Raw genomic sequence first — 121936 nt, forward strand, 5'->3', positions numbered from 1 at the left:
TGGAGATTGTTAAGTTTTGGATTGAGATCATGAACTGATTGATGTTAGACCACAAATGGTGGCGTAATTTCGTTGATGTTAGGCATTAACACCACTGGATTCCGGCCCAGTGGTCCAGTAGGTCAGGCGTTCGCGCGAGAAACTGAAGGCCCTGGGTTCGGATCCCGAGGGCAGGACCGTGGATGTGCACTACTGAGGAGTCCCATAATAGGACGAAACAGCCGTTCAGTGCATCCAGGTTTCCAATCAATCGGTTTATGATCTCAATCTATAACTCATTTAACATATATTTTTGTATTCCACCTTCAATATTTATTGTCTATCATCTATTAAATCAAAAGAGTTTGCCACGAACACATGCGCTTGAAAGCAATCAAAGCAATACAAAAAGCATGATAAATTGTATAGTTTATTTCACAAGCAAAAATTGTTTACGTATGTGGGCTGTAAAAGTGAAAGAAAAACCCATGCGTTTGTTACGTCAGAAACGTTATCGCTATAGTTTCAGTATTTGGTACAAATTAAATTTATAACACCTGATCACCTGTCTATCATATCGTTGCTGATATTCTGTATAAGTATGGTCAAATGAAAAACATTTCACCGATATTCTTGCAAACATAGTAATGAAAATTGTTATAACTCGTAGGTTTATGTCCCTAATAATGCATAACTTGATGATACCGCCAATTAGAGAACAGTGAATTATGGACTGGATCAATGAGGCATGAAACCTGTACGAGCAGTCTAGAGTCCTTATCGGTCATTCTCCCTACCTAACCCCACCTGCTAAGTCCAGAACACTAATCTCAGCCTCTGTAATATGAATCATGTATTTTAAATATACTGGGTTTATATATCAACCAAACAGACCACATCATACCATAAAATAGAAAATAAAATTTGTACAAGATCTAGCCAAAAGTGACTGTGAATGTAGAAGACTGTAATTAATAAACTGGGAATAACTTAAGAATGGTAAATCGTATAATAATAGTTCATAGGTCAAAATAAAGCTCATAATAAGATGGACATGAATATGAATAGTACTAGTCCAGAAATAGATTTCAACAGTTGAAGTTCATTATTCTCATCGGGATATTACAAAAATCACCTTTATTTCCATTTCCATTTCAATTCTACATATTAACTTGTAATGTGATCAATAAATGACGTGTATACTACTGGGTATAACAACAATCTAGTTTAAATATTTATGAAGAAAAGAAAACTTGAAGTTTACCTTTAGTAATAAACAATAAAGGGATTGATCAGTGTGTTTTTCCGAATTCATTGAATGAAGCCTGTTATTGAAACTAGTCCGTTTTATGCGTAGAAATATCATTTACATATTATAAAAAAATCTTCATTAGAGATTCTGCCAATAATGTGTGATACGTTCATAATGTTTGTTCCATTTTGTGCACTAATTATCGATTTTCTTCAGACATCTTATGATCTTAAAACAACATATGCTTTTAGTTGAAACTTATATTATTAACAGACTCCATTGGATGCTCAGTGATGAGCAATATACAATTTGTTAATCTTCATAACGCTGTTTACAAGATCCGATCAATAAAATGATGTCAGATATGACGACAGAAAGTACAGATTTACTTTAGGTAGATTATTAGAAGCCACTGACAATGCATAGATACTTGGTATATGTGTAAGACTTATCGGCAAGGCACACTTAAAACATAAGGATTTCAGACAAGGTAATCAGTGCCTTTTCTTCACACTGGATCGCCATCTAACGGTTCATGTTTCTAACTTCCCTTAATTCATAGTATTATGCGACTATTCTCGATATTCCATGGTTATAAATCTCTCATACCATCAGATAAAGCTTCCAAATAAATAGCAATTACCCATCATCTTACGTCAAATGAATTTGAAAATATGAACCATCAGACAACAACCTAGTGCTTTAAAGCTAACGTGATCTCTGTGACGTCTCTAAGTTGTACCTTATGTGTTTACTACAGCAAAGTCCCATAATAGTGCAAACAACAATTGTTTTAAAAGTTTTCTAACTAAAGTCACTACGTTAGTTTCGCAACCGGTGATGTTAAAATGAAGACATTTTTACTTTTTAAAAGAATACTTTATAAACATCAGTTAAATATCAATATGTATAATGGGAAATATTTAACGATTCGGTTGATGTGCACAATCGAAAGCGTGGATCAACAATCTTTACAGATGAATTTGCTTAACGTTGTTTTTCAATAGGTGGTTGATGCATATGATTCAGTGAAAGTATTAAATAAATAATGATAAAGTCAGTATATTTCATCCGTGCAATCTTTATATGCTTAGATACCTATGATATATATATTGACTGATCACGGGCTAGTAACCAATGTCTTGTTTATCACGTCCTTCTTATTGCTGATTGAATTCTAACGATTAGGTTCCAATGTGGCCGCTAGTCTAGGTTATCGAGATGGTGAAGATTTGTAGCTCAGGTGGATGATTTTGATGGAGTTTTGTTCTCTGAGCTGGATGGTTTGATCGTGGAGATTCCATCGTTCTTCTGACCGACATCATCAATACAACCTTCAAATAGATGTGAAGTGTTCAAATTTCTCCACATATTATGTCGTTCAGAAGAACGAAACTCCATCAAAGTCTAGGTTAATCGACAGCGCATACACTGTTTGGACGCGACACACATGATACTGGTCACAATTCAGTGACTAATCCATAATAAATATAACTCAATCCAACAACAAGTCATTCGCTTCCCGGATATCCCAGTGGTAACGTCATCGATTATTAATGTGGTTGACAGAGAGTTGGATCCATAATGCAGCATAAATTCCCTGAAGATTAAAGGTACACCTTGCTGATGAGTGCCATACAGCATGGAACTCGTATTCAATATCGGCAGAAATATCTTTCCTTTAGATAATTGTCTATCCTGAACTGTTGGAGATTAAAAGTGATAAACAAAACCTTCGTTTTTACAAAACACTGAAGTCAATTTTAATGTAATGTAAATTTGTAACAACATTCTTCTCACTTTGAACCTTAAAGTTATTGAATACTTTATATAACAATTTATCTAGGGTCTATGACCTTTTCGCCTAGCCCGTCCAGTTGAATCCAGAACACCAATACCAGCTTCCACTATGTGAATCGAATTGAATCGAGTCATTTATTTCAGACATACTAGGTTCATATTATCAACCAAACAGACCACAACGCACCATAAAATAGGAAATAACATTCATACACAATAAAGTCAAAATGTGACTGTGAACGTGGGAGGCAGTAGTCAATAAACTGAACATAGCTTAAGAATAGTAAATCATATAACTATAAATTATAGATCTAAATAAAGCTTATAACAAGGTGAATATAGATATACATAATCTAGTTACTGAATATTTATACCATAAGAATATACAAATAATATTAGTCAATTAATATGTCTCAGAAGTTACTCGTAATGTAATCTTCACTAGGATATAACACTTTCAACTTGGTTTTCTTATCGTTGTCATGGTCTGAATTTCGAATAGAAAACAATTGTATTCTTATCTTAAATAATGCCACTTATTAACTACTTACTATTCTAAATTATTTAGAGGTGATTGACACAAGGAATATCACTGTACCACATAACTATGTTTCAATAATCCTTCATTATATTAATACTATATGAGTTTATAATTTTCATTTAATCCACTTACTAATCACTCAGTTTTATATTCCATTTGAATAGAACATCTTGTCGAGAACAACGAAATGTTTGTGTTAGAATTCTCTCTTATTACAACCCAGCTATTCTTATTGCTTAGTAATCTTGAACACCAATTCACTCGACAAGTTCCCAAATCAGAACATGGTTGAACAGGTAAGAAATTATATTCCAAATAACAAAGTTGGATAGAAGTAAGAAGCACATTAAGAGATACGTTAGTATATTCATAGTTCTTACATAAGAAGATTCTAGAGTCTTCTCCAAGTATCGAGTAGCGCTGATTGGATAAGAAATAGCCAATCAGTGTGCAGCAACTCAATCTTTCATGGAACATGATTTAATTTAATCTATGTCCCGCTAACAGTTTAATTGTCAAAATCAACATCACCTAGAACATTCATATCTCTCAGTATGAACAATAGATTGAAACATTCAAGTCAGAATTTCTTGGTTGACATTTCCCAACTCAAAGCGATAATCATTCGATCCCATTCATGATGTCTAAAACACATTGATCCACTTTGATTTAAATATTTTTTTTAAAAATATTTTTACAATGTTTGTGTTAATATGTAGGATATATTATGAAGTTTTTAACAGACTTATCCTGAAAAATAAAACATGATCTCATACAGTGATATTTTAGTTGCCCGTGATCTGACTCCAGTTAGGTCATATGAATGATTGTTGTCGAAATATACATCCTCTCTATCCTTGTATATAATCATCGACTTAATCCACGTTAATAAATAACGGAATTAAATAAGTCAAGTACGAGAATGGATTTCGAATGCATATATTTCATACAATCAAATCAATGATCCAGATAGAAGATCGGAGAAACGAAGAGAAGAAAGTGAAGTAAAGAGAGCGAAACGAAATGACTCACGCTGGAGGAAGCGTGTGAGCCAACTCGATTTAATCAAGTGTGAATCGATATTTATAGCCGAACAAAATTCAGTTACAAATATATGATGAGTAAGATAACAAATGCACATACATACGTTTACATAAGCGCAGTCAAGTTTGACATATGAATAATCGAGCAGGTAAAAATCTGACTCAAGAAGAATGAATAAACTGATCTGTTCGAAAGCTAGAATATGCTGTGTGGACTTAACATAGCAACCGACACTACAATATAACCAAAATATTACTTGTCTAATTATTTGTATAAAAGGTAATTGTTTCGATGGGAACTATTTATAATTTAAGAAAAAAAGGAAAGAAAACAACGAAGTAATTAATTACTGTAACCGTCTGATCACTTTCTTTGATATACAACTTTTGTATGAAAAATATAGAGAGAGATTTTGAATAAGCCTGCAAAAGTATATTAAGTTAAGCTTGTCTATTCGGTACATTCATTTTTAGATTTATGGAGGAAACACAAAAATAAGTAGGAGATTTTATTGATCACATCATGTTTCATCTGAACATTTTGACAGTCTTTAAAAATTTACTATCAATATATACATCATCATCATCGTCATCATCATCATCATCCTAGTTTAAAATATTATATGTCATCAACCATCATTCTATTCAGCTATTCGGCTGGACTATAATTTAAGAAGGGTTTTGGTGGTAATGAAAACCCTAAATCTAATTTCTAACCTTAACCCTCAACTGTAGATCATAATTCTAATTCTTTACACTGGTTTATAACACTCATTTGGTCCTAGTTATTAGGTGGACACATTGAAGGTCACCCTAGTGTTGCTCAAAGGTCATTCATACGTTGTAGTCTCATCGAATGGTTTATTCTTTTGTTATAATAGTGCTCTGAACATTATTTTGTTAGTCAGTTCATCTATTTCGTCATATTATATCAAATATAATGTTAGAAGGGTTTAAGAATACGTGAAAATCACCAACTACTTGCCTTTATAGTTGATCGAATCTTTATCATATGCTTAGATACTTTTAATATCGGGTCTCATTTAAATCCTTTTTTTATAATCAAAATACTAGCTTGTTATTTTCATTCTCATTTTCAGAAATGAATGTGATATGAGCAAAAAAAAGGAGTTTTTAACTACGTTTTGTTAATTATAACAAATATGCCATTTACATATATAAGCCAAATGTCTGATATAACAGAACAGATTAAGTTTAATTTTGATCCTAGTTCATTATGCCTTGATTGATGCATTTTAATGTCAATAATCTAATTATAATATCAATCACAAATCAACTGTTAACATAGTATAGTATACCAATAATGAGAACCCTTTACAGTAGATTACGATATGTTAAAGCCATTCAAAGGAAACCATTTGTTTACTAACTTGATCAGTGGTTAACTCTTTTATTTTACCATCAAGTGATATGATATACCTTTGATACTTTTATTTATCGTTGCTTTCCTACTATTATACCTAACTATGAACATAGGATAGCTTTTATGTACGCTGTATTTAAACTCATATAACACTTTGACATTAATTATATATTTAGCTTAAAATTAAATTTTATGCTAGATATGCATTTTCTCTTTTAAATGCTCAAATCAAATTGTAAAGTTTATATTAGACAACTTATGAATACTGTCTTATATAAAAAAAAGTACAACAACGCCGACTTCTTTCTTAGTTAATAATGGTTTGACAATAATAATAACTAATGTATTCGACGTCATAGTTCTTTAAAGTTTTAGTTAATTTGACATCTAACTATGTTTATTTATGCACGTTGAATAACTTACATCAGTTGGCATGATTACGTACAACATATATACGTATATAAATGGTAGAACTACATGTGCGACTTTTCTTAAATTTGACCTATTTAACACATTGGGTTTTGTTTGTATTAAGTTTAGGTTAATATCTAATCTACATATTTGTCAAACAATCAGTTAAAATTAGGAGGGATTTTTGTGGATCTTATGGTCATTTTAATAGTGGAGATCATGAGTCAATTGAAACTAAAGCATCATGGAAAACCTGAAAGCATTCGACGACCATTTCATTCTACTGTGGGACTTCTCAGCAGTGTACATCCATGATCCCGCCTCGTGGGATTCGAGCTCAGGATGTATCAGTCTCGCGTGCGCTCGCTTAACCGTCAGACCATTGAGCCGGCATCCAACGGTTATATTCACTTGGTGTTGTTTACATGTATCTTCTCAGTGTTTTTTAGGACTGCAATTGATCAGTAAAATAACACCAAATGAATTATACATTAGATTTAAAAAACAGAAAAAACAAATACTGTTTCACCATTAATACAATATGCCGCCATTATAAATGTTTTCATTAAATGTAAGTAAGAAACAATTCTAAAGTAAATTCTATTTTGTGTATATGATAATAAACAATATCAGTAATTCTTTTTTTATCTGTCTGTGAATATCATTTGGGTTAAATCAGTGTGGTGAAATTTATCTACTCCTTTTTTTGATGGGAAAATATCTACTCGAAACAAAAATAACAAAATGTTAATATTAAAATGTTGGCAACTGAATTAGTACGCGATACAAGTTATATATGTATATGTGTTTAGCTAATTACAAAATCAATTCCCTATCCAGGAGTTATAAATTTTCCTTAATACTGTAGAAAACAATAATAATAATAATAATAATAATAATAATAATAATAATAATAATAATGGTACTTGTATTAAATTTGTGAATAAGTAGACTGTATGACATATATTGTGTCCAATGTGTTTTATACATATAGCTCCCTTAATTATTTTAAAGAGAGTAAGAACAAAGATTGGTGCAGAATAATATGAATTCATTTTATTTCGTTAGGTTCTCATCAGCTGCTTACAATCTAAAATATTTGAAAATCAACGTTATTACAGATATTGACATCCTTATATATAAAAGAGTGATGAAGGATGAACCAGTCAGTCAGTCAGTAACAACGTAGAACTTCGCACGTACGTACATCAGTTCGAGTTGCCACACCACATTAGTACAGAGAGGCAGTTGTCGATTCAAATTCCGTAGTGGTAGAGGTAGTAAAATAATAAGCTGTAATCAGAAAAATTATGGTTTGAAGATGTTATTCAAGGAGTATAATCCAGTGAAATAAATTTGGAAAGAAAATAAGGGACATGAAGAATTCAGAAGATTAGGATTTGGGAGAACACAAAGAGTGGATGCGCCTGCATCATCGCAAACGATTTTGAGCCATGTCATTCAGGGTCTCTAACCATCGGTTGCTATCATCTCGTGGTCCCCAACCAGGTAGTCTACACCTAACAACATGACTCAGTCTACTTGTCAGTGACTTCATGGACTTGTGCCATGTTTTGGTCTGGCCACCCCTAGCTTTCTTCCAACCTATTCCTATACCACTGAACATCGCACATCGAGGTAGTCGGTCATTGGGCCCACGTAACACGTGTCCCAGCCATCTCAACTGATGAAGTTTCACTACTTCATCAATTGATTTGCCATCCTTACCTAGTACCCGTTTCCTAACGACTGCATTACTTACTCGATGGTCCCAGGATATACGAGCAATGTTTTGAAGACACCTATGATCAAATACTAGTGTCCTACGGATATCCTCTACCCTTACCGGCCATGTTTCACTGCCATAAAGTAGGACGTAACGAACTGCTGCGCAGTAAACACATCCTTTGGTTGATAGACGGATATCTCGCCCACGCCATAAATGACGCAAGTTGGCAAAAGCTAGTCGAGCCTTCTGTATCCGTGCTGAGATTTCGTCACACACCAAATCACAAGGGCTGATGAGACTTCCAAGATAAGTGGAGTGATCGACTTGCTCAACTACTTCACTCCCTATCACTAGTTCGGGTGTCGATGTAACCCAATCCTGAAGCAACATTTTGCATTTCGAGGGGGAGAATCGCATGCCGAACATGCTTGCATTGTTGCTTAGAGTGGTCATAAGACTCTGCATTTTGTCAGCGTCTTCACCAAATAGAACTATGTCATCAGCATATTCTAAGTCAATATGTGTATCATGATATAACGAAGATTCCGATCGAGTTACTGAGGTCATAAAAATTTTGTTTTGAATAAATAAAGTTTGAGAGGTAAGATTCTATAACATTAAAATGGTGATTCAAACTGATGGAGTTAACAAACATTAGATGATAGTGTAATGAAGCAAATGAAAACAGATTAATGGTAATAAATAAAGATTTGAATTGGAATCAGTCAGTGATGTATGATGTAATTTTTAAATTTCAGAAAGAGTTGGAATAGTGAATGACGTAATAAATAAATAAATAAAATGAGGGGGGGTAATGTTACTGATTTTTAAATATTTTTTTAGGTTGTAAGCAGCTGATGAGAACCTAACGAAATAAAATGCATTCATATTATTCTGCACCAATCTTTGTTCTTGCTCTCTAACGTGTTTCACTGATTTCAAGCACCTCCAGATTGTATCTTTTCAATTCTGCAGCAAATTGGATGACTATCTTAAGGTCCCACATCGTATGAGCTTTCCATATATCTGAATTAATGGTTGCTCTGGTTATTAGAAGGAGCATCAGTCTCGTGAGTTCCGAAGGGACTCGGCTTTCACCATGAGGCGTTATAACTCTTCTAACTCCCAGGGCAGAGTTTAAATGATTTGAATTTTTTTGGTTGGCGTTTTTTTTAACGAGTTAGTTTCCTACGGAATAGAGTCGCTAACTCCCATACCTAACCCTCCTACTTTACCCCGGCTTGGAACTGGGAGTAACTCTAGAAGCGCCACAGGTGGATTTAGGAAGAGACGATGGAAATGGATGAGGTATACATTCTGGAAATAGCCAAGCTGCATCACGAGGCAAGCTCTAACATGGAATCCTGAAGGGAAGCGGAAAAGAGGAAGGCAAAGAACACATTACGTCGGGAAATAGAAACAGATATGAAAAGGATGAACAACAAGTGGAAAGAGTTGGAAAGGATTACCCAGGACAGGGTTGGATGGAGCGTACTGGTGGACGGACTATGCTCCTCCACGAGGAGTAATAGGCGTAAGTAAGTAATTAATATAGGTTTCTCTAACAATTTTTATCATACTTGTAATCTGGAATTTAGTCTGTAATAATGTCCAGATCTAATTATAATCAGCAACATTTTCGTTTAATTTTTATTCACATACTTACGATATAGTCCTTGCGTTTTGCTTAATTCTTACTTATTTACTTACACCTGTTACCTATCATGGGGGAACATAGACCACCCACCAGCATTCTCTATCCAACTCTGTTCTGGACAATCCTTTCCACTTCTTTTCAGCTGCTATTCATCCTTTTCATATCTGCTTCCAATTCTCAACTCAGTGTGTTCTTTGGCCTTCCTCTTTCTCTTCCCTTCAGGATTCCAAGTTAAGGCTTTCCTCGTGATGTAATTTGATGATTTCTTCAATGTGTGTCCTGTCCACTTACAAAAGTCTTTTCCTAATTTCCTATTCAACTGGAAGCTGATTTATTCTCTCCCACAGTAGCTTGTTGCCGATGCTAATCGACCAATGGACATTGCTTATCTTATGTACAAAATTGTTTATAAATTCTTGCACACTTTTGATGATGGTTGTAGTAGTTAACAAGGCTTTAGATCCACACAGTAGAACTGTCTTGACGTTCGTATTGAAGATTCCCACTTTGATGTTGGTTGACAGTTGTTTTGAGTTCCATATGTTCTTCAATTTTAAGAATGTTGTCCTTACTTTGTCAGTCCATACCTTTACATCTGCATCAGATCCTTTCTCTGTGTATCGAAGATAGTATCTACGTTCATAAAAGTTTCCAAGTGTAGTTGTGTTGGTGTTCTCTATGTTGTATTTAAGGATCTTGCTTTTTTTTTTTCCTTTTTAAATGTTGAGGTCTACTGATGCAGAGGCTGTTGCTGCTACACTAGTTGTCTTCATCTACATTTGTTCGTGTGTATGAAATAGAAGAGCCATACTATCTGCGAAGTCCAAATCGTCTAATTGCATCCAATCTATCCATTTTATTCTATGTTCTACCTAATTCGTCATAACATATAAATTCTTTCTTATTTGAAATAATTTTCTAGTTGATAATAGATTATTTTCATGTTAAATTAGTACATTTTACAGAGGTATATATTCAGCATTTTTACTAAAGGATACAATGATGACTAATAATTCATATATCATTATCAACTTCCATTCAACATGAATAAAACTGAATGTAGTAAGGCATATAGTTTGTGTAAAAATTTATCTCCTTTTTTTGTAAATATACATGTATATATTCTTATATACTTTTCAAAAGTGAATATGTGGGATGTTCAATAGTGTCATATCCCACTATAGTATAACAAATTTAATGTACAATTTAAAAGTGGCTAACATTCATTTGAATAGTTAACTACAGTTTGCGGTAAATCCAACGTATACTATTTATTACATTTTAAACATTTTTTAGTCTTGACAACAGTTAAATAGAATAGATGTTCACATGTTTTTTTTTTAAGTTTATTTCCTTCAATTCTATCTTAAAGAGTGTTAAATAGTAATTTGTTTTATTATAACTTTGACTTTATTACTAATCAGTCTATGAATAGACTAAATGCAAGATAAAAACTTAGTAATTTTAGTGGAGGCCTGTAGTTTGATTTTGTCCTCATTTAGATGGGCGATATTCGTTGAAGGGCTCACCACTTTAGTGGCCCATTCATCTGACTCCCATTTTAGATTGTATCGATGTTTGCTATCGCTGATTCTCGTATATCATCGTCGACTTAAATCCCGTTATCCAATAACGGAATTAAATAAGTCGAATAACGAGAATTGACTTGAGAATACATATATTTCGTACATAAAGCGAATGAAGCATAGCAAAGCAAAAATGACACGTATGGAAGATAGCTGGGAAGCCAACTCCATTTCAAGCCGGGCATTACTCAATATTTATAGGCAGACAAAATAAACTACAGACATGTGATGAGTCATGGGACATGAAGTGTACACACATATACGCTCATATGAAAACAGTCAAGGCTAATAAGCGAATAATTAACAAGGTCAAAATATTACTCAAGTAGAGTGAATAGAATGGAATGTCCGAAAGCTAGAATAATATATATTATGGGCTAAAACTAATGACTAACACTACACAATCATGAAACTAGAGGTATATTTAGCTTTTGATCATAATGCATAGATCTTTATCAGTTTATCAATAATCATCTAAGAAAATAGAGTTGATTCTGAATTTTTTTAAGCAAAGATGAATAGTAGTTAATGGCGGAATCCAGGACGCGCGTTTCATCCCATTTGGGACTCGTCAGATGGATTTATCTGCATCATAGAGTAAAACAATACTACGCAAATTTAAATTTCATCCCACTGCATGAGCAGATGGCTATGATGACTCAATAGATAAGTATATAATGCGATGACGTTTGAAGCGAACGAAACTGGGTTCGAGTCCCAGAGTGAACATCAAATCTGAGATGCAGGTACATCCAACTGACGAGTCCCAGATAGAATGAAACACGTGCCCTAGATTCCACTGATAACCACCGTTCATCTTTGCTTAAAAATCTTGTGACTTCAAGCAATATCGAGGCAGTCTGCACAGTATGCCTATATACCAACATGAGACTGATCAATTGCAGTCGTAAATAACAATGGTAAGATACAAGTAAAATGACATCAAGTGAATTTGGACTTCATTGTGGTTGTATACGAAAGCTGAAAAGAATGATCAATCCTTTAGTTTACATCAATGAACTGATATTAATTTAAAAAATCCCAATAAAATACATAAACAACTGGACGGCTATTTTGTTCTAGTTATTATTCAAGTTTACATTTATTATGGAACTAGACACTTTCAGACTTAGCATCTGACGCTTAACCTTTGTACAAATAAGTTGTCAGATAATGACTCACGTTTCTAACTTCAGTCAGTTTGACTACTATCATTCATTACCATTGATGATGTTTATCTTAACTGTAACTTTATTACTGTCCAGTGCTATACGGTTGTTCAATCAATGTTAATTTATATGTACCTACATCAAAACTAAACACAGATTGATTTCTTCAAACTGAATAGATACTCTATTCATAAATTGTTCATTGCATGTTATAATGTATTACTTTCGATATTTTGATGAATAAACAAAAGTAACTATTTAACAACTAATTGGACTTAATATACTATTGACTATTGTATTTTATATTGTCATAATGTACTTCGATTTCGACAAATGAATGTCTAGATTTCACAGTAATATTCTTTAATAACTATTGAGAAAGTATGATCTGAATGATCGTACTGTAAGCTCTTGGATTGGATTGTTCGATAATATAACTATGAAACATAATAAGGAAATACATTGCTGATAAGGCATAAATAATTAACACTAATAGCAACTAACCAATAGGAAAACAAGGATATAATGTTCATTTAGAATGTTTGAAAAGTAACTAATTACATAGGAATATATGAAGAAGTTATATGTTATCAGAATGTAAACAACAACTTTTGGACACATAAAATCTATTTATTTTATTCATTTATTTATTTGAACACATAAATATTGGTATAAGAGGGCACCAAACACATATGCACCACAAAAGTCACTTGATTTGTGTGTGGACTGTGATACTGCTCGGCTGCCCACACCGAAGCAGGTGATTTTCTTAGTGGGTCACACTCGGAGCCTTTGACCTGAAGATCTGATCCACAAGGCAGTGGAACAACGTCAGAAGATGCAGGCCTATGGTAGCCGTTGACCGACAATTGGTTGATACACCATTTATTCCCTCAGGATCCTGGAGCCCATGTACACCATTGGTTTGGAATCAGGGTTTTCCAACCAACCTAGGTGGACCCTCCGTGTCCACCAACCCGGTTAATGCGCCGGATATTCACTTATCGTATCTAAATTTCATAAACAACACCTCTGCCGCGAGAAGGTAATACGTAGGATTTCCCATGTAGTGGATCTATACGCGTAGCCATGTAAGTGCATTCGGAGGGGGAGAGCTGTCTCTCTCCACCCTCGGCCGTATTAGATCATTTGGGGGCACACATTAAATCTAACCTTACACAAAACATTATCAAAGCACAGAATGAAATATGGAAAACTATCTTGTTAATAAGTATTCTAGGATATGTAAACCATAGTTAAAACAAAAATTCTGAGATGAAAATAAGAGATTTCTAGAAACGATAAATAATGTACTGGGATATCAATCTTTCAAATATAATTTTGTGTTTGTACTACATTCCAAAGCTATGATAACTTTTACGCTAAGACTGCTATTCATACGATTTTTTTTAATATTAACCACAATTTTCAGTTACTGACTTTTGTAGTCATCGACAAAATGTATTGATCATGCCCATAACACGTACATTACTAACATTTTATCCTAAAAAAGAAAAGAATGAAATGTTAAATGACAGTAAAGACTATGTTGTTCTTGGGTATAGTGACAGAGATTAATTTTGATATTTTGACCATGAAATTTCAGTGTAGTAAAGTGAATCGCAAAAGTATCAGATAAATATTGTCGATTTATTTTTAAATTATACGACAAAAATATGTTAAATTTACTATAATGGATTAGTTGAAGTTAGACAATGACATCGTTGGATCTCGACTCAGTAGTTTAGTAGTTAAGCATTCATGCACGAGACCGAAGTTCCTGGATTCCAATCTCTCATGCGGGATTATAGATGCTGATTGCTGAGGAGTCCCATGCTCAGACAAACAGTTGTTCAATTCTCCAAATCTTAATTATCCTCTGATCTTCTTGCTATTAAATGATTAAACAAAACATATTTTAATAATTGAAATCATGAATCAATCGAAACTAGATCGCCATGAAAAACCTAGAAGCATTCGACGGTCTTTTCATCCTATTGTAGGACTCTTCAACGGTGCTCATCCACGACCTCACCTTACAAGATTCTAACCCAGGACCTATCAGTCTCGCGCATGAACTTTTAACCTCTAGACCACTGGACCGACATTCAACCATGTTAATGTCCAACTTTTCATAAAATAAATTTATCATAAATGAATTTAATTCATAATTTTGATATCAGATAATGAATGGATCATGTTTGATTTGTTAAGATTAAGTTCGTGTTTACTGATTACTGGTTCATATCGATCTATATATGAACAAGCACACACACACACACATACGTGTATGTAATGTCCATCATAAAAGAAAAAAAAAGAGAGGACACAAATTTTTCTGTCTTTTAAACGTGTTATGTTCTCTTGTATAGTTTATTTTAATATTGAAGCACTCTATATAACAGTTATAGATTATTATAAGAAAAACAAGAAAAAAATGGAACTATGCCAAAGAAAACCCCCGATTACTTATAAAACAGATATAATATAATGCAGAAACGGTTACTGGTTTGTTTGTTTGTTTGTTCTCTTTTATACAATAGTTACTTTTAGATTTCTAATTCATTCATTTGATGTTATCATTGTATAGTAGGGGATTTGAATAATGATGAATAAGAACTTCTGTTTATGAAACAGGTTTCCATGTTTAAAACTGTCAATTTATTTCATGGTTCATAAATAAATATCATATAGTTGATCATTGTAAATGTGGTCACTTTTCAAAATTGTATTTTAAGTGTTACAGTGTTCAATGCACATATATATATATATATATAAATTGGTTTGTGTACTGGGAAAAAACACCTCATATATATATATGTATCGTAAGTTTTTGTTTGGTATGCTTATACTACTTATCGGCATAATTTACAAATCTGTATTATCAGAAGGGGTTTGTGGAGATTTTAGAAATTTCACATATTAGTCTTTTAATGTGATCGAGATCTTTTATTGATTATCAAAGATTACTAAAACTTTCTATTGTCCAGAAATAAAACCCCCCAGCATTTTTTAAGTTAATATAGATTTCACAGATTGAAATCATGAGTCACTTGAAGCTAGACCAATATGGAAAACATGGAAGCACTAGACGGCCGTTTCCTCCTAGTATGGGACTCCTCAGCAGTGCACATCCACGATCCCGCACCCCGCGGGATTCGAACCCAGGACCTACTGGTTTCGAGCTGAGGAGTCCCATACCAGGACGAAACGGCCGTTCAGTGCCTCCAGGTTTTCCATGGTGGTCTAGCTTCAAGTGACTCATGATTTCAATCTGTGAAATCTATATTAACTTAAAAAATGCTGGGGGGTTTTATTTCTGGACAATAGAAAGTTTTAGTAATCTTTGATAATCAATAAAAGATCTCGATCACATTAAAAGACTAATATATTGAATGATGAGTAGTCTTTTTGATCAATTTTCTACAGGTTCAAATTAATCATCCAAAAAATGGAAAAGTAAGGGGTAAAGTACATCGTTTAAGATTGTCAACAAAATAGAATACAATTGTTCATGTTGATATGACACACATAGGATGTTAGCTTGAATCAGCTTATATGTTGAGTGAAAATGTTAAGATCCATGATCAGAATGAATATGGATCAGATAGGGTGGGGAAAATAATTGTGAGATTACTATTCGATCAAAATTTTAGTGGAAGACTATATTATGTGGAAAATTTGGAAGACATAATAATGAGGGATGAATACAAAGTGAATGAATCATGTATTGGGGAGATTAATAATGAAGTTTAACTAATAGTAATAATAATCTGTGATAAGCTTTTCTAAAGAAAACAGTTCACGGAAATTCAGTAAACAATAGGTTCTGGGTTCGAATCCCACGAGGCGGTGTCGTGGATGCGCACTGCTGAGGCGTCCCACAATAGGACGAAACGGTCGTCCAATGCTTCCAGGTTTTCCATGGTGGTCTAGCTTTGATTGACTCATGATCTCAACTATTCAAATTACCACAATCTCCACAAAACCCCATCTGATTCCAAACAATTTCACTGTTAATTTGGCCAGTTGACTGACAAATTTGTCCTGAACTAGTCCAGAAAGATAACAATTAACCATCTGGTATACTGCTGTTGTCACAACTTAGTATAATAATGAGCGGTATTCAAACACCATTAGATGAAAATCAGTACAAAGTGGGAAACATTTGAATACAATTTCTCTGTTTAGTTATTATTGCAATCACAAGCAGACTCTCAATGTTCAGTAACACACTAAGAAGATGATAATTTCGTTAACTTATGGATAAAATATGACTTTAAAAATGTCGCCATTAAGTTATAATCAATTTCCTTCGTTTCAATAATAAAGTGTCAGTGTACATCTGCATGAAATAAGGAAGCTAAATAGCATTGTGGTAATTCAGACTGTTGGACCAGTATGCTAGGGAAATTGATTGAAAAAGAGAATTTTGGTAGAATAACCTTTTTGAACGTTCTCTTAACTAAAAGATCTAATGGGTCGTCATAAAAGAATTTGTAGTATCGGTTGCTAAGTTGAGCCTATATACCTTATTCTAGATTCTGGACAAACTAATTTATTCATTCTTCTTAAGTCATGTTTTGTTAATTATTCACCTATCAACCTTGACTGTTTTTATATCAGAGTATAACTGTATACACTTCTTATCTTATCACACGTCTGTAACCCATTTTTATCTGACTGTAAACATTGATTAACACTTGATTAAATCGAGTTGGCTCACACACTTTTTCCACCACGCATCATTTCACTTTGCTCTCTTCTATTTGCTTCATCTCTCTCATTTCCTGTTCAGATCAATAAGTGTACAAAATATATGTATTCAAAAATCCATTCTCGTATTCGACTTATTTAATTTCGTTATTCACCAACGCGATTTAAGTCGATAGTTTTATACGAATATACACGATATGTATATTTCAATAGTGATTAACATACAATCTAATTTAAGATAGATATCAGACCATTATAGTGGTGAGCCCGTCGATAACATCGTACGACCTAATTGACGTCAAAATGAAGGGCCACTAAAACATTTGATGAATATATTCACATATTAAGATGGAAAATTATAATTGTAAAACCGTGGCTATTGAATCTTAATTAAATCCAACATATCACTTGGCAATCTGTTCCAAGCTTTTTTTAAGGAAGTATAATCTCTCGTTAACTGTATACTAAACAGGTCATCCAATCATATCAATAATGTTAAATAAGAATTTACTGTAGTATGTATAGGATATCTGGTATGTAAAGAAAAGTGTGTTAAGATTACAGATTGTATACATATGTAACTGGATCTGAGATGAGAGAAAAGAATTTCATTGAATATTTATTACCTCTGTTCGGTGAATTTTTAATGAAAACAGACCATTTTTTAAAATGCTATTAAACAAACATATCACAAAATGAATACAATAGTGATAAATAGACAAATAAGACTTGGTGTGATTATGTTGATCAAGTTAATTGTTCATCATATATTCGGTTATAAAAAGCTGATTAGAACAGCCGAAAGTAATCGTTATTGTTTAGTTAATAAGTGATAGATTTGATCGGAACCAAAGATTTCAAGTTTACTTATTAATTATTAGTTGCCTTAAGACAACTAATTGTATCCCATCTTACCTATTAATACTGTTTGGATTAACCCATATATGTAGGGCTTCAGATGTTGGTCTCTCTTTGTAAGAACTAAAACTGACTTTTGACGATTCATGTGCTATTAGAATCAATTGTGTGGCCAAACTCTATTGAATATGATGCAATTGCTTCATCTGAAAAATTAGGAATGTGCTTCATATGAAGTTTATGTTCCATCACCCTCACATTCAATTGTCGTAATGTCTCACCTACATTTATAGCAGTACAATCACTTCATCTGATCACATATACAACACAACCCAAACAATCGTGTACTTATCTATATTTGATAATTTTTGATGTTTGATTATATTTCTTTGAAAAAGTTTGAACTAGATCCCTAAGCGAAATATTGGATTTACTTAAAATTTAATCGCCAAGATTTTACAAATATAATTTTCATCCTTAATATCTTACATGAATTCTCCACTTAACTACTGTTGAATTATTCGTTTAAAATTTAACTGAATGTTCTGATATGTTTCCATTAGCCTAGAAAGATCCATAAACATGTCGGCTCATATACCAGTTAACAAATCTAATATAATCTTAAAATTATATTTGACGTTATAAAGAAGTCATTTGACATTTCAATATAAAATAAGAGAAGACAGTTAAAAAGAAAAAGAAATTTACGAGAAAAAAAGTCTCCAGTTTTTAAGGATAAATCATTGTTCAAAATGTCAAATAATAATTCGGAATATAGACTGATATAACGGTAGAATAAAAACATTTTCTATGATACAATAATGGTATAATGGATCGAGATTTTGCTAACATTAAAGTGAATTTTCAGTTTAGGGGTTGTGGAGATTGTCAAGTTTTTGATTGAAATCATGAGTCAATTGAAGATAGACCATTATGGAAAACCTAGAAGCAGGAGGAGTCCTATAGTAGAACGAAACAGCTGTCCAGTACATTCAGGCTTTCAATATTGGTCTAACATTTATCTCAATTAACATGTGCTCACAAGTGCTCACTAGCTTTGTCAGGGAATTCTCGGAGTTCTAGTGAGAAGTCGTGATCAGTGCAACTAATCCATATCGGGTAGAAACAGGTGTCTACCTCAGTAAAATGAAAGATGGTCGCGCAATTTCGTGTATTGGTTGGGGTTAGACATTAGCACCATCGGATGCCGGCTCAGTTGTCTAGTTGGTTAGGCGCCTGGCGCAAGACTGATAGGTCCTGAGTTCAAATCTCGTGGGGTGCGGTATCGTGGGTGCGCACTGCTGAGGAGTCGCATACTAGGGCGAAACGGCCGTCCAGTGCTTCCAGGTTTTTCATGGTGGTCTATCTTCAATTGACTCATGATTTCAATCAAAAACTAAAGTGAATACATGATCTATATACTATACAGAGATTGAGTCACGTTATTATCAGATACTCAGATAGATGAGAATACTTTTTTTCAATACGATTATAAGCGGTCTGTATTCAATAAGTCCAGAATAGAAATCAACGATAGAAATGAAATAATAAATTTAATAGTCATTCAGATGTATCCGTCAGTACATGCTCTAGAATCAGTCATATTCATTTTCACTTGCCACACATCATATATATACATACATTCGTGCGTGAAACCGATAGATCCTCGGTTCAAATTCTACTGGGTGGATCTTGGATGAGCACTGCAGAGAAGTCCTACAACAGAACGAAATGGCTGTCTAGTTCTTCCAGGTTTTCTATGCTAGTCTACCTTTAATCGACTCATAAATTCAAATATTGTATTGCTAAAATCTCCTTAGTCCCACTTTAAAACGAAAGTTATATACTTGATGAATAATGAATTTTATGGTTCAAGATATCTCTTAAAATTTTTTTATGAAACTTTTATATAAGCAGATATCAAATGGTTCATAGTCACGTTATTTCATTGATAAGCTCCTTCGTTATTATTATTATTATTTCTAACCCTTGAGAAACTTAAGATGATACCTGAAATCTGGTTAAACAGATAAACAATCAAATAATCACTGACGAATTATTAGTTATGAATAATTATACACTTAAAGTTTGTCCGTAACATCAACTACTTTTAAATGATATCTAATCCTATATTCATATCCTTATGAATATCTAAGCAAATGATTGACATATATTTTGTCAAATATATTAAATGGTTAGTAGTATAAAGTACTTTACATGGCATAAACTATATAAACTCACTTGAAAAATGTTCATTGTTAATAGTGAACATCTATAAACCTATGGTGTAGTGAACGAGAACAGAAATGAGGACAAACAAATGTATTTGAACACAAAATTATAGAACATCTTACTAAAATCTGAGAATCATACAGTGAATAGTTAATTTGTGAAATGTCAATTCATTGTCTCAGACTTCATTGTTCTTGCATTTTCATACCAATCGCTTTCGGTTTCCGTTCTTATCTTCTCGATCTTCTACTAAAATACATTCTATTCCTGACTAGCGTTATATACTACCTATGTGGATATAAGTAGCACACACCACAATGGAACCTAAATAAACAATAATCAATATCTTTCAATCATCAATTAAACAGATTTAAAACAAAACTTTAATTTAAACAGAATGCTCTTTTATTGATTTATATTACATTTTCTTAAGTGAATGACCTAATAAATACAGCTAATATGTTCTGTACATTGTACTTGTAAAATGAAAATACATCTTCCATCAAGTCATTAGCATGTAACATTTGTTCATGGACCTCCCAATCGATGTTGGCCCACGAACAATTGAAGAGATAAGCATGGCCATCATACACATCAAGAGTGGCAAAGCAGCAGGACCAGACAACATTCCAGCAAAGGCACTAAAAGCAGACCTAGCGGCAACTGCAAGGATACTCCACATTCTCTTCAATAAGATTTGGGATGAGGAACAAGTACCAACAGACTGGAAAGAAGGACTTCTGGTCAAAATTCCGAAGAAAGGCGATCTCAGCAAGTGTGATAACTACAGGGGCATCACTCCTCTCTCAACACCGGGAAAAGCCTTCAACAGGGTATTGTTAAACAGAATGAAGGACTCTGTGGACGCCCAACTTCGTGACCAACAGGCAGGATTCCGTAAGGATAGATCGTGTACACACCAAATCGCAGCTCTACGGATCATTGTGGAACAATCAATTGGATGGAATTCATCGCTCTACATCAACTTCATTGACTACGAGAAAGCGTTTGATAGCGTGAATAGGACAACACTATGGAAGCTTCTTCGACACTACGGCGTACCTCAGAAGGTAATCAATATCATACAGAGTTCATATGATGGATTACACTGCAAAATCGTGCATGGAGGACAGTTGACAAAGTCGTTTGAAGTGAAGACCGGTGTTAGGCAAGGTTGCTTACTCTAACCCTTTCTCTTTCTCCTGGTGATCGACTGATCATGAAGACGTCAACATCTGAAGGGAAACACGGGATACAATGGACAGCTAGGATGCAGTTGGACGATCTGAACTCTGCAGATGATCTGGCCCTTCTATCCCAAACGCAACAACAAATTCAGGAGAAGACGACCAGTGTGGCAGCAGCCTCAGCAGCAGTAAGTCTCAACATACACAAAGAGAAAAGCAAGATTCTTCGATACAACATAAAATGCAACAATCGAATCACACTTGATGGAGAAGATTTAGGAGATGTAAAATCCTTTACGTATTTGGGCAGCATCATTGATGAACAGGGTGGATATGATGCACATGTGAAGGCGCGGATCGGAAAAGCAAGAGCAGCGTATCTACAATTGAAGAATATCTGGAACTCAAAACAATTGTCCACAAACCAACACCGAGGTCACAATTCTCAATACAAATGTCAACACAGTTCTACTGTATGTTGTGGAAACTTGGAGAACTATGAAAGACATCATCCAGAAGATACAAGTGTTTATTAACAGTTGTCTACTCAAAATACTTCGGATCCGTTGGCCAGACACCATCAGCAACAACCAACCGTGGGAAAGAACAAACCAGATCCCAGTGGAGGGAGAAATCAGAAAGAAGCACTGGAAGTGGATGGTGTACACATTGAGGAAAGCACTGAACTGCGTCACAGGGCAAGCCCTCACATGGAAACTTCAAGGCCAAAGGAGGATTAGAGGAAGACCAAAGAACACATTACTTTGATAAATGTGACAGACATGAGAAAAATGAACAAGAATTGGATAGGACTAGAAAAGAAGTTCCAGTACAGAATGCGTTGAAGAATGCTGATCGACGGCCTATTCTCCATTAGGAGTAACAGGCGTAAGTAAGTATTTATGTATCATTTGTTACTAAGATTGAAATTTTCCAACGCAATGATCAAAGTAGCCAATTTTAATTAATGTAATTAATATAACTATGCACAGATTTTCATTATTGTAATGTTATTATTTGAATTTATACTTACTGCTCAGTTATAAAATCGTTTGTTTGCAAGTATGAACTGACTTTGATAGTTGAACAAGTTACGTGTTGATGTTTTTAGACTGCGAAAAGTACCCATCATGAGTAATGAAAAAAAATCAGATAATAATGTACATTTTGAGTGTTTACTCGGGCCATTTTCAGAATTAAGATGTATGTACTCTATCTGAAGATCAGTGTAAAGTCAAGCATCCATAAGATCAAATGGTGGTTTGAACGCTTCGAACTCTCAGAAAGGAGTTGAAAATTAGCCGTTGGGTGCAATAATTGAATGACTGAATTCCTGGTCACATTCCAGCAGAATGTTTAATTGATTGATATAGGAAAATGAATATGGTTAATTTTATCAAGTTGCTTAAATAACAAATGGGGTTCAATAAGTAACAGTATTATGAGAAAAATACTTTCAAATTATCTAACTTAGCATTTTGCGCGAACTAATAAATGAATATCAATTATACATGAATAAAAACAAAATATATTTTGTACTACTGAAATATATATTTAAGTACCACGAAATATACCCGAAAAATTATGTCAGTTATAAAGAAATAAATTTAGTAAAATTCACTTTTTTAGTGGATAAATAATAATAAAAGGTATGATTTTCATGAATATCCGGTTGTTAAACAGTTATGAATTTTGTGCAGCATCAACTATACTGTAAGTTTTATCAGTCCATAATGTTTCAATTTAATAAAGCGTTAGAAATTATTTTAGACCAATCTTTGAATATTACAATATGTAATTTTTAATAGTTGAACTCATCAGTCATTTGAAGCTAGAGCACCATGGAAAACCTGGAAACATTGGGCGACCGTGTTACTGTTTAACTTTGACTAATCCATGAAATCGAGCGAAAAATCCACCGTTGTCACCAGTTAGCTGCTTTCTCACAACAGACCCGGTTGAACTCCATTGGTCACTGCTTCTCACTAGAATTCCAGGAAATACCTTTTAGAGGCCGTAACTGGTGGTCTAGGGGCTAGGCGCTCGTGCGTTAGGCCGATAGGTCCTGCTTTCGAATCTCACGAAGCGAGCTCGTGGATGTGCACTGCTGTGGAGTCCCATACTTGGAAGAAACGGCCGTCCAGTGATTCCAGGTTTTCCATGTTTGTTTAGCTTCAAATGACTGATGAGTACAACCATTAAAAATCACTAAAATATCCACTAAACCTCTCTCTGATTTAAATATATGTTTAACTCTTCTACAATCAGTAGCTATATCTCATTTAATCACCTTCAAGCTAGCCACTTATCATTCATTATCTCCAGTTGACATCATTGAGTAATAGAAAATTCATAAAAACGAATATGTATTTTTTAGCTTTGATATCTTAATGAACCGAAAATATTTTAATGAATATAAAGGTTTAGTGAATAGTGTAGTTGGGAAAGTAATTGAAAATGATTGCAGTACATCACTGTAAACATGAAGAGCTACAACTCAATGCAAAAATCTCACATAAATACACATACATTATGTACGATTAAGAGTGGGATCGTGAGCAGTAATAATAATAATAATAATAATAATAATAATAATAATACCCGTTGAATGAACGAATGAATCTAATCCAGATATACGAATTTGTGATTATTAGCGCTGAAGGTTTAGCAACGGTATCTTTCTTTGTACTTAATTCCAATTGATAGTAATCATAAGCATCATCTAAGTGAGTTTACTATTCACTTGATCTTGATTACTCTAAAAACACTTAAACTGATGAGTAAACATTCTACATTGAGCGGCTGATGAATAACTGGACTCAGAAAACAAACCATCCAGATCTTATTGATTTCCTCCCGTTGAAGAATCAAATGTATGATAATATTCAAATCCATACACTTATCGATTTGAATTTCAGAGCAAGATAACATTTTGGCAATTATAAGTTAGAACTTTTAGCATAATCATTAAACATTCAAGTAAAGGTGAATTGCAAAAGTGCCGAATAATTTATTTAAATATCACCAAAAGTAGTTAATTTATCTGCTGAAAGTTTTAAAGTACGCAACTCATTCCAACTTTTTCGTTTATTGTCAGAGATTTTCTACATCTTCAAGTACATCAACAAGTCAAAGACAAATGTTTCCACCTTCATTACCTGCACCACCTAATCCAGCTCCAGATCTTAGTCCAGTAAAAAATCAATCGCGAAGAACATCTGCACCAGCTGTACCTCATCGAAGTAATGTAACTGTTGACAATTGTAACAACAATAGACCTAACCAGAATAATAATATTGACACTACAGATTTGAAAAGATATCCTGTTAAAACAGATGAAAAAATTACAAATGAATTATCTCCAAAATATTGGCTTCATAGTCCACCACAATCATTAATAGCAGAAAGTGTTTCACATTCTGAATTCGATAGGTTACTCATAGCTAATGAAAACGTTTCTACAGAAAATGGTTTCATAAATAAAATAAAAAATAATTCAATATCTAAATCAAATCTATCACAGTATAGTGAAGAAAGTTTATTAACAACACTTGTTCAATGTCAACATCTAAAAGAAAACAATATGAAACAAAAATTAAAAAAGAAAATCAATTTAAATGATCAAGAAACTTGTTCTAAATCGTTGAAGCCAACTTCATTTGATGATAGTAGTAATCCTTTAACTTTACCAGATCAATCATGTCTTAGTGAAAGATTAATGAATGATCATAACAATTCGAATAAAGTCAATCTATTGAATCATAGTAGTAGTAGTACTACTACTACTACTACTACATTCAATAATACTTTAGATAGGAAAACAAAAAAGACTAATCATCAATCTGTTATGTCAAATGAACGTAAAGTTGGATCTACTAATCAATTTCTATTAGATCAAATGAATATTAATCATACAAATCTAAATAAAGTTGAATTAGCTAAACGTTGTTGGGAAAATTATTTTAGACCTAAACCACCAAGAATTAGAAGAAATAAAACTATACACGATCATTCAATGACACAATCTTCTACTAGAGATATGTCTAATAAAGTAAACGATCTATGTTTGAGATCTAGTAGTGTTGATTGTACATATCGAACTTCTGAAAATAAAAATAAAAGACAATATGATGAATATTTAAGAAAAACTTCACAATTCAAAGCTTCATCTATGTGTATAAGCCCAAATTCATCAAATCATAGTAATAATTCACCAATTATTGATTCTAATATAAATCAATCAGAATCATTTCCCAAAATAAATAATCAATTAGATAATAATAATAATATTAATAAAATAAAATATATAGGTAAAGGATATTCACCTTCATTTATTCGTTTAATGACTGATCATGAATTAGATAATAATAATGATAATAATAATAATAATAATAATAATGAACAAAACTGTGATCAAATATCTGATCCAGATCAATTAAATGATCACTATTCTAATTCAACATTAACTCTTACTGAAAATACACAAACAACTAAAGATCATGATCATGATTATCATAAAATCAATTCAAATAATTCAATGAAACAAATGATATTCAATGAAAAACGTTTATGTCGAAGTAATATAGAATTTTCTAATTATAATAAAGAAAAATATTTCAATTATTATCATGAATATTTACGTCCTCAATCACTGACATTAAAACGTCATTGTATCCGATTTCAAAATCATAATCATAAAGTTAATCTATCTTCTAGTATATCATCAGATCATCTTCAAGGAATTAATCAACATACTGATAATGATCATATAATCAAAAATACAAAAAAAAATCACCCCTACACATTTATTGATTATATAACACAGACAAATGATGATGATGATGATAAGAATAATCATTTAAACAAACATTCTGATTGGTCAAAATTAAATATTCAAAAAAATAATCAATTTCTAAAAAAATTAAATAAATCATTTAAACAACCAAATACACCATTGATTCATCATTTTATTATACCAATATATCATGATTCAAGATCTTATTTAACAGATCCGAATCGATTAAATTTAGATCGAAAAAATGATTCACCATTAATTGGAATTGATAGATCAGAATCATTTTCTAAAAAAATTAAACATATTTCATTGAATAAAAAATTAAAAGAAATTTCTAATCATCACTTGAAACATACTACTTTATCATCTATTAATTCGCCAATTACAACATCTAATTTCATAGATACAAAACGAATTGAGAATGATTATCATTCATCTATTGAATTATTGAATCATAATCAAACAAAAGATAAAACTACACAGAAACTAAGAAGTTACCTAGTACCATTCACTGAAGTAAATGATTTATTATTATCACAAAAGATTATCTATGATTCTTATATAAATGATGATGATGAGGAGGAGGAGGAAGATGATGAAAACTGCATAGATGATCATGATGATAATTATGAAAATGAACAAGTGAATTCTAAATTAAAAATGTCACTTTCACCAGCAGCTCAACGATATGAAGAACATGTATTAGCTACTGTATCTGGAAGATCATCATATCCTAAAACTAATAATCAATTATTTTTCAATGATTATAAAAATGATATAAAACATCGAAATTCTATTCATAAAGTTAAATTATTACCTGAATTTCAATATCATAAAAATCCTATAGAGATTATTAAAGATCATAATTATGATGATGGTGATGAAGAAGAAGAAGCAGAAGAAAATGATTCAAATGATCATCCAAATGATCATTTAATTCATACAGAATTATGGCGTGAAAAATTTGGTGCTATTACTAGATGGAGACATGAAGTTGATAATGCTATGCTAGCTGGTGAAACGGAAATAATTCATACACCAGAAACTATATTACATAATAAGTGTGTAAAAGAAAAATTCAATATACCTTCTATATCTAATCAACAGGATACAATGAATTATTTACAACCAACCATTGTACCAGTAAATACTTTTCAATCAAATGGATTATATTCATCAATAAATGATGTAGAAATAACTTATTCAACTACTTGTACTTGTCCAACAGTACAATCTTATATATATAGTAAACCATTGATTAGTAGCAGTGAAGCAAATGAAACAAAACAGAATATATTGTATTCACCTAACAATTTCAATTCAAACGCATATCAAATATCAATGACGAAAGATATGAATTTGTATGACAATGTAGTACCAAAGGTAAACAAAAAAAAACATTTTTTTGATCTAACAACTCATCTATTTTTATCAGAATGGCTTTTGTGGAGACTTTTAGAAATTTCACTTGTTGAAATCATGAAGCAATTGAAGCTTCAGGTTTTCTATGGTGGTCTAGCTTAAACTGACTCATGATTTCAACTCATCTATTTACTTAGTTAGGTTTCATAATGTAAATTATAATACTACAGTTTGCATGAATTCGACATCTATATCCATTTAATGAAGATTGGATTAAACTATTTTTCATTTTGGTTGAGGATAACTAATGGAAAGTGTTAGTTTATACGGTTACAGATGATATTTGTTATGCTGATAGATAAAGAAGGATATGGACAGTCTATATAGTTCATCTATTAGATTTTGTGTAACCAACGACTGACATTGTTTACTTTTGTATACAATCGCTTCTCAAAAGCATATTAAATTCGTGAGTATCTTCTAGGGTGAATAACCATAGGTTTATCTTTAACCGCAAACTGTTCAATTGTCGTCTACATTGTTCAAAAAGCCTGTAAATTTAGAAAAAAAGCAACCAATTCCATAGTCTATCGTAATAGTACTAATCTACTATAGCGATCAAACACAGAACACTTTAAATGGGAGGAGCAATAGCCATAAACGATAAGAAACTGAAGCTCTACATCCAAAAATCGTGTATTCAACTACCTTTCTTAATTTAGTTATACTCAGACTCAATGAACCAATGGTCATATCATAAATTTAGTTTATTTGATCCCCTTATTATTATTATTATTATTATTATTATTATTAACACAATGTTTCTTGTTCATTTAACTAATTTATTCAGCACTCAGTTCATATCAATATCGCTTATACCATTGATGTTATATAACACATTACGTAATATTCGAATGAATATTTTGTCTAATTAGTAGTCGGATCATTACTTCTCTCGCGCTTCATTTATTACTACCGTTTTCATCGTCATTTCAGTGGATCAACAGATTAATTCGAGTACTCATTTCACACTAACTATTTCAACATTTATAAATCTCAGACAAATAAATAAAGTAATAATTCTGAAATGATACAGAAGCTTTGTAGCGCTGGTAGATGATTTTAGCGGAGTTTCGTTTTCTGAGCCCGACAGTTTAATCGTTGAGCTTTCGTTGTTCTTCTCATCAATGTTATCAGGTAGAGGTTTTGTGCTGATAATATTATTCAAAAGAACAATAAAAATTCCACTATCAAACCATCTAGCTCAGAGAATAACACTTCACCATAAAACAAATAATTCTAACTAAATATATTCTGTAGGTATAACGAGCTGAATGAAACTTGCGTTTTGAATTCTACTGCCATGACTTTAAATTCACTATATCTCCCACTGATTTTTTATTTCAAGTTAAAACTTTAGACCGTAATGTTAAATTATTAGAGAAAAAAAAAAGATGATGAAATTCAAATGGTACACTTTCTTTTCTTTTTTATAACATAAAAAGCCTCATTATATATACATACTTACGCCTGTTGCTCCTAATGGAGTATAGGCCGCTGACCAGTATTCTCCAACCCACTCTGTCCTGGGCCTTCTTTTCTAATTGCATCCAATTCTTGTTCATTTTTCTCATGTCTATCTCCATTTCCCGGCGTAATGTGTTCGTTGGTCTTCCTCTTTTCCTTTGGCCTACAGGATTCCATGTGAGGGCTTGTCTTGTTACGTAGTTCGGTGCTTTCCTCAATGTGTGCACCATCCACTTCCAGTGCTTCTTCCTGATTTCTTCCTCCACTGGGAATTAGTTTGTTCTTTCCTACAGTTGGTTGTTGCTACATATATATATAGTTCGAAATTAGGAAAAACTTTAGTACAATGTAAAGCTGATCGTTATGATGATTCAAGCACAATGAATTTGATACCAAACCCATGGAAGTTCATTTAGAGCTCTGAAAGATAATGTAAAATTTATACTAAATTAATACTGATTTATGTTGTCTGTTCTTAATAATCAATTTAACGTAATTAGTACCTTTGATAAATTTCGATAATGTAATAAGATGAACATTATCGGAACTATGTGACGATATATTAGCGCAATACATTTCGAACAATCTGATCACATATTATATAAATGCTAAGGTCAACTAGATTCGAAATGGAAGGTAAGAGAAGACAAGGATAATGTGAATAATGTAAAAACAATTTGAAACCTCAACACTCTGGATAATTAGCTAACATTACAAGGGTAGATTTATGTTGAGAACAAACTGTTTTTGAATACACAGAGGGGGGTTGAATTTTCTTATGGCTAAGGCTTAAATAAACCTTAGCATACGCCCTTTTGAACTTTTGTACAACACTATACAAAAACCGAGTTATGATCAATCTTATGACTTTTTTCAATGATGTGTTTGGCAATAGAGGATGGGTCATCTGATTCTATTTGTTTTTGCAAACATTTAGGTACATGTTTACACATCCTAATTTTGAGATCACGATCACCCCTCCCTATGTATATGTGACCATACACACACACACACTTAAATTGGTAAACATAACGGGATGTGAAGCAAACGTATTCTTGTCTTTTAGGTTTTAGATAAAAAATTTAATTTCTAATAAGTTTTACCAAGAGAAAGGATTATACCATATCTCTAAATGAATAAACTTGTATGGTTTATGGAGATTGTAGGATTTTATTATTTAACTTTGAAGTGAAGTTTGTTAGGTCACTATTGAAAATTGGGAAGCATCGAATAGCTATTTCATCCCAATATGAGACGTTTGAACAGTATGCGTCCACGACCTCATGGGGAACTTTGCTTAGGATCTTCGAACTTGAGCTCGAATGCTCAATCTCTATATCTAGTAGTGCATATGTCTAATTTTAATCAATTCACGATATTGTGCAACCATTTTTCACTACATTCTATGGATAAATTGTTCACCCGCGACAGGTTTGAATTTTATTGGTTACGACTTCTTATTAGAATTTAAGGAATCACGACTTCAAACTAGTCACCAGTGACCATATGATTATTAAGACTAAACTTGTGTTTATAGTCGGCTACATTTAAGAAATCGATTTCTAGAATTCTGGTGGCAAGCCATAATCTGTAAAGTTAACCAATTGATCTATTCCAAACAAAGACTGAAGAGAGTACTATTTCGCTATCAAATATGATTACTACGTATCAGCTCCCATCGAATTTATATGTTTACATCACTCACATCATCATTTAGATAGACAAAGAAAAAACAAGTTAGAACTAATTGCATTTAAATAACATGTTTCCGTGACTTGAGGCAATGTCGATGCCGTTTGCATAGGATACACATATACCAACAAGAGATTGATCAATTGCAATCCCAAAGCAACAATGAGAAGATACAAGTAAACAATACCAAGTGAGTTTAGAAATATTATTTAGATAAACTTAATTATGTCTAGACAGATAAGAATTTATTATATTCACTTGACATTGTTTACTTGAATCTTCCCATTAATGATTAGGACTGCAATTGATCAGTCTCTTTTTGGAATATATGTATACCGTGCGTATTGCCTCGACATTGCCTTAATTCACAAGCATTATAAGCAAAGATGGATGGTGGTTATCGGTGGAATCCAGGACGCGCGTTTCGTCCTATTTATTATACAATTGAGACAGTTAGGTAAACTTCAGTAATGCTATGTAATTTAGTCAAAAACTGTTTGATATCACATTAAAGACTGCAATGGTAAACTTCGTCAGTTCATGTTTAACAAATAGAGGTATTCACTTATATGCAAAGTGAAATAGATTCATCGTTGAAAAAGATGGAATGAACTTAGTTGACTGGTATTATAAAATAATATCATTACTTCAGAAAAATCATTATATTGGACGGAATTGAAATAATTTCACGTTTTCACTTTAAAAGATTGTTATTTCTAAATAGAATGCAGTGGATAATTGTATTGGTTTAGTCTGAGACACTTCATTAGTCCATATTTATAATCATACAAGGAATTCATCCTATAGTATACAATTCCTATAATCTAAATACATCATCGATACCGCTTTAGTAGAAAGTTATTGATTGAGACCATGAACCAATTAATGTTAGACCGCTATTAAAAACCTGGAAGCAATGGACAGCCGATTCGTTCTATTGTGGGACTCCTCAGTAGTACACATCCACGTTCCAGCTAACATTAATCAGTTCATGATCTCAATTAAAAACTTAGTAATCTCCACAACCTTATACTGAGGAAGTTCTTGGTTTGACCCAATATAGTTTATACTGCTTAAGAGTTTCAAAACAGAATTAAAACAATTGTTTAATGCTTTTGATAATTTATTAGTGTCAAAACATAAAAGAAATCAATTTCTGATCGCATAATAGTTGATGAAAGATGCTGAAATTTACTTAAAAAGCGTTAAACTTACAAATAGTTATAATTCATATTATTATCATAAATTAATACTGAAGATTATTTGGTTTTAAACTATTCAATGACCAATATTAACACAGTCACAAAATTTTTTTAAAAGTAAGATGTGTGATATCATGAACTTGGGAAGTGTAATCTATTTCATATTGTTTGAGATATTTAAAAGGAAACGTACCATGACTTACTTGTCTTTCTCATTATAACTCGTCATTTAGATTTAGTATCGATCTTCCTATAAGTGTTTGATTCTTAAAGACCAAAATGAGCATTAATATTAGGTACTCTATGAAAGATATTAGTATGCCACATTACATCCTATAAAATAACACCGTTAGATGATGGCTCAGTGGTCTAGAGGTTAAGCGTTTGCGCGCGAGACCCATAGGTCCTGGGTTCGGTTCTCGCAAGGCGGGATCGTGAATAAGCACTTCTGAGGAGTCCGTTGATAGGACGAAATGGCCTTCTAGTATTTCCAATTTTTCCATGGTGTTCTACCTTCAAATGACTCATGAACTCAACTATTAAATTACTATAATATCCACAAAAATCCCTTTTGATATTACTCGAAAAGTGTAAACCTAGTTCGTTGTTAATTGATGGAGATTTATACCTTGAAAATAAAAATGAATCTCTTAACTGACACATATATTTATGTGTATTTTAAGGAGGATTCTAATTAACCATGAATGATAAGACCATTACCAACGAACCTAACATAATTTCAATAGTTGAAATCATGAGTCAATTAAAGCTAGACCAACATGGAAAACCTGCAAGCACTGGACGGTCGTTTCGTCCCACTAATGGACTCCTCAGCAGTGCACGTCTACGATCCCGCCCCCTCGAGATTCGAGCCCAGGACGTATCAGTCTCGTGCGCGAGCACTTAACCATCAAACCGTTGAGCTGGCATCCAACGGTTTAATGTCTAACTTCAACCAATCCTGGATGTGCACTGCTGAGGAGTCCCACAATAGGACGAAACGACCATCCAGTGCTTTCAGGTTTTCCATGATGATCTAGCTTCAATTGACTCATGATTTCAACTATTGAAATTACTAAAATCTCCATAAAACCCCTTTTGAACCTAACATAAATTAATTATATTTTTATTATATCCCAATAAGCCAAAACTAAAATTGTTGACTTATTGTAACTTAATGTAAGTCAATTCTTCAAATAACAAATAAAAGACTGATTCTGAAATCACATCACAGTTTCTATGGAAATAACTTGGGAAATCAACCTGTATTAACTCAAGTAATTAATTTTTATTTGATATACCAGTGTACAGTTTTTAGTTAATATCAGATGGGTTTTTGTGGAGATTGTAGTAATTTCAATGGTTTAGATCATGAGTCAGTTGAAGCTAGACCAACATGGAAAACCTGGAAGCACTGGATGGTCGTTTCGTCCTATTGAGGACTCCTCAGCAGTGCGCGTCCACGACCTCGCCACCCCCGAGATTCGAACCCAGGACCTACTGGTTTCGCGCCCGAGCACTTAACCACTAGACCACTGAGCCGGCATCCAATGGTGTTAATGTCTGACTTCAACTAATCCACGAAATTGAGTGACACATTCACCATTGTCTTCAGTGAGTTACTATCTCACAACAGACCTGGTTGAACTCCACTGGTCACTACTTCTCACTAGAACTTCAGGATATACCTCGTGAAACCAGTCACTAGTGGTTAAGTGCTCGGGCGCGAAACCAGTAGGTCCTGGGTTCGAATCTCGGGGGGTGGCGAGGTCGTGGACGCGCACTGCTGAGGAGTCCCACAATAGGACGAAACGGCCGTCCAGTGCTTCCAGGTTTTCCATGGTGGTCTAGCTTCAATTGACTCATTATCTTAACCATTGAAAGTTTTTAGTTACTTAACCACAACGATAAACATGACATAAAATCAATCAATAAAAATAATAAAAAAACAAACGTTTTTATCAACTTGTAATTTTATTATTCGTTTATATTGTAACGATGTATCATTATAAGTAAATACAGTTCTATGTAAACCTATTGAAATAGACTGAATAAACTTGATTTTATAATATTTGCTTAATAATTTGTATCTTTTAAACAATCTTAATCATAATGCTATTTTAATAGTTCAGATCATAAGTCAATTTAAGTTAGAACATCATGGAAAACCTTGGAAGTACTGAACGGTCGTTTCGTCCTATTTGTTAGGACATTTGAGCTTCAGTAACAATACATAATAATCTGAAATTTTGTACACATAGTTCCCTTTTATCGTTTTGAAAAGAACAAGAACAAAGATTCTAATTGAATAGCATGAATTCATTTTATTTCGTTTGATTCTCGTCAACTGCTTACAACCTAATATATTCAAAACATAATTATGAAATCTGTTTAACGTACTTACATGAAAGTGTTTAGTCGGAAGTTATATTGAAGACATATTAGTATGGTATAACAAGGATGTAAATAAATTGAATAGATTGAATATTGTAAATATATATACCTTATGTGAAAGAACATTCTACAACATTAATTTCGACAACAGTTCAAACGGCCAGAAACAAGTGATTACATAATGAGTAAAGATTGATAGGAATAAAATTAGTAGAGTTTAGTTGATAAGATTACTAATCTGAAAGATAGTTGAAATAAAACTCGAAAATGTAATAAATGCAAGAAACAGGACATCAGTCTTTCAAGGAGTCAAACTCCACGCTTCTGAAGTTTGCTGAACATGTTGCTATCAGGCGTCAAAAACCTAACTTATATGTTCAGAACGAGATGGTTATTTTGATGGAATTTTGTTCTCTAAGCTGGATGGTTTAGTTGTGGATCTTTAATCATTCTTGTGAACGACATTTCAATGAAATCGATCTAATTTATCAACCAATCAGAAAAATTATGCACAAACATAGGAACAAAAATCAAATCAATGGGAGATACAACCAAAACAAAGAAGTAAACAATGAGAGATTTAAGATCAACAAGAACCAATCAACATCGAGGTGTACAGGACAAGCTGTGAACCACATGTGGAGCAATTCGAACACTTTACTTCTATCTGAAGTTTATAGTGATAATGTCGTTCAGAAGATCGATGAAAGCTTCATGACCAAACCATCCAGCGCAGAGAACAAAACCCCATCAAAATCATCCATCTCAGCTACAAATCTTCTCCACCATCTCAAAAGATGGTTATTAATCTTTCTTTACCTTACCTTACAAATGTTCCATCGTTGTATCTTAAACATTTTTTTCTCTAACAGATATCATAGTGATCATAATAGTACATAAAAAACAAACGAAAAATAGACCAATTGTTACTATCCTAATGACATTGTCTGTTAAATAAGTTATTCATAAAATGGCTTAACCATAGTTTAACCATAATCGAGTTGTTAATAATATGGTTGATAATCATATTTAACATGGTCATTCCGAAGACAAGAATATTGTTGTTGTTTTTGGTTTCGTAATAAATTCTCCTTAACATATGTTCAACTTTAGTATTTTATTATTTCTAAACCATTTGTCATTGGACCATTTTATAAAATGTTAATTTCTTTTCTTTTTCCTATTCTTTTTTTCTTTTCTTTACTTTGCAAAGTAACCATCTATCTGATCTATATATGTATAAAGTTTCCCTAATAAAAAAGAGGGAACAGGACATGGTTGAATATCGTTCATAGTCGGATAGATTTATGCTTCGTTTTTTTATGTTGCTCTCTTTTGTTTTGTTTTTTCGTTGTTGTTGTTGTTGTCAACAAACATCTATCCAATTTTTCTTTTTTAAGGAACAATGTAATGATGATATGGTATTTTCAAGTTTAGTATTTGAATTGCGTATAGTTTCAATTCACTACCAATAGAAATTTATATAGTTTATATTAGTGATTGAATTTAAAAATAACAGATATGTGTTCGAATTATGTATGTAGACCTTACTTGAAAAACTATTGAGGATATATGGAGTTAGTTTATGGAAGGAAATGAATTTAATGAAATAAGCGATAACCCCAAGTCGAACCTGTCAAAAGATACATGGATTAGAAATAAAGAAATGTGTTTATCAGAGAGAGTGTGTGTGTTCTCTCAAATTTTAACCTTCTGAATCCTCCTTGTCCCTTTTTTCTCTTTCCAAATTTATTTCACTGTATTATGCTCTTTGAATAACATCTTCAAACCCTAATGTTTCCGATTACTGCTTATACTCTTACCGCCTCTACCACTACGGGATTCGAATAGACAATTGCATCTCTGTGCTAATGTGGTGTGGCAACTCAAACTGATGTACGTACGTACGAAGTTCTACGTTGTTACTAACTGACTGACTGTTTATCAGAGAGGAGTATTGTGAATATTATAGTAATTTAATAGTTGAATACATGAGTCAATTAAACCATCATGGAAAAACTGGAAGCACTGGACGTCCGATTCGTTCTAGTATGGGACTCGCCATCAGTGCGCATCCACGATTCCGCTCCGTGGGATTCGAACACAGGAACTTCGGCCTCGCTTACGAACTCTTAACCTCTAGACCACTGAGCCGGCATTCAATGGTGTTAATGTCTAATTTCGATCAATTCAGGAAATTGCATGCGAGACCGATAGGTCCTGGGTTCGGATCTTGCGAGACGGGATCGTAGATGAGCACTTCTGAGGAGCCCTATACTAGGACGAAACGGCCGTCCAATGCTTGTAGATTAACCATGGTGGTCTAGCTTCAATTGACTCATGAATTCAACTATCAAATCTGTTTATGTCGTCATATTATGAAAAGCTGTTTGATAAAAGGCCTATCCAGACATAATAGCTGAAAAAGCAACCGAGTGTATGTGATTACTGTCTACAAAACATGAGAATAGAATAAATATCAGATCTACGTTAGATGAATGTAAACAATTTGAGGACTACGATTTTAATGTTACTGAACAACAACCACACAAAACTAAACTTAAGCACTTGGAAAGATTACAATTAAGAAGTTTCCTGAATATCCCGAAAAGTATTTATTTATTTAGTCTACTATCACACTTTGATCAATTCAAATGAAAGGCTTATCATTGGGTTGAAAATTCCGTAATAGCTCCTCTAAAACTAACAGACTTCATACTCAAATATAATTCCAAAATCTAGTAAGTCAAACTCATATTTTTATTTTAACTAGTAACTAGTGAATGTCAGAGGTTGGTAAACTTAAAACATGACACTTCTATGGTTGAAAATAGTATCCGGCCATCATACATACAAATAATAAATGGCCAGAAAGATTCTTTTGTACATAAACAGAACAGCTCAAACAAAACACCATCATCCTCATGCTGGTTATACGGTGAATGGCACTATATAAAACTTTACCCATATAAAAGCTACCGTTATACTAAATGTCAACGTAAAGGAGATAAAAAATCCTGCTGTTTTTTAATGAGTCACTTTTCAGTAAATATAATACTGTTATATTTTATAGTAAATTTGGATTTTTCTATCATGTACGTATACTACATTTATGTATACTATGATATTTCGATGAAATAGTACTCATCCAGTAGACAACATAAAGTAATAATACACTCATTTCTATAGCGTAGTACCAATCAGATATAAAAGAAACTTGATAAAGATCCTGACTCATCATACTAGAATGATTCGCTCGGATGACATTATTGTAGATGAATTGATTAATGTTCATAACTTGCTTATTAGGAATAGATACCCAATGGAATTCATCGACAAACACATGAAGCAGATGAAAAGAAGGACAAGAGTACCTATTGTTCCAAAGAAAGTATTGTTCTTAAAATTACAATTCCTAAATGATACTACTGAAGAGATTGTAACTCAGAAGTTAAGAAATACGGTACAGAAAACATTTAATGCAGCCAGATTGAGTGCCGTTTTCTACAACCGGCTCACGATAAGAACAGTTAATAAAGACAGATTGTCTGAATTCGCTACATCCATGTGTATTTATCGTTTCAACTGCTCCTGTGGAGCCAGTTATATAGGCCGTACAATTTGGCAAGTTCGTTGTTGTATAACAGAACACCATCCGTCAAGGTTGAGCGAAGTGCAGGTAGAAGTGATTAAAAGTTCTATTGTCGCTCACTTGGTGGACACAAGTCATCAAGTTGAACTCAATAAAGCTTTTAAGTTTATCCACCATATTCTATCAAATTTGCAAAATGGCTTACGAGTGCATCTTTTGCACATTGCTGAAGCCATTACAATCCATGTTCACAAACCTAACCTTTGTATCCAAAAGACATTTGTACAACCGCTCTCGGTATAGGGGAGTTTGTAGCAGAACTTTGATAAACTATTGTCGCATTTCTTCCATTTTTTGTATTTTACTTGTTCTCAACATTTCGTCTCTTGATTCTTACATAACCACTATACTACTGATCACGCATCAAAATATTTTGTTAGTTCACTCTCTTTTTATATATTATGCAACGTAGCAACTGCTTGATTTTCGAATAATTAGTTTGATTATTAATAATCCTCTTTCTTCCAATTACTCAATGTTAATTTATATGTCATGATATAATTATTACGTAACGTCGTCTATTCGATGAGTATTATTTCATTATTGTTAATCATATATATATATTAGTGTAAAGCCTTGATGGAAAACTCATTGAGAAGAAATTTCTTCGCTCTGTCCGTTCCTTCTTTATTTACCAATTGTCGAAATGGCAATTTTCACTCTTATGTTTAACTAAATAATGTACATATATCATTATAAGCAAAAATGGATAGTGCTTAGCAGTGGTATCCATTACAGTCATAATCATCAATAAGAAGATTTAAGTAAAACAATATCAATTCAATTTAAAACTTCACCACATTTCACAAGCTAGTGGTTATCAGGACTTAGCAGTTAAATGGATAACATGATGGTGTTTGAAGCGAACAGTACTGAATTCGAGTCCCGGGGTGAACACCAACTCTGAGATGCAGTTACATACAACTGACGAGTATCAAATAGGACGAAACGTGCGTCCTACATTTCACTGCTAACCACTATCTATTTTTGGTTATAATGCTTGTAAATTAAGGCAATATCGAGGCAATATGCATGGTGTACACATATGCCAATAAGAGACTGATCAATTGTAATCCTAAACAACAATGGACAGATACAAGCAAATAACACCAAGTGAATATATACATATATCGTTTTAAAAGTTTGTTTAGTGGAATGAAAACAAATTAGATGTTTGAAGAGAAATGAACGGAATCCCAGAACTTGGATTTTGTGTTTTTCCTCATTTGTAAGTAAGCCTTATCTCTAATGCTGAGAGAAAGTGTTTCTTGTTTCACCTATTACAACAATTAAGAAAGTTTACTTGGTTGAAACCACGAAGTGATCTTAGGCCAACATTAAAAATCTGAAAGTATTGGATGGATGTTACATTCTAGTATAGGACTAGTCAGTAGTGTATATAGATGACCTCGCACGTGGAAATCGAATCAAGGATGACGGCTCAGTTGTTTGAAGGTTAACCATTCGTAAGCGAGACCGAAGGTCTTGGGTTTGATTCCCGAGTGCGATGTCATGGATCTGCGCTGCTGATCAGTCCTATGCTAGGACGTAACAGCCATCTAATGCTTCCAGATTCTCACCGATGGTCTGAATATGTCAGTTCGTGATTTCAATTGTGAAAATACTACAATCTCCTGAAATTCTCAATACTAATTTAAAACCTCATCACTGATCTATACTGATAGTGTCTTACTCTTCCTAGGACTGAAACGTTAACGATAGTTAACTACTAAATAGTAACTAGAAGTGATAATTTTATTGAGTTAAGACTAAATTTTGAATCGGAAGCAAACTTGCTGGACTTACTGACTTCACAACTAAATGGTTACCAGGAATCATTTTGAATATTATGATACAGCGAGGAAAATGTGTGAGTAACTACTAAGTCTAACAAAGAAGATCCTTGGTTTGAACCAGAAGGTATAGGTCCAGATACACTCTATACTAAGGCATGCTCCAGTACCTTTATCTGGAACCTACTGTCAAAGGACTGTGGCCAATCCAGCTAATATCAGATGCATTAAAATTTCCTAATATCAGGCATCTGCTATTTTCACTCCATAGTTGAATGTGATCTAAGATAAAGTTATCAGCTAAGTAGTTCGGGCTACCATAGATAACACCAAGAATAAATGTACAACATTCGAAAATTAATGACTTCGCAAGTTCCACTATCATTGGATTCACAAACAAAGGAACAGATATTTATATTATTAGCTATGTATATTAGAACCCCACCCCCCTTCTTGCATCTATTCCTATCACTTCCTAGGTAGTTGTATCTAGATAATTCTGGAATGACGTCGAAGTCATAAACTAACCAAGCTTCAGTCACGGCTACGATGAGTGGCTTTAGTTCGTCCTCCGATACCCTTTGTTCATGAAATTTATTTCCTAGATTACGATCGTTTGCACATGACAGGACAGCCTATTCATACAGACCTTGATAGCATTCGTTTCCAAGACCTGACTACTCAAAAGCCACCAAGCGGAAATTTTTTTCACCATATTGTTTACGGGTTTCTAGTTCAGCCCCCTTTCTTTTTACTCTAACCTCTAGAGACACACATACTCTTACTTGAATGTCAGTATTATCGTGACTTCGAGCGCTATTTAATAAAAGATCTCATTGTTTCTCCTATCCTTATGGAGTCTATATGATCGGGGTTCAACATTTTCTTCGGTCCTCTTACCTATTCTTAGCAGGTTTTTTTTAGCTCGAACTCCTGTAGAGTTAACTGGTAAGATGCTACAAACCAATGCTCCAACGTTTTCCAAATCATGCTCGTGCATAATTTTTGGATCAGGGTTGTTTGTTTCTAGCAAATTACTTACAGTAATATTCGATGAGATCAAGATTTGTCCAGCCACCATAGGGTTAAGTTCCGTCCTACTTTTAGACTCTACTGGTGTATTCTCTGACGCAGAACGGGAATCTACCGAAGACATATCAACCAATTGGTTGTTGCTTGTGGCTTTTTCATTTCTCTTTTTTGTCTCCTCACGGTGGCTCATTACCCGTCACTCAGAACAGCTATATCAGGACTACTTGGAACGGCGACGGTTTCATCTGGGTCTTTAGTTACTACTTCAGAATAATTACTACCAATATCGAGTGGCATTTCACTCCTTCTTTGTTTTAAAAGTTTTCCTTTTCCATGATTTACAGTCGTGTTTGGCGCGTCACGTACAGCACGTACTACACTGACACATTCTTCACTGTCAGTACTCGTGTTAATAGTGCAGCCACCATTGATTTTCTTGCAAACCTAATGCAGAAAGCTCATAGCCTCCAAGATCAGTAAAGTCTTACTGGAACAACAAAACATATGAAGCCAAGGGGGTAAGGCTTCGAGCATCTTTTGTATGCGGTGTGAAATAAACGGGTACACACCTTATGGAATAATGTTTTTTTTAATAATCGCATTTGATTCCCTACCCTCACGGCGAAAGAACAGTTTGGCTGTCCACATTTATAAGTACAGTCGACCACTGTAGAGGGATTAAGAGAGTAAAAAACAACAAAAATACACAGTATGACCACTAGTGTCGAAATCGACCAATAAAAGAGTACTACATGATGGATTTGGTGTAAATCTCAAACTTTAACCGAAATTTAAGATAAAATAGACTATGTATGCTTTTGATGAAACAAGTATTAAATCACTGCTTTTTTTAAACGCTCGCATAAATGAGTGTTGTTCTAAACGTTGTTAACTGAACAGCCTTTCCTAACCACGAGGGGAGATGTTTACTAACTCGTTGGTTCAGTTGTCTGGTTGTGTGCCCAATACCGCTTTCCCCACAGGAGCAGCTGAATTCGTAGATACACATAGATGTAGCAGAACCAAGTACCTTATCCTTTAGTTGAAGAATCATCAAAGATCGGGTCGTAAACCATAGAAATGAATAAGAATTAAATTATAAATAGATAACTTATTTTAGATGAACGCTTTCTGTAGAAATTGGTTTAATTTGTTGTTGAATTCGTTACAGATTAATTTCTGTTGAGACATCACTGAAAACTAGGTAAAACTGAAAAGCTGCTTTATTTTAATATGGTACTAAGAAGCTGTGTGCACCCATAACATGTCAGGTACAGAACTTAGAACCTCCATGTCTCTCAGCGAACAGGTCGCAAAAAAATCGAATACAACTTTTGATCGTAAAAGGATTTTGCAAATCTTTTTTTATATTTCCTGATTTTAAAAAAAATATTAAGATTTCGTTTAGTGCATTGTGAAATCAATGGATAATGTTAGTATTCAGCGTTTACTTGTAAGTCCTACCTGTTCATTCATAGATAATCTCATATAGCTAATTTGATGATTCTGTATAATTTAATCCCAGACACCTTAGAATTAATTCACTTTATTTAACGGTATAGTCGACAGATCATTTTTAACCGTTATAAACATACCATTTTTGACAGTGACTAAGCTACAAGTTGCTTGTCATCAACGTTTTGTGTTGCTTCATGAATTATTCATAGAATGATTGTGCATGACAATTTCTTCTCAATTACTTACTAATATCATTCCAGTTGTATGCAAAATTGATTTAAACAACCATGCAGAGATTAATTTTGAGATTCGATCAACTTGAATAGTATATACAAGCATACGATTCTAACTCCGTTGAGCTTAAATAATGATAATCGCTTAGTTCATTTCATTATGAAAACTTTTTATCTTTTTTGTAGTTTAAAGTTTACAATCTAGAAAAGAAACACTTTCAGTCATCCCAACATAATGCCGCTCGCGGGGTTGTGGATGCGTACTGCTGAGGAGTCCCATATCAGGACGTAACAACCGTCCAGTGCTTCCAGGTTTTTAATGGTGATCTAACATCAATTTGTTCATAATCTCAATCAAAAACTTAATAATTTCCACAACCCTATACTGATAATACGTTATGTCGTTATTATTAAACGTTATATGATTCGAACTATCTTTAAATTTTTTTCATTGATCTTTGTATCACATTATTCTATTCCAGAAAGCTAAAGCAATGTAAAGCTATTATTTTCATTTGTATTCAATAATTTACGGACAAACAAGTAAACATGTGTTCTACTTTAAAATCATAACATGTAAGGTAACATAGTTTCTCAATGCAGTAAACAAAAGTTCTCCGGGTATCAAAAATGTACATATACTTTTAAATAAGGAGACACCTATTGAGAAAGTGCATAGATATACTCATTATTATTTCAAATATCCATAACAAAAGCACATAGACATAATACATTAAGTCTTAATTTAAACAATGGTGAGGATTTCAATTAAATTTGATTTTTATTATCAGAATAGGTTTTGTGGAGATTTTTAGAAATTTCACTAGTTGAAATCATGAGTCAATTGAAGCTAGGCCACCATGGAGAACCTGAAAGCACTGGACGGCCGTTTCGTCCTAGTATGGGACTCCTCAGAAGTGCACACCCACGACCTCGCCCTCTGCGAGATCCGAACCCAGGACCTATCAGTCTCACGCCAGGCGCTTAACCAACTAGACCACTGAGCCAGCATCCAACGGTGTTAATGTCGCGGAGGGCGGGATCGTGCATGCGCACTGCCGAGGAGTCCCATACTAGGACGGAACGGCCGTCCAGTGCTTTCAGGTTTTCCATGGTGGCCGAGCTTCAATTGATTCACGATTTCAACCAGTGAACTTTGATTTGTTACCATTTTTCAGTTAAATAGTTTTACAATAAAGAGAATTGTCTATTTCACTTAAATTTTCACAGTACTATCAGCCAACAAGTCATTCTGTACCATCTAAAGTTGTAATCAATCCTAGTGGGGTAACAAATAATCAAGCTTATCAATATGATAATAATAATATTCGATTAGAGAATTCACAACAGATCAATTCAAAATATCAACCAATGTGGATTAAAGCACCTATACCTCAATTAAGACTTTCACGACAACGATCAAATTCAGGGTAAGTATTAAAGTGTAATTTGGTTTGTTTCAATATAAGTTAATATCATGAAATCATTAACGAAAAGATTATTGAAAATTACTGAGTTCTGAATAGTTATTTCGTCTTAATATGAAGTTCTTTTTACTAGTGCTAACTAGTGAAATTACATTCTGATAGGTAAACATCTGAAACTTCAAATCTCGTATCGAATGTATTATTTTGTTTATTTTCCGAACTTAATACGAAAATGATTAACATTAAAAAAAGGTACATAACCTCTGGTAAGAACTATTTGTTTATTAGTGTAAATTAAACACTTTGTTTATCTTGAAGAGATATTATCTTTTAAGTGAATGAATGTTATCTAGAAAATACGAATACAACGGTCAGAAGGGGGTCTATGGATATAATAGTAATTTTAATAGTTGAGAACATCTGTTGTGAGATATCAACTCACTGAAGACAATGATCGATGTGTCGCTCAATTTCGTGGATTTGTTGAAGTTAGACACTAACACCACTGGATGTCGGCTCAGTGGTCTAATGTTTAAGCGCTCGAGTGCGAGACTAATATGTCCTGTGTTTAAATCTCGAGAGGCGGGATCTTGGATGCGCACTGCTGAGGAGTCCCACAGTGGGAAAAAACGGCCGTTCAGTGCTTCCAGGTCTTTCCATAGCGGTCTAGCTTCAGTTGACTCGTGATTTCAACTATTTAAAATGCAACAATAATTTATTAATAGAACATAAAATACGATTTTAATGACAAAAATTACATTATTGTATTCTCTGATCAATCTTTTCATTGCTTTTATTGTGTGAGATCCTAATAGCATTGAGAATTGTTGATTTATCGAACAAGATATTGAATTTGTGGTTGGTTAAATTTAGAAGAATTACTTAAACTTATTACTTTTAACTTTTATATTGGAGTGGTTTTTTATAACGTTTGAAATAAATTTACTATAGATTACTCATTCCTCCTTAAAAGTTGAATTCATGAGTCAATTGAAGCTAGACCAATATGGAAAACCTGAAACCACCAGACAGTCGCCTCATCCTAGTATGAGACTCCTCAACAGTGCACATCCACCGTCCCGACTCAAGGGATTCGAACCTCTAGACTATTGGGTGGCATCCAACGACGTTAATGTTTAACTTCAACCAATCCACGAAATTTCGCCACCACCCACAATTGTCTTCAGTGAGTTACTATCTCGCAACAGACACAGTTAAAATTTTTGGTCACTGCTTTTCACTAGAACTCCAGGGAATATTTCTTGAAGCTAGCCACCACTGAGCACATGATGATTATTATCAGAAAAGGGTTTTGTGGAGATTTTAGTAATTTAATAGTTGAACTCATGAGTCGATTAAAGCTAGATCGTCATGAAAAACCTAGAACCACTGGAAGACGTTTTTGTCCTAGTATAAGACTCCTCATCAGTGCGCATCCACAATCCCACCCCGAGGGATTTGAACACAGGATCTATCGGTCTCGTACTCGAATGCTTAACCTTTAGACTACTGAGCCGGCATCCAATGGTATTAATGTCTAACTCCAATTAATCCACAAACTTGCGACACCAACTCATGAATCCAACTATTAAATTACTACGATCTTCACAAAACCCCTTTCTGAAAACAATAACAATTATTTTTATCTATATTTCAACTGTATTTTTTTAAATAAAATCAATAATCTTCAATCTGATGTAGATTTTTTATTATAAATCATAGTTAACCTTTTGTTTTCTTCACTAGTAACGCTGTTGTTTTACAACCTACTCAACAAATAGAAAATTTTACAAATATACCAAATTATTATTCATCTAATAACCCGGTTAATTTAACATCGAATATACAAGGATCAATTCATCATTCATATGAACCAAATATTCCACTTCCTAATATGAATTCACCTATCAATCGATATAAAACTTCAACAGTGAAATCATTTCGAAATTTTCTCACTCCAAAATTAAGACGTAAAACATATGAATTGGATAAAACAGAATCTATCAAATTGAAACAAGATGATTACAAGTCAATAAATATATTACAAACTAACTCAGGTATTTTTTTTCTAATGAGATGCTTACTGTTTTTTGTTTGAGTAGTGTAATATATATATATGTATTCAGACAATGGTTTTGTGGATATTATAGTAATTTAATAATTGAATTCATGAGTCAGTTGAAGCTAGACCAACGTGGAAAACCTGCAAGCACTGGTTAGCTGTTTAGTCCTAGCATTGGACTCTTCAGCAGTGTGCATCTACGATTCCGCTTCGGGAGATTCGAGCCTAGGACCTATCAGTTTTTCACGCGAGCGCTTACCCATTAAACCATTGAGCCAGCATCCAACAGTGTTAATCTCTAACTTTTTCATTTCAAGAGTCTGGAGTTATCCGTAGCTTTCCATTATGAAGAAGTTGGTGTACAGCAACTCATGATGTAGGACAAAAGTTCAGGATGGACTTATTTAACCTTACAACATTTTCGAAGATTTTTAATCTAATTACTCTTTTCAAATTATATCTAGTCACAGCTGAAGTGTCTTGAATTTCACAGCTAGTCACAATTCACCTAGTCTAAACAATGAACGGTCTATGAATAGATGATGAATCTGTGTGTATACCTCCTTATACTTAAAGATATTTTCATATTCAGAAAATTAATGCTTACATTAAGGTAGTTCATTAACTTAATATTATAATCATTAGTTATTTCATGTATTTACTCACCCAATTATTCATTCAAAATATTGTTGTTAAATTATGATATACAATGAAAAGAGAACTAGTCATATACTAGGTTGAACTGAGCTTATTTTCCCTTTAAATTCTTTTATACAGATGAAACAATTTACAAACATCGTGATATACGAGCATTAAGTGAAATATCAATTGTTAGCTTTTAAATATTCTGTTTACTTATTTATTTATTTACTTACTTACTCACTTACGCCTGTTACTCCCGCCGACCAGCATTCTCCAACCCATTCTTTTCTAAGCCTTCCCTTCTGACTACTGAGAGATATTTGTTAGAATTAAGATAAACATTATTACTTTAAACAAACGACTGGAAAATTCATTTTTCTGTTGTTTGATTGAATATTCCCATTAATATGTGAGACCCAATTTGATCAGTTAGTTATTGACCTATATCTATCTTACGCAGATTGCCTCGATATTGCTGTTATAACTTGTGACCGCCGATTAGAGGGCAGTGAATTATCAATCGGACCAAGGGCGCGTAAAACACGTGCGAGCAGCCTAGAGTCCTGATTGATCCTGTTTTCCGCCTAGACCAGCCAGTTAATTGCAGAACACCAATCCGAGCCTCTGTAATATGAATAGTTATATTTCAAACATACTGAGTTTATATACCAATCAAACAGACCACAACATACCAATAAAATATGAAACAACATTTCAGCAGTTTAAAAATCCCCATAGACTATTCAAAAATGAAGAATATTTGAGCAAACAATTGTTTTCAATAAATTCATCATCAGGCTCTATAGTTATAAGTCCATAATTATGATATTTTACCGAGTCCTGATAGCCGCTTGCTTGTGCAATGGGATGAAGTTTAAATTCACTTAGTATTGTTTGCTAGACTCTTCCGATTGATGTTTAAGATTACAAATGATCAGTCTCGTATTGGCATATGTGAATCCTGTACGTATTGCCTCGATATTGCATTAATTTATAAGCATTATAAGCAAAGATGGATAACGGTTAGCAGCGGAATCCAGGACGCACGTTTTGTTCTATTTGACACTCGTCAGCTGGATATAACTACATCTCAGAGTTAATGTTCACTCCAACATAACAATAATAATAATAAATTCTTGTATAAATTAAATCTTAATTATTTATTCTAAATTAACATTTTTCAATCGAAATTTATGCTTTCATAAGTGATAACTTATATTATCGAATTCAACTATAGTACTTCTTAGTAATTTTTTACTCTATGTATACAAATTTGATTGAATGTTCATTGTTTAACTTATCACATTTTGCTAAACTGATAGGCATAATAACCAAATATGATTATGTGTACATTATATACCGTTTTATACATACATATAGATAGATAGTTAGTTATATATATATGTATATATAAGGAAGAAGACAGTAATATTGATGTGAAAATGGTTTAATCACTTTACATACACTTAACATAAAGTAATGTTTACATAATTTACCAGTAGGATACAATCGAATATTAGCTAATGACCCTATTAGTAAACATAATATAACAGTGTAACTAACCATCAATAAATAATAGAATCTTCTATACTTATTTCAATGAATTTTCGTTATAATATTTAACATGTAAGTATGTATGTTTATAAATTGTATCAGTGCATTCAACTAAACTAATCATAGTACATTTTTACTTTATCTCGAATCAATATTCAATATAGTAAGACTGAAACGAACTTATACAAAAAAGGAAAGAAAAAAGAGAAAGAAGCGAAGCACAAAATATATTAATCTTTAAATTCACTTGATATTGTTTGGCTTGTATCTTCCCATTGAGGTTTAAGACTGCAATTGATCAGTCTATTATTGGCATATGTGCATACTGTGCGTATGCCTCGATATTGCTTTAATTCACAAGCTTTTTGTAAGCAATGATGGATAGTGGCTAACAGTGGAATCCAGGTCGCGAAGATACAAGCAAAACAATACCAAGTGAATTTAAATTCACCCCATTTGCACAAGCAAGTGGCTATTAGGACTCAGTTGCTGTGTGGATAACGTGATGGCCTTTGAAGCAAATGGTACTGGGTTCGAGTCGCAGAGTGAACATCAACTCTGAGATGCAGTTACATCCAGCTGACGAGTCCCAAATAGGACGAAACGCGTTTCCCGGATTCCACTGCTATCCACTATCCATCATTGCTTACAAAATATATTGATGTTTGTTTAACTGTTAAGAAAAATATCATTGACTATGGAAGTAGAAAAGTTATATGCATCTTTTTTTTTCTTCTTTACTATATTCGATTAATTGTTACTATAAAATATCTCTATGTATACTAGCTTATACAAATATAAGGATGAGAATACTTGAAACGAGATTTATCTCCTCTCTAAACTATATGCTTATTATCATAATACATTCACTTAGTTTGAAAAACATAACCAGAATATTTTATGAGTAGATATCAATAATTGGATGACGGCTTAGTGGTCTAGAGGTTAAGAGTTTGCGTGAGAGACTAATAGGTCCTGGGTTCGAATTTCGCGAGGTGGAATCGTGGATGCCCACTATTGAGGAATCCCATACTAAGACGAAACAACCGTCCAGTGCTTCAAGGTTTTTTCATAGTTGTCTGGCTTCGATTGACTCATAAATTCAACTAATAAATTACTATAATATCCACAAAACCCCTTTATGATTATAATATTGATTACTTTAAAATACTCGAAAATCAGCACTTTTTTCTCCTAAAGATCAGTTGTTAATTCATTCATTTCATTATATATAAACATTTAGGGAGAAAAATGTTAAAAAGGTTTATGAAAAGTAGACTTAGTAACAAAAATAACTAATAAATATTATCATCTCACAGTGGGAAATCTTCACAGGTAGACTAAATGAAGTTACTTTGATTTATACTGTCTACAATTAACTCACCTACTGTGCGAATCAAAATATATACTAATACTACTATTACTACTAGTAGTAATAATAATAATAATGGTTATAATATATTCAATATGTTTAATAGTTAAATGGGGATTAATATGAACCTGGAAATAAAGGAGAAATAGGATCAACAAAAATAGCCATGAATATTCAAAATCTGTAGAGTTCGTCTAGTTACAAGTCATGGAATACTATACTTCATAACAATTAGCTATAAATATAGCTATTCAGATGAAATAATACATCTTCACGATACACAGTGAAACTAATTATATCATGTTATTTAAGTAGTGACAGATTAGTTAAGTTCATATGTTTTATTATAGGTAGTTAAATTCGACTAATGATAACAGTAATACAAATATTCATTTATTATCAGAAAGGGTTTTTTGGGGGATATTATAATAATTTAATCGTTGAGCTAATGAGTCAGTTGAAGCTAGACCAACATGGAAAACCTGGAAGCATTAGACAGCTGTTTCGTCCTAGTGCGGGACTCCTTAGCAGTGCATATTCACGATCCCGCCTCTCGGGATCCGAACACAGGATCTATAGCTCTTATCCTCTAGACCATTGAGCCCGCATCCAGTGGTGTTAATGTCTAACTTCAACCAATCCATGAAATTGAGCCACCGTCCACCAATGTGTTCAGTGAGTTACTATCTCGTAACAGACACGGTTAAACTCCCTGATCACTGTTTCTCGCTAGAACTTCAGGAAATACCTCCTGAAGCCAGTCACTGGTGAACATATCATGATTATTATCAGAAAGGGATTGCTTGTGGATATTTTAGTAATTTAATGGTTGGGAGTAATGTTGTCAGCCTAAGTAAACTGAGTAGAATATTTCGTTTGTATCAATAAGTAGAATAAATTATTGCAGATAATGTAATATGAGAATGAAATTCATCAGTATTTAAAATTACCAATTAGGTTGTTTTAATTTGAAAAGTTATTGTACTTCTTAGAAACAACGAGCATATACCAAAAATGGTATCCTGATTATAACTGTTTCGAGTTATTTTTTCATTCAAATTGTCTTTTCTAATGCATACTATAATATTACAAGTATTATGTGCAAAGATGGAAAGTGGCTAGTAGTGGAATCTAAAACGCATGTTTCGTCCTATTTGACACTCGTCATCTGGATGTAACTGCACCTCAGAGTTGATGTTTACTTTGGGACTTGAACTCAGTACCGTTCTCTTCCAACATTATTGTCTTATCCACTTAGCTACTAAGTCCTGATGGCCACCTGCTTGTGCAATGAGGTAAAGTTCAAATTCACTTAGTATTGTTCACTTGAATCTTCCCATTGATGTATGCACATATACCAATAAAAGACTGATCAATTGCAGTCCTAAACATCAATAAGAAGATTCAAACAAACAATACCAAGTTTTTAATTATGTAACTAAATGATTTTAATGATTCAAATTAGATTTCTTATAGACTATTGATCCATGCATGACGAATTATTTTTCTTTCTTTGACATTTAAACATTTTTTCACAATAATTCCTTTTGAAGAGATCTAAAACTATACATATAAGGATTGTTTATTATTATCATAAATTAGGATCCAGTAATGCAATTGAAAACAATAATACAATTGAATGGTTAACATCCAATCTTAGTCTAACTTTAGACTATATGATTTTATAACATAAACTAACTTATCTGTAAATCTTAAAGTGTTATGAAATAATATTAAATGACTAATTTCGACATGACATTTATCAGTTTGACTATACATTAGTTAACAACTAATGCCTACGCTAGAATTTCATGTATTCTTTTCATTTATTTCAATTTTAAGCATAAATGAAATTATAGATAATAAGGAACTGTATATTAGTTATACAATTGATTAATAGTAATTCAATTGGTGTTGTTCTACTTGTATCGTTCTATCTTTGCTTGAAAAAAGCTTGTAACTTAAGGCTATATCGAGGTAATCCGCATAGGATTCACATATGCCACTAAGAGATTGATCAATTTCAGTCTTAAATAACAATGCGAAGATACAAGTAAAACAACAACAAGTGAATTTAAACTTCACACCATTGTACAAGCTCGTGTTTATCAGGACTTAGTAGCTAAGTGGATAGCGCAATGGCATTTGAAGAGAACGGTACTGGATTCCAGTCCCGGAGTGAATGTTAACTCTGAGATCCAGGTATATTCAGCTGACGAGTATCAAATAGGACGAAACGTGCATCCTAGATTCTACTGTTAACCACTTTCCATCTTTCATTAATGGTAATGTTTTGTCCCATTAGTCGCTCATCAGATATATATCTTTGTACATTCTAGTATAGATGTTTACATTGAAATTAAAATCTACTATTCGCTATGACATATATAAATTTGGTAATAACTAAGTAGCTGGATTACAATAGTTATCGATTTGTCGAATGGATGTAGTAGGTGTTACGATTTTTAAGGATGTATCTGCAACGTTGGGGAATTCAGTTAAAAAAGATTGGTTAAATTCAAATTTTATCATCAAGATCGAGTAAATATAAACTTTTACAAGTAATATAGTGACCTAGGACCAAGCTCCTTCTTTAGAGGGAAATATAAACGCATTCATAAATTTTGTATGTTTATTAACTTTGACCATTAACAACTTATGTATTACAGTTCACGTTTAAATAAACCAAGGAATGATTTCCCATTATTGTTTTAATGCTTCACATAATTTTTATATACTAAATGTGAATCGTTATAGTATTTATGAATTAACCCCTAAATTCGAAGTTCATTTACCTTTTATCCCATGCGCATAAGCAAACGTAGGTCGAGACAACCAGTATAACAGAAGCCTCTACATCACTAGGCCTCAGCATACACGAGGAAAAGACCAAGATCTTCAAATACAATGCGGCGAACATCAACCCTGTCACACATGATGGAAAAACTATAGAAGAGGTGGAAAGATTTACGTATCCGGGTAGTATCATCGATGAACGTCGAGGTTCTAATGCAAATGTAAGAGCAGGTGTTGGCAAAACAGTGGTAGTATTCCTACAGTTGAAAAACATTTCGTACTCAAAACAACTATCAACCAATATGAAAATCAGAATTTTCGAAACGAACGTCGAGATAGTTCTACTGTACGGAGCTGAAACGTGAAGAACTACTACAACCATCATCAAGAAGGTACAAGTATTTACAAATCGTTGTCTATGCACGATACTCAACACCCATTGGCCGGAAACCATCGGCAACAGCCTTCTATCGAAGAGGACAAACCAGTTTCCAGCTGAAGAGGAAATTAGGAAAAGACGATGGAAATGGATAGGACATACATTACTCAAATCATCAAACTGCATCCCGAAGCAAGCGCTAACTTGGAGCCCTGAAAGGAAACGGAAAGCTGGAAGGCCGAAGAACATAGTACGTCGGGAATTTGAGGAAGATATCAAAAGGATGTATAGCGAGTGAAAAGGGTTGTCCAGGACAGAATTGGGTGGAAAATGCTGGTAGGCGGCCTATGCTCCTCCACAACAGGTAACAGGCGTAAATAAGTAACTGAAATCAACTCCAGCGTTTGACAACTATTCTATCGTTCTTTGAAGCTCGTCAGTATGTCTCATATATATATATATCTTAAAACAAATCAAACCTTTCTAAGTACATACTGTTCTTCGAAAACAGTTGTTACCTTGTCATAGTTGTCAATTAACAGTTTCACTAATTGGGGTGATATTCATTAATGGATTTTTATCAATTTCAATAACTTTCATTTAAATAAAACCATTGTTTTTCACTAATATTCATTTTTAAAAAGGTTCAAGTAAATAATATCATATCACTAGTTGACAATAAATCAACTAAAATGATGACTGAAACTACTTATAACGAAAAGAAGCTGAACAATATTATTGTGATGTGGACAGGGAAACAAGAAGCCTTGATAAACTACGGCAGCTATTTTTCGGGGCGTTATTTCATTTTGTCCCTAGTCTATTCTACAGATCATAAGCTTTCGTTTGATGGTATGACTCACTGTCATAGCCTTTTCTGTTCCAAAGCTATTGTAATTTAAACGTAATCTTTTGTACTCTATTTTCTACGCTAATCTCCAGTTTTCGACATAATTGTATTTTCCTAATTGTTGTGCGTTGTGGTCTTATTAGTCATTTATTTACTCATTTATATTTTTACACCAATCGGAAATCGGGAACCAGACCGGAATGGGGAATAAATCGTGTGGTGTTCCAGTTGACTTGTCTTATCTCATTCGCGTGCTTGTCAGCTAATCAGGTGATGGGATTAGTTTTCGTCTCTCTATGCCAAGCAGTTGTTCTTTCTTTGAACTCACGCTTACTAGCCTCAAGGTTAAGCCACTGAGTCTTAATCTAGATTAGACAAGTTATCCTCTGCACAAAAGTGGGTAGACAAATCAAGGACGTAACATACTGATTCATGATAAGAAACGAGTATCTGTTTTCTGTTTTAAAACATATAGAAATACAAAATTTCTAATTGAACAAACTATCACTATATACTGCTTTAAACGTTTATTTCAATAGTATCTCTATTTTTAATTATTTTCTTTTAATTTCATTTCCCTATTATTTAGTTGAACAACATTTAGGAAATAATAATTCAAGATCAATAAATGAAAGAAATAACCAATTTAAAAAAGTCGTCCCATCAACATCTTATACTGATGCGCTTAATTTGGCTGTTGCTGCTAATACCGCATTACATGAAGCATTTAATCAATCTATAAGTAAATTTTATTTATTTTAATTTATTAATTTTAATTAAAATTTAAGTAATTTGTCACAATATTCAATCTCACTGGCTAATCACATCTTACTTTTACTGAGCAACCATTAAAAAACTTTTGATTGTGATCATGAACCGATTGATGTTAGACTACCATTGGGAACCTAGAAGCACTGGATGGCCGTTTCGTACTAGTGTGAGACCACTCAGCAGTGCGCATCCATGATCCAGCTAGCTCGCGGGATTCCAACCCAGGGCCTTCAGGCTTGCGCGCGAACGCTTAACCTCTAGACCACTGAGTCGGCATCCAACGGTGTTAATGTCTAACCTCAACCAATCCGCGAAATTGCGCTACCATCTTCCATTGTACTGAGGTAGATACCTGGAGTAGCTTTTATAATTATTGTCATTAATAATTTGTTTCTTTATTTTTTAGTGCTTAAAATGTTTTGTTGATTAATGAAATGAATGTCTTCAGGGTATTACACTTAAGTGATTTTAAAATGATAGAGATTTTCAGCTCAAATGGTTGCCTTTGATGTTGTTGAATATTCTAATCTAGATGGTTTAATTGCAAGGCTTTCATTGTCTTTCTGGACAGTATTACTTATTTGTAAAAAGATCAATTAGCAAGCTGCTCAGAGTTCAATTGGATAAGATAGACAACTTGATTACAGAACAAATGAAGATATTAAAACATATGAGAATAATCAACTATAAACAAAAGCAATAGGACAAAACTATTTAAGGATTGTAAAAAAATAGGAATATCACTTCCACATGAAGTAAGATCTGATCGTATAGTCCAGAACGACAATGAAATTTCTATGATTAAACGATCTATTTCAGCAAACTCAGCAACACTAGAGGCTTTCATGACTGCAACAAAAAGTACTCATAATAACTATTCAGTGGACTAATTTCGGATTTGAGTTTTAGAATTAATTAATAGAATTTCATTATTTTGACCTTAATTTAAACCCTAGAACATGGCTTTTGAATTTTGTCATTTAGGTGTATTTTAAAACTGACAAATATTAGGCTGTTTTATATCACTGCACTTCAGTTGAACACATTCAGGCTGTTAGTCAATACTGTTCTTGTGAAGTACTAAAATCAGTTATAACATCACACATAAGAAGTGAACAAAATTGTTTGTAATTAGGTCTCCATTAAGTTCTATTTTTCAGTAATATTTATATGCATATATATGAAAATTATTAAACCATTCAAGGTATACAATAAGCGTTTATCTGGTTGGGACTTTTTTAGCAAGATTTTCTTTCTATGAGACGGGGTTGATAACCTCATGCTCAACCTTCCTCCTTCATCCAGGCTTGGGACTGGCAGTAACTCTAGAAGAGCTACATGAGGAGTTATACAATGAGTGTGTTACACAATTTTATTTAAACATTTGCTTAGGATCAAGTAAACATTATATCAAATAATAATAATTGTTATTATCATAAAGTTTTAAATAAATATTTTCATGATTTACTTCAGCTTCAACAGATTCATGTCAGAAAACTAATTCAACTAATCAAAATACCCCGGTATCTTTGTAAGTTCGTTACATACATACGTAAACCAATGTGTTGCATGTGTATATTTGCAAATACTTCTTATTTGTGTTTTTATAAATATTTCTTGGGGAAATGACTTTGAAAATGTCCACCTACTCTACTAGGACTAAATGAGAGTTATAAACTAGTGTGAGGAATTAGGATTATGGGTTAAGAATTAGTGTTATAACTTGTGACCTTGTGTCCTATTAGTATGTGACTTAATGATACCGCCAATTAGGAAACAGTGAATTATCGACTGAATCAATGACGCATGAAACCTGTACGAGCAGTCTAGAGTCCTTATCGGTCCTTCTACCTACCTAGCTCCGCCTGTTAAGTCCAGAACACCAATCTCAGCCTCTGCAATATGAATCATGTGTTTTAAATATACTGGGTTTATATATCAACCAAACAGACCACATCATACCATAAAATAGAAAATAACATTTGTACAAGATCTATTCAAAAGTGGCTGTGAATGTAGAAGACTGTAATTAGTAAACTGGGAATAACTTAAGAATGGTAAATCGTATAATAATAGTTCATAGATCAAAATAAAGCTCATAATAAGATGGACATGAATATGAATAGTTTAGCTACTTAACAATTCTACAATAAAAATATGTATATAGTATTTGTCCAGAAACAGATTCCGACAGTTACCAATCATTATTCTCATCGGAATATAACAATCAGATTTAGGTTTTTCATCACGAACTGACATTAGTTGTAATACCCGAAATGGTATTTAGCCAAATGATCATATGAATATTGCGCTGAAGTCCCAGATTTGTTATTTTAAATCTGATTAGTTCATCCATAAATTATAGTCTAGCCCTACTTCCTTTCTTCATTTGTTACATTTTATTCTACGGATAATTTGTTTCAAAGATTAATGTAGAAGATTTTTATAAATTGAACAGTAAAGGATTATCATTCATAGATTGAATAAGTATATGAAATAAAAGTATACACATTTTTTTATTTATTTAGTCTTTAATTGAACACTCGTTGATAGTAAACCATCATCATTTCATCCGATATAAAGATAACTTATAAATAACGGATGACTTGTAAAAGTGATTCGAAGAAAAAGATCTGCTATATCATTATTTATGTTAATCAAACTTAACAAATTACTTCTTGAAATCATGAGTCAATTGAAGCTAGACCACTGTGGAAAACCTGGGACCACTGGATGGTCGTTTGGTCCTAGTATGGGACTCCTCAGTAGTGCGCACTGACTTCAAGAGACACTCCTGGAGTTCTAGTGAGAGGCTGTGACCAGTGGAGTTCAACCAGGTCTGTTGTGAGACATCAACTCACTGAAGACAATGGTGTGCGGTGGCGCAATTTCATGGACTGATTAAAGTTAGAAATTAACACCGTTGGATATCGGCCGGCTCAGTGGTTTGATGGTTAAGCACTCGCACGCGAGACTGATAGGTTTTGAGTTTGAATCTCGTGGGAAGCAGGATCGTGGATTTGCACTGCTGAAGATTCCCGTCACGGGACGAAACGGCAGTTCAGTGGTTTCAGATTTTCCATGGTGGTCTAGCTTCAATTGACTCATGATTTCAACTATTGAAATTTCTAAAAATCTCCACAAAATCCCTTCTGAAAATTAATTCTTCCCGAGTTTTCTTCATTTCAAACTCATACAACGACAACATAAGAAATTTCTTTGATTCATTTCGATAGTGTAATGAGAAGACGAAAATTAACAGAACTATGTGATATATTACCGTAATACATTTCGAACAATCTGATCAAACATATACTTGTTAAGAATCAGTTATATATAAAAATAAAAGGTTAATTGAACTAAAAATTTATGGTAAGAGGATTCGATTTCGTGAATTCCTGAACTATTCAAGTAATTGTACTAGGAGCTTCTATGAAATTGAAATCTTCTTAACTTTACTTTCAACTTCTTATCAGATGTTTTGTTTCAATGTTTGATTAAAAACAGTGTAATTATGTGATTTTTTGATTTATCTGGTTGATTTCAATGCAAGTAGATCGGTAATATGTTTAATAAAGTCCTTGTAGTGAACTACTGAAGGCTCATTAGTGAAGTGATAAATCTTGTTTTAACGTCACTAGTTGAGTAATAATACACTGAGATAGGACAAAATATCTTTATAAACACTACAGTAAGTCTTTTTAAGCTGAAATTAAGCAATAAAAATGAACTGTTTTTGGTCGAAATAGTAATAAAACTAAGGTGAGAATCATATTTCAATTATGATTCCTAAATCAAATTAATGACTACTTTTCTCATTATATAGGGTTTTAGAGAATTTTGAATTCCATATTTTTTACATTGAGGATTGATCTTAGTTAGACGAGGTAGCACTGGACAGTATTTTCATTTTGTATGCGACTCCGTACTTCACATCAATAACCTTATTAGGGATCAATCTCATGACCTTCAAACCTCGTAGGGCGCTACCAGGGTTTGAACTAATGAATCTGAATCTAATGCAATCACTATGTGATGTAAAACTACAAGACTACAAGACTTCAAGACTACAGTGATTAGTTGAACTGCGACAAATGTTTCTATAAGTTATCAAATTAACTTGTATTTAAATCAATATTGCTGTCATCACTGCGAAGGAAATTCAATTATTATCATCCCATTATTTATTAAACCAATATTCTTAATTTACTGAGCTCTTTATTAAGTTGACTAGAGACATGTCTAGAGATTAGATGGTGGTTGGAGGTAGTCGACAGCAAACCCTGGACCCGAATTTCGTGCTTCTTGGCACTCGTCAGCATGGTGTGCCTGTAATCTTGAGGGGACTGGTGCTCCCTGGCGGATTCGGTCCCGTGTCACCCAGCTTCACAGTCAGAGACGTTACCACTGAGCTATCCGGGCCGCAGCGTCGAGTCACCTAGACTGGTGGCCACATTGCAACATGGTTGATAGCATTCGACCTGCACTAAATAAGGACTTGACACACATGAAATTGATCACCACTCAGTGATCAATCAATTGTGATTACATCTCAGTCCTACAGGAGGTCGGTCGCGGCCCGGATAGTGCACGCAGTGTTGAGTCACTTAGACTGGTGGCCACATTGCAACATGGTCGATAGCATTAGATCTGCACTAAATAAGGACTTGACACACATTACATTGATCACCACCCAGTTATCAATCAGTTGTGAGAGACATATCTATTCCGTCCTAATAATATCGATTCAAGAGTGAAATAGAAATACATAAGTCAAAGTATTGTGAATACTGAAAATCTCCAAAAAAAGTGTAGTTGTAATAATTAGCAAACTATCAGTGATAATCAAAACTGATATAAGATGAAAGTTTTATTATTATACCATGTAATTATTTAGAGATGGTTAATAATTAAGCTAAATCTATAGAATGAATAATATCTTATATTCGATATAAATCGAGATAACAGCTTGAAATTTCCCACTCATTATAATTACCTTATTCTGAATAATATTTTATTTGAAGTGAGAAGTTACATTTAAACACATAATATAATCGTAACAACAATTGGTTGGTTGCCCACAAATGCCCTGGTACGGCCGAGAGTAAGGAGAGTCCGCTCTCCCTCTCCAAATGCTCTCACATGGCCACGCGTATATAGCCCCTTCCAGGGAAGTCCTACTCATTACCTTCACGTAGCCCGGATGTTGTTTACGAAATTGAGAAGACGAAAAGCGAATGTCCGGAGCTTTAACCAGGCCGGTGTACACGGTGAGTCCACCTAGGGGAGTTGGGAAACCATGGTTCCAAACCAATGGTGCACATGGGCTCCAGTATCCTGCGGGACAAAATGGCGTATGAACCAATCGTTGGTCACCGGTTACCATGGAACTGCATCTCCTTACGATGCTCCACTGCCTTGTGAATCAGACCATCAGGTCGAAGGCTGCAGGTGTGGCCCCCTAAGAAAACCACCTGCTTCGGTTTGGGCACCTGAGCAGTATCACAACCCTCACACATATCAAATGAGATTTGTGTGGTGTATGTGTATTTGGTGCCTCCTTGTACCAATATCTATGTGTTAAAATAAATAATAAATAAATAAAGTAGAAAACCCGGAATCACTGGACGGCTGTCTCGTCCTAGTGTGGGACTCCTCAGCAGTGCACATCCACAATCCCGTCTCAAGGGATTCGAACCGAAAGCCTACCAGTCTCTCATGTGAATGCTTAACCACTAGACCATTGAATTGGCATCCAAAGGTGTTAATGTCTACCTTCAACTAATCCACGAAATTGAGCGACATATTAGCTTATGTTAATGTATCAAAACAATTACAATTCAAAAATTTTGTAGATCAAATTAGGAAAAAAGTCACCAAAATAAACGTACTATAATGAAACAAAATGGATCAATATTAACATTCCCATGAAGAAAACCAAAATCAATCATTCCATATATATATATATATATATATATATATATATATATATATACAAGCGCAAATAAACATACTGACAGATGGGAGTAAAAAAGATCCTTCCATCTTTCTATCTAAATGTCATTTTCTCAATGACAACAGTCTCTCTGATTTTATTATACTATCTACATTTTTGTTTATATCAAATGGTTTATCTTTTTCTATCTTTTCTTCCTACTTTTCAAATTTTTCAGTTCAATCGTTCATCTTTCCTTTTTTTTTCTTCTTCAGAACTAATATGATTCAACTTTTTCTTTTTCTTCTTGTGATTATTCTTTAAAATATCACTTTTTTTATTTTTTGTTTTTTTTTCTGTATACGAAATCTAGTAATAGGACAATAGTTTGTTCATTTAATTGCCATAGTGATATTCAACTATTCATTTCATTTTGAACAAGTTATATATTTCAAATAAATAATCATTTAGTTGACAACAAACTAATTAACAGTAGGGTATTTTGTTTTGTAATAATGAAAATTATGATTCTTATTTCCATGACCTTACCTTGTAGCTGAAAATAATTGTCTTTAAAAAAAAATAGTCGAATATTGTATACAAATGAAAAATGTTTTTTGACCATCTGTTTATGTCTTTTAGAATTGGAATGCTTTATTATTTTTTTTATTGAGATCATGAATCGATTGATGTTAGACCACCTTTGGAAACCTGGAAGCACTCGACGGCCGTTTCGTTCTGTTGTGGGACTCCTCAGCAGTGCTTATCCACGATCCCGGTCGCGGGATTCGAACCCAGGGCCTTCGGTCTCGCCCTCGAACGCTTAACCTACTGGACCACTAAGCCGGTATCCAATGGTGATAGTGTCTAACATCAACCAATCCACGAAATTGCTTTATTATTATCATGTTTTACAGGGTGAAAATATAGTGTAGTAATAGAATCTAGGACTAGCGTCTCGTCCTATTTGGGATTTGTCAGCTGGATGTACCTGTATCTCAAAGTTGATGTTCACTCTAAGACTCGAACACAGTACTGTTCTCTTCAAACGTCATTCTGTTATCCATTTAGCTGTTGAGTCCTGATAACCGCTTGCTTGTTCAATGTAGTGAAGTTTTAAATTCACTTGTTTTACATGAATCTTCCCATTGATGTTTAAGACTGCAATTGGTCAGTCTCATGTTGGCATATGCGGGAAGATATAAATAAACAACACCAAGTGAATTTAATAGTGTGGTATGTTTTCTCACCACTATTCAGGGAAGGTTGTTGAAAACCCACTGAAGATTGTTTTTACTTAATTAATATAATCTATGGATAGATTTTTTATAAATTTCTCAAGGAAACTTACACTTATGTATTTCAACTTTAAATTGATGGGACAGAACAAATTTCGAAAAAACTTTATTTAGATCAGGTAATATAAATCACTTTTGAGTTCTTGGTCTGCGTTTTTCCTCATCTATTATACTTTAGCATTTTTCCAGATCAAATGAAATTGTCTGAAACGTACAGTTACTAAGTCTAAAGTTCACAAAGTATGTTTAATTAACTCATTTATACAAAGTAGTAACGTTAAGAAGAATTTGGCGAAGGTATAATTTATGAACGAACCAATCAGATTTACGATCACAGGTCTTGAATTTTGGCGCGAAATTAATCTATTCATTTGACTAAATAGAGTTTTGACATTATAACTGATGTCAGTTCGTGATGAAAACTCTATATGTAATTCCTAACCCTAACTATCAACTGTAAATATTAATCCTAATTCCTTAAATTGATTTATAGTCCTCATTTAGCCATATGTTATGGCGAACACTCTCAAAATCACTTTAGAGTCTTTCAAAGGTCATAAAAAAATAAAAGTCTCACCGAAGACTTCCTCAACAACTTTCAACTATTTAGGAATTCAGCTTCAAAAAACAACTAAATAATAAATTATATGAAAACTGGATAGAATAGGTCCATTTAAAAAATATTTTTGGTTTTTTTAATTTAGTTATACTGGGATTAACAGTGAGCTACTGAACATGTATTAACTTTCAAACCTTTACATCGTTAGATTCATATCAGGTCTTTTTATTCATCCACTCTTTTGCTTTGATAATAACTAGAAATATTTCACAGGTTTTAATAAATATCTTGTCATGATTTTTGCCCTGTTAATTATCACGTGATAAGATCACCAATTACAATATCAACTTATATGACTTTGGCACTGTGCCAAACCAATGACGCGTTAATCAGCACGAGCAGCCTGGAATCAACTCTGAGTCTCCATTGGTACTTCTCACCTATCCCTGCCGATTTAAGTCCAGAACACAATCTCAGCTTTCATTGTATGAATCATGTAATTCAGATATAAGCAGTTTATATACAAACAAATCAGATGCATCATACGATAAAACAGAAAATAATAATTATACAAGATCAAACCAAAAAGGGGCTGTGAGTGTGAGAGGCTGTAACAATTAAATTGGGAATAACTTAAGTATAGTAATTCATGTAATAGTAGTCAATGGATCAAATTAAAGCTTATGATAAGTATATATAATCTAGTCACTTAACAGTTAGACAATAACAATTCATAAACAATTCCTAGCAGTTACCATTCATTTATTCTTCGTTAAGATTTAACATATCAACAGCCAGTTTTCATCTATGTTTAGTTGTTTTTAAATGCCTGTAAAAACAAGTTAAAATGAATTAGATATTTAAAGATTACTTTTTGGTTATCTGCAAAAATACAGTTTTAGAATATTGCATGATTATTGTTATTAAACAGAAGTTCATTGAGCATATATGAACATATGCAACTTTATTAACGTTTCATTTTTCATATTCCCAAAAGCAAACAACCGAAATTCAAAACTACCTCTTCACCGGTCAATCCAACCTCTTTAACAATAACTAATGAAAGATCTTCAGCTGAAATCAGTTTAACACCAAGTGAATCAGTAAAAACAGAACATAAAAATAATACATGTCAATGGACCAAGATTAGTAAACCATATAAAAATATCTCTCTTTCTCCAATTTCATCAATTTCACAATATAATGAAGATAAAAATTCACCAGTAGAAAAACAAATGGACAAGAACAAATTTAAAACTGATATAACTGAACAAACATTATATTCAGATAATAAATCCAGAAGTTCTAAATTATTAATAAGTGAAAAATCAGATGATTTAACAGAAACAAACACAGACACTAGGCGAATACCTGGACGTCTTAGATCAAGTCTTCGTCATGCTGTTACATTAAGTCCATGTCGTCGTAAACCAGATGTAACTTTAGAACAATGTAATAGTCCATATCTTCAACCAAGTCCATTAGCTTTAAGTTCAGGATTTGTATCAGCTGGATCAATTGTGAATGCAGTCGAAGAGTGTACTGAAAAAATGAATAAAGATGGATTTGCAGAAACTTCACCAAAAGTAAAAACTGTTCCTCCACCAGTTGGTGTTCATGTGAGTTACTTTTAAAATGTATAAAAAATAAAATTTTGAAATTCAAGAACTCAAGTACCACTTAGTATATTTTTAAGTCACTAAGCAGTTCATAGTTTTTCACAGCAAACATTTTTTATTGTCATCTATTGAGTTACAATTAAACCACAATAGTTTTCTTTATTAGTGTCGAAATGATACACAAACGATTGAGTTTATCTTTTACTACTATCTAGCTGGCAAAAATCATTTTTATTAGCGATTTAGTCATATTTACATTTAAAACATGGGTTCGACTTCTCAACTTCGAACTTATTTACTTACTCCTGTTACTCCCAATGGAGCATAGGCTGCCGACCAGCATTCTCCAACCCAATCTGTCCCACCCGGCCTTCCTTTCTGGTTCTATCCAATTTTTGTTCGTTCTTCCCATGTCTGTCTCCATTTCTCGGGATAATGTGTTCTTTGGTCTTTCTCTCCTTCTTTGGCCTTGAGGATTCCATGTGAGGGCTTGCATTGTGACGTAGTTGGGTGCTTTCCTCAAAGTGTGTCCTATCCACTAAATAATGAAAATTCACGGCTTACAAATTCTTTCTTTAATCACGAACATTTCAATGACAATACTTTCAAGTTGACTTATGTATGTTATTAAATGAATCTGTGATAAGCAATAAGAACTCTTATATACATTAAAGGTGATGTTTACTATACTTAAGTTATCAAATTGTATGACTAAGTCTTAGTAATATTGCTGTGAATGCAACATACACAGTAACAACTTCTTAAGCATCACAACGTATTCTCCATAAATGTGTTCTAGTGAAAATAACTATCTTACCAAATGTGAGCATTAATTAATCATCGGGTTAGTAACTAATATTATGGTTGTCTAATCATTTTTCGTTCTGATCAAAATCCTATCAATCAAGTTCAAATACACCCACCAATCTATAGGACTTGACATTATGTGCAATATATTTTGATGTGGATTTTCAGTAGTCATAGTCTCATTGAATAAGAAAAAGAAAATTCAACGAAGAAAATTTTTTTTCGACGAAATCATTTACTTAAGCTGTACATTCGTATATATAGTTATATGTGGAAAATATATGTCTATAGAAGGATAGAAACAATTGCATCACAAAAATGGATTCGAGACTAAATAACAAATGAGGTTACGTACTAATCAAGGAGTAAAGAAGAAAATAATGTATGGACCAGATAATAGTTCAATTGACAGATATGAAGAAAAAACGACAAACGTAAATGTCATAATCATATTGGGTTTTGTTACGATTCATGTTAACTTTACGTGTAGATAAATTAAATCTAAATTATACCATTTTCTTCATAAAGATTGTGATATATATTTATTCAAAGTACAAAACGTCTGCTAAGTTATGAAAATTGTCCACTGAATATGGCAGAAATCAGAGTAAAACTCATTCAATCGTTATGTAATTAGAATTAGTTAATAAGTAATCCTGGAACTAAATTTCTTGCTAGTTGGTACTCATCAAGTAGCTATATCTGTTGTCTCGAAAACAGTAATACTCTCTATATGATTCAAACCCGAATTATTCATCTTGGCAGTTTGAGTTATTATCACTGAGGTATTCGAACATGTAAAATTGTTCATCTTGAAGATCTTACCTAACATTTCTGTTGTTTTTTTTTGTGTGTAAATGTCTCTTAGAATAATCTCTTCATAACAAAACATTACCTTTTCATTGATAACCACACTAAACAACAAATAGTAAAAACAAAAACTTGATTCATATTAAATCTCATTAATTAATCCAAATAAATTATTAAAGTCATAATTATTTGTTGCATTATTTCAATAGTTAAGATCGTAAATCAATTGAAGGTAGACCACCATGGAAAACCCGGAAGCACTAGACGACCGTTTTCTATGGCAGTCTACCTTCAATTAACTCATGATCTCAACTATTGAGATTACTATAATATCTACAAAAACCCTTTCTGATATTATTACATTCTATGTAAATGATTTCATTTTTAAGGGTATTTCATTTAAAGTAGACATCCATGAGTCAAGTAGAAGAATCCAACTTCGTTTTATTTCATTTTACAAAAAAAGCTTAATACAATGTATACATAATGAATGAATAGATTTAATTATTTCAAGCAAAGAATACAAAACTAGTATGTATAATACTTAAGTTACACGATCTCGCTAGGTGAGTTCCTGGATGCTCACTGCTGAGGAGTCCCACAGTAGGACGAAACGGCCATCCAATGCTTCCAGGTTTTCATTGGTGGTCTAGCTTGAACTGACTCATGGTCTCAACTATTAAGATTACTAGAATATCCACAAAATCCCTTCTGATACTAAACAACTTTCATTTTGATTTATTTCAAATTGACAATGATTTCATTATGAACAAAGAAAACTCATGTAATTAACCTAAAATACGGGCGTTGATTAAAGCAAAGATGGATGATAGCTAGCAATGGAATCCAAAATGCACGTTTCACCCTATTTGGGACTCGTCAGTTGGAGGTACTTTCATCTTAGAGTTGTTGTTCACTCTGGTACTCAAATCATCCATCTTTGCTTATAAAGTTTGTGACTTTAGACAATATCGAGGCAATCTGTACAGGATGCATATATGCTAGTAACAGACTGATACGATGATACAAGCAAACAATACGAAATATAAATAATAATTACATGGTAATATTGTAAATTATATTCGTAATTTCTTTTGAATTACTAGTCTGGGAAAAAAAAGTTTTATGTTATATGCTAGAAGTAATAAGTAGACGATTAGTGTAATAATTGGAAGTATATAAAATTGTGGATGGTTACTAAATGGTTACTTTTCACAAGAACTATTAACAACAACTAACATTAACTTTACTGGGATAAAGTTTACATTATGATAGTAATGTTGTTTTCAGATTTAAAATGACTATAAACAACCATTTTTCAATAATAAGGGTAACCTTATTGAACGTGATAATATCATCTTCTTCACAAGCTATAAAACAGTTTGACTTTATTTCAGTGGATAATCACTACAAACAATTCAGCTAATTGAAATTAGAAATACCACTTATAATTTGAAAATATTCAATTTTTTAAACTATTATTCTTGTATATAAATCAATCGGCACTTTGGCAGTTAAAAAGTATGCATTAGATAACAAGGGTGTAAATTGATCTTGAAATATATACAGTTAAATTGCCTTTTGAAATATGCTTGTCAGCTAGAGAAACAAAGCAAACCACAAATCACTTAATCTCCTACTTACGCCTATTACTTCCAATGGAACATAGGCCGCCGACCAGCATTCTCCAACACACTCTGTCCCACTCTGCCTTCCTTTCCAGTCCTGTCCAATTTTTGTTCATTTTTCTCATGTCTGTCTCCATTTCTCGACGTAATGTGTTCTTTAGTCTTTCTCTCATCCTCCTTTGCCCTTGAAGGATTCCATGTGCAGGCTTGTCTTGTGACGCAATTGGGTGCTTTCCTCAATATGCGTCCTATCCACTTCCAGCGCTTCTTCCTCATTTCTTCCTCCGCTGGGATCTGGTTTGTTCTCCCCATAGTAGGTTGTTGCTGATAGTGTCTGATCAGCGGATCCGAAGTATTTTGCGTAGACAACTGTTAGTAAACACCTGTATCTTCTGGATGATGATGGTTTTCGTAGTTCTCCAGGTTTCCGCTCCATACAGTAGAACTGTCTTGACATTTGTATTGAAAATTCTGACCTTGGTGTTGGTTGGCAGTTGTTTTGAGTTCCATATGTTCCTCAGTTGTAAGTATGCTGCTCCTGCTTTGACGATCCGCGCTTTCATATCTGCATCAGATCAACCGTGTTCATCAATGAACTCCGCCAGGAGTCCCTCTGGGGGCTACTGCCGGTCCCAAGCCCGGATAAAGGAGGAGGGTTGGGCATGGGGTTAGCGTCCCCATCCCGTAGAAAACTAACTCGCTAAAAATACGGTAACAAGAAAAAATTATTCAAACCTTTTAAACTATCTCACAATAGGCCCAGTTAAACTTTAATTTTATAAATTCTTTCTTTCAGGATTATCCTATTGTTACCAATCTAGAAAAAGATTTAAACACAATTGACAGTTTAATTAATGATACTTTAAATATTCATATCAATGATATTAATCCACAAACAAAATTAAATCAATCTGAATTATCTAATAATTCTACACAAAAATCAAATGAACAACAACAACAACAATCTAAATTTAATAAATTATTACCATTACAAACATTACCACCATGTAAATTATTACTTGGTCGTGTAGCATCAAATGAAGATATTTGTATTGAAACTGAAACACCATTTTCATTTAATATAGCTGCAACTGATAAAGAAATTTGTATAACACGAGTAGCTTCAGTTGAAGATTTAAAATGTCAACAACAACAACAACAATATGATCAATTAAAAGGTAACACTAATAATAAATCAATAAAGAAAAATCATAAACGTATACCCATTAGTTTAAGATTAACCTTTGGTTCTGAATCAAAACTTAATAAATCTATATTAAATTCTAATGAGAATGATCATTTAATGATTAAAAATTATCGTTCAATGTATTATGTTGATATACCACAAGGTATTAGAACAAATGAATTAAAACGTAAAACAAATCAATTAAAAAATATAAATAATCATAATAAACAAAATATAATACGTTATAGTTTACCATGTATTACATATTGTGAAGAATTACCAAAACCAATTTCATTATTACCACCATTAGTTATAGATAAGAATCGATGATTCTTTATATGAAATACCATTTTTCTATATCATTCTAATGATAAACTTATAAATAAATGATCTTTATTCATCGATGGATGATAACAACAACAACAACAACAGCAACAATGACCGCAACAACAACAACAACAACAAAATGTTATACTAATAATGAAATTTTTTTTTTTCATTGAATTCTATTGATGATGTAATCATGGTTGATTAGATGATAGTAACTGGCGTAATAAATATGAAATATTGATTTTCGAATGTAATTATTATTGCATTCAAAAAACCAACAACAAAAATAGGAAAAGATAACCTATTACTGCTTATTGATACATAATTAAATAAGTCATACTTGTTGTATAAAGTATTTGAAAGTATATTACTTTCTTTTTTTTAAAGAAAAAAGAGAAAAGAAAATCAACAACCAATAATTGATTTGTTTGAAACGATTCAATATTTAGCATGAATGAATGTACTACTAATTAAAAACCTTGTCACCCGTTTCCTTTTTGTTTTTTTTTTTTTTAAATCTTTGCTACTTCAGATTTTACTTAAATTCAGATGAACTAAAATGAATTAAATTTTAAGTGCTAAATCAAAAAAAGTACCATATAATTTCCTTTTATTATTATAAATATATGTGTTGCCAAGTAAACGAGTGATCTTTTCTAATCGGATGTATGGAACTTGATTCTTGATTTGTGTTGTTCATTGGATAATTTCATAAATAAGGCATGTGTTTTTTTCTTTCCGTCACATATATTTAAGAAATAAACTTCGTTATGGATAATAGATTGTTATAAATATTGATACTGTGTGTTATAACTGTGACCGCTGATTAGAGAGCAGTGACTTATCGATCAGAGCAATGACACGTAAAACCGTATGATCGGTCTAGAGTTCTGATTGGCCCTGCTTCCTGTTTAACCCAGCCAGTTAAGTTCAGAACACAAGTCTCAGCCTCTGAGATATGAATCATTATATTTCAAACATACTCTGTTTATATACCAATCAAGCAGACTACATCGTACCATAAAATAGAAAATGGCAAGTGAAATAAATATTGACCAATAGGAAAATGATCCCATCTCAAGTCCAAGGATAGCATTAGACTTAACAGAATAATTTTCGGGATATTCTTCTGAATATCCCAACACTGTGTTTAGTGATTACTAGAATGTTTAAGCGTTTAAATGCTAGAAATTACGATGAAACTTACTATATTAGAGTTATAATAAGTAATTAATTGTTGATAATACATGAAGGAATATTGTATGTTTGTTTACGAATATGTTGTTGAAAACTCGAAATGATATTAACAATGGCTAAGTAATTAAAAAGGAAATGCTTCTGAAAGTTAAGTTGGTTGTTAAAAATTGAGATTATCTGTGCTTCATATGATGGGAAACAATTCGATGAGGTATCTGAGTATAGGATAACAATTTATTCATATTGGTATCAAATCCTTAGCCTTCTGTGTAACTTTGGTTTACGTAAGTCAGTTTTTATGCATAATCCGACCAGTTCGTAGACAAAATATGTAACGAGAAAAGGATTATATAACTGTCATATGTTGTATGGTGAATTTGTATCAGAGTAACCTTTTGTGAATGAGATATTCAGTGCACTTCTTAGGTTGAGTTTCTGGATAACTACATTTTTCTCCGATAATAAGGATTATTAAGTGGAGGTCACAAAGAAGACCAGATACTAACTATAAATCACCTGAATATCGATTCTTTATCTCCTCAACACACTCTGGAATTTCAGTTGTAAATGGTTAGTGAGGTGTTGCGATTTTTCCTGAATGAGATAAATAGACTAATAGAATACTACTGGGTCTCTCTTCATCGTTCAACTCCCTAGAATGTTTAGAACTTTATTTTTTCGCACTAAATTAGTATTTCAGGAAACATGTCGGATGTAGCTTCATTATATATTGATAGCCTATCAAATGTATTTTCGAACCTCCTCGCTTCTGACTTCTGATTTCACTGGGTGGGCACGATTCAATTACAGAAGGTGTTACTGACTAAAGTGTTGTCAAACTACAAATACATGTGGCATCTTCAATGAGTAATTCACACTATGATGAACCGATCTGATAATATGTTAGCCGTTCGTCAGATGGAATGTATGCATTGTTGGAGTTATTCCATGCAGGTGTAGTGGTTAAAAATCTCGAAAATAAGTAGCTTTTTAAGTCTTTGTTGATGATACTGACTTTACTAGTTTCAGTGGATATATCTACAAATGAAGGTGCTCAGTTAAGCAAAGACAGTAAATCACGTTTGGATTCGCAGTACTGAATATCTCCTACGAAGAATAACTAGCTCAGATTCCAAACACTATGATATCTCAACTAATGATTCAACTACATCCTGGCGTCCCACCATCCATGACGTCTGATTTGACTGGATTTGCAACCAGGGCCTTAAAAAAGGTTAATGACAGTAGCGTTTTTAATGCCTGTGTCTGCGAGCCCTCTTCACATTTATAAATATCTAATTTACGGAAACCGACTAGATCTCATTAGCCAATTGATAAGCAGGTATCCTAAAATTCATTTGAAAATAGGTGTGAAGTAACGATATATCTTTATAGTTTGTATGATTTTGCTAATAGAGAGGTAAACATACAGTGGTAGACATACAAAGGTTAGGAGCGGTATGCAGTCAAAAAAATTAAATCTTAGTTATGTAGAATCATGAGCTACCACTCACTTAAAAGTGACTGAGGGATTCGGATTTCCTAAAGAATTAAATTGCAAGTGGCCCAAAAGGCAAGATGAACCACTACGATGACCATGATTTTGCATTCAGTGAACCCTATTGTTATAAATCTCTCTCTCTTACGGTAATGACCCAGCTATTCCTATTGCTTAGTATTCTCGGACACCGATTCACTCGACAAGTCCCCAAATCAAAACACGGTTGAACAGGAAGAGATTATATTCCAAATAACAAGGTTAGATGGAAGTCAGAAGCAAGTCAGAAGCCAGTAGGAAGCACAATAGAGAAAACGTCAGTATATTTATAGTTTTTACATGAGAAGATTCTAGAGTATTCTCCAACTATCGACTAGTGCTGATTGGATAAGAATTAGCCAATCAGAGTGCACCAAAGCAATCATGCATTGAGCATGTTTTAATCCAGCCTATGTCCCGCTAACACCTATATCCCAAGTTAAATAATTTACCCTGAGTCGCTTTATGGCAGCAAACACAAGTTTGTCCTCAAAAAGAGAAATGTGAGCAGTGTTTAAACTTCAACTGAGCACTTAACACCTCATATTTACAAAACTTTCATTACTTACTGAGCTATTCATCTTGGAAAATGTTGTTGTCAGGGTAAGTAATGATCGAGATATGTCACAGAAAGTCAAGCCAATAATGAAAACGGTTATTTATCTTCTAAAAATTGTTACAGAATACATGCCACTTTATGGTTGTGAGCAGGTTGATACAAATTGATAGGTATTCACAATAAAATGCACATTAAAGCTTTATTTAAGGGGAAAAAAAGTGAACTCTCAAGCTTTCACTTTAGACGAAGTCGATGTAGTAATTGCTGACAAAAAGTGTAATAAAGACCATAGAATGCCAAATGAAGTGATTCTATTGGTAGTTACTCACACTTCGATAAAAGACAGATTTAGCAAGCATAAAACTATCTCTGGTAGACAACAAACGCAGAAATACTAAGGACGTAACATGAACAAACTAATAAGTATCTTTCGGTGTGGAAAATAAAACATACTTAAAATAAACGTTGTGTAAACAGTTCGAAAGTTAAAACAAACAACCTGCTTATTGGAGTCATATCGCTGATCCTCAGATGTCTTTTAGACCCGAAAAAATTTGGCAGATATTGGTGTTTTATTGAGGAAAAAGCGCTAGGAGAACCTGGCAGTAGTAAAAATAAAGTATGGTCAAGATACTGACTCAGAGTTTGGTCCCTTGTAGTAGCATCGTGCCATAACCACACAATCCTCAAAGCTGAACACGAGACAACTCGGAAAACAGATATTCAATATGTAACGCGGAGAGATACCTAACGATGGAGAAGGCGGGAAGAATGTATTAAATAAATTGGAGTTGATCAGATGGTATGGCTCGGCCTTGCAAGCATGGTCCCTACTGAATGTTACCTTATATCTTCTATTCATATTAAATATATTGTCCTTTCTCTAGCCCAAGCTTGTTCTCCATCATGTATTGGTAATTGCTATGACACAGTGAGTTGGTGTAGAAGATGGTATGACTTCCACGTAAGATCTTATAGATTAGGCAGTTATATCATGACAAATCTACAATTTTAGGATTAGGTCTATTATTAGAGCAGTTTTAATATCATAATAGACCATAATTCTACACCCTAATCCCTTCGGCATAAACCTGCTATAACACATGATTTACTTGCCAACTTAAGCATATTAAGGTTCATAGATATGAAGATATCTGCTAGTGGGACTTCACATTACGATTGTAGATTATATCCGGTCACGGCTCAGCATTTCGCCCGCTTACTTACACCTGTTACCCCTCGTGAAGGAGCTTAGGCCTCTCACTAGGATTCTGCGACCAAATATGTCCTGGAAAATACTTTCCAGTTGTTTCCAGTTCTTATTATTCAATTCTCATATCTGTTTCCAACTCCCAAGCAATGTGTTTCTTAGTCTTCTTGTTTTCCTTTTGCCCTGAGGACATTAAGCTAGGGTTTGCATTGTGACGCAGTTTGGTTATCTTCGCATTGCATTTCCTATCCACCTCAAGCGTCTTTTCCAAATTTCTTTTTTAATTACAAACTGGTTTGTTCTTTCCAACAGTTGGTTATTGCTGGTGACATCCGGCCGTCGGATAATGAGTATCTTGCGCAGATAATTGCTGATAAATACCCTAACATTTTGATGATTGTCGTAGCTATCCAAGTTTCAGCTCCGTACAATAGAACTTTGAATGGGCGCAAAGTTTGAAGGTTGTAAATTTTTACGTGGTTCTTAGTTTTATCTGTCTATAGTTTTTCATTGGGATGTTAACAGTATTCATTAGCGGAGGATACTATATCCTGACAATGTTTTCATTTATTTGACGATTCATCTTTGCACTCAACTTCATACCTTTAGCCAGTTAGATCTCACGGTACTCTCCTTTTTCCTTGATTAACGTACATGTATTTCCTCTTAAAAAATATTGGGTTCAATCTTACCTTCAAACAATCATTTGCCATGTTAAGTTCTAACGATAGCCGTTTATCTAATACAGACCTTACTCATATTTACACCTCTTCAAATTACATCAAAGCCATCTAAAAAATATAATTTGCTTTGATGCCTACAGTGTTACGGGAGAACTGTAAACATTTGGCTGATTTAAACCTTTTTATTATTGGATTGGTATTTGGGAGTTTTTGCTCCGGGAACCTACAAAATTGAAGGTTTGTTTCGTAAATGTTATAATTATTGTTGTTAGAACGACATTTGGGTCGACTATTTGTAACTTGCGAACAAAATTTGGTATCTAAATTGGAGTATGGTTCTATTGTTAATTTGAGTTCGTAAATTGCAAATAGATCGACATACCGTACTTCAATAACGGGAACGAGCAAAAACTTGGACGTGACATAAAGTTATTCAATTATCGGTTCTGTGCTCATACTTTGAATTTGTCTGGATATTTTGGGTTCAATTTCCTCGTTCTATTGGTCGATTTCGTTTGGATTAATTCAGATTTGTTTTGGTAATCGATTCTTTGGAACAAGGAATACGATGGAAACGTGGAGGAAAAGGCCGAAGGAAAATGACGAAATGGATGGTAAAATTTCCAAAGCTGTTTGTGGTATGTCTGATGTTGATGATGATAAATGTGATGTTAGCATTAATAGTATGTCCTCTAATCAGCTTAGTACTTCTAGATTAAGGTTAGGTAACGCATTACTAAGGATGAAGAATTTAGAAAAGAGACTTGAATTAGGACGGCAGCTTAAGATGTTAGATCTCCAAGAAGAAATTGATATGGCTGAATTAGAATGTAAGTTCATAGAGGACGATAACCAACTGCGCGTAGACAAATGTGGGATAAATGCTAAGGTGAAAAGGTATTTGGATTGTGATAATGGATGTAATAATCATTCAAGGAAGGTATTTAACATCTCAAAGAGTGATTGGGTTGATGAGTTAAAGGATACATTACATACTATGGTTAATAATATGGTTTTGCCCAAGATTGATATGATGTATTTTGATGGACAACCGAGTCAGCACCACCGTTTTATTAGTCAGTTTACTAGCGTTATCGAGAGTAAACTGTCCGATAAGGGCCAATTATTGTCGTATTTGTTATACTATTGTATAGGAAAGGCCAGGATGGCTATTGAAGCTTGCATTCCATCGCTAAATAAATTTTGTATGATCTGTTTGGTAAGGAACACCTTGTTGCTCGCCATCTGATTACTGAGTTACTTAACAACAAATCTGTTGAAGGATCAGCCGATGGCTTAACTGACTTTGCATTTAAGCTACGTAATGTGTGCATAACATTGAAGGAAATGGGGTATATGTCTGATGTGAATTCTGAGGCTAATTTGGAAATAATTGTGTCATGCTTACCCCTAGAATTACAGACTAATTGGGTGGAAGTTGCCGATAAGATCATGATGACCGGGAGGGAGCCGGTCTTTGAAGAATTTGTGATCTTTGTAGAAGAAAGAGCCAGGATTGCTCGAACACGTTTTGGTAGATTGGTACATTGTAACTCAAAGTTCAGTAAAAGTAATTATGAAGGCAAAGTTGATAATATAGTTGATAATGTAGTTAAGCTGGAACCAAGCAACTAATTCACGGCTCTCAGTTGCGAAATTTGCTTTCGTGATCACAAAGATACACATTGTATAAAGTTATTGGAAATGAATGTTGCAGAAAGGAGACAGGAAGTGAGAAGACGTGGTCTATATTACCTGTGTTTAAGGAAGGGTCACATATCCAAGTCATGCAACTCGGATATCAAGTGTGACGTTGGTAATTGCAAGGTTCTGCATAATTCGTCGCTACATATTGGTGGTATTAATAATCGTGTAGTGAACCTAGTTAAGGATTGGAACTCGTCGATGGTTTGTTTGGATACCATTCCGGTCAGGCTGTATGTCCGAAGGGAACTTTAGAAACTTACGTCCTTCTTGATAGTGATCCAGATACTTCTCTTGTATGTGAAGAGATAATTAATCAGTTGGGTCTCAAAGGTAAGTAGACTTCGATAAAAGTGACGAGTGTGAATGGAACCACTACTTGTGAATGTCTGAAAGTAAATTTAGAGATATTTTCATTAGATGGACAGGGTTACGTGAAGATCAACAAGGCTGACACGATTGGGAAGTTTTCGATCGATTATGTCGAACCTTTAACCGAGGAACAGCTGCGATCGTGGGAGCATTTGAAAGACACTACCCTTCCGACGTTTCAAAGTAATCTGGTAGGAGTGTTGATTGGGTGTGACACTCCAGACGCACATTGGGTTCTGGAACAACGTCTGGGAGACCGGGAACATCCGTCTGGTGTGAGTACGCCTTTCGGTTGAATGGTTCTAGGTCCCAAGGAGACTTATAGGTCCGTAACTCCAGTACAGCGTTGTCATTCTCATGATGTTTCACTGGACCTAGAAAGATTATATAGTTATGAGTTCGAGGGGGAGACCATATTGGTAAACATGGTTCACTTGAATCAAAGGTTTGTGTAACAGTGGAACTAAACGACCAAATGTATTCGGAAGAATCGCTTAATAAACGGCAATACAATGTTAGTGCTGATGGGTCTCGTAATAAATCTCACTGAAAGGTGGTGGACAATTCATCTGTATTTACAAAGGATCTGATGTTTATATTGAATTTACATGACAACACTATCAAGCAGTGGTTCATACGACCCAATTTGTGGCAAATGATCATGAGAAAAAGGCTTTATGTCCTGCAGACTCAAATAGCTGTTTTTGTGTGAATATGCAATTGTGCCTGGAGTCATGTGTTATGGTAATACATTTTCTAAAAGAACTAGAAGAGTCTAACAATGTTATGATCTGGAACCAGAATAAGCAGTTCGCGGTCAATAAAGGAATTAATGGCCTGATACTTTATATGAGTTTACATACTCATGTTTACGTTACCCTATATGAACGTCTATGGAGGATGGAGCATTTTGTTAAGTGGTTGGTACCGTGGTTGTTTATGCTGGCACAAATATTTTGGAGACGCTTGTCTGAGGAATATGTTCTCCTGTGGCAGCGTAGGCACAAATGGACTCAACCTGAGAGGAACATAGAGAGTAACATGGCGACGGTACGTACTGGTTTCTTAGAGAAAGACAAATGGTTGTTAGGTCTGTTAAGAAAAGTGATATCTGATAATGATAGATTAAGACCGATGGAGTTGAGGACAAACCAAGGAATCTTAGTAAGAGATATTGGAAAACTGCGTCTACAAATTGTAGATGATAGGTAGCTACTTGGTTGCCTAGGCGTACTGGCGTAGGTCATAGGGATCACGAGATTATTGGTATATTGAATGTTTGCTAGAGCTTGGTGTTTAAACAAGTCTATGTCGCTGAAGCATGTAAATGCTATTAAAGCTTGTTAACGAACCATCAAAGCTAGTTAGTTAATATAGACGACCAGTTTTTACTACCGATTGAGCTAGTATGTTATGAAAACTAATCAATATAACATTACGATAATACATGTGAGCATTGCTCAGAGAACTATTAGAATACTGGGTTAACATAAATATAAAATCGATCGAGAAAGTTAAAGTGCAAATAAGGATTATTAGTAATAGGTTGCGTTTCTTTAGTCGGGCTTACCAACGTAGAATCATGGTCTACCATGATATTAGTACTGCTCTAATAATAGACCTAATCCTAAAATTGTAGATTTGTCATGATATAACTGCCTAATCTATAAGATCTTACGTGGAAGTCATACCATCTTCTACACCAACTCACTGTGTCATAGCAATTACCAATACATGATGGAGAACAAGCTTGGGCTAGAGAAAGGACAATATATTTAATATGAATAGAAGATATAAGGTAACATTCAGTAGGGACCATGCTTGCAAGGCCGAGCCATACCATCCGATCAACTCCAATTTATTTAATACATTCTTCCCGCCTTCTCCATCGTTAGGTATCTCTCCGCGTTACATATTGAATATCTGTTTTCCGAGTTGTCTCGTGTTCAGCTTTGAGGATTGTGTGGTTATGGTCCAGTGCCGCTACACTCCTGCTTTTCCTCTTCTACCAAACAAATACTCGCCCAACCTGTTAATCAGCTCTCGGTCTGTACGGGGCAGAGATTCACCCACTTTGAAACAACCTCTCACTTACTTTGATAAGGGGAAGTTGGCTATCCCCTGATGTCACAGACTCAAATGGACAAACAGACACTTATGATCTCTTCCACTACGATCGAGTCACTAGTAAGGATGGTGGTTGCCTTATATATGCATCTAAAAATATAACGATAGAAATCCATGGCAAATGGTCTTCGGCAAATTACTTGATTCGGTATAGCTTACTATCAGTCAGTCAATTAGCTACAACGTAGGACCAGGCACATATATGCATTGGTACAGGAAGAAAGAATTAGTATGTAGAAAGAAAGATATGAAGCGATTTTAATCTCATAGTTTAAATAGAAGACAGTGAGTGCATACAGCCTCATACCTCTAACAGCACTCAAGACCACTGCATAGCTTACTGTATACTCTCATGAATGTAAAATACTAGCTGGATATATACATCGAACTCCTAATAATCCTAGTAAAACTCACACTACTATAAGTGAGTCATTTACCAAGGCTACCTCCCTTGATTTTACCGACAAAATTATTTGTGGTGATTTAAACCTTTCCAGCACACTACTATTCCCTCCATAACTGCCTTTGAAACAACCCTCTATATCAAGCGAAACACCTGGTATACGCTGCGAAACTAAAAAGGATGTATTGTATATCAAAATACCGGTGCTCTACACCAAATATACTCTGTATTTTTAGAAGTGAAACGTCAAAACTAAAAAGTACTAACAAGTAGGGGGACTTGGTGAGATTATAATCAAATCCAAACACCGAAACCTATGTTGCCTCCTTCAAAAGAAAACCTAGATCGCAAAATTCCCTTCATAGTGTACGACGGTGTGACGTATAATGACCAAATTGTTATATGTGAACTTGTAAAATCATGGTCTAGTTCGCTATTTGTACTGCTATAATAAACCTAATCCTAAAATTGTAAATTTCTCATGATGTGGAAGTCACATCACTACCTACTCTGACTCGTCTTATCGTATCAATCATCAATATAATATTCAGGGTTTCTAAAGAACACACTTAGGCCGGAGATAGAACAGTATGTTTATTATGAATAAGAGATAGGTTACACAGGAATAACCATGTTTGCAAAGATGATCCACACAAACCGAGTTGTTTAATTAATGTTCCCGCGTTCTAAATCATCGACCTTCTCTTCGAGTTACACGATGAAAGCGAATCAGTAACGGTATTGATCCTAACCACACAATCCTCAAAGCTGAACATGAGATAACTGAGCAAATAGATATTCAACAGCTAACACAGAAAGAAGGCGAACAATGGTGAACGAGGGAATATTCATTCAATTCAGTCAAATGGTATGTCTCAGCCTCTCAGACGTGGTCATTCTGTATAATATGTCTTCATTCGCCTTAAATACATTATTTCATCTTCAGCCTAAATGTGTTCTTCAGAAGCAATAAGTATCATATTGCCGACTGTCACGACGACTAAGTTTGGCAATGATGTGACTTCCACGTAAGATCTTATGGTTAAGTTTTCAAATCATGACAAATCTAAAATTTTAGGATTAGGTCTATTAGCGGAACAGTACTGGCAACGAACTTAGACCACAGTTCTACAAATCTCCGTAATTATATGTTCAGCTTCAAGGATCGTGTGGTTAGGAACCAGTACCACTGTAACAGCTTAGGTTGATTAGTTAAGAGTTCACCTCAACACAGCTAAGCATATGTCAAAACAGTATAGTTCAAGCATTCATTCACTTCCTTATTTTATATAGGCGTTATATTTCCTATTATCTTATATTGAATGTTGAAAGGCTTTGTTTGTCTGAACAGATAATCCCATGCTCCAATGTGACTGCGCGAAGATCTAAATAATGACCTAATCACTACTTGTCTGGTTTTTTCTGTCAATAGCACGAGGGTTACGTAGAGGGACGAAACTGGTGGGCCCGACGTGATATTGATAGAAGAAACCAGTACGGGTGTATTGTCTTTCATTTCCAATTATTTCATTTATACAACAATCCCACTTCCAAAGTATACTATAAGCGAACCAATATTGTAAATTGTAGATCATGTTTGTAAAAATGGTGTATCTGTTCTGAAAGAAATATATACATATATTATATTAAAACTTCGGATATTTATGTTCCGTCCGTTCCCATCCACTGTTTTAGATGGCTCTCGTTAGTATTGCCGTAGGCTGACCCAACACTGTAATCGGGGGTCTTATAGAAATGGGTAGGCAATCCCTGCCAACCTCGGCGTTCACTCCGTTCGTTGACAATGAACTTCTCTTTTCTTCTGACAAGCACTCCTGTAAATAGTCTCTGTAATTGGAATCCCTCTCGCAGTTTACTGCAGATAAACGACACATTTCTAGAGGAAAGCAATGTAATTGAAAGGTATCGATTTTCTTAAACTCACCCAGTTTAAAAAAGAAGACATCTAGCTTCAACATGAGTTGTCTTTGACATCAGACAGATCAAACAGCTAGAAATAGGAGAGGGAACTTTATTCTGTGACACACCTACAGACAGAGATAGTTCAATCATTCCCAAACAAGTAAGCAAGATAAAATGCATTCGGCCCAAATAGACATCAAGTGTTATTCTCAACTATCATTTCACTAATACAGTGTCATTAGATAGCCGGTGGTCCTTGGTACTAGACAGACAGTTTAGGTGAACTGATCCATGCTCGTACTAGATCAATTAAACTGTGTTGTGGTTCGATCTCAGGGAAGAATCTCTCCGTTTTTACCATTATGCCAAATCTACTGACAAATTTAATTAGCCCCCATCCAATGAAAGGGCATTCTAGACAACATATAATTTCTTCTGACCTTTGTACTGATTGTGAAAACGGGTTAAATACGTTGTGTTCAGTGAAATTTTACATTTACTGAAACATACAAACCGACTCACATAGCATTCTGAACGTCCAACAAATGCTTTCTTTTTGTCATCCAAGTTAGTAGAACGAGTTGACTTAACTGACTATCTAGAGGGAGAGAAGCATGTTATATTAAGTCGTGTTGTGATCAGATCATGATTTTCGAGTGAAAGCTTCTAATCAGGTGTACACACAAAAAGTGATAAGAGCATAAACTTCGAATGCTATAGTCCACCTCAGTGGTAAGAATCGTAGTTCGGTTGGCCTGTGGTAATTCTTTCAGTATGTTTTCAAGTGAATACTCAGGCTCATAAAACTATCTATTTTTATGAAGTTTCGTGACCTGGTTTCTATACTTTAGTGATCCAACAGTCATTGTGTAGTAAAGCGAATGTTCAAAGAATGAGTATTAACTTCAACACCTATTTTCAATTTACAGTTTGTCAACAGAAATAAAATTCTTGCAGTTTTTTTATTAAAAAAGACGAATAAAGTGTGTTTATGCAATTAAAAAGAATGACAAGTTACTTTATTTGCATAACCTTCAGGTTAGTCAAGGTATTCCTGTATGGCGGTCTCTGTTGGCTACTGTCCAAAACGTAAGATGCTTGATGCTGATTCTTTGTTTGAGAGGCTGGTATGAATTATTCATCTGATACTAACACATACTTTTGTTAGCTCCGTGAGGCTGCCAATTTAGTTCCAAAGATGAGTACTCCAAAACTAACTTACGCTCTAAAAGTGACGTCCTCACTTCAACAAAAAATAACAGATACAGTTGCATCAAGGTAACTAGTTTGAGTTTTTACATGCTTGTATAAAGGCTACCACAAGAAAAGTCTACGGAACAGCCTGGAGATTCCAATCGACAACAGATTCATTTGGATTCGATGTTATCTCAAGGAGGATTTCCGGAAGCCACACTTATTACCTCTGACTCTGACCAGGTTGGTTGAATGTTGTGTTTACTCTGATGCTCTAAACGGTGATTAGTATGCATATATTTTACTAAATCACTTCACCACCTACAAATTTATCCGTAGTCACCATAATTGGTGGTTTTCGACTTAAACCTAAGGCTAACACTTAATACTAATGTACTAAACTCATATTTGACATCTTAGCCTAAGTGGTTAGTACAAACACCTGACTTACATGACTACACATTCTTTTCTCTTTAGAAATTGAGGACAGTTTCCTCGTTAGCATGTAGTGAGTTAATTTATAATATAACGTCAGTTTTTGAGTAACGTTTTTGTGTTATGTAGATCGTTAATAATTACTCGATAGTATTCCCGTAGCATTCTATTGCAACTAAACTGTTATTCTTAATAATTTTCTAGGTTCATAACATTGTTACCTGTCTATTAATCCAGTTTGAGTTAAAGTAGAAAATAACAAAGATTCATCTCAGTTTGTTGGTCATTGCTATCGTTAAAATAGTCTTATGTAGATTCCACAAGTTGAATGGAGTAGCATGTTTCTACATGATTTAAAGCAATCAGTCAGTTACAAGCAAGCTAAGACTTGACATGTGAGAGTTTAGAACCAAGAGAATGTTACCTTGAGTCATTTCACTTTGTGTACCTTCATACTGTAAATATCCTACTCAGCGACGGTTTGGGGACTCGAGCTGAGTATTCATTTCATTTAACCTGATAATAACCTCAAACTGCCAAAACCTCGCTGAAATTGAGACCGAGTGTAATATCATCCCTAGCAAGTTGGATGCATTGACTGGGATTATTGCTTCACCTTTTTTCAGGATGTGAAATGTTTCACAAAATGCGTCAGGTTACGTGGTTTCATTTCTAACCTGAAGAAAAAAATACAAATTAAATGTAGTAAGATGACTCAACAACGTCGTAAGTCAATAAGGGATAACAAATAAAGTTAATGAACTAATAAAGCTCTTTCTGGTCAAGGCTTGACGAAGGTTTACGCAATAGAACTTTGCGTTAATACAAACCTAGTCTAAATTACTGTGTACGAGAAGCTGAAATAACATACCAGATATTGTCCAGAATTAAGGTCATTTAAATACTAAATGATGTTCATACAGTCATCTTTAAGCCGCTATTTGAGAGGCAGTGATTTTATCCGACTGTTCAAATGAAAGTGGGTGCAGAAAGACTCGAACTCTCTAAACCCAGAATATCATGCAACATATCAACTTGGCTTCACTGTAGTGCTATCCATATAGCATTATTTTCACTCTCAATATTTAGGCTGGTACTCTGTACATCAGTTTTACTAATTAGTCAGCTGCTTCAGTGACTTAGTTGACAACATTCTCTCTACTGCAAATACTGAAACTAGGACATAGATAAAAACTATGGGCTTGAATTTCACTCTTAGTTCCATCCACAACCTCTTTGATGCCCAAGTTCTTCAAACTCTTACATTTGTTATCAAACTTCAGTGTCAATCCTTTTACCACCAGAATATCTATATCCCTGATGTTTTAGAGTAAATTTTACGTGGAGTTAAATCTACCTAAATTGAGTTGCATGAGTCTGGAATTGCAGTACTAATAAAGTGTGATACGATCTCACTATGCGTTTTTAATATAGCAATACTAAATTATCAGCTTATAGTCAATTTCACTTGTCGGCAGATAGACAACATAAATCTTGGCGTAAACATCAATATATTGGAGTCATATTTTGCATAAACATTTGAAAATAATTTCAATCGTTGAAATCATGAGTCAATTAAGTCTTGACCACCATGGAAAACCTGGAAGCACTGGATGGTCGTTTCGTTCTAGTATGGGACTCCTCAGCAGTGCGCCCCGACGATCCCACCTCGCGAGGTTCGAACCAAGGACCTATGTCTCGCGCGCGAGCGCTTAACCATTAAACCACTGAGCCGGCATCCAACGGTGAAAATAAGCGATTAAAGGGAAAAATATCAGAGTAATGGCGCCACCAGTAGGAAGAAATAATAAAAGTAAAGAATCAACTTAAGAAACAGTAATTATGGTTATTTTCGTACTTAAGACTAGGTGATATCGTATTGTACATTTTTATTTGATCAAGTCATAGACAGGCATAAGTTTGACCAGACGATCTAAATGGAACAAAAGTAAATCTTGGTTACAAGAATAAACTATTTTTCCTCTCACTACCAGCTTATTTCTTAAACCCTACCTCCGTTTTAAATTTAATCATTCTCTGACTTTCCTACTTTTTGTCTTCGTTTTCCACCTCTTCTCGCAATCACTATCTAGAAAAAATCGATTTACAATTGAGTTTTTTTGTGCTCATCGTGTTCTAAGTTCGTTGGTATATCATCGACCATCTTTTGGTTCGGCAAAAGCTACTATTATCCATTGTTCCCAACAGCCTTTATTGTTATTCTTATTACAAGCTGAAAATCAAGTCCCACAGTAAAAGTTTTCATTCCACTGTACCATATTAATTGTTCCTTCGTTAAAGTCTCGACATTTGCATCGTTCTGTTGTAATTTCTCCACGCTCAAACATTTACCTGCCCTCACATGAACATGGTCATAGTCCAGACTTGTGCTCTAGATTTTGTACAACAGTGCTAATAATGAGTGCCTCTAAAGTAAATATTGGATTATGGTGTCTGATCAATAAATCACTTCCACTCTGCATTAGTGGCAGTTATAGCATATTTATTGTAGTTCTTCAAGGCAGCAAAACCTAATGGCCTGGTCCCATAAGTACTAAGGGATGGCACTAAAGTACAGAAATCAGCATTAGTCTCCAGAACTTGATCTAAATAGTTAGTTATTTTATTTTTTAAGAAACAATCACAATTTTGTTGTGATATATTTCATGTGTTCCATATAATCCTCAAGTCTGTGGTTATTCAATACCAAATTGAAGCTTCAAAACAACCCGAATCTATGTGGTTCAGTAGACTTTCAACTCTGAGATGGTATTAACGACTAAATTTGTGTTCTTGTTCCTGATCGTCCTAAGAGCTTGATAAAGATACAAATAACTTAGTATTCACGCCACATACAGAGCATCATCATTTGGGATGAATTACAGGTATTCAATTACGTGTATTCATAGTCTGTTGGTTGTGTTTTCACCAAAAGGTGCCAGTCTACCAGTTGATTAATAGTGATGTTAAGAGCAGAGAGACAATTAGGACAAGCCAGTCTATATGATTATGAACTTCACCTACTGAATTGCTTATGTTTAAAACATGACGTCAAGATTCAGTTATCCTGGAATGTTCAAACCTGCTGAGTGGGATCCTCAAGATAATGGAAACCATTAATTAGAACCTCTTTCTAATAGAACACAAAATTACATGCGTCATCAGTTTACTATATTTATTTATTTGAGCAAATAAATGTTCATACAAAGGGGCATCGAATACATATGCGCCACACAAGTAAATTGATTTGTGTGTGGGCTGTGGTACTTCTCGGGTGTCCAGACCAAAGCAGGTGGTTTTCTTAGGGAGCCACATCTGGAGCCTTCGGCCTAAAGGTCTGATCCACAAGGCAGTGAAACAACGTAAGGATATGCAGTCCCATGGTTGCCGGTGACCAACGATTGGTTCATACGCCATTTGTTCCCTCAGGATACTGGAGCCCAAGTGCACCATTGGTTTGGAATCAGGGTTTTCCAACTCTCCTGGGTAAATCCTCCGTGTCCACCAACCCGGTTAATGTGCCGGACTTATGCTTTTCGTCCTCTCGCCACGAGAAGACAACGAATAGAACTTCCCTGTCAGTGGCTGTATACGCGTTGCCTAACGAAATCCATGTCCGAACCTGTTATATTTCTCGCTTACGGTTATAACTCAGCTATAACTATTGCTTAGTATTCTCGGACACCGATTCACTCGACAAGTCCCCAAATCAGAACACGGTTGAACAGGAAAGAGATTATATTCCAAATAACAAGGTTAGATGGAAGTAAGAAGCACAATAGGGAAAACGTTAGTATATTTATAGTTTTTCACATGAGATTTCTAGAGTGTTCACTAAGTATTGACTAACACTGATTGGACAAGAATTAGCCAATCAGCGTGCACCAGAGCAATCGTGCATTGAGCGTACTTTAATCCAGTCTATGTCCCTCTAACAGAACCCATTCTATTTTAAATTGGGTGGCCAGACAGTATCTCTAGTTGTCACAGGAACAAGTATAATTCAAAACCGATCGTACAAACCTACACTGAATAAAGTTATCAAGATGGGAAATAGGCTATTGTAAGTATACTTAATCTGTTGTCAGCGTCTGTTTACATATTATTTACGGTTACTTACAGAAGTCTGAAACACGAGATGTTGAAGAAACGTATGTAGTTCATAATGAGGATGTTCCTGTTGTAGTCTCGAAGCTAAATACTACAACATAAGTTTAAGTCTTAGCAAAATCTGAGCTATCTTGCCTTCTCTCTCATTGGTGTAATTTATTTATTTATTTATTTGAACACATAAATATTGGTACGAGATGGCACCAAATCATTGGTGTAAACGTAATTTCGAGGTTTCTAGGTGTTAATAAAAGTTTTGCAAATGAAATTAGCTATTGCTTATCAAAATTCAAGTAGACATATTTCTCTTTCTGATCCATCACACCATCATATCTTCCAACCAATTGCAGTAATTTATCCGAGGTTTTGATGCATATAACATTTTGTGTGTTCTCGTAAAATCTAGCTAACTTGAGAAAAAGTGCGCCGTAGCTCTGTCTTCAATTTTTTATCTCCACGACTTTTTTTTGTTAACACGTATATATTTTCTATCTTCTATCTACAAAATGAAAATTGCTACTTAATTCATAAAATCATTTTAAAACAAGGGCTTTTGTCGTTTGAAGACTTTCCAAGTGTGGCGTTTGAATGAGTTTTATGATTAACATTCAGTACCATTCCCGGTCGTTTAGTAATATATGATGATAAAGATATCCCTCACATTTGTAGGCATATTTTCATGCACCTTCTCAATGTATGTAAATAACTTCAATGGTATACCTTGCTGCCATTCTTATTTCTGCTATGCTAGATTCGTCGTGCTGCTCTAAATCAATTGGATGGGAATTATGGAGGATTCACTATTTTTCCTCAACTTAATCATATAGGTTGGTTTATTGAACTTTTTTGTTTTCAAATAGGAATTTTGAACCAGCAGCGTTTAACATTATAGTTTTTATTATCTTGTAAGTGGTAATACAGATTATGTATTTCCCTCTTGTTTCTTTTACAGATAGGTAGGTAGCAATAAACAAGTTGGATTATTTTGTAACGACCCTGGTAGAATAACTAATGCTTAAATTTACTGTTATTTTCAATCAGTCAGTAACAATGTGGAACTTCGTACGTACGTACATCAATTCGAGTTACCATACCACATTAGCACAGAGATGCAGTTGCCGATTCAAATCCCGTAGTGGTAGAGGTAGTAAGAGTATGAGCAGTAATCGGGAAGATTAGGGTTTGCAGATGTTATTCAAAGAGTATAATCCAGTGAAATAAACTTGGAAAGAGGAAAAAAGGGACAAAGAATTCAGGAGATTATAATTTGGGAAAACACAAAGAGTGGATGCACCTGTTATTTTACATACAAGTTAAAACTCATTGTGACGGGACGATGGTGTTAGCAGTTAACAGGACTTATTTCAATCAGTAGGTTCTAAGTTCAACCTTTCGCCATCTACTTTTGTTTGCCCAGTCGGGTAGTATCACTAACCGTCGAACAGAGCAATGTAACTCACAAAAGCTAGTTCAGAAAACAAAACCAGGTCGGGAAATTAGGGCTGCAACCAAATTAGGACCATATTTGCTGAAGCGGTAGCTTAGTGGTTAAAACCTAATCTTCAGTCATTCACCCTGCTCTACCTACTTCGATTTAGGTGACTGGGCAGGATCCTTAGCTTTCACGCTTATAATGTGGTTCATGCTCATGTACCTAGTGTATAAGTCAATTAAAAAACTATGTTCGTTGTTTTAGGGGTGGTTTGAAAGAAACCTAGAGACGACCAAATCAAGGTATGACTACCTGCTTAGAGTTCGCGTGATAACCTCAATCATTGATCGGGGACTTTGGATGACATCGCGATTGTGCATTCACTTTTTGTTTCCCTTTCAATCCTGAATTCCAAGATCCCTTCGTAATTAAATACTCTTCTGTCTTTTCAAACTATCTACTCGATATTCAGTCGTTCTCATTATCTTTACCACTACATTATTTTGTTCTCCTTTGTATTCATGCTAATTTAGTAAGACAACTCGAGCCAAGCCACATTTGTGCCAGGCTCTACTTTATTGATAACTGAATAACCGATATAAAGGTGTTTTGTAAGTAATATTTTTGGCATTACTTTTGACCTAACAAGCTAGTATTAAAATCAGTGAATGTTTCGTCAAGTGATTTATTTACCCTAGTGAATTCACTATCACAGTAATCATCTATGAACTAAAATCTTCAAAATACACTGACTAAATATTTATAACAATTAATTGGGTTTTTAGATAATGAAATTATTAGTCGTATATTTATTTCTGCTCTCAGGCATTATGCTTCCAAGAAAGTTGCCACTCATAATGAAATTAACTTCCTATCCTCATCATCGCATCTATCACGATAAAATACAAATTGCGTTGAAATACATATCAGTCTATAATCATTGCAAAGATATCCAATAGTTATTATTTTGATAACCGTAAAGTCATTCGTAATTTCTTGTATTTTACCAATAACATTTGTTCAACACGAGTAATTCTATTTAGGCAAACAAAATGTAGTTTTTAATCATATTTAAGAGTGCATTGATCACATCTCCTTACTTGGATACCAGTGAAGTTTCTAGATTGAAATCGATAAGCAAGGTTACCAGATAGCGGTAATCAGTAAGTTTCCACCTGAACTAGGTAATTATATAATCTTTAGACTCACCAACTTATTTAATATACTAAATGTAGATTTATATTAAATTCACTTGGTATTGTTTGCTTATATCTTCCCATTGTTTAGAACTGCAATTGTTCAGTCTCTTGTTGGCATATGTGCATCCTATGCGGATTGCCTCGATATTGCCTTAAGTCACAAGCTTTATAAGCAAAGATGGCTATGAGGACTCAGTAGCTAAGTGGTTAACGCGATGGCGCTCGAAGCGAACAGTACTGGGTTCGAGTCCCGGAGTGAACATCAACTCTGAGATGCAGGTACATCCAGCTGGATTCCACTGCTAGTCACCATCCATCTTTGCTTATAGCCTATTGTTTGGTATAGAGCAGTTGTATTTATTATGTCTCGAAGAAAAGCATTCCAAACATCCTGGTATTGTTTGTCAGTGCTTTTAAAAGACTGCATTTTATCAGCGTCTTCACCAAACGGGACTATTTCATCTGCGCATTCTAAGTTCATAAGTGAACCTCCTGGTAGGAAATCAATACCCGAAAGTTCAGTCGACGAGAGCGTTATTTCCATCATCATGTCTATGATGAAGTTGAACAAAACTCGAGAAAGTGAACAGCCTTGGCGGACACCACTTGAGGTTGCAAAAGCAGATGACAGTTCACCATATGCTTTGACTCGACTTGCAGTGTTCAAGTAAAGAGCCTTCACAAGGTTTATTCACTTTTGAGGTTCACCTTTCAATAACAGACATTGCCACAGAACCTCTCGGTTTACAGATTCATATATTGCTTTGAAGTCAAGAAAGACCACCAACGTCGGACGCCGATAGTTAGTTAGGCGTGTGATAATTATCGAGGCTAGTATTTTAGATACTACATTAGTTAAAGTAATCCCTCCATGGTTGTCACAGGATGATTTTAACTCTCTCTTATATATTGGGACGATAAGTGATTGTGCCCAGTCAGATGAAATAACGTCTAACTCCCAGATCTTAGCTAAAATATTAGTCAACCTAGTCGCTAAAATTGGACCACCATCCTTAAAGACCTATGGAGCTAATCCATCTGGACCAGCTGCCCTTCCTCGTTTCAGATTAGCTATAGCCTTTTGAACTTCTGCTAGAGTTGGGGGACCTACTTCAATGTTCCATTCACACTGTCTGGGAATGGAGGGTAGTTTTGTAGTAGCTGAAGGCCAGCTGAACTGTTCTTTTAAATGTTCCACCCATCATTCTAAACGTCTGAACTGAGAGCAGATGAGGGTACCGTCTTTTTCCGAAATAGCCTGACTTACACTTGATTTATTAATTCCAGTTTCTGTTATTAGTCTGTAGAGCTGTCTTGTGTTCCCTATAGCCTCCGCCTTTTCCATCTTTAATTTTCGTTGCCCACCACTGCTCACGGTCGTTCCGTAGACTTTTGGTTAACCTAGATCTGATTTGTTTTCGTTCTTGATTGTGTTCAGAGCCTAATTGAATGAGTTTACGCGTATCTATCAGTATTAGACTTAGTAAAAATCCATCGGTTTTTATGATTCTTTGGTTTAAATCATTAATAGATGTCGCCACTGTTTCCACGAATAGGTAACAACGAGTGCCCCTATCTCTCCAAATCCTTATTGTTCCGTTTAGTCGGACAGCGTACAAACGAGTGTCTACTGGGATCCGGTCTAGGACAGCTGGTTCTGCCCTAGGACTCTGCTATACCTACACCAGCAAGGTCATGGGAAAGCAGCATCAGCGCTTCCAGCTACACGAAATGTGAATCGAGTTGGTTCCTTATTTTTACATGGTAAGCTCAAATGAATGACGCTACTCGGATCCTGTATACGCGTTTCGGAGACGCAGCACACATCGATGGCGCGAGATTCTAAAGTCCTAGCTAAGTAGGCTTGTTGTACTATTTGGCACAATGTTCGGACGTTAAAAGCTCCTAGATTTAGTTTAGAGGGTCGTTTCAGGAGACCAGAAATAACGTTCCGCATACTCGAATCGTTTGCCCTAGTGGTGCGAGGTGATAAATGGACGTGAAAACGGTTAGTCATGGAGATAAGGGAGTTATTATGAGGTGTAGGGAGGATTTAAATGTGACCAACTTGGTCTCCGTGTTGTTACGGGTATGAGGGCTGATGTCACTTCCCGGCTTCCCACACGGTGCAAGGGTGTTTCTTGAGGAAGCTGAAAATGAAGTTGGATTAGTGTTGGTCTTAACGACCTGGAGGCGTGACCGCAGAGCCCAAGGGACAACTGCCTGAGGTTGGCCACACACGACCGTCTCGTGAGTAGTTTTCGTGTTAGCTCATGCTTGTTGAGACCTTACCACCGAAGACGGATATCCATGAGATAAGGCGAGGTGTCCATTTCTAGGGTCAACTTTCCCTAACCCTTCCCGTCCTTGTGGGAAGGCAGCATCGCTGTCATGCTGGTTGTTTGAAAGAAACACTTTACTGCCGTCACACCTCTGTACAGTTAGCGGTACGACTTCGTCTTCGGAACTTGGGTTTGCTGCTTTCAGTCTTGCCGCTCTTCAACCGACCTGTTTGGCACGGTAGGACCTTGAGGAACGATAGGCAAGCCCGACCACCACGTCAAGGTAGCAACAAAGGTCGGGAAACTCATACTTACTTCTTGCTTACAGTCCACGACGCCCGACATACCGAAGTTCAAGCAGTTAGCAGGTCACATGTTCAAACCCTGGCCAACCTACTTTGGTTTATATATCCATGTAGCATTGTTAGCTTTCAAACAGTGTTACTGTAACCCAACTACATAAACCTATTCTTTGTGAATTATTCGAACGCTTATGTTGACTGAAAACTTGTTTTTGAACCCACTTATTGTTGAACATTTGTGTGGAGAAAAGAGGGATGCAGATTAGTGTTGCGTTTATTCAATCGTTTATCGAACATTTTCAGTAAGGACTTGTGAAGATTGTTGAGTTTCATTAGAACCATGAACCAATCAATGTTAGACCACCATTGAAAACCTCGAAGTACTGGACGGCCGTTTTGTTCTAGCATGAGACTCTTCCGCAGTGCACATCCACGACTCTGTACGCGGGGCTCGAATCCAGGACCTTCGTCCTCGTGCGAGCGCCTATCGAAGATCGACATTTTGTAATCAGATTACTTTTACTTGTTTCTCGAATCTTGGTGAACATAATCTGTCGTCTTATTATCCATTTAAGAGCATGTCCCTCGAATCCACCACGCGCTAAATTTCAATCCGCAGTGAAATACATGACACTTGATGTTCGGGATAGGTCCGTATTCGCGGTTGTTTTCTGCGAACTGATGACACGTATTTTGTTATTAATTCATTCCCTAGTCAAGTGGACGTCGAGGTACCGTTCTACCCTCCTACGTACGAAACTGTTGGCGGCTACGACTTTCCACTGTCCTTCTAGACATAACGAATATGACAGGTTCTACTTTCTAGGTTTACTTCATTGTGTATTTAAGTCGTTTATTTTAAATAGACACGCGACTTTTTAAACACAATACCACCATTGGACTGGTAGTTAAATATTAGAGGCGTGCCAAGTCAGTTATTATTATTGATGTCTGTCTGCCTTTCATTTTCTGATTGGTTAATTTTTGGTCCGTAGGCTGTCTATTATTGATTGTCTGTTGCCTACGTGTCCTTGGCGTAGGTTTATATGAGGTCAAGTAAACCAATCTGATGTTTTAAAATTCAGCTTTATGTTAGTTTAATAGAAAGTGTATGAAACGTGAAGTTGCTTATCTTATTGGTTTGGTTAAAAATTTTCTCACCGTCCCAATGTTCTCACGACTCTAGTTTGTTTTGCATTGGAAATTTTTTTTATTAATGAATTAGGTATCGATGTGAGAATCTACTCTCGTTTCTCATACTAAACAGAATAATCCTAATTATTAGCATAAAGACTGTGATTTGCAGTATCTAAAATTTTACATACTTATCATTGGCTAACTGTTTGAAATATTTGCAACAAAATACAAAAGACTTAGCTGTTGTCTCTTAGGTAATAGGTATTATCTTATTCGAACAATATAGTTCAAAATTAATATCAAATAATTCCATCCCTGTTGTAATATTTACAAATATAGGTTTACTTACTTACGCCTGTTACTCTTCGTGAAGGAGCATTCTCCATCCAACCCTGTCCTGGGCAATCCTTTCCAGCTCTTTCCACTTGTTATTCATCCTTTTCTTATCTGCTATTTCCCGACGTAATATGTTTTTTGGCCTTCCTCTTTTTCGCTTCCATTCAGGATTCCAAGTTAGGGCTTGTCTCGTGATGCAGTTTGACGATTTGCGTAATGTATGTCCTATCCATTTCCATCGTCTTTCCCTAATTTCTTCTTCAGCTGTAAGTTGGTTTGTTCTCTCCCACAGAAGGCTATTGCTGATGGTATCCGGCCAATGGATGTTGAGTATCTTGCGTAGACAGTTATTTATAAATACTTGTACTTTCTTGATTGTGGTTGTTGTAGTTCTCCAAGTTTCAGCTCCATACAGTAGAACTGCCTTGACGTTCGTATTGAAGATTCTTACTTTGATATTGGTTGAAAGTTGTTTTGAGTTCCATATGTTCTTCAATTGTAGGAATGCGACCCTTGCTCTGCCAATCCTCGCCTTTACGTCTGCATCTGAACCTCCTTGTTCATTGATGATGCTTCCCAGGTATATGAAGGATTCTACATCTTCCAGAGTTTCGCCATCAAGAGTGATTAGATTGCTGTTGTCCGTGTTGTATTTGAGGACTTTGGTTTTTTCCTTGTGTATGTTGAGCCCTACTGATGCAGAGACTGCTGCTACACTGACTGTCTTTATCGGTCGTTGGTGGATTGACATCTATAGGAAGATCTGTGTGTGAGATGCTTCGATGTCCGATTGGTTCATTGGAGCCAACCTATTTAGGAGTTCCTTGAATTACTCTAACCATCTGTTCCGCTGTTGTTGAATTTCAGTGATTGGCTTGTCTTCTTTGTCTTTGACCGGTCTCTCTGGTTTACTGTATTTCCCTGCTAGTTTCTTCGTTGTATCGTAAAGCTGTTTCATATTTCCTTCTCTTGAAGCTTTTTCCGCCGTCGTTGCTAGTTCTTCCATGTATTTCTGCTTGTCGGCTTTAATTCTCTTCTTCACTTGTTTGTTTGCTTCTATGTATTCAGCTTGTGCTTGGACTTTCTCTGCTCGTGTTTGGCTGTTGTTAATTGCTGTCTTCTTGTTCTTCCTTTCTTTGATCTTGTCCAGTGTTTCTGTAGAGATCCACTCCTTATGATGGTATTTCTTTAGACCCAGAACCTCTTGACACGTTGAAGTTAATGCCTCCTTGATGCCTTTCCAGTTGTCCTCCATAGTAGTTTCTTCTTCCTTCAGTAGATCCTGTAATGCTTGGAAGCTGTTGTTGAAAGCTATCTTGAATTCATTGGGTTTGTCAGTATCTCAAAGGAAGGCTGTATTGAACTTTTGTAGTGATGTTTGTCCAGTTGTCCAGTTTTTCTTTAGCTTCAGTTTTAAATTGGCCACAACTAAGTGGTGATCTGAAGCTATATCAGCTCTTCTCCTGGTTCTCACATCTTCCATTGTCCTTCGGAACTTTTTATTGATGCAGATATGATCTATCTGGTTCTCTGTGGTGTGGTCCGATGAGATCCATGTAGCTTTGTGTATACGTTTGTGTGGAAATATCGTGCCGCCTATGACCAATTTGTTGAATGCACGCAGATTTGCAAATCTTTCTCCGTTATCGTTTCTCTCTTGCAGTCCATGTCGTCTCATGATATCTTCATATCCGGTGTTGTCTATTCCGACTTTGGCGTTTCGATCTCCCGTCAGAATGGTGAGGTCCTTCTTTGGGCACTTCTCTATGATTGATTGCAGCCTCTCGTAGAACTGATCTTTAATTTCGTCGTTGCTATCATTGGTGGGTGCATAACATTGGATAATATTCATTGTGATCCCCTCCTTCTTTGTTTTGAATGATGCTTTGATGATTCTGGATCCGTGTGATTCCCATCCTACAAGTGCATTTCGTGCTACTTTGGACAGCATTAGAGAAACTCCCTGAGTGTGTGGAGCATTGTCCTCTTCGTGACCGGAGTATAGTAGCATCTATCCCGTATCTAGCCTTTGTTGTCCAGCTTGGGACCAATGGGTTTCTCTGATTCCCAGTACTGCCTAGTTGTATCTCATCATTTCCGTTGCTATTTGACTGGTCTTCCCGGTCTCCCACATTGTTCGGACGTTCCATGTACCTATAAAAATTGTTTTTCTGGTTGTTAGAAGGGGTATAGGCCTCGTTGCTTCCGAAGGAACTCGGCTTTCACCTTGAGGCGTCTTAGTTCTTCTAAAAGGAGACCTTCTAACTCTCAGGACAGAGTTTAAATGGTTTGAATTATTATTTTCTGGTTATCGTTTTTTAGTGAATTAGTTTTCTACGGGATGGGGTCGCTAACCCGATGCATAACCTTCCTCGTTTACCCGGGCTTGGGAACGGCAGTAGCTCTAGAAGAGCTACAGGCGGAGTTAAATATAGGTTTACAATGCGATAAATAAACACGATAGTAACTTTATACAGTGTTCATATTTTGATTGTTTCTTTATAGATATGAGTGTAACTATGGTCATATTGCAACTTTAGTTGTCGTTTGACATAGTCCTACTGAATACGTGGCATTTAGCGACGTAACTGTAGTGTTCCGCCCACTAGTCTGCTTTGTGTCGGACAATAGATACAGTAATCAAAAATTGTTGGTTATAAGTGTTTTGAAGTTTTGGCAAATTGACTGTTGTAGAGTATCTATCAGTCAGTCGGCAACAAAGTAGAACTTCGTACGTACGTACATCAGTTCGAGTTGCCACACCACGTTAGCACAGAGATGCAGTGGTCGATTCAAATCCCGTAGTGGTAGAGGTAATAAGAGTATAAGCAGTAGTCGGGAAGATTAGGGTTTGGAGATGTTATTTAAAGAGTATAATCCAGTGAAATAAATTTGAAAAGAGGGAAAGAGGAACACGGAGTATTCAGAAGACTATAATTTGGGAAAACACAGAGTGGATGCACCTACGCCATTGCAAACGATTTCGAGCAATGTCATTCAGGGTCTCTAGCCATCGGTTGCTATCATCTCGCGATTCCCAACCAGGTAGTCTACACCTACCAACATGACTCAGTTCACTTGTCAGTGACTTCATGGACTTGTGCCATGTTTTGGTTTGGCCGCCCCTAGCTTTCTTCCAACCTACTCCTATACCACTGAACATAACACGTCGAGGCAGTCGGTCGTTGGGCATACGTAACACGTGTCCCAGCCATCTCAACTGATGAAGTTTCACTACTTCATCAATTGATTTGCCATCCTTACCTAGTACCCGTTTCCTAACAACTGTGTTACTTACTCGATGGTCCCATGATATACGAGCAATGTTTCGAAGACACGTATGACCGAATACTAGTAGCCTACGGATATCCTCTACTCTTTCCGGCCATGTTTCACTGCCATAAAGTAGTATGGGACGAACTGCTGCGCAGTAAACACGTCCTTCGGTTGATAGACGGATATCTCGCCTACTCTATAAATGACTCAAGTTGGCAAGAGCTAGTCGATCCTTCTGTATCCGTGAAGCGGTAGGCACACTCAACTACTTCATTCCCTATCATTAGTTCGGGTGTCGATGTAACCCAATCCTGAAGCAACATTTTGCATTTCGATGGTGAGAATCGCATGCCGAACGTGCTTGCATTGTTGCTTAGAGTGGTCATAAGACTGTATTTTGTCAGCGTCTTCACCAAATAGAACTGTGTCATTGGCATATTCTCTCTCTCAACAACAAAGTTAAACGAGAATGGAGAGAGTGGACAGCCCTGATGAACACCACTTGAGGTAATCAATTCTGATGACAGTTCGCCATAAGCTCTTACTAGGCCTGTTGTGTTCGAGTAGAGCATCTATATCCAACAGCAAACATGTTTTGTTTCTGTTTCACGCACTTTTACCTTATTGATTTCCATTATTAATAATTCCAAACTTAGATTTCTTGTTGTCTCTTTCGCAACTACTGTTCTAACGTTTCTTGCTCATTCATCCATCTAGCTACTCTCATAATTAGCTCTAAAATTCGGATTTTTGAATCCTTCTTCATCAATGTCCTCATATGTCCATGCATTTAGTTGTAATACAGGTCCCACAGACCACGCGACTTTTAAGTCGATTTAGGTGTACTGAGATTCTAAGCAGTTAAAGAATGTCGAGTTCGTACATCCATTCTTTTTTCGAAAATTATTATCTGTATGTAAGCTTTTCACTGTTATTTCTTTCACTCTACTCGATTTGTCTTGCTTTTGTATCGCTGTACCTATTGGTGTGATCAGGTTATCTGTCGTTGCTTACGACTAAGTTCGTACTTCATTAAATAAAGCCTCTTATAATTACATAGTAATGTAACTCATTTCTCTCGTTTTCACATAACAGCATCCTCTTTCTGATACAACCACATGTCATTATAGTCTTATAACTCGAAGGTTATTTTAATAGATGTGGATGAATTTCTTTACTTTTTGTCCAAACTGTCGTAACCCACTCCTAGCTCCTGTAGTTCTTTTCAATTTCTACTTATTTTGTTGTGTCACCTTTTAACTATATGTATATGTATACGATATTTACTAATTTTTACATCACTTTATTCTTAGCGAATAATGCCAAGGATGTAAATGACAGTGCGACACCATCTGAAATATCATCTATTACTTACCCAGCCGGTACTTTATTTTCACCTATGAATACAATGACCGCTGTAATGTCAACTGGAACTGGAATGGGTGGCTGTAGTGCGTTATTGGTTCCTCTTGTAGCTGGTAGTCATGGGACAACTTTATTACCATCTAATATGACTCCTGTTTCATCTCATCTCTCTGTTGTTGCTGATCATTCTGTTTTGATGAATACAAATACTACACCTTTAACAAGCAGTTCAATTAACTTTGTCCCTTCCAGTGGTTCTAATTCCGTCACAAACTCTACCATAGTTCATAACACTCCCGGTTCAAAATCAAATATTAAGATTCCAACATCCAATTCCGAATTGAATGGGCGATTAAGGGTGAGTAGTTTTTCTTCTGTTTGAAATAATAGACATTTTATTAAGTTTTATTAGTGATAAGTTTTCTGACTGAACGCTTGAATCGGTCTCCTAAGCTCTTGTAATAACCGTAGACTAACTCTACAAGACAACTTAAACACGAGAAAAAAGGAGCGTAATATGGGAGGAACGCTTTACTGCAAGGTTAGTTTATGTACAGAAAATTCAGTCAGTCAGTCAGTAACAACGTAGAACTTCGTACGTACGTACATCAGTTCGAGTTGCCACACCACATTAGCACAGAGATGCAGTGGCCGATTCAAATCCCGTATTGCTAGATGTAGTAAAATCATAAGCTGTAATCAGAAAAATTAGGGTTTGAGGATGTTATTCAAGGAGTATAATCCAGTGAGAGTGTGCACAACATTTCAGACAGCCTTGGGCTTCTGGCAAGTTCTGGGACCCTACTGAACATAGTAACAGGTTAGGTAATCATCCAATCGGAAATGTGACACGTAACATTTCGCTTTCTAGATATTTCTGACAAACTTCTATTCAATACTGATTGGATAAAATGTTTCTCAGCGATTTTAAGGTCCTCTTTGGTTTTTTTCGAGGAATTTTCAAGGTCTCTCCAACAATTAGTTTGTCACAAACTGATCTCATTTGAGGTACTATTAAAAATAGCTGTTTCATCTTAGTATGGGAAAAATTAGTGACTGATGATTTACTCCAAGATATTCCTGAAGATATAGTGAAAGCTCCTAATTTCTGGATTTCAGATGTATCACAAGCATAAAGGTTTTTACCAATGACATTAAGTGGTTGTTGCACTTACTCCACTGCAAATTAACTGAAGATAGAATAGTAGTGTTGAAACCCGGTCTGGTAGATCTAGTGTTAAAACACTCACCGTGAGATCTGAATGTCCTGGCTTTCGATTTCTCGTAAGATCGTGGGTGAACATTGCTGAAGTCACCCCATACTAAGAAGATGTAGCCGTTTAGTGCTTCTCGGTTTTTCAGTAGTACTCAGATTGAAATCAGTCTGACAAACGCAATCTGTAGATGAAACCAGTCTCTACAAAACCCGTTCAACCGATAGATATTTGTTCACTAATTTACTACATATACCTTTATAACATTTATTTTCTATCTAGAATTCTAAAGATTCAGTTGAAATGAAACCAGAACCACTTGATTGTTTCGGACGAGTTACCACTGGTGCAGCAGAAGATCTTTTAACTTCTGGATCTCAAAATGAAATAAATGCTGTAGGTTTTCCGCAATTAACTTCAATCGCACCTTTCGCAATACCTTCCACTTCCATGACAATGAGTACTTCAGTGTCTACTTCACCAGTTCAAGTTACACGAGTTAGTGGAGGAATCATAACATCTAATTCAACTGATGGTAACAATCCAGTACCTACTGAAACTATTATAAGTTCAAATTCTAAGGCGTCTACGGGTTCTGGACCCTATCGTTGTCGGGAGTGTGATAAAGAATTTCGAATATTACGTTATTTAGAGAAGCATAGACGTATTCATACGGGCGAAAAACCGTATCAGTGTTGCTACTGTGGTCGTCAATTCAACGACTGGCCAAATATGAATAGGCATAAACGGATTCACACGGGTTAGTTATAATTTACCTTATTTTAATTATTACTGAACCATTTTTGTGGAGTCAGTCAGTCAGTCAGTTACAACGTAGGACCAGGCACATATATGCATCTGTCCAAGTTGCCGTACCTCATTAGGACAACAAGATGGACACCGGGTTCATAAAAGTAGTTAATTCAGAGGTGGTAATATATAAAGGAAAGATTGCAATAAGGATCTAGTACAGGAAGAAAGAATTAGTTCGTAGAATGAAAGATATGAAGCGATTTTAATCTCTTAGTTTTTAAGGGAAGACAGATAGCGTATACACCGACGCGATTGTGATCGATTCTGAGCCATGTCACCAAGAGTCTCCAACCATTGGTTACTATAGTCACGCGGACCCCAACCAAGTACTCTGCATCTACCAACATGGCTCAGACTACAAGTTAGTGACTTCAAGCACTGATGCCACGTTTTGGTTTGGCCGCCCCTAACTCTCTTCCAGTCATTTCCAACATCGGTTAGCATTGCTCGCTGTGGTAATCGGTGTTCAGGCATACGTAAGACGTGGCCCAACCATCTCAGTCGATAAAGATTCACAACCTCATCAACTGATTTACCATCATTCCCTAATACCCTGTGTCTAACCTCACTATTACTTACCCGGTGATCCCAGCAGACGCCAGCAATATTTCTAAGACATCTGTGGTCAAATACTAGTAGGTTACGAGTGTCTTCTACTCTTAATGGCCATGTTTCGCTGCCATAAATTAAAAGAGAACGGACTGCCGCGCAGTATACTCGTCCTTTTATTGATAGACGGATATCTCGCCTTCGCCATAGGTGACGTAAGTTGGCATAAGCCAGGCGAGCTTTTCGAATCCGTGCTGAGATTTCGTCAGACACCAACCCATTAGGGCTGATCAGACTTCCAAGATAAGTGAAGTTGTCAACGCGTTCGACTACTTCACTCCCTATCCTTAGTTCAGGTGTTGACGCGGACCAGTCCTGAAGCAACAACTTGCATTTCGAGGGAGAGAAGCGCATTCCAAACATTCTGGCATTGTTGCTCAGTGCTATCAGAAGACTCTGCATTTTATCAGCGTCTTCACCAAATAGGACTATGTCATCTGCGTATTCTAAGTCGATAAGTGGACCTCCTGGAAGGAGATCAATACCCGAGAATTCAGTCGACGAGAATGTTATTTCCATTAGTAGGTCTATGATGAAGTTAAACAAAAATGTAGAAAGTGGACAGCCTTGACGGTCACCACTGTCAGTCAGTCAGTCAGTCAGTCAGTAACAACGTAGAACTTCGTACGTACGTACATCAGTTCGAGTTGCCACACCACGTTAGCACAGAGATGCAGTGGTCGATTCAAATCCCGTAGTGGTAGAGGTAATAAGAGTATAAGCAGTAGTCGGGAAGATTAGGGTTTGGAGATGTTATTTAAAGAGTATAATCCAGTGAAATAAATTTGAAAAGAGGGAAAGAGGAACACGGAGTATTCAGAAGACTATAATTTGGGAAAACACAGAGTGGATGCACCTACGCCATTGCAAACGATTTCGAGCAATGTCATTCAGGGTCTCTAGCCATCGGTTGCTATCATCTCGCGATTCCCAACCAGGTAGTCTACACCTACCAACATGACTCAGTTCACTTGTCAGTGACTTCATGGACTTGTGCCATGTTTTGGTTTGGCCGCCCCTAGCTTTCTTCCAACCTACTCCTATACCACTGAACATAACACGTCGAGGCAGTCGGTCGTTGGGCATACGTAACACGTGTCCCAGCCATCTCAACTGATGAAGTTTCACTACTTCATCAATTGATTTGCCATCCTTACCTAGTACCCGTTTCCTAACAACTGTGTTACTTACTCGATGGTCCCATGATATACGAGCAATGTTTCGAAGACACGTATGACCGAATACTAGTAGCCTACGGATATCCTCTACTCTTTCCGGCCATGTTTCACTGCCATAAAGTAGTATGGGACGAACTGCTGCGCAGTAAACACGTCCTTCGGTTGATAGACGGATATCTCGCCTACTCTATAAATGACTCAAGTTGGCAAAAGCTAGTCGAGCCTTCTGTATCCGCGCTGAGATTTCGTCACACACTAAACCACAAGGGCTGATGAGACTTCCAAGATAAGTGAAGCGGTCGACACACTCAACTACTTCACTCCCTATCACTAGTTGGGGTGCCGATGTAACCCAATCCTGAAGCAACATTTTGCATTTCGATGGTGAGAATCGCATCCCGAACATGCTTGCATTGTTGCTTAGAGTGGTCACCACTTGAGGTTGCTAAAGCAGATGACAGTTCGTCATAAGCTCTGACTCGACTTGTAGTGTTCAAGTAAAGAGCCTATACAAGGTTTATATACTTCTGAGGTACGCCTTTCAATGACAGACATTGCCACAAAATCTCGCGGTCTACTGAGTCGAATGCTGCTTAGAAGTCAAGAAAGACCACCATTGTCGGACGTTGATAAGTATGCCTATGTTCTAGAACCTGACGAATGGTGAATATGTGTTCGATGCGGCCACGACGAGGTCTGAAGCCAGCTTGATTCTCTCGTGTTTGCAGTTCACGAGTCTTAGTTAGGCGTGTGATAATTATCGAGGCTAGTATTTTAGATACTATATTAGTTAAAGTAATCCCTCCATGGTTGTCACAGGATGATTTTAACCCTCTCTTATATATTGGGACGATAAGTGATTGTGCCCAGTCAGATGAAATAACGTCTAACTCCCAGATCTTAGCTAAAATATTAGTCAACCTAGTCGCTAAAATTGGACCACCATCCTTAAAGACCTATGGAGCTAATCCATCTGGACCAGCTGCCCTTCCTCGTTTCAGATTAGCTATAGCCTTTTGAACTTCTGCTAGAGTTGGGGGACCTACTTCAATGTTCCATTCACACTGTCTGGGAATGGAGGGTAGTTTTGTAGTAGCTGAAGGCCAGCTGAACTGTTCTTTTAAATGTTCCACCCATCATTCTAAACGTCTGAACTGAGAGCAGATGAGGGTACCGTCTTTTTCCGAAATAGCCTGACTTACACTTGATTTATTAATTCCAGTTTCTGTTATTAGTCTGTAGAGCTGTCTTGTGTTCCCTATAGCCTCCGCCTTTTCCATCTTTAATTTTCGTTGCCCACCACTGCTCACGGTCGTTCCGTAGACTTTTGGTTAACCTAGATCTAATTTGTTTTCGCTCTTCATCGTGTTCAGAGCCTGATGGGATGAGTTTACGAGAATCCATCAGTGCAGTAGACCTTGAGGAAATCCACTGGTTCTTTGTAATCCTGTGGTTTAAATCACTGATAGATGTCACTGCTGTTTCCACAGCTGTTTGTATAGCTTTCCAAGCAACATCTGGGTCAACCTCGTTTTCAGAACTACCCTCTCCAACGATGACTGATGACAATATGGTCTATTTGAGTCCATCGTTGGTTTGGTGTAGGGGGTCGCCATGTTAGACAATGTCTCTCCTTAAGCTTAAAATTTGTGTTTGCTAAAAATAAACGGTTATCTGAGCACAGTTGCAGGAGACGATCACCATTATCTGTTCGTTGTGTCGGAATACTAAAACACCCACGTAAATGCCTTTCTGTTTGGTTTAGACTACCTATCTGGGCATTAAAGTCACCTGCTACGAGTACTATGTCTGAACGTTTAGCTTTCTGTAAAATTCATCTTTCACTTCATCCGAGCTACAGTCGGTGCGAGCGTAGGCAGAAACGACAAAAAGGCAACGACGTGTGTCCCTATCCTTCCGAGTTCTTACGGAGCCGTTTAGCCGAACAGCACATAAACGACTGTTAACGGGGATCCACTCTAACAGTGTTTGTTCCGCCCTCATGCTTAGTGCTATCCCTACTCCTACCAGTCCACGAGAGCTAACCGTCGGGTCACCAAATACACAGAGGGTGTATCTCGTCGGGTCTCCGTTTTGCCGAGGTGAGGTCAAGTGAATGACCACACTGTTATCCTGTATGCGTGTTTCAGAGACACAGCATACATCAATGGTACGAGATTCTAGGGTTCTAGCCAAGGAAGCCTGTTGACCGATTAGACATAGGGTGCGTACGTTGAAGGCTCCAATGTGTAGTTTGGAGCGAGGTTTCAGTAGACCTGGGACAGTGTTTTGAGCACTAGAATCGTTGGCTATGGTGACACTTGAGGGGGAAGCCGAAAAAGGAAGTTTAGAGGTGAAAGTCGATGTAGGAGCAATAATAGGAAGTGAAGATGGAGGTTGATTATGAATACAGTGGTCTTGAGTGCTGTTAGAGGAATGAGGGCGGTTATCACTTCCCGGTTGCCCACACCGTGGAGGGGTTGTTCTGGAGGTGCCTGAAAAGGAAATTGGATCAGAGGTGGTCTTAGTGACCTGGGAGCGTGACCGCAGTGCCCAAGGAACAACTGCTTGAGGTCGGTCACACATGACCTTTTCATGGGTAATTTTTGCGTTAGCTCCGTACTTGTTGAGACCTTACCGCCGGAGACGGATATCCGTGGGATAAGGTGAGGTGTGCATTTTTAGGGTCGACGTTTTCTAACCCCACCCCTCCTTGTGGGAAGGCAGCATCGCTGTCATGCTGGTTGTCTGAAGAAAACACATTACTGCTGTCACACCTCTGGACAGTCAGCAGTACGACTTCGCCTTCGGACCTTGGGTTTGTTGGTTTTAGTCTTACCGCTCTTCAACCGACCTGTCTGACATGGTAGGACCTTGAGGAACGGTTGTTCCAGCCAGTATAGCTCGGTTGCTTCATCACGATAGGCAAGCCCGACCACAACGTCAAGGTAGCAACAACGGTCGTGTTTTGTGGAGTGGTGCTTTAGATACCTGAACATGTATAATATATATAATCAAAGGCTCACAATGGCCTTGATTAGTATCAACTAACCTCTTTTGAAAACATCTGACATCAGGTTATCCTAAATCATTTTAAAAAAGAAAAAAATTGGTATGTCAAATAATGATTGAAAGTAGTTACCATTTATTTATAAACAGAGTTATTTTGATATATATATATATATATATATATATATATATATATATATATATATTGAATGGATGTAATTTTTGATTTGAAATCCAGGGGAAAGGCCTTACCGATGCACGGTATGCACCAAGACGTTTTCACAACCAGCTGTTTACAATGAACATGTGAAGCGACATACTGGTGAACGTCCTTATATTTGTACAGTTTGCGCCAAAGGATTCCCTCGAGCAGCTCGTCTGGCCGTTCATATGCGCGTTCATACAGGTGAACGTCCTTATCCATGTACGTCTTGTGATAGGAGATTTAGTCAACCACATCATCTTGCTGCCCACCTGTGAGTTATTTTCATAGTTTATTTCTTAACTCCCTAAAATTTTTACACTTCAATAGGCTCATTTATTAGGATTTTACAACTTGGCATATCAGGATGGTGGTACGTGGATTAACATAAAGTTTCTTCCCCAGTGCTTAATCTTTTTATACCATTCGTCACGTACCCTAACATATATTGTGGTTTTTAGATAGTATCTATACAAGTTAAACGTCGTAAAGAAATCTTGCAATTAGTATAAATGTTTTATGTTGCTTCATTTTACAGTTCTTTGAGTTGTAGAATAGAAAAAGCTTTAACGTATAATCAGTGCACACTTGTAAGAGATCTTGTTTTCATATTTCATACTCTTACTCTGGAAAATAAAAGTTCTTACAATATTTGTATTGGTAATTTAGATTTCATATACAAGTGTAGTTTTTTTACACTAAAATTATGTACTGTAATTTCTGTGATTAATTTTTAGTCGTGTTCATAGTGGTGATCGGCCATACTCTTGTCCAAAATGTGATGTCAGTTTTGCATGTATTTCTAATCTGAGACGCCATCGGAAGCAAGTTCATCCAACGAGTCCTGTTCCAAATGATAATGCAGACGGCAGTGATGTAAAGAGTGGAAATGAAGAGAAAAAGCCATCACTCCAAATTATTACGTCTACTGTTTCAGATAACAATAATAATAACTCTTCTTCCGTTATGACTATGGAAACACCATCCTATATTGCTTCGTCATCGAATTTAACTTCTGATGCTCCTGTTGCGATCGCTGCCGCAATGTCAGGGACTGTGTTAACAGCAACTGGTGCTCTAGTTCCTGCTAATTTCTTGCCTGCATCGTCAGTACCTGGACTAATTCTTACATCAGGTGCTCCTGGTGCTTTAATAGCTGCGCCAGCTCATTTAACTGAACCACATTCTCATCTTCATCCTACCATTATTGCACATAATTCAGGTAATTTGTCTTATAATCTAAAACTGATGTTTTTTATTGTAAATTAAGTCTTTAAGAGAACTCATGTAGTCTGAAAAGTAACTGACATGTTTCTTACTTAGTGATCACAACCCACTGGGCCCAGATTTATGTTGCCTGCTTATCGTTGAAAGAAAGCTAGGAATAAGCAAATCAAGACGTTAAACTAGTCTATGAACCTATAGAATGATTGTCGAGTTGGTAGGTAGTCAAATAGACTCGGATTTCTAGGTTGGGGTGGAGGTCCACATGGTGACCGCGATCAGGGGTTGAAGATATCGAGTAAGACGGGTCAGAATGAGCCCCAATAGCACAGATGAAGTCATTCTTTATTTTCCCTTAAATATTGAGCTTCAATATTATTTCATACTTTCTATCTCTCAAGCCCATTCCTCCTTTTTGAAGTATATCCTCCAATGCTTAGTCTTACTATTTTTGATACTATTATTATTTCATCGCCTTTGATGTGCTTATTTTTAATGTTATCTTATTGTTCTGATGTGTTGCGTTAACTTGAGATGATGGACCTGTGCTCCATAACTGACTTCAATTTCAAACCATCACACGGATAACCATATTCAACCCCTTTTTTCTCCTGTTCAAGTTGTCATGTAGAGTTAGCCTAGGGTTATTACAAGAGCTTAGGAGACCGATTCAAGTGTTCAGTCAGAAGATTTATCACACATGCATCGGTTCAATTTACCACAGATCAATGCAGTGAGATTATTATCATGACAAATGTCAAAACAGATGAAGTAGCAACAACTGCAATTATGATAAAAAAAAAAATAACAGGCATGGACGTAATTCCATAAGAAAGAATTGATGCAAATAATGGAAAATCACAAAACCTAAGAGAAGGCGCAGAGTGAATCAATCTGTGCTTTTGCTACTGAATAAATACAAATATAGAAATGAAGTACAGAAATTAATTGATTAACCTGTTGACTATAAGAAAATGTCTGATTAAGTGAATATCCAAAGTGGATATGGATGAATTTCTTACTTTCAAGAAACAGCTATTACCTTAAAACGACCCAATTAAACTCGCTAAACAGGTGAGAAAAATTATTCTGCTTAGTTTATTCAAAAAAGCAGAGTCGATCACAAACCGGCATGATCTGCCATCTTCCACAGGAAATACTTTTGTGAAATATGCAGATGATTTCACTGTATGTATGCCTATCTCTTCCTCTTTACATCCCATAGAAATGAATGAGTTTTTGTCTCGTATTGATTGTTGGTCTGTTGGTAATGGTCTCATACTTAATCCATCTAAATGTCAAACTGTTAACTTTAGCATGAGACATGAACCGCATCTAAACACCATTTTGAGATCCCATAATACTTGTGCCATTGGAGACTCTTTGGTAAACACAGTGTCGACGGTCAGTTATCTTGGTGTTACCTTTTCCTCTGATCTCTCTTGGTCGTCTCACGTTTTATTGTTATCGAAGAAGGTTTCCCGTCTGACTTACTACATAAAGACTGCATGCTCTTGGGATTACTCGTCATTTACTCGTACAATTTGTCGATTCTTGCATATTACCTGTTATTCTTTACTGTTCTCCATTAGTCTTTCCCGGTGTGTGGTGAATCTTTCGAGGTCATAATTAATATGGTTGTGGATAGACATTTAAAGTCATGCAAACTCCTGGCAGGTGTTATTTTATCAGATACTAACCATCCCCTTCATTCATATGTTTCTCCTTGTATATCTTCCGGTAAAACGAGACGTAATTACATTAAAATCCATGCACGCAAGCAAAAGTATAAAAGTTCTATAATACTTTACCTAGCAAATATACTCTGTGTCGAACAGGTTGTTGGAGTTAACCTAATCAATAACCTGCATCGTTAGCATGTCTCTGACTTGAAAAGTTGTACAGTTTTTCGGGTTTTTTTCAAACCTTTTTTTATCCCTTCTTTTGTCTTTGTTACTGTTTTTTTTTGCGTAAGTAACTTGTTGAAATACCCTGTGCTGAGAATTCTATATTGTACCAAAATATAATATTGAATAAAGCCATTAATTAATTAATAAAATAATGATCCAGTAACTATTAATATATATACTAATTTCTGCACTTCATTTTCACCTCCGTCGTTGATGTTGTTGCTACTTCTATCTATTTTGACATTTGTCATGATAATAATCTCACTGTATTAATGTGTGATAAGTTGAACTGATGCATATATGATAAATCTTGTGACTGAACACTTGAATCGGTCTCCTAAGCTCTTGTAATAACCGTAGACTAACTCTACAAGACAACTTAAACACGAGAAAAAAGGAGCGTAATATGGGAGGAACGCTTTACTGCAAGGTTAGTTTATGTACAGAAAATTCAGTCAGTCAGTCAGTAACAACGTAGAACTTCGTACGTACGTACATCAGTTCGAGTTGCCACACCACATTAGCACAGAGATGCAGTGGCCGATTCAAATCCCGTATTGCTAGATGTAGTAAAATCATAAGCTGTAATCAGAAAAATTAGGGTTTGAGGATGTTATTCAAGGAGTATAATCCAGTGAGAGTGTGCACAACATTTCAGACAGCCTTGGGCTTCTGGCAAGTTCTGGGACCCTACTGAACATAGTAACAGGTTAGGTAATCATCCAATCGGAAATGTGACACGTAACATTTCGCTTTCTAGATATTTCTGACAAACTTCTATTCAATACTGATTGGATAAAATGTTTCTCAGCGATTTTAAGGTCCTCTTTGGGTTTTTTTTCGAGGAATTTTCAAGGTCCCTCCGACAATGTGTTTCAAGTTCCATGTTGGATATGACTAACTGATTGGTTGCAGTCGTAAAAATCAGTGGAAAGATCTAAATAACCAACATATGTGAATTAAAATTCATCTCATTACATAAGACAATAGCTGTCTTGACTCAGTAGCTAAAAGGACCACGCGGCAGCATTTGAGTGTATAGGTACTAGGCTCGAGTCCCTGAGTGAACATCAACTATGGGATACGAGTACACTCAGTTGACGAATTCCAAGTGGGACGAAATGTGCATCATTGATTTGACTGCTAGCCACCATCTATCTCCGTTTAAAATGCCTGTGACTCTGCTTTTAATATCGAGTCAATCCTCACAGAATGCACATATGCCGATAACAGACTGATCAATTGCGCTCCTAACCATTAATGGAAAGATCCAAAGAACCATTATATATGAATCAAAATTAACTGGCTGATCATGCAATATAATTAGTTATGTTACTTCTTACTGGCACAGTAGTATTCCAAAGGTTATATTTGGTTGTGCTCTCCAAAATTATTGATTTTATTGACCAAAATTAACTTCATACTTTATATTTATGATTCTTTTTCTTTCGCTTATATAGGTGAGGGAAATACATCTCTACTAACAACATCTATTTCTGGTGGTCTTTGTTCCGTTACTCAACCTTCGGCATCTCTTGCAAATTCATCAACTGCTTTAAGTGTTCAATCAGAAGCACTTTTAAAAGCTAGTTCTTCTCCTACAATGTCTTTTATGTTTCCAACTGTCCTCACTTCAACTCCTCATCATGGTGATGCACTCAGACAAACTTCAGTTGCTTTTCTTACACCAACAGGTGAATTAGATCGATCATGTACTGCTACTTTAGCTACTGCTGGACCTGATGGTGGATTTATATTGAATTCTGTTGGTGGAGATACTGTCTATTTAGAACCGGTGAGTATTTTTATTTTTTTAGTTTGTGGATTATCTTTTTATATTAGTTTTAAAGTTGCTACCGCATAAAATTTAGAACTGCGTTTTGACTCTACCAATATTCAAGAAATTTGAGTTTTACTTGATTTCGGTTAACCGTAATCAGAACCCATTGAGCATGGATTTTAATTCCACTCCTGGTTGTTCACTAATGTATTTTATTTACTAATACTATTGGTTTCTTCGCCAGTGAATTTAGTGATAGATATGTGATATCAAATTTCGTTGCTGCAATAGATATCATTAGAAAGTAGTATTAACTCGTTTAGAGGAAAGCACTTTTGACTAACATCTGGTGAATTACTATTCTTTTCTCTACCTGTAAACTGCTAATAGAAATGGGATAATAAAAAAAATTATCTTTGATATTTGCTTCCATTTAATATAGTCGTTGACTTAAGTTGGAGGATACTGGTTCACTCTGGGATGATGATCTTTAATGGATACATGAAAATGCGGATTAACATCATTCTGAAAGTTATTTCTGGAGTTTATTGTAAACCTGTTTTCTAGTGATTCTTTCAACTATCATACGTCGCTTTAAATTTAGGCCTATCAATAACGATATACCTGCATATGTCATTGAGGTGGCACATTATATATATATATATATATATATATATATATATATATATATATATATATATATATGTTAAACTTGTTGCTAATCATCGTTTCCTTTCTTTTCAGTTGGATCCTCGACTCACTCTAGAACCCGGGCAACAGTTTACTCTAACTTCTATTCCCACTTCTCATCCACAGGGAACAATTATTAATCCACATCACTCAGCTGCACATTTAGTGGGTCATCAGGTCCATTTACAGTCGGGACAGGCAACACATATTGCTTTTGCAACTAATATACCAACTCATGGCCATCAGGCTTCACAACTGTTAACCTCTGGTTCAACTATATTTCCTAATACAGCACCCAATCAGGCAGCAATTCACAGTGGTCATTCTTCTGCAACAGTTATTTTTCCTCCTCCTGTTTCTGTCCCTCACTCCAGTTTATCTAGTCAACAACAATCGGTACTTCAATCGTCTACGGAGGTTACAGCTCCTTCTCAGTTGTTACATTATCATAGGCCAATTAACACTACAGGTGTTTTACCAGGTCGTCCTTCATCTACACCTACTCAACAGCAAACAGCAATGCTTGTACCTATAGTACATACACCACCGGTTAATGTAACATCCAGTCTACCAAACTCAACATCTAATACAAATGAGTCAGTTAACTCAACTCCTCTAACAACAACATGGCCTGTTAGTGGTACGTTTTTAACATTCGCTTCCTCACATCTCTGTCCTGTTGCTTCGTCCACTGTTATGGAAGATCATACAGATTCATGTGCCCTTACCAATTCTCGTCCTTCTTCTGTTCTGTCAAACTCCTCTTCTCTGGGTGCTATCACTGCTGTCTCAGTACCAGAAACAAGTTTATAGTTATTATTTTTTTGTTTCTCATTCCGTTTAATGACATTATTTACGTGTTCTTAATCCAGTTCTTTGTGTTATGTATGTTTATTCACATTAAAATTAATTGTGTTATCCGACTTTAATACTTTTATACCATTCTTATAAAGTAAATAACAGCAGTAGAGGTACTTTCTATTGAACAGCATGTCTACTGGTGACCTCCCTTCTTGTACTTACTACTATTTATTATTTCATACTCGTCTTTTTTTTCAACGATAACTTGATATTTGATTTCGGTATTTTCATCATCATGGTATGTGTGAGTGTACAAATTAGTTTTGTTACGTCGTGTATGTGTGTGTTCAATGTTTAGTCATTGTTATTTGCTTTTATATTTTCCTAATTAGCTAGTCTGATGTAATATCAAATTCTTCTTCTTACTATATCTATTTGAATAAAAGAGCAAACATTTTATAGTTACTAGCTGTGTTGACTTTATTTTACACCTTCTACTTTGTTGTCATGACCATTTTTTTCGTAAATAGGAAACAAAACAAAACTCAATGAAACATTTACTAATGTGACCGTCAAATTCATCTTTATTACACCAACACTACATGCGTTCTTATCACTCAATGATTAGTATTGTCGTTCTGAGTAGTATGATTTTAATTACTAATTGTTTCTTTTCTGGTTGTTGTTGTTGTTGTTGCTGATGATGGTGTGTGCATATATGCTCACATATAAGCGTTTCTCTGTTTACATGTTTATGTATACATCATATAAACTAAATTCAACCTTGATGAATGTAGATAAAAGGAAACATTTTGCTTTTCCCCCCTACATTATTTCATCGTTAATCCATATTGTGTATTATATAAAAATAAACTAATATACTTTTTTTTTCTCATTTTATTTCATTAATTTAAAAGAAAATTTCGTTTGTTTGTTTTTTTTCTTTATTTTTCATGTGTTTATTTTGGTTTGGTTTGGTTTGGTTTTTCTTTCACAATTTTCTTATTTCGCCGTACAATTGACATTTCAATAAGTGTTATTTTCTTTTCCCATTTCTTTCTTTTCTACTTTTCTTTTACACTTTATCACCTTTTTTTTTCTCTCTCTCGCTTTCTCTCTCTATATCGCATAACTTTTGTAATCTGCACTAACCATAAATATATACAAATTTGCACATACATGTGTGTACACACAGTGGCTTTGTTGTTATGCCCTCTGAACACACATGTTTATGTACAGATTGGTTTTTTCTCTCTGGTTTTGTTAATTTATTTTTCATTTAAATAATTTAATTCATTCTATTAATATGAAGAAATACAACTTTGACCTCTACTCCTAAAATATTATTATTACTGATATTATAATTATTATCATAACATTACTATTATTATCATCATCATCAATGTTAGTAACAACCAACTCGACCATCTTCATTGAGTACATTTATACAATAACAGTAATAATGATAACAACATTAATCCAAACAAATGAAGAATCTAACGAATGTTATTTTATATATCTTTTTTTTTCCCTACTGTTGATATATGTCTGTCCTTTGAGTGTATATGTGTAGGTTTACCTACCTACTAATACTACCAGTAATTACTCTGTGTATTAATTAATTAATTATTTGTATTTAATTTCCTTAATATATTGTAATGAGAAATGTGAATTATGTTGAAACATATATTGATGTTCCGTGTACTGACAATCATCATGACTTGAAATCAGAGTAAAAGTAGTATTTAAAAAAAAACCTACTTTAGCTGATCTAGTGCAATACATGTCCAAGGTTATAGCCAACTGTCATCTGAATTGATAATTTCAAGTAGTGTTCGTCATGGTTGTTAGCCTTCTCTAGTTTTATTTAACTTTTTCATGGACATGCTTTTAGATATAACACCCACCGTTTGATATTTCAAATATTGTTCTATCAGCAGATTCGCATGTTGACTTGGAATACATAGACGATATAGTTCTGTTTAGTGAAGACTCTGACATAATCCAGTCTTCAAACCACAATAAGAAACAATGCAAGCATGTTTAGAATGTGATGCTAGAGGACCAGTTTAGTACACAGCAGTTCTCTCCATCCTACTTTATGGATGTGAGACGTGGCCATTAAGAATAAAGGATATTCGTAGGTTACTACTAGTCGATTATGTGTCTTCGAAACATTACTCGTGTATACTGGAACCTTCAAGTAAGCAATGACTGGGTTAGGAATATGGTACTAGGTAAAAATGGCAAATCAATTGATGAGGTGGTAGATCTTCGTCAACTGAGGTGGTTGGGGTATGTGTTGTGTACACCTAATCACCACCTACCTCGATGGGCGATGCTTTTATGTGTGGATTTAGATCGTAAGAAAGCTAGCAGCAGCCTAAATAAAACATGGCATCAGTCCACAAAATTATTGACAATTGAACTGAGCTATGTTAATAGGTACAGATTACCTGGTTGGGTCCACGTGATTACCGTGACCGGTGATTAGAGACTGGATGACAACTGAAAACCGTTTTCAATGGTGCAGGTGCATCAATTTTTTGTCTTCTTCCAAATCCTGAGATTCTAAGTTCCCCATACCTTTTTTCTTCTACATTTCACAAGTTTATATTTACGTTTCGAGTCTAATCTTCGATGCTTGATCTTGCCTTTTCTTGCAAAGTGGGACGGTCAGCAGTCGAAACCATTCAGTTGGGATTACTTCCAGTTGTTAGATCTTAGCTAAGATTTCAGTTAACTAACTTTTAAAACTGGATCACCATCCTTATAAACCCCAGGAGTTTGTCCATCGGGCTCCGTTGCTTCCTCTCTCTTTAGATTATTTATATCGTTTTTAACCTCACTAAGAATTGGAGGACTTACATCAATTCGCCATTCAGGTTGCTTGTAGACAGTTAATAGATAAAGTGTGACTGAAGTTCAGTTGAACTGTGCCGTAAAGTGTTCTGCCTATCGGTTCTATCTCCTGGATTGAAAGTGAGTAGTAGTCCCATCTTTTCCCGAGGTACCTTCACTAGCTGCCAGATTTTTAATACCTGTTTGCTTGATAAGTTTGAACAGTTGTCTACTGTCACCTATAGCTACTACCTTCTCCACCTCTTCAGCTTTCGCTACCCACTACGGAAATCCATCGGTTAAGGTGGGGTCTGACATTTTTAGTTTCAACCTTTTCCAACCCCTCCCGTTTTGAGAAGGCAGAATCGCTACAGATGCTGGTCGTACAAGGGAAATACTGCTTCTGTCACACCACTGTATAGTCAGTAGTACGACTTCCTAGAACCTAAATTTGCTGCTTTTAGTCTTACCGTTCTTCAGCCGACCTACTTGGCGTGGTAGAATTTAAAGGAAAATGTGTTCCCGCCAATTTAGCTCAATTGTGTCATCACGACAAACGTGCCTGATTACCACATCAAGGTGGCAGCTACGACCAGCGTTGGCGGTCTAACTAAGACCAATCTCTAGAAACTGCCTATATTAAGAATAATCATTCCCTGCAAATAAAGACCAGTTTTCGTCTCTTGTTCCAATCTGCTCATTGAAATATAAGGTGGTGGAGAGAACTATATTGCATTTGGTCCACTTCATTCCTAACTAATTGGTAGTCTGTTCAAACCTACCTACTTTTGTTCACGCAACTGTACAATTTCACTACTCAGTACGCAACACGTATGGATATAGCCCAGCTACTATATAAAAAGGCTTTTGGATAATAATCGCTGTCAATAATGTTTCCCACCAGATAAGAGGAAATAGTTTCAACGAAGTTGTTATTTGCACTGCACAAATTGTTATCCAAAGTAAATGAGAATTACCAATTTGTGTTTATCGTAAACTATTGATCTCAGAAAGATTCAAATCATGTAATTATAACTAATATTTTCTCCAAATCTGCAGTTTTACAGACCTTTTTATATTTCCATTCGATTGTTTTTATTCTGATTTTATTAAGTTATCACGATTGTTTATTGAGCTTCGGGACCTGGTCTTGTATTTATAATACATATACATATATTAATTATAAGAGTAAATATTTTATTTGACCACTCCAAAATATCACCGACTTTCCTACATTTTAATATAAATATACCTTTGCAGGTGAAAATGTTTTCTATCAGTATAGGGGTTGTGGAGATTTCTAAGTTTTTTGATTGAGATCACGAATCAATTGATGATAGACCACCGTTGGAAACCTGGAAGCACTGGATGGCCGTTTCTTCCTAGAATGGGACTCCTCAGCAATGCGCATCCACGATTCCTTAGAATGTCATTCGGTGAAAGACTTTTACGCATATACTTTCTATATTAGGTAAATAGTAATCCAAAATGAGTCTAATTATCTTTAATGTTTATTGTCTTCTACTCACTATTTTTATTAGTGTTGTCATATAGGAAGATTTGCTTTTTATTTTAAATATTTTGCACCTTTGTTTTTAACTTCAACGAGCGTATTTTCGCGTATATTTATCTGTTCTACTTTTTCGTCTACTTGTAAGTAAGCAAATTAATTGCTTCAAATTTACTTAAGCTTTTCATTGAATACTTCTTAGACAACTTTTTGTATTTATCCATCGTTAAATCCGTGTATTATGATTAAGGTCTTTCTAATTAATTATTCATTTTACAATTAATTAGATAGTTTTATTAATTATGTATGATGACATCTGGATCATATCAGTAATAATTGGATCTGCGAACACCAGGTCGTTTTGCTAGTATACCACTTGGGGATACATCAAAAATTTCATTCTAGCTTTTCTTTACCCATGAAATGTTTTGTTCTGTCTGTCGTTTAAACATGTTGTTTTGTATTTAATCATAGCAAATATTCATTTATATGTAAGTCACAACTAAATCAAAAGAAACAACTAGGCCGTAAGTAAACTAATCAACAATAGCTTAGATTTGCACACCAGTATAGTTGCGAATGTACAGCCAAGATTATCCACAACATCCGAAATAAGTGTGTCGTACGCCGCACTTTCAAGTCACTAAATAAAATGGTACCGTCTCTTTCTGTGACAGCGAACAGACCAACTTTCAGCTGAAGAGGAAATTAGGAAAAGTCTCAATGTCAGATCTTACGGAAGTCATCAAAGTGCACCACAAAGCAGGCCCCAACTTTGAATCCTCAAGGCAAAAAAGATAGGCCAAAGTACACATTGAGGGGGATTAGAGATAGGCATCAAAAGAACGAACAGAGCTTAGGAACAAGTGAAAAGGATAACGGAGGACAGAGTTCGTTGGAGATCTTTGATCGGTGGCCTATGCCCCTACGTGGAGCAGCAAGCGTCAGTAAGTAAGTAGGATTATTAGAGTATGGCTCTCAACAAATGTTCCATCTAAAGACAACTCTTAGTGTGACTGTGTTATAATCTGGCACGTCGGCTACACTGCACTGACGTGTTCAAAGAAGATATTTACAGATTGCTCCAACTGCTTAAGATTAACCATTTATTAAAAACGACGTTCTTATATGTATCATTCACCCACTCAATGAAGGGAAAAACATGTATTAGTGCTAGAAATGACAAACTTATTGAACACTGATGATGCTGTGTGTAACATCAGCCCAAGTGTATCACTATATCTATGATTGGTTTCAAGCAAATAGCCTTTATGTTACGTGATAAATAAAGCTTTAACGAATAACCTAATCACAAACCAATTGATTGCTCCTATAGAATTTTCTTATTTATAAAAAAATAAAATGGTTACTTATGTAACAACATATGTTATAAGTTATACAGTAGCACACAAAATTACACAGAAAAATGCCGATATTCTGGATCGAAAAGGCTATATAACTGTAATAGAATTTTGGGAAGCATAGAGTTTAGATTAATGTGGAGTCAGCAGATGTACTGATTAAGATACAATTACATGGTTAGAGGTCAACCATCAAGCCACTGCTTCACAACAAATGAAAATGAACACACTATTTTATCATATATATTTATTGTTCCAGAGAAACGCGTTCAGAACTTTGATTGGTTAACAATTTCACACACAATATGATGATATAAATAGAATGATATTTCTAATCTTTGATAGCTGATAATGGAAGGAGTCAAGTGTATGAAGCAGTAAATCAACTATTTTTATTGGTTGTCACATTTTCATTGTAAAACATTTGTTAGTTAGTTTCGCATAATAAGGTATTGAATTATCTGTCAGTTGTAAGTAGTATTTTATTCAAAATTTGATTATTTGTCAATGCCAATACAACTAATATGTTGAAATATAGTTTTTAGCCTATTTGTTAACATTAGTTAACGTCTGCCCATCTTGTTTTTTTTCTTTTCACTTACGCCGATTTATATCAGTCTCAAAATTGTTGCTTTATAGAATAATTTCACTGGTTGAAATCATGGGTCAATTGAAGCTAGACCACCATGGAAAACCTGGAAGCACTGGACGGCCGTTTCGTCTTAGTTTGGGACTTTTCAGCAGTGAAATTTCTAAAATCTCCACAAAACCCCTTCTGATAATCATCATCTGCTCACTAGTGACTGACTTCAAGAGATACTCCTGGAGTTCTAGTAAGAAGCTGTTACCAATGAAGTTCAACCAGGTCTGTTGTGAGATATCAACTCACTGAAGACAATGGTGTACGGTGGATGCCAGATCAGTGGTGTAGTTGGTTAAGCGTCTGGTGCGAGAGTGATAGGTTCTGGGTTTGAATCTCGCGGGGTGCGGGGTCGTGGATGCGCACTTCTGAGGAGTCCCATACTAGGATGAAACGGCCGTCCAGTGCTTCCAGGTTTTCCATGGTGGTCTAGCTTCAATTGACCCATGATTTCAACCAGTGAAATTTGGAAATTTTCTACAAAACCCCTTCTGATATAGAATAATTGTATAGTAGCTAGTCATGGCAAGTTAAATAAGTATACAATTCAAGACTTAAATAACTGTTTTTAAACATTACATAGTTAATTCAATTGACTCAGGTTCAATTCAATATTCAAGAAACTTCTGTTATTTCATCTTGTTAGCAACAATTTTAAACATTCTGAACAATATACAGGAGTAATTATATTGTGCATTTTATGTGATGAATGATTTAAGTTACTTATTCTAATTCGCTCGGTTGACTAAAATTAATGTAGGTTATTTTAGGAATACAATTTTTGTATTTGAATAAGAAAAAGCGAATTCAGAGATGAAAATTTTCTTTGAATTCGATGATTCTCATTTTTACTTGCAGTTCAATGATTCAGAAACAATTTTTCAACATTCAACTTGCAATTTTATTTTTTTCTTCATATAAAAACATATTCACAGCTAATCTCAATCATTAATAACTCAATCTTCCACATGCATACACACATACACAATTCGTTCGTTCATTTAACTCAACATCATGAACTTTCCACATGATTCGCATTTAAATAACTGATGCTAGGCCATTTACTAACGTCAACATCCAAATATGATTGGATTAGCATAGTATAGATTTGATTTGATTGTTAAAACGCTATATATTTCTTTGATGATTTTGATTTTGATTATTATCCTGAAGAAGTCCAGACAAGTTTGCTGGACGAAACGTTGTAATTATTTTAGATTTCAATCGCCAAGATCATTTCAAATATAATTTTCATATATAATGACTTATCTATACTCGGCGCCCAATTTTTGTCAAACTATTCTTTCTAATATTGAAGAATATTCGTATAAATTGAAAAGATTAGTGTTAGACTATATAAATTACAATCTTCTATGGAGTTTCTTCAGTACACTAGTATTTGACTAATGCTTCATTTGAGCTAACTTGTAAAATTATGTAGATTACTTTAAATGAGATTTCGGTGGAATTTTATTACCGCTACATCTTTGAACGGTTTATCAGCAAATCAGAAGTGTTTAGTTAAGGATTAATTTACGATCAAAATGTAGTAAAATTATGATAGATTAATCGTCCCAGCATGGTAAGTAATAAAGAAAGGTTATAATTAACGATTGAGTGTCCGGTAAGAGTTATGATTTAGGGTTAAGAGCCAGAGTTTAGGAGTTCTGAGGTTGAGAGTTAGATCTAAGAGTCTTAGAGCTAGAATATGATATATTATTATTTGTTAAAACCCATAAACATTGGTACAACAGGGCACCAAATAGATATGCGCCACAGAAATCACTCAATTTTTTTAAGGGTGCCCTAACCGAAGCGGGTGGTTTTCTTAGGGGGCCACATCCGGAGCCTTCGACATGAAGGTCTAATACACAAGGCAGTGGAGCAAAATGAGATGTAGTCCCACGGTAGCCGGTGACCAACAATTAGTTCATACGCCATCTGTTCTCTCAGGATACTGGGGCCCATGTACACCGTTGGTTTGGAATCATGGTTTCCCAACTCCACTAGGTGGACTCACCGTGTCAACCGGCCTGGTTGAAGCTCCGGACATTCGCTTTTCGTCCTCCCAATTTCGTAAACAACATCCGGGCCACGAGAAGGCAGTGAGTAGGACTTCCCTGGTAGTGGTTGTATGCACGTGGCCACGTGAGAGCATTTGGAGAGGGAGAGTTGACTCTCCCCACTTTCCGCCGTACCAGGGCATTTGGGGTCAGAATATGTGATAAGCGTTTGAAAATACCCTACAATCACAAGAGCAGCCTTGAATATACCCTGAATTATGCGACGCACGCTCAGATAGCAATTGGGTATAGAGTACGGATTTCTAATAAGTTAGCTTACTTAAAATGTCAAATTCACTGAATGATCGCATAGAAGTTATTCTTAACAAGTTTAAGCACTTTAGAAACTAATTATAGGCAAATGTTACGTATCCGGGATCTGTTATTACTAACTTATTATGTGTTAATTGGATAGATAAATTTGGTTTGTGGGATCTACCGTTGAATACACCGAAAGTAGAATCCCAGCCATGGCTAGAGACGAACAAGTCTTAGGTCCGAGTACACATCGATTATACTAGACCAATAAACGGATAATATTTTCTCGTTGTGATAGATTCATACTCTTAATGGCCCGAAATCTATGCTGTACAAAGACCATCCACATCTGGAACACTGTTACATCTCAGTCAACTATTTGATAGATTTGGAACACCTAATGTTTCGGTTTCGGATAACGGAACGTAATTTACGTCGTCAGTGTTTGTGGAATTTTGCAAACAAACTGAAATCGAACATATTAGAACCCTACCGTATCATCCGCAGGCAAATGGTCAAGGAGAAAATTGTGTTGATATTCATAAGCGAGTTCTCTTAAAGATGGGGGAGAAGAAAACGTAGAAGAGGCTCTGCAACAGATTCTAATCTCAAATACAATTACACCTGGTCCTACCTGTCAAGATAGAAAATCGCTAGCCGAAATAATATTTGGCCGACTAATTAGGACACTTTTTTGGTGTTTTGATCCCGAAAGACAGAACGAGTGGACAACAAAATAATAAGAAAGGGAATCGCCCGAAGATTCGAGAATTTATGCACGTGATTTCTGGCTAGGATAGACAAAATGGGCACTTGGGTGCTTAAAAAATAGACATGGGAAAGTATTGTATGAAACGATGGTTGAAAATACAATATATATTAGACATATAAATCAATTGCGAGATAGAAAAAAATGTTTGCCAATGGAAATATTATGTGATACATTTAATATTCCACCACCATCACAAGTTGAAATGAGAAGAAATCAGAAGCTAACCGAAAGTCAGTAAGAGAACGGAAACAAACTAATTTTTTTAAATAAACCGAAAAGTGACGTCATACGATCATACTTCTCGAGGGTGGTGATGTGTAGATTAGTAGATAGTCTGGCAGGAGTTAGATGAATTATATATTCTCCTATTTTTTATTATTATTGTGATTGTGTTGAATTGTGTCGGCTCTATGTCTGTTTTTGGTACGTTCTAGTCAGATTAATCACGTGTTCTTGATCTGAGTTGAGTTGAAGTCCTGTAGAATAGACACTGAGAGGGAATCTAGTATAGATATTCGTCTAAGGTAAATTAATGTCCCATTCGTAAAGATGAAGAGAATCCGAGCACTATAACATGAAGTGTCATTTAAAAAGCTATAGAGGTTAATTTTATGAAGTTTTAAAAGCGTTTGTTTTATGGAACCAATTTAACCTGCTTCCTCGAGTATGGTTGAGCAGTGCTGTGTATGTAATATCGTCAGAAAGAAAATATTCTCTGAATAGTCTGTAAGTGTTTTGAAATTTTATTTGCTAAAATAGTAGTCTATTGTAAAACAGAATGTTGTTGAATATTAAAAAATCTTGAAGTGGTATCCTGCCATGAATTGTTTACCAAAATCAGATATTGAAAAGATGTCATGTGATAATCGGCTAGTGAAAAATGGTAAAGTGAAGATAATAGTCCATTGAACATCTAGGACGAAGAGAATAATTAGAAGTTATAATAATAGCAAACTAGTAGTTGTGAAAATAATTGGAAATGATTAAAAATAGTAATTAAAAAGATGATAGATTATAGAAGATAAAAAGGAATGTTAAGACCATGGAATTGTAAGGGACTGAATATGTTGTTTTTGTACACAAATTATTAAGTTTAAACTGATGGATATGTGGTGTTTGGATTAACTAATGATTGTTTTGTACTTGTTGAATGCTCGATTTCGAATTCCAAATACAATACATTCGTTTGTGCTTGTGTCTTACTTCCTAATTCAATTGCGTTATTTCTGGAATTCTTAGTTCACACGATAATTCAAATAATTCAAACATTATACTGGCGTTGCGATGGAGCCTGCGATGAAAAAGTTAGATATTCATTCAACTTCTGAAGCTTTTGAAGATTACTTTGAAAGGTTCGAAATCTGGGCTGTGATCAAGGAAGATGATGAGAATATTAATACTGTGGCACATTTCCTCACATTCATCGAAAAAGAAGCATACAGCTTATTAAGAACTCTAGCAATGCCGGAAAAGCCCATCTTGCTTCCTTATACAACTCTCAAGGAACTGCTGCTAGACTATGTTAATTATACAAATTTCGAACGAGGTAAAAGAGGGAGATTTCGTAAA

At 35.1% G+C, this 121936-nt stretch overlaps 3 protein-coding genes across 3 annotated transcripts; 2 read left to right on the forward strand and 1 right to left on the reverse strand.

Annotated features, from left to right (window-relative positions):
* Positions 1–20316: 20316 nt before the first annotated feature.
* On the forward strand, positions 20317–68709 carry MS3_00010240 (uncharacterized protein; the record flags this gene model as incomplete). Its single annotated transcript, XM_051218598.1, has 8 exons — positions 20317–20319; positions 24642–27722; positions 43915–44114; positions 45858–46168; positions 54356–54508; positions 56011–56068; positions 63327–63948; positions 67990–68709. The coding sequence occupies 8 exons, from the start codon at positions 20317–20319 to the stop codon at positions 68707–68709; spliced, it is 5148 nt and encodes a 1715-aa protein (XP_051075372.1).
* Positions 29021–30277, reverse strand: MS3_00000953 (uncharacterized protein). The gene is made up of 2 exons (XM_051208514.1): positions 29574–30277; positions 29021–29531 (listed from the first exon to the last, which is right to left on the reverse strand). Exons 1-2 carry the CDS (start codon positions 29628–29630, stop codon positions 29241–29243), a joined length of 348 nt encoding a protein of 115 aa, XP_051075373.1. The 5' UTR covers positions 29631–30277; the 3' UTR covers positions 29021–29240.
* A 12146-nt stretch (positions 68710–80855) lies between the features above and the next one.
* On the forward strand, positions 80856–113550 carry MS3_00002323 (uncharacterized protein). The gene is made up of 10 exons (XM_051209898.1): positions 80856–81551; positions 81593–81702; positions 81738–81861; positions 86915–86990; positions 97441–97850; positions 98989–99466; positions 104554–104791; positions 105255–105739; positions 109112–109446; positions 110176–113550. The coding sequence occupies exons 1-10, from the start codon at positions 81483–81485 to the stop codon at positions 110932–110934; spliced, it is 3084 nt and encodes a 1027-aa protein (XP_051075374.1). The 5' UTR covers positions 80856–81482; the 3' UTR covers positions 110935–113550.
* The last annotated feature ends 8386 nt before the right edge of the window (positions 113551–121936 follow it).

This window comes from Schistosoma haematobium, chromosome 1, assembly GCF_000699445.3.
Source record: "Schistosoma haematobium chromosome 1, whole genome shotgun sequence".
In the NCBI taxonomy this organism is placed as follows: Eukaryota; Metazoa; Platyhelminthes; class Trematoda; order Strigeidida; family Schistosomatidae; genus Schistosoma; species Schistosoma haematobium.

What these genes read in the sequence shown, in the direction of transcription:
- MS3_00000953 (XM_051208514.1), bottom strand. Translation starts at nt 29,630, where the DNA reads ATGGGTTTGGTATCAAATTCATTGTGCTTGAATCATCATAACGATCAG. An exon ending in ATAACGATCAGCTTTACATT is followed by an intron (nt 29,532 to 29,573) that starts GTACTAAAGTTT and finishes ATATATATGTAG; the next exon opens with CAACAACCAACTGTAGGAAA.
- MS3_00002323 (XM_051209898.1), top strand. Translation starts at nt 81,483, where the DNA reads ATGGCGGTCTCTGTTGGCTACTGTCCAAAACGTAAGATGCTTGATGCT. An exon ending in ATTCTTTGTTTGAGAGGCTG is followed by an intron (nt 81,552 to 81,592) that starts GTATGAATTATT and finishes TACTTTTGTTAG; the next exon opens with CTCCGTGAGGCTGCCAATTT. An exon ending in ATACTGTCTATTTAGAACCG is followed by an intron (nt 109,447 to 110,175) that starts GTGAGTATTTTT and finishes CTTTCTTTTCAG; the next exon opens with TTGGATCCTCGACTCACTCT.